General features: G+C 37.4%; 1 pseudogene; it reads right to left on the bottom strand.

Moving 5' to 3' along the window:
• Positions 1 to 80,102: 80,102 nt before the first annotated feature.
• Positions 80,103 to 80,225, bottom strand: LOC138416718 (U2 spliceosomal RNA; annotated as a pseudogene).
• Positions 80,226 to 144,179: the final 63,954 nt, after the last annotated feature.

Below are 144,179 nucleotides of genomic sequence, written 5' to 3'. Positions count from 1 at the left end.
ATAAACTAGAATGGGTGAATTTAACTCAGATGACCATTATATCTACTACTGTGGGCAGGAATCCCTCAGAAGAAATGGAGTAGCCATCATGGTCAACAAAAGAGTCCAAAATTCAGTACTTGGATGCAATCGCAAAAATGACAGAATGATCTCTGTTCATCTCCAAGGCAAACCATTCAATATCACAGTTATCCAAGTCTATGCCCCAACCAGTAATGCTGAAGAAGCTGAAGTTGAACGGTTTTATGAAGACCTACAAGACCTTTTAGAACTAACACCCCCAAAAGATGTCCTTTTCATTATAGGGGACTGGAATGCAAAAGTAGGAAGTCAAGAACACCTGGAGTAACAGGCAAATTTGGCCTTGGAATACAGAATGAAGCAGGGCAAAGACTAATAGAGTTTTGCCAAGAAAATGCGCTGGTCATGGGAAACACCCTCTTCCAACAGCACAAGATAAGAGTCTACACATGGACATGACCAGATGGTCAACACTGAAATCAGATTGATTATATTCTTTGCAGCCAAAGATGGAGAAGCTCTATAGAGTCAACAAAAACAACACCAGAAGCTGATTGTGGCTCAGATCATGAACTCCTTATTACCAAATTCAGTCTCAAATTGAAGAAAGTAGGGAAAACTGCTAGCCCATTCAGGTATGACCTCAATCAAATCCCTTATGATTATAGAGTAGAAGTGAAAAATAGATTTAAGGGCCTATATCTGATAGATAGAGTGCCTGATGAACTATGGAATGAAGTTCGTGACATTGTACAGGAGACAGGGATCAAGACCATCCCCATGGAAAAGAAATGCAAAAAAGCAAAATGGCTGTCTGGGGAGGCCTCACAAATAGCTGTGAAAAGAAGAGAGGTGAAAGCAAAGGAGAAAAGGAAAGATATAAGTATCCGAAGGCAGAGCTCCAAAGAATAGCAAGAAGAGATAAGAAAGCCTCCTTCAGCGATAAATGCAAAAAAAAAAAAAAAAAAAAGAGGAAAACAACAGAATGGGAAAGACTAGAGATATCTTCAAGAAAATTAGAGATACCAAGGGAATATTTCATGCAAAGATGGGCTTGATAAAGGACAGAAATGGTCTGGACCTAACAGAAGCAGAAGATATTAAGAAGAGGTGGCAAGAATACCTGGAAGAACTGTACAAAAAAGATCTTCATGACCCAGATAATCATGATGATGTGATCACTAATCTAGAGCCAGACATCTTGGAATGTGAAGTCAAGTGGGCCTTAGAAAGCACCACTACAAATAAAGCTAGAGGAGGTGATGGAATTCCAGTTGAGCTGTTTCAAATCCTGAAAGATGATGCTGTGAAAGTGCTGCACTCAATATGCCAGCAAATTTGGAAAACTCAGCAGTGGCCACAGGACTGGAAAAGGTCAATTTTCATTCCAATCCCAAAGAAAGGCAATGCAAAAGAATGCTCAAACTACTGCACAATTGCACTCATCTCACATGCTAGTAAAGTAATGCTCAAAATTCTCCAAGCCAGACTTCAGCAATATGTGAACCGTGAACTCCATGATATTCAAGCTGGTTTTAGAAAAGGCAGAGGAACCAGATATCAAATTGCCAACATCCGCTGGATCATGGAAAAAGCAAGAGAGTTCCAGAAAATCATCTATTTCTGCTTTATTGACTATGTCAAATCCTTTGACTGTGTGGATCGCAATAAACTGTGGAAAATTCTGAAAGAGATGGGAATACTAGACCACCTAACCTGCCTCTTGAGAAATCTGTATGCAGGTCAGGAAGCAACAGTTAGAACTGGACATGGAACAACAGACTGGTTCCAAATAGGAAAAGGAGTACATCAAGGCTGTATATTGTCACCCTGCTTATTTAACTTCTATGCAGAGTACATCAAGAGAAACACTGAACTGAATGAAGCACAAGCTGCAATCAAGATTGCCGGGAGAAATATCAATAACCTCAGAATGCAGATGACACCACCCTTATGGCAGAAAGTGAAGAGGAGCTAAAAAGCCTCTTGATGAAAGTCAAAGAGGAGAGCAAAAAAGTTGGCTTAAAGCTCAACATTCAGAAAACGAAGATCATGGCATCTGGTCCCATCACTTCATGGGAAATAGATGGGGAAACAGTGGAAACAGTGTCAGACTTTATTTTGGGGGGCTCCAAATTCACTGCAGAATGTGACTGCAGCCATGAAATTAAAAGACGCTTATTCATTGGAAGAAAAGTTATGACCAACCTAGATAACATGTTGAAAAGCAGAGATATAATTTTGCCAACAATGGTCCATCTAGTCAAGGCTATGTTTTTTCCAGTGGTCATGTATGGATGTGAGAGTTGGACTGTGAAGAAAGCTGAGCTCCAAAGAATTGATGCTTTTGAACTGTGGTGTTGGAGAAAACTCTTTAGAGTCACTTGGACTGCAAAGAGATCCAACCAGTCCATTCTGAAGGAGATCTGCCCTGGGATTTCTTTGGAGGGAATGATGCTAAAGCTGAAACTCCAGTACTTTGGCCACCTCATGTGAAGGGCTGACTCATTGGAAAAGACTCTGATGCTAGGAGAGATTGGGGGCAGGAGGAGAAAGAGGAGAAGGGGACGATAGAGGGTGAGATGGCTGGATGGCATCACTGACTCAATGGACGTGAGTCTGAGTGAACTCCTGGAGTTGGTGATGGACAGGAGGCCTGGCGTGTTGCAATTCATGGGCTCACAAAGAGTCAGACACAACTGAGCGACTGAACTAATCTGAACTGAAAGAAACTAAAGATTATATATATATATATATATATATATATATATATATATATATATATATATATATATATATATATATGTATGTATAAAACACTGGCCAAAGAAATCAAAGAGGGCACCAATAGATGGAGAAATATACCATGTTCATGGATCAGAAGAATCAATATAGTGAAAATGAGTATACTACCCAAAGCAATCTATAGATTCAATGCAATCCCTATCAAGCTACCAACAGTATTTTTCACAGAGCTAGAACAAATAATTTCTCAATTTCTATGGAAATACAAAAAACCTCAAATAGCCAAAGCAATCTTGAGAAAGAAGACTGGACTTGGGTGAATCAACCTGCCTGACTTCAGGCTCTACTACAAAGCCACAGTCATCAAGACAGTACGGTACTGGCACAAAGACAGAAATATAGATCAATGGAACAAAATAGAAATCCCAGAGATAAATCCACGCACATATGGACACCTTATCTTTGAGGCACAGGAGGCAAGACTATACATGGATTAAAGACAATCTCTTTAACAAGTGGTGTTGGGAAAACTCGTCAACCACTTGTAAAAGAATGAAAGTAGAACACTTTCTAACACCATACACAAAACCAAACTCAAAATGGATTAAAGATCTAAATGTAAGACCAGAAACTATACAACTCCTAGAGGAGAATATAGGCAAAACACTCTCCGACATAAATCACAGCAGGATCCTCTATGACCCACCTCCCAGAATATTGGAAATCAAAGGAAAAATAAACAAATGGGACTTAACTAAACTTAAAAGCTTCTGCACAACAAAGGAAACTATAAGCAAGGTGAAAAGACAGCCTTCAGAGTGGAAGAAAATAACAGTAAATGAAGCAACTGACAAACAACTAATCTCAAAAATATATAAGCAACTCCTACAGATCAATTCCAGAAAAATAAACGACCCGCTTCAGCTTATATTTATAGTTAAGACACATTCTTTCAACATTGGAACATTTAAAAAAGTACCCCCCCAAAAATATCCTCCAAAGTTATATATTGAATATCTACTATTGTCAGTCACTACTTAAGCTCCTCTTTTTTCTAGGAGAAACAAGGACAAATTACATACTTTAACTTATCACAAACATCTTAGATTGATGTTTAGAATGTTTGAGACCAAAACAAGAAACATCACACTAATTCATATTCACTTTTTTGGACACTTTGTTTTGAATGTAAGCTTTGGGGAAGGTTTAAATTCATTAATGTTAACAGTTAATTATAACTTCTTCATTTTTTTTTGTTTAGCTTAAGGGGATTCAATATTGAGCAGACACTAAATTAAATCTCTTTAAATAAAAATAAATAAACTCCTCAGGCTTGTACCAGGATATCGTGTCTCTTGCTTTACCACTACAATTCTTACCTCAGTGTATTCAAATATTTATGTAATTCATAGATAGTGTTCATTCCCTGGGTCAGGAAGATGCCATGGAGTAGGAAATGGCAACCCACTCCAGTATTCTTGCCTGAAAAATTCCATGGGCAAAGAAGCCTGACAGGCTAGAGTTCATGGGGTTGTAAAGAGTTGAATACGAGTGAGCATGCATGAAAGGCAAGGTTTCTGCTTTAAAAACATTTTCACCTATCCTTAGAATAAGGAGACCCGAGATACTACCTTTTCATGGGAATGGATTATTGCACAATTATTTTATAGATAATTATAAATGCAAATTCCAACCTATATATTTCTAGGCTATAAAATTTGAAACACAATCCTGCTCACATGTGATGTATGTGTAAGAGACACAAGATGATTATATGTCCATTATCTGTCTGATCAGTTTTCAAGCCTGATATCTGTGTTGTTGTTATTCAGTTGCTAAGTCATGTCCAGCTCTTTGCAACCCAATGGACTGAAGCACAACCGGCTTCCCTGTCCTTCACTATCTTTCAGATTTTGCTCAAACTCATGTCCATTGAGTCAGTGAGGCTACCTAAACATTTCATCTTCTGCCATCCTCTTCTGTGTCCTACCTGACATCAAACTTGATGTTTATCTTCAGAAAAAGAACCTTGCATTTATCTGTTTTGAAGTGAGAATTTATGTTAATAATTACTCAAAATGTTTTGCTGTTTTTCCACATGTTCTGCATGTGTGCACACTTACAGTTGAAGCTGCTTTCATTTTTTGAGATACTGTACTTTCTGATAGTCATACCACTGATTAACAGACTCAGTTCAGTTCAGTTCAGTCACTCAGTCATGTGCAACTCTTTGCAACCCCATGAACCGCAGCATGCCAGGCCTCCCTGTCCATCACCAACTCCTGGAGTCCACCCAAGCCATTGAGTCAGTGATGCCATCCAACCATCTCATCCTCTGTCATCCCCTTCTCCTCCTGCCCTCAATATTTCCCACCATCAGGGTCTTTTCAAATGAGTCAGCTCTTTGCATCAGGTGGCCAAAGTATTGAAGTTTCAGTTTCAACATCAGTCCTTCCATGAACACCCAGGACTGATCTCCTTTAGGATGGACTGGTTGAATCTCCTTGCAGTCCAAGGGACTCTCAAGAGTCTTCTCCAACACCACTTTTCAAAAGCATCAGTTCTTCAGTGCTCAGCTTTCTTTATAGTCCAACTCTCACACACATATTTGACCACTGGAAAAACCATTGCCTTGACTAGACAGACCTTTGTTGGCAAAGTAATGTCTCTGCTTTTTAATATTCTGTCTAGGTTGGTAAAAACTTTCCTTCCAAGGAGTAAGCATCTTTTAATTTCATGGCTATAGTCACCATTTGCAGTGATTTTGGATCCCAGAAAAATAAAGTCAACCACTGTTTAAACTGTTTTCCCATCTATTTGCCATGAAGTAATGGGACCAGATGCCATGATCTTCGTTTTCTGAGTGTTGAGCTTTAAGCCAACTTTTTCACTCTCCTTTTTCACTTTCATCAAGAGGCTCATTAGTTCTTCTTCACTTTCTGCCATAAGGGTGGTATCGTCTTCATATCTGAGGTTATTGATATTTCTCCCAGCAATTTTGATTCTAGCTTGTGCTTCCTCCAGCCCAGTGTTTCTCATGATGTACTCTGCATATAAGTTAAACAAGTAGGGTCACAATATACAGCCTTGACGTACTCCTTTTCCTATTTGGAGTCTGTTGTTCCATGTCCAGTTCTAACTGTTGCTTCCTGACATGCATATAGATTTCTCAAGAAGCAAGTCAGTTCATCTGGTATTCCCATCACTTTTAGAATTTTCCACAGTGTAATGTGATCCAAACAGTCATATGCTTTGACATAATCAATAAAGCATAAACAGGTGTTTTCTGTAACTCTCTTTCTTTTTCGATGATCCAGCAGATGTTGGCAATTTGATCTCTGGTTCCTCTGCCTTTTCTGGAACTAGCTTGAATATCTGGAAGTTCACGGTTCATGTATTGCTGAAGCCTGGCTTGGAGAATTTTAAGCATCACTTTATTAGTGTGTGAGATGAGTGCAATTGTGCAGTAGTTTGAGCATTCTTTGCCATTGCCTTTCTTTGGGATTGGAATGAAAACTGACCTTTTCCAGTCCTGTGGCCACTGCTGAGTTTTCCAAATTTGCTGGCATATTGAGTGCAGCACTTTCACAGCATCATCTTTCAGGATTTGAAACAGCTCAACTGGAATTCCATCACCTCCACTAGCTTTGTTCACAGTGATGCTTCCTAAGGCCCACTTGACTTCACATTCCAGGATGTCTGGCTCTAAGTGAATGATCACACCATCGTGATTATCTGGGTTGTGAAGATCTTTTTTGTACAGTTTTTCTGTGTATTCTTGCCACCTCTTCTTAATATCTTCTGCTTCTGTTAGATCCATACCATTTCTGTCCTTTATTGAGCCCATATTTGCATAAAATGTTTCCTTGGTATCTCTAATTTTCTTAAAGAGATCGCTAGTCTTACTAGCCCCTTAATACTGTGTCTGTGGCCTCCCTATTTCAATGAGTTGTATCACCATTCTCTTAAAGAAATTTGAGTAGGCAAACTGAACTTCTTGTCTTTTACTCCATCCCTCTAATCATTGAATCTTATTGACCATGTATCTTAAAAACAAGTGAATCTCTACCACCATTTCCTTAGGACGAAGATGTAAAATGAGACTTCAGCAGTTGTCTCAATTTAAGATAATGCACCATTCTATTGAAAACTGGTCAAATAATTGCTTTAATTTTCTAAAAAGATACAAAGTACAGTTCCAGTGCTTTCTAATGAGGCCACTCTGGCCCATCAACCACCCTCCAGACTAGATGAGAAAACAATTCATCAAAAAAAATTAGGGGGATGTTTTACAAAAGCTTTCCAATTACCATGACTGTTCATTCTTGTGTTCCAACCCCTTCTTCAATCTCAAACCAAGAGGATTAGATTCAAGAAATCTTTATCAGATTCTTACGACAACAATTTAGATCAATCAACCCAATCTGAAAAAGTCTATGTATAGTTCCCCTCCCCCTCACCAGGCTATTTCCTCAGGGAAGAATAATAAGAGAGAGTCACTCTGATGCTGAGTAACTATGATTGCCTTGCTAGAAAATGGATTGCAACCATGAGGTCTGTAGGGCATGGGTAGAGATATCCTGAATGTGCAAAACAGCTCTCCAAGGAAATGACCAGCCTGGAGCACCTGCACCACAGACATTGGCTGCACCAGCTCTAGATAATAGCAACACTAGTCAAGCAGGCCTATTTTGATCCCTTAATATTCTTTCCTTCATTCATCCAAAACCTGGGGGAGGTATGACTTCCTCTGTGAAGTGAAGTCACTCAGTCATGTCTGACTCTTAGCGACCCCATGGACTGCAGCCTACCAGGCTCCTCCATCCATGGGATTTTCCAGGCAAGAGTACTGGAGTAGGGTGCCATTGCCTTCTCCAAGAATGACTGCCTCTACTTCCCTACTATTAGAGAATTTCCAGGACAAGACAAATTAGGAAAATCAAGTGTTCATTTTGGTGAGATTGATATTTTGATATTGTGATGACCTTTCTCACGTTGAATATAGTATTGTTATTTACCACCTTCAAGTGCTTGGGAAGATATAGGATGCAAGCAAGATGATTTTTGGATGAGGAAAAATATGACAAGAGCAAGCCTGAATATAAGGTGAAAAACAAATGTATTTGTTTCCTTCCAAACAATCGGATTTAGCTCATTCTGCATATGAGAAATTCACCAGCAATGTTTACTGCAGCAGTCTACTTTAATAGTATATTCACTTCAAATTTTCCCAGCTCTTAGGGAAAAAAAATGACCTTATGGCAGTCCAAGTGATCATTTTTATATATAAATATGTTTATGTCTGAGTCATCGTTAATATTGTTTGACTGTTTTCTTTAGCTTAAAGATAAATGGTGAGATTCCTAACCTAGGTCTCCTTCCCTCTTTAGCCTCATCTTTTTCACTGTACCCACTTCCCAATTCATATTTCCTTTTCACCAACAGTTGACATTTTTTATAGAGATATAACTGACTTATAACACTGTGCAAGTTTAAGATATACAACATGTTTAGTTGATACATTTATGTAGTGCAGTCTGATTACCACTGTAGCATTAGTTAACACTTCTTTCACATCGCATGATTATTTTGTGTGCATATGGTGAGAGAAATTAAGATCTAATCTTTTCATTTTCTGATGTAGCTGGTCTTTTACAATTTCTTCTCAGTGTGTAATATCTAACACTCCCACTTATTTATCTGGCCCACTTTTCCTCACGCCCTTATTGCAGCTTGTATAACTCTTTTTGCATATTTCCCTAGAGACTTAAGAGGGGGATCAGATGTTTATATTTATGAGACGTGCTTCAAACTATATACTTTCACAGTCAGATCTCTTATAATAGCTTTTCGTGGTAACGATAATTTTTGGTATCATTTAGTAATCTGTAAGAGGACTTACCTGGTCAACTACTGATGCCAAGGGATTGTGGTTTCTCTAATGTCTGTCATAGGCCATTGTAGTAGCATTTAACATATTTCTGAATGACTGAATGGAAGAGGAAAATATCTGGAACAGCAGAACCATGTAGAATGCTTGATATTGTCCTGCCAATAAGTTTATCAGGCACAGTGGAAGACTATCTTACTTTTTTAATGTTTCATTTTGTATTGGGATATAGCTGATTACCAATGTTGTGATAGTTTCAGGTGAACAGCAAAGGGACTCAGCCATATATTTATATTAATACATGCATCCATTCGCTCTCAAATTCCCCTCCTATCCAGGCTGTCACACAACACTGAGCAGAATTCTATCTGCTATACAATAGGATCTTGTTGGTTACCCAGTTTTGAATATAACAGTGTATACCTGTTCATCCACACTCCCTATCCATTCCCCCATCCTTCCACCTGCTTACCCACCGCTAGCAACCATAAGTTCATTCTCTGTGTTGCTGAGTCTGTTTCTGTTTTGTAAGTAAGTTCATTTGTATCATGTTTTTTTTAGACTATCTTATGTTTTTAAGAATATTTTTGGCTTCATTTTGTCTCAATTAAATATAAACATACTAAAGGAGAATCTTTAGTATGCATTGTCTCTGGAAGTCTCACAAAGGCAGACATGTTGTCTTTATTGCAATGGCAATGTTACTCTGTCATTAGAGATAATAGAAAAATAGAAAAAGATGATAAGATAGTTGAAAATGAGGTGAAAAAAAAAGAAAAACTTTGTTAAGGAAGCCTAACTTAATAATGTATTTTATGGGTATTTATGAAAATTTTGCATGATATTGTTTTCTTCATTCACTCCTTTGTGGGCTTGTGTGTAGGTTAGTCCCTGCTAATTGCACCCTTCTGGTAGTCTTGACTCCTCACTGAGGTCAGCCTTTGGCAAGTTTACAATGATCCCGTTGTTAACTAAAGATCAGAGATTTAGCAATCTTGGTGCATTACTCTTTTAATGTAATGTAATGATGCTTATTATTGTGGCTTTCTTAGCTAATATCTAAAGACAGGTCTTTGACAATCATGCTACTCTCTCTCATTTAAAAGGCAAAATTAGATTACTCCATTTGCCTTAGTTCACAACACATGGCCATTAGGTTTCTTAATGCATTTGGAAAACTCAATAATTCCTTGCTCAGATTAGATTTTATTAGATTTGGATGTCTTTTGTACTAACTTTTAAAGAGCTGTAGACAGTATAATCAGATTAAAGTCCCAGACTCGATGGCTTACAATATATTATAATATTTTTATTGGCTCTTTATAAGCACCTAAAGTCACATTGAGAACAATATGGTACTGAGACTTCTCAAAATTAAATTCAGAAAGTGAGAAATTGCCATATCCTTACATTGTAGAGTTATTTTTCCCTTTTCAGGATATTTCTTTGTTTTCACATACTTTTATAGTTATCAGGAAGAAGAGGACATATGTTGTTTATAAAATAATAATAAAAAGATTATATGTATCTTACATATATTATCTATTACATAAAATAAGAAAAGATAGTACATAAAACAGAAATTACTTCTCATTTTTACATAGTTTTTATGATGCATATGGGATAATTTAGTGCCTAATCAGTGCTATCATAATTGAAACCTACATCTTTGATTAAATCACCAGAAAATAAAGACCATGCATTACAAAACTTTTCCTATATACTGACTACAGAGACAATGGCATTTTAAATACATATTTTACAATAAATGCCAGAGAGGACATGGAGAGAAGGGAACCCTCTTACACTGTTGGTGGGAATGCAAATTGATATATCCACTATGGAAAATAGTATGGAGGCACATTAAACACAAAATAGAGCTACTGTTTGGCCCAGGAATCTCATTCTTGAACATATATCAGCGAAAAACATGATCTGCAAGGATATATGCACCCTGATGTTCATTGCAGCACTGTTTACATGTGAAGACATGGAAGCAACCTAAATGTCCATCAACAGAAGAGTGGATAAAGATGTGGTACATATAGACAATGCAATATTCTCAGCCATTAAAAAGAATGAAATAATGTCATTTACAGCAATATGGATGGACCTAGAGAATGTCATATTGAGTGAAGTAAGTCAGACAGAGAAGGTGAAATATTGTGATATCCCTTATATGTGGAATCTAAAAAGTAATGATGCAAATGAACTTACTTCTAAAACAGAAACATCCTCACAGATATAGAGAACAAACTATGGTTCCCAGTGAGGTGGCAGGGGGGAGGAATAGTTAGGGAGTTTGGGATAGACTTGTACACACTGCTATATTTTTAAATAGATAACCAACAAAGACTTACTGTATAGCATATGGAACTCTGCTCAATGCTTTGTGGCAGCCAGGATGGGAGGGGAGTTTGGGGGTGAATAGATACATGTATATGTATGGCTGTGCCCTTTTGCTGCTCACCTGAAACTATCACAACGTTGGTAATTGGCTATACCCTAATATAAAATAAAAGGTTCAAAAGGAAAAAAAAAAGAAGAATAGTCAAGAAAACAAATACAACTGTTTTAATAACTGACTTTACTTCTGATAGTAAAGTTTTCTTGAAAACGAAGGTAAGAGTTCAGTAAGTGACGAAGACAACACAATAAAATCAACATCAAAAATAATTTTAAGCATATAAGGCAAATGCTATATCTTAAGTGTGTATAATTCATTCAAAGTAATATGTCATTGTAACATTGAAAGACTTTGGATCTCTATACGTTCAAGAAATATGTTTATCAAATTCTTTTTTTCATCCTTATGGTATTTAATCCTTAATCTTGTATTTTTAAATTAATTTTTATTGGAATATAGTTGTTTTACAGTGCTGTAAATGTTACTTCTGTTGTACAGCAAAGTGAGTCAGTTATACATGTACAGTTCCCTTTTCTATACAATAGGTAGTTATCTGTTTCATATATAGTCATCCTGTGTATGTGTCAGACTCAACTACTCCAATGTAAAATGAACATTCCTATAGCATGTGTGCCTCATGAGTCCATTGTCTCCTTGGAATAAATAGTTCCTTTAGAGCCCATTGTCTCCTGGAAATAGTCCCTTTAGTGCTTACGTTTCTTTACTGTCAACTTAACTTTGATTCTTTAGGAGTTTGGCTGATCATCTTTGCATATGTTTCACTTATACCATAAACATCTGATGTGCTTGGTTTCCTGGGTGTTACATTTGGAACTGTCTGCCTTTTTGTCTTTGTTTCAGGGCAAGCACTGGAGTGAGAGGGAGGGCATATGAGGCTGGATAAAGTTGGGTCATACTGCAAACATTCCAAGAGAAAGGGTCCAACAGTCCCAGCTACAGTCACTTTATCTCAAATAAAAAACCCCTGACCTGTTCCCTAATATGGTAGTTCTTGTCATCTCAAGTCTTATAAGCATTAGACAGTTTCTAGTTTATCTGGGTAACTACTTTCTCCTTCTATAACCTGAAAATATGATCTTTGTGTTACACTCCAGGCTTATCTCTTTGAATAGAGTATAAATAATCCCAGCTATAAAATATGTTGATTCCCTGATGGCTCAGAAATAATCTACCTGCAATGCAGGAGACCTGGGTTTGAATCCTGAGTTGGGAAGATCCCCTGGAGGAGGGCATGGCAACCCACTCCAGTATTCTTCCCTGAAGAATCCCCATGGACAGAGGAGCCTGGAAGGCTACAGTCCATGGGGTCTCAAAGAGTCGGACGTGACTGAGCAATTAAGCAGCAGCAGTAGCATAAAATATGTTAATGTTTTGTGTGACAGTTGATGATAGTTAACTTATTTAGTAGTTTTTCTCACTTGACTGAGAACAGCAGGTCTCCTCTGAATTATACCCTGGCACCACACAAGTTGTTATCCAAATCGAGATGATATTATGACTAGAAAGGACAATATTAATAATTATGGTGGGAAAAATGGGTGTAAACTATTACTGTCCCAGGCAAACCAATATGTATGGCTATACTCTAAGTATAATATTTAGGATTTATACATTTTTTAAAAAGTTATATTGCACTCAAGGATGCAATCATTTGTATTGAGCTATTGTTGTTTGTATGCATATTTATTGTTGTTCAGTCACTAAGTCCTGTCAGATTCTTTGCACCTCTAAGGACTGCAGCATATCAGGCTCCTCTGTTCTTCTCCATCTCCCAGAGAGCATATATATATTTTCACAAATGAGAAGAGCAACTCTTACAAACCTAAGGCTATATTTTGTGATTATTTTCATTTTCTCCAAGGTACAAAATCAATATTTTTCTAAGTAAATGTCTATAATTGAAGTACTCATGACATGAATTGTTTCATAATTATTCTGACCATCACTTAAGTGGCCCAGATTACAATAAAGCAGTTGACATTTTAAGTATACACCAGGAACATATTAATCTCCAACAACTGTGAGGGTTTTATACATTATTTTCTTTGACTGAGTGTTAACTAGTAAATGGGATGGCTTGATTAAAATATATGCAATACACTTTCCTCAAACACAGAATTAATTGATTCTTTTTACTAAGCTCTGACTTTACTGAGCTTTTTTAATGTATTGCTGTTTACTTCAATTATTGTTACTCTCCACATTGCATTATCTATGGTGTTATTACTGTTATTATTATCAAAATTATTAGATAAAGGAAACTGAACAAGTTGTAGTTAACAAATGGGTTGGTAATTTCATCTAGAACTAACAATAAAGTAGAAATTAGGAGATATTTTACACAGAAATGTAAAGATGGCAGAGAAGAAGGAAGTTCGCCCATCTTCTCCTGTGAGAACTCCAAAATTACAACTCGCTGCTTAACAACCATCAAGAGGAGAATGTTGGGTCCCACAGAAAAAAGAGATACCCCACATCCAAGGGCAAAGGAGAAGCCCCAGCCAGATGGTAGGAGGGAAGAAATCACGTTTGGAATCAAACCCCATACGGGCCAGAGAGGCTTGGAGGGCTCAGAGAAAAACTGCTGTGTACCAGGAGACCCCACAGAGACTGAGCCAGACCTGGCCTTTGAGTGTTTCTGTGTCTCCTGTGGAGGTATGGGTCTGCATTAGCCTGCCACAGGGGCAGGGGCTCTAAGTGCATCAGACCTGGGTGTGGCCTAAGCCCTCTAGGAGGAAGTCACCATTAACCCCACCATAGAGCCACTGGAACTTAAAAAGGACTGTGGAAACAGACTCTTGGAAGGCACAAACAAACCCTGTGTGTACCAGGACCCAGGAGAAGGGAACAGTGATCCCACAAGAGACAGACCCAGACTTACCTATGAGTGTCCAAGAGTCTCTGGTATAGGTATGGGTTGGCATTGCCCTGCTGAAGGGTCAGGGGTACTGAGTGTAGGAGGCTATACTACACTCAGGAGGTTGCCATTGAAGGAGGTTGCCATTATCTTCATTACCTCCACTATAGGTTGGTCTCAGGTCAAATAACTGGGAGGGGATACAGCCCTACCCATCAAGAGAAAATTGGATTAAAATTACTGAACATCGCCCTGCCCATCAGAACAAGACCCAGTTCCCCCATAGTCAGTCTCTCCCATTAGGAAGCTTTCATAAGCCTCTTATCGTTATTGGTCAGAGGCCAGTCAGAATGAAAACCACAATCACAGAAGACTAATCAAAATGATCACATAGACCACAGCCTTGTTGAACACAATGAACTATGAACCATGTCATGTAAGGCCACCCAAGGTATACTGCTCATGGTGGAGAGGTCTGACAAAATGGGGTCCAATGGAGAAGGCAATGGCAAACCACTTCAGCATTCTTGCTTGAGAACCCCATGAACAGTATGAAAAAGCAAAAAGATAGGACACTGAAAGATGAACTCCACAGTTCGGTAGGTGCCTAATATGCTACTGGAGATCAGTGGAGAAATATCTCCAGAAAGAATGAAGAGATGGCGCTAAAGCAAAAACAGCACTTAGTTGTGGACATGACCGGTGATGGAAGTAAAGTCCAATGCTGTAAAGAGTAATATTGCATAGGAACCTGGAATGTTAGGTCCATGAATCAAGGTAAATTGGAAGTGGTCAAACAGGAGATGTATGTGAGACAGCAAAAGAGACATAGATGTATAGAACAGTCTTTTGGACTCTGTGGGAGAGGGAGAGGGTGGGATGATTTGGGAGAATGGCATTGAAACATGTATAATATCATATAAGAAACGAATCACCAGTCTAGGTTCAATGCAGGATATAGGATGCTTGGGGCTGGTGCAATAGGATGACCAAGAGAGATGGTATGGGGAGGGAGGTGGGAGGGGTTTCAGGATTGGGAACACGTGTACATCCATGGTGGATTCATGTTGATATATGGCAAAACCAATACAGTATTGTAAAGTAAAATAAAGTAAAAAACAAACAAACAAACAGGAGATGGCAAGAGTGAACATTGACATTTTAGGAATCAGTGAACTAAAATGGACTGGAAGGGGCGAATTTAACTCAGATGGCCATTATATCTACTATATGGACAGTAATCCCTTAGAAAAAATGAAGTAGTCCTCATAGTCAACAAAAAAAATCCCAAATGCAGTTCCTGGGTGCAATCACAAAAACAGAATGATCTCTGTTCATTTCCAGGGCAAACCATTCAATATCACAGTAATCCAAGTATATGCCCCAACCAGTAATGCTGAAGAAGCAGAAGTTGAATGGTTCTATGAAGACCTACAAGACCTTCTAGAACTAACACCCAAAAAGGATGTCCTTTTCATTATAGGGGACTAGAATGCAAAAGTAGGAAGTCAAGAGATTCCTGGAGTAACAGGGAAATTTGGCCTTGGAGTACAAAATGAAGGAGGGCAAAGGCTAACAGATTTTTGCCAAGAGAATGTACTGGTCATACAAAACACTGACTTCCAACAACACAAGAGAAGACTCTACACCTGGACATCACCAGATAGTCAATACCAAAATCAGATTGATTATATTCTTTGTAGGAAAGATGGAGATGATCAATACAGTCAACAAAAACAAGACCAGGAAATGACTGTCACTCAGATCATGAACTCCTTATTGCCAAATTCAGACTTAAAATTGAAGAAAGTAGTGATAACCATTAGACCATTCAGGTATGACCTGAATCAAATCCCTTACGATTATACAGTGGAAGTGACAGATAGATTTAAGAGATTAGATCTGATATACAGAGTGCCTGAAGAACTACAGACAAGTTCATGACATTGTATAGGAGGCAGTGATCAAGAGAATCCTCAAGAAAAAGAAATGCAAAAGGCAAAATGTTTGTCTGAGGAGGCCTTACAAATATCTGAGAGAGAAGAGAAGCTAAAGACAAAGTAGAAAAAGAAAGATATAGCCATTTGATTGCAGTTCCAAAGAATATCAAGGAAAGATAAGAAGGCCTTCCTCAGTGATCAGTGCAAAGAAATAGAGGGAAACAATAGAATGGGAAAGACTAGCGATCTCTTCAAGAAAATTAGAGATACCAAGGAAACATTTCATGCAATGATGTGCATAATAAAGGGCAGAAATGGTATGGACCTAACAGAAGCAGAAGATATTAAGACGAGGTGGCAAGAATACACACAAGAACAGTACAAAAAAGACCTTCATGACCCAGATAACTACGATGGTGTGATCACTCACCTAGAGCCAGACATCCTGGAATTTGAAGTCAAGTGGGCCTTAGGAAGCATTGCTGCAAACAAAGCCAGTGGAGCTGATGGAATTTCAGTTGAGCTATTTCAAATGCTAAAAATTGATTCTGTGAAAGTGCTGTACTCCATATGCCAGAAAATTTGGAAAACTCAGCGTTGGACACAGGAGTGGAAAAGGTCAGTTTTCATCCCAATCCCAAAGAAAGGAAATGCCAAAGAATGTTCAAACTACTGCACAATTGCACTCATGTCACATGCTAGCAAAGTAATGCTCAAAATTCTCCAAGCCAGGTTTCAACAGTACATGAACTGTGAACTTTCAGATATTCAAGCAGGATTTAGAAAAGGCAGAGGAACCAAAGATCAAATTGCCAGCATTTGTTGTAGCATCAAAAAAGTAAGAGAGTTCCAGAAAAACATCCTACTTCTGCTTTACTGACCATGCCAAAGCCTTTGACTATTTGGATCTCAACATATGGTGGAAAGCAAGACAGGAGAGTGAAAAAGTTGACTTAAGACTCAACACTCAGGAAATCAATATCATGGCATCTGGTCCCATCACTGCATGGCAAATAGATGGGGAAACAATGGAAACAATGAGAGACTTTATTTTTTTAGGGGTCCAAATTCACAGCAGATGGTGACTGCAGCAATAAATTTAAAAGACACTTGCTCTTTGGAAGAAAAGCTATGACCAATGTAAACAGCATATTAAAAAGCAGAGACATTACTCTGCCAATAAAGGTCCATCTAGTCAAAGCTATTGTTTTTTCAGTAGTCATGTATGGATGTGAGAGTTGGACTCTAAACAAACCTGAGCATTGAAGAATTGATGCTTTTGAACTGTGGTGTTGGAGAAGACTCTTGAGAGTCCCTTGGACTGCAAGGAGATCCAACCAGTCCATCCTAAAGGAAATCAGTCCTGAATTTTCATTGGAAGGACTGATGCTGAACCTGAAACTCTAATACTTTGGCTACCTGATGCAAGGACGTGATCCAGATGCTGGGAAAGATTGAAGGCAGGAGGAGAAGGAGACAACAGAGGATAAGATGGTTGGATGGCATCACTGACTCAATGCACATGAGTTTGAGCAATCTCCAGGAGTTGGTGATGGATAGGGAAGCCTGGAGGGCTGCAGTCCATGGGGTCACAAAGAGTCAGACACGACTGTGCGACTGAACTGAAATTACAGAGAAAGTCAAATAATAAAAATTTTAGTCATTTAGACCACATATGATCTCTGTTACCTATTCTTTATTAAATTTTCCTGTCCCTTAAAAAAGGAACTTGATGAAGCCCATGGAATGCAGTCTTTCCCCACATTCTGTAATGCACGGCATAATTTCTCTATCCCATACATAGTAAAATAAATGCTTTATGATTCTATGAATCACCTATAAATAACATACTTTCTTTGTGCCTTCAAAATCTCTACTCCTGACATACTGGACTAGAATTATTCCAAATTCATGCATATTTACTTAACCTCATTATTCACAATGCCTGGCCACATTTTGTAGAGAACCATTGACCATGGAACACCCTTCCTATTAGTTTTTGTATCCCTTTGGGCCACCTCACATCTCTGAGGAACAGAAGGGTGGGCTGCATGTGTTCTTAGCTTCGATTTCTATGCCTTCCTGGTCATTTATTGTCAGTGCAATCTTGGGTAAGTAAATTGACTTTGGTGGTGGTTTAGTTGCTAAGTTGTGCCCCCATGGACTGTAGCTCGCCAGGTTCCCCTGTTCATGGGATTTTTCCAGGCAAGAATACTAGAGTGGGTTGCCATTTCTTTCCATTTACTGTGCTTCAAATTCATCATCTTTAAAAGGTGAGTAAATGATACAACCAGGCTCTCTGTGTTGTTCCAGTTTAAAACAATGTCAAGCACATAGTAAGCCCTCAGTAATGCTATTATTATTATCTTTTTTATTTTAGTGCTAGCTAAAGTCTACCACTAGAATCATACCTACTAGAATATTTTCAGTTTCTTTCACTTAATTAGTAATGTACTTAACTATAGCAACAGGAGACCCTTGCTACCAGATGCAAGGGATTTATTGTATCTTTTTTAAATTAATAAGACAGTTACCCCTGCCTTGTCAATATATGATAGTTATCTGAGTAATTATAATATCTGACTGGATATGATGAATGGTATTGTGGTTCAAAGTAAAGCTGTGTTAGTTTTCTTGATTAGAAGGAACAGCAAAGGCTTCATAGAGAATGTATCATGTGTGAAATATCTTTGAAAATTTGGGAAAACAATTAGTAATGAGTAGAGGACCATTGTAAAATTTTGAATGCTGAGATATGTCTTTCCCTTGACAAGCTCTCAGGAAACATTGAACATACAATACATCTCTTTCTAAAGAGTCACATAGTGTTGAGATATTTGGTCTGACTGGGAAATGCAGGATGGTTCGTAGTCACAGGAGACTGCATGCTAAAAAGCTATGGCAAAGGTGTAAGTTGAAGGTCATCTAGATTCAAGAGAGTGTGATGGCAACAGAAAAGGTGAGATTGACTAGAAAGGATAAAATTTCTACTGGTAGCTTCCACCAACTACATGTTTTTTTTGTGTGTGTGTCAACAATATGTTATCAAAGTTTAATGTCTGTCTTAAACCCTTCCGTAATAGGGATAATCCTGTACCATTAATAGGGATTGGGAACTTAAATGGAAAAATTTTAGGAAATGGAGGAACTAGTGAAAGAGCAGGCAAAAAAATAGGATTGCTGGACAGAAAAGCAGAGAAATGGGGCCTCCTTTGATAAATCATAGTCGAATCTATGGATCTCAAAATTCAACTCAATAGCAGAGACTTAGAAAAAGAAGAAGGGAGGATACCAACACTATTTTAGGAAGGACTGTGTACAGAAAATGAGACCATTAAAAGAAATAGCTTTAGAATTAGCAATGTCCAATCCAAAAAAATGTGAAGAAGGAAAGTGATATATTCTGTCACAAATTAACTGTTTTACCCTTATTCCCTATCCCAAAATTCAGAATTTTGCTTGTGCTGCTGAGTGACATTCTGAACTGTGAATTCTAACAAATACAGAAGCTATGTGAGAGTATTAGGAAATGCTAATCAATTAATTCAGAAAGATCTATGACAGTTAAGTCTCAGAATCTTAATGATACCTAAATTTAGGTTTTAAATTCTGTGTGGGCTGGATACTAGCACAGTTCCTGGAATATGTCAAACATTCAGTCAGTAATCACTGAAAACCTGCTGGTCATCACACAGTCATCCTCACAGACATTCATTCTCTTTCTATTATTCCTTTTGGGATGTTTAATAACATCATGCTATTGTGCGTCCAATGGCACCCCACTCCAGCACTCTTGACTGGAAAATCCCATGGGCGGAGGAGCCTGGTGGGCCACAGTCCATGGGGTCGCTAAGAGTCGGACACGACTGAGTGACTTCACTTTCCCTTTTCAGTTTCATGAATTGGAGAAGGAAATAGAAACCCACTCCAGTGTTCTTGCATGGAGAATCCCAGGGATGGGGGAGCCTGGTGGGCTGCCGTCTACGGGGTCGCACAGAGTCAGACATGACTGAAGCAACTTAGCAGCAGTAGCAGCATTGGGCGTCCAAGAAGTGAATGGTCACTTTCAAGCCCCCTATTTTATTGTGATATCAACTGTGTGATCTTAAAAATATCATAGGCAACATTAACAAGAGTAAGAGTTAGCTACTGCCACAGGAACCTCAAAACTTAATGTTGTCAAACAGCAGTAATGTAATCTTCTGTTCAGTATCTTATGTGGCAGTTACAATCAGCTGTATTCTATTCCCCAGACTTCAGGTTGGCCTGGATCGTCTCTCTGTCCCTTGTCTCTTTAGAACAGAACTTATCCAGAGTGTGTGGTATTCTCCAAGTTTTCTGTCCTGAAGCATTAGTTACCTGGACACTGCTATTATAGAAAATAATCCATGTATTAGAGGTGAACCCCAAACTCACCTTTTTAAAGGTAAAGTCATATCTGTTCATATGTCATTGGCTAAAGCAAGTCATATGGCAAAGCACACACTCCAGTGGTAAGGATGCCAACTAAAAGGACACAGCAAGATGCAAGCATATGATAACACCTGGTGAGTAAAGTATGAGGATCAGCCACAACACAGGATCCCTTATCCCTACCCCCTCAACTTTTCCTTCTAGTACTTTTCTTAGTGGATTCAGTATTATCAGTATTCTCTTTGATTATGATTACCACAATGGATCACCCTACCCTTTATTTAATAAATAATGCAAATATCTGAGAGCAGATTAAAAATCAAATCTGGTGCAAATAAAAGGTTTTGTTGCTTGTTTAATACATGCGAATTTATCAGCATGAAGACTAGAGATCCCTTTAAGAAAATTAGAGATACCAAGGAAAACTTCATGCAGAGATGGGCACAATAAAGGACAGAAATGGTATGGACCCAGCAGAAGCAAAACATATTAAAAAGAGGTGGCAAGAATACACAGAAGAACTATACAAAAAAGATCTTCACGACCCAGATAATCATGATGGTGTGATCACTCACCTAGAGCCAGACATCCTGGAATGTGAAATCAAGTAGGCCATAGGAAGCATCACTACAAACAAAGCTAGTGGAGGTGATGGAATTCCAGTTGAGCTGCTTCAAATTCTGAAAGATGATGCTGTGAAAGTGTTGCACTCAATATGCCAGCAAATTTGGAAAATGAAGCAGTGGCCACAGGGCTGAAAAAGGTCAGTTTTCATTCCAATCCCGAAGAAAGGAAATGCCAAAGAATGTTCAAACTACTGCACAATTGCACTCATGTCACATGCTACCAAAGTAATACTCAAATTCTTTAAGCCGGGCTTTAACAGTACATGAACTGTGAACTTCCAGTTGTTCAAGCTGGATTTGGAAAAGTCAGAGGAACCAGAGATCAAATTGCCAACATCCACTGGATCATTGAAAAAGCAAGAGAGTTCCAGAAAATATCTACTTCTGCCTTATTAACTATACCAAAGCCTTTGACTGTGTGGATCACAGCAAACTGTGGAAAATTCTGAAAGAGATGGGAATACCAGACCACCTTACCTGCTTCCTGAGAAATCTGTATGCAGATCAGGAAGCAACAGTTACAACTGGACATGGAACAACAGACTGGTTCCAAATTGGGAAAAGATTGTGTCAAGATTGTATTGTCACCCTGCTTATTTAAATTATATGCTGAGTATATCATGAGAAACGCTGGGCTGGATGAAGCACAAGCTGGAATCAAGATTGCTGGGGGAAATATCAATAATCTCAGATATACTGGTGACACCACCCCTATGGCAGAAAGTGAAGAAGAACTAAAATGCCTCTTGAAGAAAGTGAAAGAGGAGAGTGAGAAGTTGGCATAAAACTCAGCATTCAGAAAACTAAGATCATGGCATCTGATCACATCACTTCATGGCAATAAATGGGGTAGCAATGGAAACAGTCACAGACTATTTTTGGGGACTCCACAATCACTGCCAATGGTGACTGTAGCCATGAAATTAAAAGATGCTTACTCTTTGGAAGAAAAGCTATGACCAACCTAGACAGTATATTAAAAAGCAGAGACATTACTTTGCCAGCAAAGGTCTGTCTAGTCAAAGCTATGTTTTTTCCAGTAATCATGCATGGATATGAGAGTTGGACTATACAGAAAACTGAGTGCCAAAGAGTTGATACTTTTGGACTGTGGTGTTGGAGAAGATTCTTGAAAGTCCCTTGGACTGCAAGGAGATCCAACCAGTCCATCCTAAAGGAAGGAAATCAGTCCTGCATATTCATTGGAAAGACTGATACTGAAGCTGAAACTCTAATACTTTGGCCAATTTATGTGAAGAACTGACTCATTTGAAAAGACCCTGATGCTGGGAAAGATTGAAGGTGGAAGGAGAAGGGGATGACAGAGGATGAGATGGTTGGATGGCATCACTGAATCAACGGAAATGAGTTTGAGTAAACTCCGGGAGTTGATGACGGACAGGGAGGCCTGGCATGCTGCATTCTATGGGGTTGCAATGAATCGGACACAACTGTGCAACTGAACTGAACTGAAGTTATCAGCAAAGAGGTGTCTTTTAATCTAAGCTTAAAGAGGCTCTTCAGTTCCAAATACCTTATATCCCCAGCATAGACTGATCATGGATTTCGTCATACTTTACATCTCCACCAATAAGGTTTTGTCACTAAATATGTTCCTGCTTCTAAAAATGATCATATCATGTGTGTTCAATTAATATTTATCAAGTAAAGTGTAAAGTAATTCTTTGGATCACTATACATACACTAAGAATTCTATATTTGATAAAATCATGAATCACTAACATGTATTTTCCACTGATTCTACATTTGTCATGTAGTGGACATTAACTGTATTCCATAGTGAGATGTGCACAATTGTAAGTATAAATATCCCTACTTATTAAATGTGTGCCTTCAGGAAGCATATTAAAACTCCTCTTTATGCATAAAATGAAGATAATAATATCTATCTCATAATGTTTTATGAACACTAAATGTTATATTAATCATGTGGCCTGCTCTTCAGTACATATAGTTACTAAAACTTTTTCACCTATTCCCCAATAGATTTAACAACAGCTTAATTGCTTTTCAGAAACAATAATCAATAAATCCAAGAGTTTATTTTTATATCAGTTTTATACTTATTTAAGTCCTGGCTAGAAGAGTGTATCTCTTTTTCTTTTTGCATTAAAATTGTTTAGTAATTTTTGTTTAAAATTCTCTGCTTAAAAATTTAGCATGATGCTCTAATATTTCTCAAATTTTGATCTAATGATTATACGAAAACTATATAAAATAACAGCTACTCTTTGGCTCTGAATGATGATGTTCTTCTAGCTTATTTCATGCCTAATGTCCAAATAAAATAATTATATTGCTATCACAAAATAGCATGTTATCTTTAATTAAAGTTAATCGGTTGGATCAGTTGGTTTCTGAAAAGTGTCATTCTTTTCCTGCAAGAATAAGCACGGTGTCTTTATCAACAGTACGTTATAACCTATTTTTCTCATAATACCCTCTCCTAAGCAGCTTCAGAGAATTGAGGTACAGATGAATAAAACATGCGTTTATCACTGTGGGTGAAGAGACAATGACAAGTTTCTCATCTTCTTTCCATGGCTGCTGTCAGACAGGGGAGGAGTTGAGACGGCCAGGAAATAGAATGACCCATCGAACTGCATTTAGATGTTACCGCTTTATTTTGGTTTTCTTAGGAAGTTTAAGTCACACTACAAGTGAAAATAAAGACAGAAAGTTACCTGCATAGGAACTACTTTTAATTATAGGTATCATTAAAAGGTAGCCATTATAGATAAAAAACTGAAAAAAAAGTTGTATATCTTCATACTATGGTATATTAAGCATACTCTTCTAATTGAAATAATAACATGTAAAGTTTCATGTCCAGCTCTGTTTGGAATTTTAACTGTACAGGGCAAGCTGGAGTTAGGATCCCACATTCTAGCAGCTACAAATCTGGATATTTGGGGAAAATGGCATGAGGAAATAATGATTACAAAGAAATGACAAAAGTGTCAGGGATGATATTCACTAGTAAATACTAATGAGGAAAATTGACTTAAGAAAACAATGTGATGTGTTCTGTTTTAGTGTATTAGTAAATGAAAATTCCTTCTGTATGTTTAAAAACTTACAGTAACTTCCCACAGGACAAAGGCGATAGATACAAAGTAGAAAGAAAATCTGTGCTTTATAATGAAAAGCAATAATAATATCCACACTTAAAGATATGTTAGTATATATTTTAAAATTACGTTTTAACCTTTTTATTAAAGTATAGTTGATTTACAATGTTGTGTTTGTTTCAGGTGTACAGAAGAATGATACAGTTATATAGATATGTGTGTGTGTGTGTATGAATACTTTTTCAGATTCTTTTCCATTATAAATCATTACAAGATATTGAATATATATTCCTGGTGCTATAAAGTAGGTCCTTGTTGTTTGTTTCATACATAGTAGTGAGTATCTGTAAATGCCAAACTCCTGCTTTATCTCTGCCCCTGCTTACTACCATGCTTGCTATCTCCTTTGGTACCAAAACATTTGTCTGTTTGCTTGTGAATCTATTAAAGTTTTCTCTGGGTATGTGCTCAGGAATGGTATTGCTAAATCATATGGTAAATTATATTTTTAGTTTTCTAAGAAGCCTCTGTACTGTTCTTCACTAGTGGCTGCACTAATTTTATATTCCTACCAACAATATGGGAGGGTTTCCTCCTCTCCACTCCCACTCCAGCAATTGTTACTTGCGGACTTTAATGATGGCCATTCTGACCGGTCTGACCTCATTATATTTTGATTTACATTTTTCTAATAATTAGTGATATTGAGTATCTTTTCATGTATGTGTTTTTTTTGAGAAATGTCAATTAAGGTCTTCTGCCCATTTTTTGAGTTTTTTTTGATATTAAGCTATATGAGCTGTATGTATATGTTGGAAATTAATCCCTTGTGGGTAGCATCACTTGAAGATATTTCCTTCCAGTCTGTAGATTACTTTTGTCTTGTTTAAAATACGTCATTATATTTTAACATGAGGAATGTCTGCTTATTGTATGACAAGATACTGCCTACTAGCCACTTGATCCAATCAAAGATAGTAAGTCTTTCAATAAAGTCATTAGCTTTAGCCTGACATATTCCCACAAAACGATTTTTCTTTTGATTGTATGTTAAAATGTATAATTTAAAAGTATATAGTAAATTTAAAATATCACTTAGGTAGGAGAAGAAATGCTTGATGGATTCTTATTAGTGTCCTTCATGTATACGAGGGTTTCAGTAAAAGAATGGGGGACAGTGACATTCCAAGTGACTATGAAAGTCATTGAAATAGTTGGAATAGTGTTAAGTATAGCAATACATCTTGAGAAAAAAAGTCACATGGTGAATATACACTATTGAAGATGTGAGTAACCTATAGGGCCTTTTCTTTTTAACATAAATGACAATTAAGGTAGAAGTTTGCTCATGGGCAGAGAAATAGCTAAACTATCTAAAAAGTCTCTTTAGTTTGGATAATTGATATCTACATCAAGAAATTTAAAGTACTATTAGATTAACTTCCTCAATTTTCTTCTTATAAATCAAACAGCTAAGCACTTCTTTTATGTGTAAATTGCAGATTTAATATGCAAAAATATTGGCGCAGCATCCTTGCTCAATGTTATGACACTGTAACAGTGGAACTTATGAGACACATTACTAAAAAGTGATAAAAAGAACCTAAGTTGTAACATCACACCTTAGCTCTCATGAAACATTTAAAATTGGCTTATAAATGGTTGGAGCCCAAAGTCATAATAAATGGAAAGACGATTATGCACTTTTACCAGTGTCCTGATGGAAGGCGCAGTGGTCTCAAAAAGCAGTAAGTTACGAGGGGTTATATGTTTCCCATGGCTTTCAGGAGAGTCACTGATTGTACCAATTAAAAAGTTTATTAATACCTGGAGATTTTGGAATAGGATATGAAGTATGTAAATGTGAAATGAGTCACTTATAACCACTTCAATGGCAGGTGCAAGAGCATTATGTATTAACTACAAAGGAAGCTAAATACAGTTATTGAAAACCAAGGGGCCCTTAAAAAGCCTTGTACCCAGAATTCCAGAAGGAAAAAAAAACAAAAAACAAAAAACAAAAGAAAGAAAAAATTGGAAAAAAAAAAAAACCAAACTAACAAATTAACTATTTTGAGTAATAGTGTAATTAAACATAAACTTTTATAGTGTAATACTGTATACTAATAGTTATTAGAATTAAGTTCTAACACATAAAAACTGAGATTCTTAGAAGTATCTTTCACATACAGTCCTATGCTCAGGCCTCTCATGTTTTCTTACTATTTTTCCTTGATGATCTGTTTTAGTCTCACAGTATCAGAATGTGTGCAGATATTCCACCTTTGAGACTTATTTCCATGACGTCTTAACACAGTTACGCTAGACTGTGTTCCCACTGCCCTGGCTCTAACTTGGGTTTCCATTGCTTCCAATGAACACACACACACACACACACACACACACACACACACACACAATCTTTCCCCTCCAATTGAAGGCTCTTATATATCTGTAATTCATTTAAATTACATATCTCTGACAGTTTCTGATCACTCTATCTCCTTACTTTTTATATTATTGTAAACCATTTCTCTATTCTCTCTCATCAAATATATAAACACCATCCATTCAAATTTCTTCAAGAAGACCTCTAGAAAAAATATTCCATTTTTTGTGTTAATAGAATAATTTGCATTAAATAGTTATGACACTTGCCACATTCTGCCTGTATTTCAATGCTATTTGTGCTTACCTCTGCTCTTAGGTTACAACTACAAAAAGTTATTATTTTCATTATTATATTTACCAAAATAAGAGGTATTTTGTGCAGGTTTGCTGAATTGATATGAAGTGGCAAGATAGAAAGTTAGTCTCAACTTGGCAATTGCGGAGTGATAGACAATTGTAAAAAAATATATCTTTAGTGATTTTTATACTCATATCATTTAACAATATAAAAATGAAACGTGTCTAAGACATTTTTTGCACATATTCAACAAGCATTGATTAAGTATATATGTTATGTCAGAAGCTGTCGGTGTTGGCATATAAAGGCAGTGTTCAAATTCCACCATAAGTGGGAAAATGAGCTTCCCTGGTGGCTCGGATGATAAAATATCTGCCTGCAAGGGAAGAATTGACTAGGGTTCAATTCTTAGGTTGGGAAGATCCCCTGGAGAAATGGCTACCCACTCCAGGACTCTTGCCTGGAAACTTCGATGGACAGAGGAGACTGGTGGCCTACAGTCCATGGGTTCACAAAGAACTGGACATGACTGAGCAGCTAACACTAACTTTCACTTCAAATGAGAAAATGAAGCATGCATGAGAACAGTCATTGGCAAGGCAATATTGCAAACCCAGTGATCCTGCCAGGCAGCAGAATCTCTGGAAGCCTAGGGGAGGGGATTCCTACCCTGGTTTCAGGTGTGAAGGGGCCAGGGAAGTTCATAGTGACTTCACACATAAACTCCTGACATTTTAAACTTCTTATCAGATAGGAATTCTGCTGAAGTAATCAATAACTTTAAACACACCCATAAATATTACATCAGTCATCTTTAAGATATGAATCTTGAATAGCTACTGAAAGGGCAATTCAGTTACTGAGGAAAGTGGATAAATAAAATATTAAGAATACAAGGTGTTTTCATGTTGATTTTAAAAATGGAAAAATACATTTACCCATATATAGAAAAATCAACTGAAAATGATTTAAAGACTTTAATGTAAAACATAAAGCTTTAACACTCCCTGAAGGAAGCACATAGGAAAAGCTTCTTGACTTTGGTATTGGTAATAGTCTTTTGGATTTAACACCAAAAGTACAAACAAAACTAAAATTAGACTGCATCAGGCTAAAAGCTTCTATACAGCAAATAATCAACAGACTGACAAGGCAAGCTGTGGAATGATAACAAATAATTGCAATTATATATCTAATAAGGGATTAATATACAAAGTTTATAACAATCTCTGACAACTCAAAGACAAAAAATACAAACATTTTGACCTAAAAATAGGCAAATAACTTAAATAACTGTTTATCTAAGAAGACATACACTTGGCCCAGAAGTATATGGGTGCTTGATATCACTAATTATCAGAGAAAGGGAAAGCAATCCACATGAGCTACCACCTCACACCTGTTAGAATGCCTATTATAAAAAATAAAAACCAAAAAACCCCACAAATGATAAGTACTCGTGAGGACATAGAGAAATTAGAAAACATATACATTGTTTTGGGGAGTGTAAAGTGGTGAGGCCACTACGGACAACAAAGTTTCTGAAAACAAAACTGTAACCACTATGGAATCCAGCAACGCTGTGTCTGGGTATATATCCAAAGGAATTGAAATTAGAATCTCAGAGAGGTATCTATACCCAGAGATATACTATACTATGTTCATAGTAGCAGTAGTCACAATGGCTAAGATACACAAGCAGTCAGAGTGTCTAACAGATGAATCAAGAAAATGTGCCATATGTTACATGAGCACAGGGGTGTTATTCAGTGTTAAAAAAAAAAAAAAAGATGTTACTATTTATGTCAACATGGGTGGCTCCAGATGATTTTATGCTATGTGAGATGAGCCAGTCACAGAAAAATACTGCATGTGTCCACTTATATAGGATCTAAAACAGAGTCTTAGAGGCAGAGAATAGAATGGTGATTTCCAAGGAGGAGCAGAATGGGAAATAGGAGTTTTTGCTTAGTGGGTATAAAGCTTCAGTTATAAAGATGAGTAAGTTCTAGAGGAACTCTGTAAAACACAGTACCTATAGTTAACAGTATGGTATTGTGTACCTCAAAACTTATTGAGAGGGTAGACATCATGTTAAGTATTCTGGCCACAAAATACACACACAAACACAAGCACACGGACAGTTTTGGAAGTGATAGATGTGTTTAGTGCCTTGATTATGGTGATGGTATCATGATTGTGTACTTAGGTCCAAACTCATCAAAATGTATCTATTGTATATGTGCAATTGTTTGTGTCCATTATACGTAAATCTTAAGAAAAAGAGAAGAGTAAAGGTAAGGTATTTCATCCTGGTATTCCCCCAGCATGAGGCCATGGCTCTGTTTCTCCCTTGAAGGCCACAGCTGCTCTCAGATGCATGCGCACCTCAGTCACTATATCGGATGCCACTATAACTACATCTTTCGCTGGGTTCGAAGATACTCTTTCCTCTTGTTCCTTTTTACTTTTGGATGAGAATTTCATGCTGTGGCTCCCTCCTGGAAAACCCCGTCTTCCCTTGTTTATTTCTCCTAACTGCCAACATCTTCATAAATAGTTCCTTTAGTCAACACTACTCAATGAACCTATTTGAATGTGCCACCTCTTTCCTGCTAAGGTATGTGTGCATGCTAAGTTCCTTCAGTAATACTGCAGTCTTTGTGATCCTGTAGACAGTAGCCCAGCAGTTTCCTCTGTCCATGTATTCTCCAGACAAGAATACTGGAGTGGCTTGCCATGCCCTTCTCCAGGGGAACTTCCAAACCCAGTGATGGAACTTGTGTCTCTACCTGCATTGGCAGGTAGATTCTTTACCATTAGTGCCACCTGGAAAGTTCTGCTAGGGTATAGTTTTATACTTTTGTTTGACTAAAATTGTCAATTATATTGGTACCTTTTATATACCGTAGCTTTTTTTGTAGGCAGGTCAATTATTAACAGCAATGTCTTAAGCAGTAAACATACTAATGGGATAACAGCTAATTTACCATTTTAACTTCTTGGTGAATTTTTACTTTTATGTAGCCATCCTATTTATAATTCATTGTTTTTTGTTGTTGTCAGTTCACATCATAAATTTTTACATTTCAAAGTCTAATTTAATACAGTAAAATTCGTATACTTTTGTACAAACTCTATGAGCTATAAATAACATCAAAATCAAGATTTACGTTAGTTTTATTGCATTCTCCCTAAGCTTTTTCTATTTCTTTCTTAAATGAAATATAGTTGATGTATTATACTGTGTTAGTTTCAATGGCACAGCATGGTGATTCAGCTACATATATATTTATACATTTAGCTATATCTATTTCAGATTACATTATATTTTAGCTTACTGTGAGATATTGAATATGGTTCCCTAGCTAAAAACCAAGTCCTTGTTTCTTATCTATTTTAAGCATAGTGACTTGTATCTACTAATCCCAGACTCCTAATTACCTCTCCCTCCCTCTCCCCTTTGGTAACCCTAAGGTTTGTTTTCTATGTCTGTGATTCACTTTCTGTTCTGTATATAGAATCATTCGTATTATTTCTTAGTCTCCACATGTAGATGACATCACATAGTATTTGTTTCTTTTGCTTGACTTACTTCACTTGCTGTAATATTTCTAGGTCCATCAATTTTGCTTGAAATGGAAATATTTCTTCTTTTTTAAAGACTGAGTACAATTCCATATATATATCTATATATATAATATCACATTGTTTTAAATATATACACACACACACACACACATATATGTATACACCACATCTTTCTAAGCCAGTCTCTGTTCATGAGCATTAGAGTTGTTTTCATGTCTTGGCTGTTATAAATTGTTGTATTTAGTCACTCAGTTGTGTCCAACTCTATGCAACTCCGTGGACTGCAGCACACCAGGCTTCCCTGTCCATCACCATCTCACAGTTTGCTCAAACTCACGTCCATTGAGTCAATGATGCCATCCAACCATTTCATCCTCTATTGTCTCCTTCTCTTCCTGCCTTTGATCTTTCCCAGAATCAAGGTCTTTTCTAAAGAGTCAGTTCTTCACCTCAGGTGGCCAAAGTATTGGAGCTTCAGCATCAGTCCTTCTAATGAATATTCAGGATTGATTTCCTTTAACATTGACTGGTTTGATCTTGCAGTCCATGGGACTCTCAAGAATCTTCTCCAACACCACAGCTCAAAAGCATCAATTCTTGGGCATTCAGCCTTCTTTATGGTCCAACTCACACATCCTTACTACTGGAAAACCAGTTTTGATGAGACAGAATTTGTTGGCAAAGTAGTGTTTCTGCTTTTTAATATGCTGTCTAGGTTGTTCATAGCTTTTCTTCCAAAGAGCAAGCATCTTTTTTAAATATAAATTTATTTATTTTAATTGGAGGTTAATTACTTTACAATATTGTATTGGTTTTTGCCATACATCAACATGAATTCGCCACAGGTATACACGTGTTCCCATCCTGAATCCCCCTCCCTTGTCCCTCCCCATAACATCCCTCTGGGTTTCATGGCTGAAGTCACCATCTGCAGTGATTTTAGAGTCTAAGAAAATAAAGTCTGTCGCTGTTTCCATTGTTTCCCCATCTATTTGCCATGAAGTGATGGGACCAGATGCCATGGCCTTCATTTTCTGAATGTTGAATTTTAAGCCAACGTTTTCACTCTCCTCTTTCACTTTCATCAAGAGGCTCTTCAGTTCCTCTTCACCTTCTGCCATAAGGGTGGTGTCATCTGCATATCTGTGGTTGTTGATATTTCTCCTGGCAGTCCTGGTTCCAGTTTGTGCTTCATACAGCTTCTATATAATAAGATAATTATATATAACATAAATATTCTAATTTATGTTCTTTTATATATAATGTATATATATATATTTATATAATGTTTAGAGCAACACTGTTTATAATGGATTGACATATATCCATGCAATATAAATAGTGCTGCTCTAAACACTGGGGTGCAAGAATTCTTTCAAGAGCATCCCCACTTCTGGATGTATAACTAGGAAGCACTAAGTTTCCTCAGAATTTCTTATTTTTCTAGTCAATTTCCTTCTCTCAAACCTTTTCCTGACACATTTCATGCACCTATAATTTGTCTTTCTGAGAATGCTATGTAAATCCAATTTTACATCACATTGCCTTTTAAGTCTAGACTCTATTCTTGGCTTAGTGTATTTGGGATTTCTCCATACTATTGCATTTATCAGTAGTTTGTGCCTTGTGTATTTTTATTGCTGAGTAGTGTTCAGTTGTATGTATAAAGCATAGTTATGTACTTACCAGTTGATGGGTATTTGTATTTTCTGTATATTTTCCTAATAATGAATAAAGCCATTTTTAACATTTGGCACAAAATGTAAAAAGATTCAGTATCAATTATTTGATATTTTGGTAAATTTTCAGAATATTTATGTTATTAATAATAATAATAATAATATATTTATTATATCTAAATATCTAAAAACATGCTATAAATATCCATTTCACTGAAATTAGTAGATATTTGGCTTTAATCATAGTAAATTTTTAAATGTGTAACTATATGTCAGTAACCTTATATTCTTTTTATTGACACTGTTTCCAAAATAAGCAATTACGTATATTTAATCAATATGGATAGGCTACCCACTCCAGTATTCTTGAGCTTCCCTGGTGGCTCAGACAATAAAGAATCCACCTGCAATGCAGGAGACCTGGGTTTGATCCCTGGGTTGGGAAGATCCCCTGGATGAGGGCATGGCAACCCACTCCAGTCTTCTTGCCTGGAAAACCCCCATGGACAGTGGAGCCTGGCGTACTACAGTCCACTGGGTTGCAAAGAGTCGGACACGACTGAGTGACTAAGCATGGGACAATCAATGAAGAAAATTTAAGTAAAACTTACTCTAGGTATATTATACAAAATGCGGTAATAGAAAGGGAATATGCATAAAATAAAGCTAAACTGTATTGAAATTTGTGTCAACTTGAGACTCACAATGATGAGACCACACATATAGTCCTTTATTTCATACATAACACTGGAACATTGTCAGAGAAGCAAAATTGTTAGTGACACTTTATTATAAGCCTATGCCTTTTTTTTCATTTCATTATGAACTTACAAGAATGATTTTGAAAGGCCTTAGAGGGAAGAAACTGTGTTCTTAAAGTGAGTTCTCCAAATTACTATCCCTGAAATTAATCATGATGAAAATGTTTTGTCAAGACCTAGTTGTTTTTAATTATGATTAGGTAGCAACAGTTATTTAAATAAGTTTTGCTGAGTTGCTAATTTGGTTTTCTTTCAAAACTGATAAGCATCAGTACAGATTTATGATAGACAGAAGGTCTGATAAATTCTCTTTATCAGTGCTTATTAACAAAGCACCAAGGAAACATAAACTATTTCACCATTTTTTCTTATTTATAAAAAAATATAAAACTACTCTGTAACTGCTTAAATTGACAGGTAATTTCTGCCCTGATATCTGAAAACTCTCTTCTCTTTATGGTATACTTCATTCTCTTCATTTTGCCATTTGAGATTATATATGTCCTGAAATGTTGTTACTATTAGGGACAAATCCATACCAAAAATAAATTAAGAATTCCATTTTAAAAGAAGTATATATGGGACTATTTTATATCATTTAAAAAAATTGAAGAATAGTGAATTTACAATGTTGTATCAGTTTTAGATTTACAGCAAAGTGATTTCACACACACACAGACACACACACATACACAGATATATATATATATATATGCTAAATTGTCTTCCAGAATGACCATATCATTTTGAATTTGCATCAAGAATGAATAAGAGTTCCTGTAACCCCATATCCACACCAGATTTGATTTTGTCAGTGTTCTGGGTTTTGCATATATATGTAAATATAACTTTCAGTCCAGAAATTTATACCCAGAAAAAATGTTCCAAGAAAATTTTCAGGCAAACAAGGATTGGGAGAAAATATTACCAATAGACCACCCTATCAGTTCAATTCAGTTCAGTCACTCAATAGTGTCTGACTCTTTGCGACCCCATGGATCACAACACGCCAGACCTCCTTGTCCATCACCAACTCCAGGAGTTCACTCAGACTCGTGTGCATCAAGTTGGTGATGCCATCCAGCTATCTCATCCTTGGTTGTCCCCTTCTCCTCCTGCCCCCAATTCCTCCCAGCATCAGGGTCTTTTCCAATGAGTCAACTCTTCTCATGAGGTGGCCAAAGTATTGGAGTTTCATCCTCAGCATTAGTCCTTCCAGTGAACACCCAGGACCGGTCTCCTTTAGGATGAACTTGTTGGATCTCCTTGCAGTCCAAGGGACTCTCAAGAGTCTTCTCCAACAACACAGTTCAAAAGCATCAATTCTTTGATGCTTAGCTTCCTTCACAGTCCAACTCTGACTTCCATACATGACCACTGGAAAAAGCATAGCCTTGACTAGACAGACCTTTGTTGGCAAAATAATGTCTCTCCTTTTTTTTGTTTTTAATTGGAGGTTAATTACTTTACAATATTGTATTGGTTTTGTCATACATCAACTTGCTTTTTAATATGCTATCTAGGTTGGTCATAACTTTCCTTCCAAGGAGTAAGCGTCTTTTAATTTCATGGCTGCAGTCACCATCTGCAGTGATTTTGGAGCCCCAAAAAATAAAGTCTGACACTTTCCACTGTTTCTCTATCTATTTCCCATGAAGTGATGGGATCAGATGCCATGATCGTTTTCTGAATGTTGAGCTTTAAGCTAACTTTTTCACTCTCCTCGTTCACTTTCATCAAGAGGCTTTTTAGTTCCTCTTCACTTTCTGCCATAAGGGTGGTGTCATCTGCATATCTGAGGTTATTGATATTTCTTCCCAGCAATCTTGATTCCAGCTTGTGCATCTTCCAGCCCAGTGTTTCTCATGATGTACTCTGCATAGAAGTTAAATAAGCAGGGTGACAATATACAGTCTTGACGTACTCCTTTTCCTATTTGGAACCAGTCTGTTGTTCCATGTCCAGTTCTAACTGTTGCTTCCTGACCTGCATATAGGTTTCTCAAGAGGCAAGTCAGGTGGTCTGGTATTCTCATCTCTTTCAGAATTTTCCATACCCTCTAAGAAATGTTAAAAGAAATTCTTCAGGAAATAGTTGCATATAATTTTAAAACTTGGAACAAGTCTCCAAGAGAGAAATGAGTTTTGAAAACATAAATTAATATACAATAAAATGCATTATTTGTACTTACCTTAATTGCTCTAATTAATAGTCGACTTTTTAAAGCAAAGTTAGTAGCCATGTGTTTTCTTTATAGCACATGTAAAAGTAAATATATATGACAAATATAGCAGAAATTACATCAAGGGAAATACCATTGTGTAGTTTGAAGGACTTTCTTTTATATATGAAATAGTATAATATTATTTGATAGTAGACCCAAGTTATTAAAAATGTATATTGTGAGATATAAGACAATGCATTAAACTTTTTAAAATATAAAAATTAGTCAATAGAGATGTGAGATAGAATCATTAAAATGCTAAATTAAGTCCAGAGATGGGGGGAAAACAAGTTAGTTAAAAGAAATGAAAAATAAATATTAAAATAAGCACATGTAGAAAGGTGGTAGATTTACTTCAATTATGAATTATAAGCTTTGTGTGTGTTGAGTTATATCTCAATAAAGTTGTTACAGCCAAACATCAGGGATATTGTGGGTTCAGTTCCAGACCACTATAATAAAGCAAATTACACAAAGTTTTTGGCTTCCCAGTGCATATAGAAATTATGTTTACACTATATTATAGTCTATTAGGTAAGCAATAGTATTATGTCTAAAAATCAATGTACATACCTAAATTTGAAAAAAAAATTAACTTCTAAGAAAACTAACCATCTGAGCCTTTGTCAAGTCGTAATGTTTTTGCTGTTGGAAAGTCGTGCCTTGGTATTGATGGCTGCTGACTGATTAGGGTGGTTGTTGCTGAAGGTTAGGGTGCCTGAGGCAATTTCTTAAAATGCATAGTCTTGGAGTTTGCCATATCTGCATTGACCCTTCCTTTCACAAAGACTTTCTCTGTAGCCTGTGATACTGTGTGATAGCATTGTACCCACAGTAGAGACTCTTTCAAATTTGGAGTCAGTCCTCTCAAACTCCGCTGCTGCTTTGTCAACTAAGTTTATGTAATATTTAAATCCTTTGTTGTCATTTTAATAATCTTCACAGAATTATCGCCAAGAGTAGTTTCCGTCTCAAGAAACCACTTTGTTTGCACATACTTAAGAAGCATCTTCTTATCCTTCAAGTTTTATTATAAGGTTGCAGCAATTCAGTCTCATCTTCAGGCTCTAATTTTAATTCTCTTTCTATTTCTGCTGTATCTATAGTTCCTTTTTTTTTTTTGATTAAGTCTTGAACTCCTCAAAGTCATCCATGAGGGTTGAAACTAACTTCTTCCAAATTCCTGTTAATGTTAATATTTGACCTCTTCCCATGAATCCTGAACATTCTTATGGTGTCTTGAAGCTAAATCCTTTCCAGAAGATTTTCAATTTACTTTGCCAAGATCTATCAGAGGAATCACTAATCACTATCTATGGCAGCTGTGACCTTACAAAATGGATTTCTTAAACAATAAGACTTGAAATTTAAAACTACCTCATGATATATGAACTGACAGAATGAGTGTTGTGTTAGCACGCATGAAAACAACGTTAATCTTATACATTTCCATCAGAGCTTTTGGGTGACCAGGTGCATTGTCAATGAGCAGTAATGGTTTGAAAGAAATCTTTTTTTCTGAGCAGTAGGTGTAAGCAGTAAATCATCTTGAAAATGAATGTGCTGTTATACAGATTTTATTGTTCTATTTATAGATCATGGGCAGGATAGACTTAGCATCATTCTTTTAAGGATCCTAGGATTTTCAGAATGGTAAATGAGCATTGGCTTCAACTCACTGTCTCCAGCTGCATTAGCCTGTAACGACAGAGTCACCCTGTCCTTTGAAGCCTTGAAGACAAGCAGTGACTCCTCTCTAGCTATGAAAGTCCTAGGTGACATCTTCTGCCAGAGAAAGTTGTTTTGTATACATTGAAAATCTGTTGTCTACTGTAACCACCTTCATTAACAATCTTAGCTAGGTATTTTGGATAAATTGCTGCTGCTTCTACATCAGTACTTTTGATTTTAATTAATTTAATTTTTATTGAAGGATAATTGCTTTGCAGAATTTTGCTCTTTTCTGTCAAACCTCAGCATAAACCAGCAATATGTATACATATATCCCCTCCCTTTTGAACCTCCCTCCCATCTTCCTCCCCATCCCACCCCTCTAGGCTGATACAGAGCTCCTGTTTGAGTTTCCTGAGCCTCACAGCTAATTCTGGTTGGCTATCTATTTTACATATGACAGTGTAAGTTTCCAAGTTACTCTTTCTATACATCTCACCCTCTCCTCCCCTCTCCCCATGTGCATAAGTCTATTCTCTAGGTCTGTTTCTTCACTGTTGCCTTGTAAATGAATTCTTCAGTACCATTTTTCTAGATTCTGTACACCAGCACTTGCTTCTTCATCTTGCACTTTTATGTTATGAAGATGGTTCCTTTTTTTAAATTTCATGAACTTCAAACTTTTCTACACCTTCCTCACTGTCCCCAGCCTTCATAGAATTGAAGGGAGTTACAAAGGCAGAGGAACCAGAGATCAAAAATTGCTAACATCCACTGGATCATCAAAAAAGCAAGAGAGTTCCAGAAAAACATCTATTTCTGCTTTATTGACTATGCCAAAGCCTTTGACTGTGTAGATCACAATAAACTGTGGAAAATTCTGAGAGATATGGGAATATCAGACCACCTAACCTACCTCTTGAGAAATCTGTATGCAGGTCAGGAAGCAACAGTTAGAACTGGACATGGAACAACAGACTGTTTCCAAATAGGAAAAGGAGTGCTTCAAGGCTGTATATTGTTACCCTGCTTATTTAACTTCTGTGCAGACTACATCATAAGAAACGCTGGGCTGGAAGATGCGCAAGCTGGAATCAAGATTGCCGGGAGAAATATGAATAACCTCAGATATGCAGATGACACCACCCTTATGACAGAAAGTGAAGAGGAACTAAATAGCCTCTTGATGAAAGTGAAAGAGGAGAGTGAAAAAGTTGGCTTAAAGCTCAACAGTCAGAAAATGAAGATCATGGGATCCGGTCCCATAACTTCATGGGAAATAGATGGGGAAACAGTGGAAATAGTGTCAGACTTTATTTTTGGGGGCTCCAAAATCACTGCAGATGGTGACTGCAGCCATGAAATTAGAAGACCCTTACTCCTTGGAAGGAAAGCTATGATCAGCCTAGATAGCATATTCAAAAGCAGAGACATTACTTTGCCAACTAAGGTCCGTCTAGTCAAGGCTATGGTTTTTCCTGTGGTCATGTATGGATGTGAGAGTTGAACTGTGAAGAAAGCAGAGTGCCGAAGAATTGATGCTTTTGAACTGTAGTGTTGGAGAAGCCTCTTGAGAGTCCCTTGGACTGCCAGGAGATCCAACCAGTCCATTCTGAAGGAGATCAGCCCTGGGATTTCTTTGGAAGGAATGATGCTAAAGCTGAAACTCCAGTACTTTGGCCACCTCATGCGAAGAGTTGACTCATTGGAAAAGACTCTGATGCTGGGAGGGATTGGGGGCAGGAGGAGAAGGGGACGACAGAGGATGAGATGGCTGGATAGCATTAGTGACTCGATGGATGTGAGTCTGAGTGAACTCCGGGAGTTGGTGATGGACAGGGAGGCCTGGTGTGCTGCAATTCATGGGGTCGCAAAGAGTCGGACACGACTGAGTGCCTCAACTGAACTGAACACTCTTGCTCTGGATCATGCTTTGGTCTTAAGAGAATGTTTTGGTTGTTTTGATCATCTGTCTAGACCAATAACACTTTCTCATATCACCAATCAGTCCCTTTCCTCTTATCACTTGTATGGTCACTGGAGTAATGTTTTTAATTTCCTTCAAAAAATTTTCCTTGTCATCACAATTTGGCTAGTCTTTTCATGCAAGAGATCTAGTGTCTGTTTCGGCTTTCAACATTCTGTCCTCACTAAGCCTAATCATTTCTAGCTTTTGATTTAAAGAGAGAAACATGTGACTCTTTCTTTCACTTGAACACTTAGGGGCCATTGTAAGGTTATTAACTGGCCTAATTTCAATACTGTGGTGTCTCATGAAATAGGGAGATTGAGGAGAGGGAGAAAGATTTGGAGAATGGCCAGATGGGGGAGTAGTCAGGGCACACACATTTATGGATTAAGTTTGTCGTCTTGTATGGGCATGGTTCATGCACAGACCCCCTCCTACCAATTACAATAGTAACATCAAAGATCAATGATCACAGAGCATCATAACAAATGTAATAATAGTAAAAAGTTTGAAATATTATAAGAATTACAAAATATGACACAGAGACACAAATTATGCTGAAGCTGTTGGAAAATTTGCACCAGTTGACTTGCTAGACATGGGGTTGCAATAAACGTTTGATTTGTTAACAAAAAATGCAATATCTGAGGAGTACAATAAAGCACAGTACAATACAATGAGGTGTGCCTGTGTATTAAAAATAGGTAAATGGTCCAAATAAACATACCAGTTAAAAGACATAGATTATCAGACTAGATTAAAAAAAAAAAAGATCCACTTACCTTGTGTCTACCAGAATCACATTTAAATATAAACAAAATTAGAATATAAAAGTAAAAAGATTAGAGAAAAATGTCATGCAGATACTGACTGAAAGAAAACTGGAGTAGTTATATTAATTTCTAAATGAAGACTATTTTCACAGATAAAAAGTACATGTGTAATAGTAAAGGAGTAATTTCTCAAAGAATATATAACAGATATATAACACATAGCAAGAATAAATCAAAATGCATGAGATAAACACTGATAGATCTGAAGTGACAAATTAACTTCAGTACTCACAGTGTATTAATTAATGAAAAACTCAGTAATCAATGAAAACTTCATAAAAAATACTATCAAGCAACTTAATATAATCAACATTTATAGAACACTTCACACAATGGTAGAATATACACCTGTCTTTACTGTCCATGGAACATCAACCAAGATAGACCATATCTTTGTAATGAAATATAACTTTAAGAGAATAGAAATTACATAAGAAATGGTCTCAGGTTATATGAAAACAAAAACTAAAATTAAGTAATAATAATATATCTGGGAAACCCACAATTGTTTAAAAAATTTAAAAATACAATTCTAAATAACTCAAGTTTCAAAGAATCAGTTTCAAGAAACTTTAAATCTGTCTACCTACCTGCATAACTACCCACCTACCTATCTACCCTTTATCCATATTCAACTAAGGAAAAATTAAATGCAACATATGAAATGTGTGTCACAAATGTAAAGCAAACCTAGAAAGTAATTTACAGCACAGCATTGTAACAGAAAGTAATTTACAGCACAGCATTGTAACTAATATTAGAAAGGAAGAAAAATCTAACTTAAGCTTTTAAACTAAATAAAATAGAGAAAAATTAACTTAAACCTAAAGAAAAGAGGAATATAATAAAAAGAAGAAACAAAAACACAAAACAAGGAAATTAATGAAAACAAAAGCTGATTTTGTTTTTGAGATCACTAAATTGATATCCCTCCAAGCTACACTTTTGTTCAGTCACTCAGTCATGTCCAACTCTTTGCCACCCCGTGGACAGTACATACCAGGCTTTCCTGTCCTTCACTATCTCCCAGACTTTGGTCAAATATTTTCACATCAGGTGGCCAAAGTATTAGAGTTTAAACTTTAGCATCAGTCCTTCCAATGAATATTCAGGGTTTATTTCTTTTAGGATTGACTGGTTTGATCTCCTTGCAGTCCAAGAGACCTTCAAGAATCTTCTCCAGAACCACAGTTCAAAAGCATCAATTCTTTGGTGCTCAGCCTTCTTTATGGTCCAACTTTCACATCCTTACATGACTACTGGAAACACCAAAGTTTTGACAATATGGACCTTTGTTGACAAAGTGATGTCTCTGTCTTTTAATACGCTGCCTAGGTTTGTCATAGCTTTTCTTTCAAGGAGCAAGTGTCTTTTATTTTCATGGCTGCAGTCCACAGTGATTTTGGAGCCCAAGGAAGCTACATTGACAAAGACATAAAAAGGGAAAAAATAAATTATAAATATTAGGCGTTTTATAAGAGACATAACTACTATCTAGACTGAAAGGGTAATAAGCAAATACTAAGAACAGTTCCCAGAGAAGGCAATGGCACCCCACTCCAGTACTCTTGCCTGGAAAATCCCATGGGCGGAGGAGCCTGGTGGGCTGCAGTCCATGGGGTGGCTAAGAGTCGGACATGACTGCCCAACTTCACTTTCACTTTTCACTTTCATGCACTGGAGAAGGAAATGGCAACCCACTCCAGTGTTCTTGCCTAGAGAATCCCAGGGATGGGGCAGCCTGGTGGGTTGCTGTCTATGGGGTCGCACAGAGTCGGACACAACTGAAGTGACCCAGCAGCAGCAAGAACAACTCCATGCCCATAAATTTAACAATTTAAAGGAACTAGGACAACTCTTCAGACTAAATTTCACTCAAAAAAGGAATTTCACTAAACTTCACTCAAGAAGGAGTAATATGAACCTGTGTATAGCTATGAAAGAAACTGTCTATAATTAAAAAGCCTCTATAAAAAAGGTCTCCAGGTACAAGTGGTTTTACTAGCAAGTTATATCAAACATTTGTGGTAGAATTATTGCCAGTTGGTGTAATCTCTGCTTGACAGTAGAAGAAATCATGGTAGGAAATGGGTGAGAGAATGGAACTAGAAATAGTGATAAAAACCCAAAATAATTTAAAAGAACTTTCTTATTCTAACCAACAGACTGAAATTATGAGATTACTTCAAATTAGAATTTTTTTCTTAAATTATTCAAGCTATAGTATTATACTTGCTGTGACAATTCACAATGACTTTTCTTGTATTCATTTGCTTTAACTTCCTGCATTATTTATGTCTATGTCCAAATATTCACCTTCTTAGAGAATCCGTCCCTGATACTCTGTGTAGAATAGTCATTGGGCAACATTTCATCACTTAATAGATTTTATTAGACATCAGTGCACTTATTATCTGAGATTAGAATGTATAGTTATTGTTAATGTTGTTTATGCTGATAGTTATTTCCACCTGATGTGACATCTGTTCAATTCAGTTCAGTCGCTCAGTCATGTCCGACTCTTTGTGATCCCATGAACCGCAGCATGCCAAGCCTCACTGTCCATCACCAACCCCCAGAGTCCTCCCAAACCCATGTCCATTGAGTGGGTGATGTCATCCAACAATATCATCCTCTGTCATCCCCTTTTCCTCCTGTCCCCAATCCCTCCCAGCATCAGGGTCTTTTCAAATGAGTCAACTCTTCGCATCAGGTGGCCAAAGCATTGGAATTTCAGCTTCAACATCAGTACCTCCAATGAACACCCAGGACTAATCTCCATTAGGATGGACTGATTGGATCTCCTTGAAGTTCAAGGGACTTTCAAGAGTCTTCTGCAACACCACAGTTCAAAAGCATCAATTCTTCGGCACTCAGCTTTCTTTGTAGTCCAACTCTCACATCCATACATGACTACTGGAAAAACCATAGCCTTGACTAGATAGACCTCTGTTGGCAAAGTAATGTCTCTGTTTTTTAATATGCTATCTAGGTTGGTCATAACTTTCCTTCCAAGGAGTAAGCGTCTTTTAATTTCATGGCTGCAATCACCATCTGTAGTGATTTTGGAGCCCAGAAAAATAAAGTCTGACACTGTTTCCACTATTTCCCCATCTATTTCCCATGAAGTGATGGGACCAGATGCCATGATCTTAGTTTTCTGAATGTTGAGCTTTAAGCCAACTTTTTCACTCTCTTTCACTTTCATCAAGAGGCTCTTTAGTTCTTCTTCACTTTCTACCAGGTCAGAGTGGTGGTGTCATCTGCATATCTGAGGTTGTTGATATTTCTCCCAGCAATCTTGATTCCAGCTTGTGCTTCTTCCAGCCCAGTGTTTCTCATGATGTACTCTGCATATAAATTAAATAAGCAGAGTGACAATATACAGCCTTGATGTACTCCTTTTCCTATTTGTTGTCTGAGAGAAGTCGTATTTTTTTCATCACTATCCATGTTTATATTTCTTATTTCCACTTTTTTGTTGAAAGGTGTAGATAAACTATGCAGATACAGTGGGACTATATTTTGGTCCTAATGTAGGAAAATGGCAACCAGGCTCATATAATAACTTCAAATAGATGAGGTGTTTCCACAAATTTTTCTGAAAAGTCAGTATTAAATTTGAGATTCATGGATCATTTTCAATAATGGGGAAACTGTGGATTGCCCTGAGTGCTTTTCCCTGGCTGTTAGAATTTGCTGAAGCATTCTACTGATATTTACTGAATACTAGTTGAATGTCTAGCACTGTTTCATGTACCTTTTATCTGATAACGTTATTCATTTTGAAAATACACAATAAAGTCTCTTTATTTTAATTCATGTGAAGAGGAGAATCCTGTAGGGATTAAAAAAGAGTAATGAATATTAAGCAGTATCACACTTGCAACGTGCATCCCTTTATAAAATTTATAAATACCAGGAGGGTACTGTGTTGAGTGTGTAAGTGTGTGTATGTGTACTGTACCTGTTAGGGATGCTTTAAACAACTAATCAGGTTGAGGAGGAAGGGATTTTAAAGAGAGTCCACCAAAAGGGGGTTCATTCTACATTCAAAGCCCATTTATACTGGGAAATGAAGTGTCCTTTAGGCCCAAGGATCAACTAGTGTCAGAGCCTAAGGAGACTAGTGTTAAAACAAAAAGTGAAAGTGCTGTGTAATGTCACCCACACAAAAGCTGGAAATCACCACTTCTCTATTCTTTGGGAAATTACCTGTTCTTTGTGGCTCATGCTGCTTTACTCTACCACTGTCTTTTCCTTCTTGTCCCTGTCTAACAATTCTCTTAATCATTACTGTCTTCAAGTACCTGATACCATCATTTTATTTATATTTCAAGAGCTGCCATTATCCCCCTAGATTGATATTTATAGCTTTTCATTATCTTGACCTCTCCATGTTAAATGACTTTTCTATTCATCCCCTCTCAGCAAAATATGACCATATTCTAGAATTTACAATTACCAAATCTGCTCCAATACTCAGACCTTGATTAAAAATGCCATTCTCTTAAATTCAGTGTATTATTCTTTTATTATTCATTCAGTTACCCACACTAGACCTATTTTCCATCCTAATAAGTTTTTATTCCTCTGTACTTAAGAGTTCCGAGGGCTTTTTTCTTATTCTAAGTAAGCTGATGATTCCCAAAACTGTATCTCAAGCCAATATCTTAAAAACAAAAACAAAAACAAAAACAAAACTATGTACTTTCTTGCTTGTATTTCTGGTAGACACAACAAACTCAAAGCATTTTGTATTGAATGTATGATCTTTTCCTTCAACTCACTTCTCCAGACTTCTCAATCTTAATAATGATACTACTAACTAAATAATAACTTAAACCAGCATTTAGACTTCTATCTTTGATTCTTCCTGATCACTCATTCTTCATATGATATTGTCAAATGTTCCCAAATTCATCTTTCAAATATTTCTCAATCCTACCCTCACTCTCCTGGGCTTTCCAGGTGATGCTAGTGGTAAAGACTGTGTCTGCCAATGCAGGAGACATAACAGATGTGAGCTTGATCCCTGGATCAGAAAGATCCCCTGAAGGAGGTCAGGGCAACCCACTCCTGTATTCTTGCCTGAAAAATCCCATGGACAGAAGAGCCTGGTGGGTTATTGTCCACAGGGTTGCAGAGAGTCAGAAACAACTGAAGTAACTGAGCAGGTACCCTCACTCTCCTAAGGGAATACCCTAAGGCTTCCAACATGTCTTGACTAAAAATATCTGACAACAATTTAAATATTCTTTCCACAGCCTAGAGACACTTCCAATCTATTCTGTATACTGAAGACAGAGTGATATATCTGAAATGCACATTTAAGCAAGCAAATTCCTGATACATCTTGGATAATGGTAGTAAAATTGGTGAGGACAACCTAAGTGTTCAAAAACTAAAAAACGGTTAAAAACATTTGGTTGCATCAATTTTTATTTGCAGGTATATAACATAGTTTTTATAACAATTGGAGTAACAAGTGCTACTAACCAAGAAAAAATGCAATGAGATGAACAAAATTTGCCTGCTAATTTAATATATGTAATTGAATTATGTCCATCTATATGTGCACACATATAAAAATCTCAATTTTATAAAATGTATATGTGTGTACACATAGGTGGATATATATAATTCAGTTATATATTTTAAATTAACATGAAATTTCAGTTAACATTGCAATTGTGTTTCATTGTACTGTAGTGTATATATTCTTTTTTGGGGGGATATTTTCAAATGTGGTATATTCATTAATACATAGTATTTTAAACATAAATATTTATAAAATAATAAAAGCTCATTTTCTACTTTCTGGTACATTTTATTTATGTAAGTTTTAAGACAGGGTTTGGCCATAGTGGAGTACAAAGAAGGTTATGTGAAAACTCAGATGGACCGGGGCTCAACAGCAAGCGCTGCCAATTAAACAATAACCTTGGGCACTTCTGTCAACAACTCTAAGGCTTTATTTTCCTTATCCTTAAGGTAAACAAAATAATACATATTATTGTGTTAATTGTTGGGATTAAGTCAAATAATTTAAAGGCTAAAGTAAGATAAGTCCTCAATGAGAGTGACTTTTATTCTTAATTTATACTGAGACTCCTGTCATTTTTGTGCAGCCACCACGTTACTTCTACTTCATCACGGTGGGCTGCCTTTCTCTGCAGCAGCACCCACTGAGGTTACACAGGAGGAGCTGGTATGTTCATGGCCCCTGATGTGCCTAGAGCTTCTCACAGATGTGATGGAGTTACTACTCTTGTATCTGGCCTGAGATATGTAAACAGACAATAAGCTCTGTGAGTTTATTGCATATTGTTCTCTCCCATTTCAATTTATGTTTTCAAAAAATGGAATGTTTTTCTAAGACCAAACAGTAGGAAGAAGCAAGACAAAATAACTTTTGGGTAACATGGAATAACAAACATCAACTGCATCACAAAACTTAAACAGATGTTCAGAAATGATTAAAAAAATTCTTTGTGAAATTTAATTAAAATATATTTGAAAATAACATCAGTTAAACAGAGGCTTCAGTGACCATGATGGTTATTCCAATTAATACCAATGACATAAGAAAAAAGATAAATCAGTTATCTTTACTCTCAGGTTTCAAATAATTTTAGGCATGCACTGAACCAATACTAATGATATATCAATTTTCTATACAGTATAACATAAGAGAAACTATGATTTTATTAATTTTAAAATAGCAACCATTGTTTCACTTTTTAAAAATTTCATTGACTGAGCTTGATTTTTTATCCCCTAGTTTTTATAGTTCAATTCAATTCAGTCACTCAGTTGTGTCTGACTCTTTGAGACCCCCATGGGCTGCAGCACACCAGGCTTCTGTGTCCATCACCAACCCCAGGAGCTTGTTCAAACTCATGTTCATGAAGTCAGTGATGTCATCCTACCGTCTCATCCTCTGTCATCCCTTTCTGTTCCTGCCTTCAATCTTTTCCAGCACCAGGATCTTTTCCAATGAGTCAGTTCTTTACATCAGGTGGCCAAAGTATTGGAGCTTCAGTTTTATCATTAGTCCTTCCCATGAATATCCAGGGCTGATTTCCTTTAGGGTTGACTGGTTTGATCTCCTTGCAGTCCAAGGGAGACCCGAGAGTCCTCCAGCACCAAAGATCAAAGGCGTCATATCTTCAGTGCTCAGCCTTTTTTATTGTCCAGCTCTCATATTTGTTCATGGCTACTGGAAAAACCATAGCTTTGACGATATGGACTTTTGAGGCAAAGAAATGTCTTTGCTTTTTAATATGATGCCTAGGATTTTCATTTCTTCTCTTGCAAGCAGAAAATATCCGCTAATTTTGTGGCTACAGTCACCATCTGCAGTGATTTTGGAGTCTAAGAAAGTAAGGTCTGTCACTGTTCCCATTGTTCCCCCATCTGTTTGCCATGATGTGATGGCACCAGGTGCTATAATCTTAGTTTTTTGAATATTGAATTTTAAGTCCACTTTTTCACTCTCTTCTTTCACTTTCACTAAAGGGGCTTCTTTTCACTGAAGAGGCTCTTTAGTTCCTCTTTGCTTTCTGTCTTAAGGTTGGTATAATATGCATATCTGAGGTTATTGATATTTCTCCCGGCAAACTTGACTCCAGCTTGTGCTTCATCCAGCCTGGCATTTCACATGATGTCTCTGCATAGAAGTTAAATAAGCAGCATGACAGTATACAGCCTCCCTGTATACCACATCTTTTTTATCCATTCGTCTGTCAGTGGACATTTAGGTTGATTCTGTTTCCTGGCCATTGTGAACAGTGCTGCAGTGAACATTAGGTTGCATGCATAACATCCTTTATATGTGGAATCTAAAAAGAAATGATACAAATGAGCCTATTTACAAAACAGAAACAGACTCATAGACTTAGGGAATGAATGTGTAGTTGCCTGTTGAGGGATGGGGGAAAGGTATACTTTGGGAGTTTGGAATGGACATGTATACACTGCTATATTTAAATGGATAATGGACAGGTTGTACTATATAGCACAGGGGACTCTGTTAAATGTTATATTGTAGCCTGGATGGCAGGGGAATCTGGCGGGGAACAGACACATGTATAATATGGCTGAGTCCCTTTGCTGTCCACTTGAAACTGTCATAACATTTTTAATCATCTATACTCCAATATAAAATAAGGTGATTTTTTTTTAAAGAATGAATAAGCAATAATAAGGAATGAATAGTCACTTACTGGGCTTCCCAGGTGGCCAGAGTGGTAAAGAACCCACCTGCCAATGCAGGTAGACATAAGAGACCTGAATTCCATTTCTGGGTCTGGAAAATCCTCTGGAGGAGGGGACAACAACCCACTCCAGTATTCTTGCCTGGAGAATTTCATGGACAGAGTAGCCTGGTGGTCTATGGTCCATAGGGTCACAAAGAGTCAGGTACGACTGAAATCACTTAGCAATCACAGCACGTACTTACTGATGGGGCAAAGGTGGATGAATAAATATTTTGAGCAAGAAACAGTATAAAAAAGTGAAAAAAAAATCCAACAGTTTGACACTATAAAAATTTCTCCAAATAAGAGTAGAGGCAAATGAGGTTGGAGAGAAAGGCAAGAGACAGGGCTTGTTGAAATGCAAATATCTTGCCTCATCTAAGCTTCCTTCATTTTAGAACCTGGAAGATTGTGATAAAGGTATGATTATACATATTTTCTAATTAAAAGGTTGGCCTTTAGTCCTTGCCTATGGCTTACCTACATACTTGTGCTGTCTTGCTAATTTGAGGAAAAGTAGTTAAGCAGGTATTTTATAAGCTTCTTATCAAGGAAAACAAAAAAGTCAACAGCATCCTTCTGGGTATGTTATATGTGAGAAGACAGTAAATGAGCTATATTCCACATTCAAAGATATTTATTTGAGGTTTACTAGTCTTTAAGAATTAGAACATCATTTAACTTTTAAAAATACCAAAGATAAATTAATTCTTAATAAAGGTCATTAACTACAGTTGGGATATTTTCACTAACGTTTTAAATTATTTGCTGGGAGAGTTAACAAAACTGAAAAAACAGCTGAATGAGCTGTTTACCATTACTCTTTACCAAAGGCCAATTTACTAAACATACATTTAAAATTTCATATTTACATTCAGTTCAGTTCAATCACTCAGTCGTGTCCAACTGTTTGTGACCCCATGGATTGCAGCACGCCAGGTCTCCCTGTCCATCACCAACTCCCAGAGTTCACTCAAACTCACGTCCATCAAGTCTGTGATGCCATCCAGCCAATCTCATCCTCTGTCATCCTCTTCTCCATCTGCCTGCAATCCCTCCAAGCATCTGGGTCTTTTCCAATAAATCAACTCTTTGCATGAGGTGGCCAAAGTATTGGAGTTTCAGCCTCAGCATTAGTACTTCCAATGAACACCTAGGACTGGTCTCTTTTAGGATGGACTGGTTGGATTTCCTTGCAGTCCAAGGGACTTTCAAGAGTCTTCTCTGACACAACAGTTCAAAAGCATCAATTCTTTGGTGCTCAGCTTTCTTCACAGTCCAACTCTCATATCCATACATGACCACTGGAAAAAACATAGTCTTGTACACAGTCTATAATTGTAGTGATTTAATGACTACTAATAGGAATAGGAAAAGGAGTACATCAAGGCTGTGTATTGTCACCCTGCTTATTTAACTTCTATGCAGAGTACATCATGAGAAACGCTGGGCTGAAAGAGGCACAAGCTGGAATCAAGATTGCCAGGAGAAATATCAATAACCTCAGATATGCAGATGACACCACCCTTATGGCAGAAAGTAAAGAGGAAATAAAAAGCCTCTTGATGAAAGTGAAAGAGGAGAGTGAAAAAGTTGGCTTAAAGCTCAGCATTCAGAAAACTAAGATCATGGCATCTGGTCCCACCATTTCATGGGAAATAGATAGAGAAACAGTGGAAACAGTGTCAGACTTTATTTTTGGGGGCTCCAAAATCACTGCAGATGGTGACTGCAGCCATGAAATTAAATGCTTGCTGCTTGGAAGGAAAGTAATGACCAACCTAGATAGCATATTCAAAAGCAGAGACATTACTTTGCCGACTAAGGTCTGTCTAGTCAAGGCTATTATTTTTCCAGTGGTCATGTATGGATGTGAGAGTTGGACTGTGAAGAAAGCTGAGCACTGAAGAATTGATGCTTTTGAACTGTGGTGTTGGAGAAGACTCTTGGGAGTCCCTTGGACTGCAAGGAGATCCAACCAATCCATTCTAAAGGAGATTGGTCCTGGGATTTCTTTGGAAGGAATGATGCTAAAGCTGAAACTCCAGTACTTTGGCCACCTCATGTGAAGAGCTGATTCATTGGAAAAGACTCTGATGCTGGGAGGGATTGGGGGCAGGAGGAGAAGGGGATGACAGAGGATGAGATGGCTGGATGGCATCACGGACTCAATGGACGTGAGTCTGAGTGAACTCCAGGAGTTGGTGATGGACAGGGAAGCCTCGTGTGCTGCGATTCATGGAGTCTCAAAGAGTCAGACATGACTGAGTGACTGAACTGAATTAAACTGAACTGAGCAGCAGAAAAGAACTGAAGAATTTGTAAATATAAAACATAAAATATTAACACAATGAATGATCAATCAGAAAAGAAGCCATTATGCACATTTTTTTTTAAACAAAGGATACAACTAGAAGAGGTGGATAGTACATAGGAGCAAAGTGAATTTTAAACAGATGTTTACTAAATTTGGTCACATTTGTTGTTGCTGTTATAAGCTCTGCTTAAAATAACTGTGTTTATTTTTCTTCTCTTTCTCTTTTCTCTCAAGAACAATATATTTAATAGTAAGTAAAGTTGTTCTAATTCCTCTTCTGCCACTACTAGTTATGCGAAGCTGAGCTATTACTAATGTTGGTTTGAGGGAAGATGCCATAGGGTATGAAAAATGTCACAGAGCTTAAGTACTGAATAAATATTATTCTCCCTTCCTTATGCAAGCATTCTCCCCTCCTCTTTTTTTTTTTCCCTCTCAAATGCTCTTCCTCAAGATACTCCTCATAGATAGAAACAAAGTTCAGTCATTAATCTACTATTACATCCTCCTGGTATGACTTAGTTTTCAATGAACATGTCTTGACTGAGTGATATAGTAGGAATTATGATGATAACAACTGAAAGTCAGTACTAATATTTCCAGGTACTGGTCTACATATTTTCTTACATTAATATGTTTAGTGTTTTTAATAACTTCTTAAGTGGGTGTAATTGTTATTTCCATAAGGTAGATGAGAAAACTGAGACATAGTACATTGTGACATTTCCTTTTTCACATAGTCTTTAAGTGGCAGAACCAGAATTTAAATACATGAAATTCAGCTCTGCAGTCTATGGTTTGAGTGCTGCATCCACTCGAGGGAGAGGATCAATCTTACCTGCAGCAGAAATTTTTATTCTCAAGAGAGGGAGATATTTTCAGTACCTCCAAAAAAGCAGTCCTGACACATTTATTTAACCATGAAGACCATCACTGTTTATTCTTATAATACAATTCTTTCCTGTGTCATTTCATTATCATTGCTATAAAGTTCTACATAATTGCTCAGAATTATTATTTAGCTTTCATAGGGATATGATTTCTCCATCAAATCAGAATATCTCCAAAGATCATTTTGATACATGTTAGAGTATAACATTTATTGTATCATTAAAAAAAAAAAGGCAATAGAATTCCAGAAAAACATCTGCTTCATTGACTACACTAAAGCCTTTAAATGTTTGGATGACAACAAACTGTAGAAAATTCTTAAAGAGATGGGAATGCCAGACCACCTTACCTGCCTCCTGAGGAACCTGTATGCAGGTCAAGAAGTAATAGAACTGGACATGAAACAACAGAATAGTTCAAGCTTGGAAAAGGAGTACATCAAAGTTATATATTGTCATCCTGCTTATTTAACTGTATATTATCATCCTGCTTATTTAACTTATATGCAGATTACCTCATGTAGAATGCCAGGCTGGATAAATCACAAGCTGGAACCAAGATTGCACAGAGAAATATTAATAACCTCATATAGGCAGATGGCACCACCCTAATGGCAGAAAGAGCAGAGGAACTAAAGAGCCTCTTGATGAAGGTGAAAGAAGAGAGTGAAACAACAAAAAAATTGGCTTAAAGTGCAGCATTAAAAAAATGATCATGGCATCCAGTCCCATCACTTAATGGCAGATAGATGGGGAAACAATGGAAACAGTGACAGACTTTATTTTCTTGAGCTCCAAAATCACTGTGGATGGTGACTGAAGCCATGAAATTAAAAGAGGCTTGCTCCTTGTAAAAATAGCTATGGAAAACCTAGACAGCCTGTTTTTAATCTCTTATTAAAAACAAGAGATATCACTTTTCTGACAAAGGTATGTATTGTCAAAGCTGTAGTTTTTCCAGTGGTTATGTATGAATGTGAGAGTTGGACCATAAAGAAGGCTAAGCACTGAAGAATTCATGCTTTTGAACCGTGGTGTTGGAGTAGACTCTTGAGAGTCCCTTGGACTGCAAGGAGATCAAACTAGTCCATCCTAAAGGAAATCAACCCTGATTATTCATTGGAAGGACTGATGCTGAAGCTGAAGCTCCAATGCTTTGGCCACATGATATGAAGAGCTGACTTATTGAAAAAGACCCTGATGCTGGGAAAAATTGAGGGTAGGAGGAAAATGAGGCAACAGAGGATGAGATGGTTGTATGACGTCATCTACTCATAGGACATGAGGTTGAGCAAACTCTGGGAGATAGTGAAGGACAGGGAAGCCAAGTGAGCTGCAGTTCATGGGGTCACAAAGAGTGAGACATGACTGAACAACTTAACATCCACAGAGTAGATTTAAGATATTTTCATTACATCTTCCTACCAATACAGAAGCTATAAGAGATATGAGTTAGATTGCTGGGTTGGGAATATCCCCTGAAGAAGGAAATGGCAACCCACTCCAGTTCCATGGACAGAAGGCCCATGGACAGAAGAGTGTGGCACGTTGTAGTCTACTTGCAAAGAGTCCAACATGACTGAGCGCTCGCACACACACACACACACACACACACACACAATATTTATTTTTCTGGGCAAAGACAATGTTGAATGGGGGTCTCCATTTTAATGTTCCTTATAAAAATGAAAATCTAGTCCTTTTTTGGTGTCAGGGATAATTTCCTAAGTGCTTTACTTTTGTCTTGCTTAGAAACATGAAAGATATGCTAATAAAGTGAATGGGTACCAACACATTTTTTACAGACAAAAATGGGAAGAAAATTTGGAGAAGGATTTCTTCCTAAGCTTGGATTCTGGGTTGATAGATCTTGAATTGTGAGGCCATCACAGAGATTTCAGCCTCCACGTGGTCACTTAAGTTCCTCCTTGTACCACAATGTCACAGGCAACAAACTCATGCTCTAGTCAAGATGTGAACCCCCATGTCCAGTGAAAATCTGTCTGCCCATGCAATTTTTCTTCTCATGCTCAGCCAAGTGCCAGAGGTTAATTTTCCTGGGCTACGGGATAGTATTCAGGTGCCACTGCCTCCTAAACCATAATTTTCAACACGTGTCTCATGACAGATCACATTCAAGGGTATGGATGCAGTTCCAGTTCCATCCAGGAGAGTGAACATCTAATATGGAGAGGAAACCTGTTTAAATACACTAACTTTATGCATTGGGAACCAAGAATTGACACCATAGCCAATGAGTACAAAAACATAGATTCACATTCCAGATAAACAGCAACAGTTTGTCCAATTCAGGGGAAACAACAACAACAACAAAAACAAACATGGCTGGGAAAATGATTCAGCCAAAGGCTAGGCAGCAGTGGCTATGAAATCCGTTAGGCAGAGGACCAATGGCAGTAACAGTGTGAAGAGCTAATATTGAGTTGGCCAAAATATTTGTGACATCTTATTGGAAAACCCAACATATTAAAGGAAAATCCCAAATAAATTTTTGGGCAACCTAGTAAAAGTTGGCAGGAACTCTGTCCTATGAATGCAGAGGCACAGAGACACAGGGAGGAAAGATGAAATCTAGGGTAAATAGGGAGTAATGGAGAGCTTAGTGACCAGTAATGAACTGAAATAGTGAGAGAGATTGATTCCCCCTGGACTTGTTTTCTGGGCAAGTGTGCAGATGCCCTGTATACTCTAGACTAACCTTTGGGTTGAGTTTTCAGCATCATGATGGCCAAGCTGAGGAGAGCACAGTAAATTCGAAGAAAGGGACTAAAACTAACAAAAAGCCTTTTTGTTTGGATTGAGATGGTCCTTCTCCTTCCTAGAAGGGAAGATTTATATTTCAGAATAAAACTCTGAAGTTACTCTCAGCCCACTTTCCCACTGCTTCACCAAAAACTGAAAGTTAGCAAGAAACTGTCCTTACAGGTTTAGAGAGCTGTACTGTGTCTGTAAGCACAGAAAGAACAATAAGCTCATTTTATACTTGAAAATAAGACCTGGTGGGTGGTTTTTCTATGTTTCTCTGTGCTCAGAATCTGAAATTCTACCTCCTTCTTATCCAGCAGTGGACCCAGGTGAAAAATATTCACATCCTGCTGATATTCATGAATAATGAAAAGCCCAGAGAGAGGTCCCTAAACTAGAAAGATTTGGAAAGTAGGACAGACAAAATAATGGAAAAAATTAAAGGGACATAGAAAAAAGAAAGGTAGGTTTATGAAAGAGAATAAAGACATCCCTGGAGAAGGACAAAAAAAGCTTTCATGTAAAAACACCTAGAAAAGATCATGTCTCAATATTCAGGCAAAAGAATGTGCCAGTCAGGCTGTGAACATCAGAGGTAAATTACGTGATATTACCCCCATCTCTGACCACCTGTTCTGACACACCCCTAGCATCAGTGGCCACAAGATGACAAAAATTTGCAGGTTTAAGTCATTTGAGCTATAAACTTACATGATTATTTCTCTGATTGTTTTTCTTGGTTAAAGCATTTCCCCTTTTGGCACTTATAATCCTTTGCTTAGCTTTGTCATTTATTTGTCATGACTCATAATAAAGATAATACTTTGAAAAATCATTTACTTTTCTATTTTATGTTCCCTTGTTCAGGATTATTCTATAATCTGCCAGAGTCATCCATTTGCTACAGAAATAAATAGAATTTGTAGGAGGAATTTAATGAGAAATAAGGAATAAATATATTTATATTTTGATATCTAGATTACATTCAACAGTAGTCTTGAAAATCAAGCTTTTTCAGAAGATTTTCTTAGTTGATTCATTTTCCATTGGCAAATAAAGAACATTTCTTATTGATTAAATCATAGAAACTTAGTAAACTCAAGCTGCAGAAATAAGGATTTGGGGACTTCCCTGGCAGTTCAAAGGTTAAGACTTCACCTGCCAAAGCAGGGCATGTGAGTTCTGTCCCTGGTCAGGGAACTAAAATCCCACATGCCTCACAGCCAGAAAACCAAAACATAAAACAGAAGCAGTATTGTTACAAGTACAGCAAATATTTCAAAACAATGCCTTAAAAGAAGAAGTAAGGCTTTGAAATATTAAAGTCCCTCAATGAGTGAATGGAATAAAAAGGGAAAAATGTGAAGGGAATAAAAAAAATAATGATTCTGAGTCCCAGGAGACTGGGGAAGGAAGGGGGTTGAAACAGTGCTTATCTCCTAGACACAGAGATGGGTTCAAAGGCTGAAGAAGATGCTCAGAGGGGCAGGGCTTTAGTCAGCTTTTCTCATGGAAGCTTGGGAAGAGACAGTTCTGCAAAGTGGCTTTATTCCCAGGTAAGGACTGGTAGTACAGCATTTGTAGCAGGCAGAGAGTGTGGCATCTGATGTGTGAGTCTGATTCAGTGCTCCTGATGCACCACAAACCTCATGGCAAAACAAAACAAAACAAAACAGAATTAGGAGGTTGTTTATGTCATTGAGGTCAAGAAAATGTATCTCTCTTATTTCTTGCTTTTGAGAGCTAAATTGAAGTCCATCCCCAACACTATTTATTTGCCACTGACTTTGTACCTAGTCCAAATGTTCAGAGGCTTCTCCAGGCCAGTGACTGAGCCTGAAAAGTGGTAATAAGGCAGGCCCACTTCTGTGAAGTATCAGGCATTTCTAACAGGCAACTTTGGCTCAGGGCCCCCTGTGGCCACAACTCAGATGTTCTTAGAACCAGATTGTGATATAAGACTCTTGCACACAATCCTCCCCACTTTCTCCTGTCCTTCTCTGGGGGCAGACTTGTATGATAAACTAAAAGGTCTCTGTGTCCCCCTTGCAAAGAACAGATGGTTCCATCTGGAGCCCCATTCCACAAAGGAAGCACAGTGTCTGGTAGTCTGCCTTGGGTTTAGGAGGCAATGCATTCTGTATTGGAAATTAGGCCACATTTGAGTGTCTCAGAGCAAGAAAGGGCTATGTAGCCAATGTGGATCTTGAGGAAAATAACCCTGTTATGTGGCCATAAAAGCCAGTCAAATTTATGGTGTCAGAAATGTCAGTGGTAGGAAGCAATGCGATGAGGAATTCACCACGAATGCTAGAGGGAGGAATAGAATGCAGGCCCCTGAGATTCCAGAGGGGGGCTTAGAATTAAACCCCTTGCGACCCTCAGCTTCAGTCTTGTTTCTGATTCCTGAGGAGACAGAATAGTTAGCACCAAAGGGCCATGCACCTGGAACTACACACTATGACTTTGGGTCTGTCAGTCATGAAATTGGACAGGCCTATCCTGGGGCTTCCCTGGTGGCTCAGATGGTACAGAATCTGCCTGCAACGTAGAAGACCTGGGTTTGATCCCTGGATCCAGAAGATTCCCTAGTGAAGGCAATGCAACCCAGTGCAGTATTATTGCCTGGAGAGATTCATGGGCAGAGGAGCCTGGCGGGCTATAGTCCACGGGATGATAGAGTTGGACATGACTGACCAACTAACACACACACACACACACACACACACACACATCCATACTCCATCACAAGAGAGTCCGCCATCAAGTTTGACCAGTACCAGAGGCACAAGGAAGCCACAGAAGCACAAGGTAGCCCAGACTATATCACCCACCTCAGTGGCCGCAAGGCCTCTTCCTTGGCTTATACCCATGACCAAATGGGGAGGTCTCTTTTTAACAGTAAAGGAGGGATGAAAAGCCTAAGTTGGAATTATGGATGAATTGGTTCTGGAAATGTTGGTAATGAGCTATTTTTACATCACAGCCACATTCAGTGGTGACCTCGAAAGATAGTAGTGAGGAAAAATCTTCTCCATGGATGGAGGTAGGGGTAAGGGTAAATAATCATCTTTGTATGGGAAGAAAAGTGGTCTGTGATGAGAATACATATTTATTTTTAGATAGGTAGTGAGATGGTCAATAAAAAGGTCACACATGAGGTCTGGAGCCACAGCCTGAAGATCAGCTTGAGAGTGGACACAAACTCTGGAGCATTTCACATTTTAACACCAATGAGAAAGCACTCACCAAGAAAGACATTGAACAACTAAATATGAAAATGCCTGGTCTACTTGACATTAGCCAGCTTTTGTCATTGGCCACAATGAAATGGGTAAATGGTGCAAGAATAAATTGATTGTGAACTCAGGAAGACTTACCACAGACAACAGGACCACATTTTCCCCTGAATATCAAAGAGGGATTTGAAAACAGAAAAGGGATAAAATTTGGAATTAAAAATTGCTCAAAAACTATATTCACATATACTTTCACTTTGTTAATATACCTTCTTAATGAAGGAGAAACAGAAGAGTGAAAATGATGACTTAAAACTTAACATTCAAGTTAAGTCCTATTTCTGTCCCATCCTAGCCCACCAGCCTTTTATTCTGGGAGTTGGGGTTTGTAATAGGCTGATTGTAGCAATTAGAGAAAATGATAAGTTGCATTTCCTCTTAGCTATACACACATGTGTCAGCTTTCTTCATGTGAATTCCAGATATTAAGATGTTAACATGTGTATATATATATGATTTGCACAATTCCTGTGACACTGTCTTATACTATTTTCATTCATTAATTGCTATAAATTTTCAGTTCCTGACTTGATGTTTTTCAAGATACTCCATAATCTTGCCCTACCCTACTAATATCTATTTTCCTTCAAATATCCTATGTCAGTTTTCACATATACCTAGAAAAGTCTAGGTAGACTTAGCTCTGCCGAGATTGTTCTCTTCAAGGTTTTGTGGAGGCAGGAATCATATGTTATACAGCAAAAACTGTTAAATTTATAGCCTAAATGCTTAGGTTATGATGCATGCATATGAACGCTATACCCTGGGGCAATTAGGGAAGATTACTGAGATTCAGACTCTTCTTCTGAAAAATGGAAATTTTAATACTTTCTTTTTAGATACTGAATTGTTGTAAAGATCAAAATTAAACAAAGTAAAGGATAAGCAAGCACACTGTAAGGTGGGAAAATGCTAAGCAAATGTAATTAATTACTGTCATTAAACATCCTTTTCTAGTTTTTTTGTAGGCTTTGGTGCTCAATCTATATGTCAGTGACGAAGTTTCACATCATCCCTGAAGAAGGCACTTTTCTTTAAGACTGTTTAGAAACACCTGGAGAGTTTTGAAAGTGCATAGTGATGTCTTGTCTCCCAAAAATCAATTACATGAGAAACTTGACTGTTGTGCCTGAGCGTCAGTATGTTGTAAATATCCCCCCGTGACCATAACGTACAGCCGGTATTGACCTGCAAGTGTGATCTCTCTTCTAGGATCTCTTGATAACTCATCTGAAATGCAGATTCTCTGGCTCTAACCCTGGGGATTGGAGACTCAGCTGGAGGGAGGGTAGGTGTGGAACAAATGCCCAGTAATCTCAATTTTAACAAATGAGTCTCATGCACATGAAGATTTGAAAGCCACTACTTTTAGTAGGAATATCTAGCTTTTTTTTCTACATCTAGTTTTGTATTCTACACTTTAAACTGTGGCTGAAGTATTTGAGGATTTTAATATGAAGTTTCATGAATTCTATAAAATGAGTTTTTTTTTCCTCTGCAGTATTTGTCATCTGTCTTCTCTGAAATTTCCTGAGGCCATCCTAAAATTATAGATGCACTTTACTGTCTCTTATTCTCCCTTAAAATTATCTAGGACTAGCTATTATTTGTATATAAAAAAGACAAGTGTTAATTGTAACTATTGACAGAGTAGGGGAAAGCCCTCTATAGTTATATGTTTAGTCAAAAACAAAATATCTCAAAAACTATATTCACATATACTTTCACTTTGTTAATATACCTTCTTGATGAAGGAGAAACAGAAGAGTGAAAATGCTGACTTAAAACTTAACATTCAAAAAACTAAGATCATGGCATCTGGTCCCATCACTTCATGGGAAATAGAAAGGAAAAAGTAAAAACCGTGACGGATTTTATGTTCTTGAGCTCAAAAATCACTGCTGATGTTGACTGCAGCCATGAAATTAAAAGATGCTTAGAAGAAAAGCTATGACAAATCTAGATAGCATATTAAAAAGCAGATATCTCACTTTGACAACAAATGTTCATAGAGTCAAAGCTATGCTTTTTCCAGTAGTCAAGTATGGATGTAAGAGTTGGATCATAAAGAAGGGTAAGCACCTTAGAATTGATGCATTTGAATTATGGTGTAGGAGAAGACTCTTGAGAGTCCCTTGGACAGCAAGATCAACCAGTGAATCCTAAAGGAAATCAATCCTGAATATTCACTGGGAGGATTGATGCTGAAGCTAAAACTCCAATACTTTGACCACATGATGCAAAGTGCCAACTCTTTGGGAAAGATTGAAAGTAAAAGAAGAAAATGAGGCAGAGGATGAAATAGTTAGATAACATCACTGACTCACTGGACATGATTTTGAGGAAACTTCAGGAGACAGTAACTGTTATTACTGTATTAAGTTATCTTTTATGTCAGTTAAATGGAAAACACCAATCCTATCAGTTGATCAAGAGATGAAATAACACTGGTCAAAATGACTCAAATTATTGACTTATACTGAGTGCTTAATAAACATATATTCAAGACTCAAGGAATATTTTTCCCAAGAGAAACAAGCAAGCTTTGAGTTAAGGCCTAATTTACAATTCCAGAGGTATAGAAGATATGGATTAATGCTATTATTTTACTTCAGAATTTGACATTAAATACATACTTTAGAGAGCTGAGTTTAATTAAGAGAATTCCCTAGATGATGTCAACAATATTAATATTCCACAGATTTTTCATTATATGAATACAAATTCTGTTATTTATGTGAAGAAATCAGAAAAATAAAATGCTAGTGAATTGCTTAGCAGTGTAATGATTGGGCTAACATTGCTATCTGAGTATAATAAAACTATAATTTATGTTTTTAAGTGCTAATGAGTAAAATTAATAGTTGCATATGACTATATATAAATTTTAAATGTTTCATCATCTGACAGTCTCTATGTATCCGTTTTTCACTTTTCTCATTTAATTGGATAAATATAGGTTAGATTTTAGGTCAAGTTGTTACCCAGTAACAGAATTTGTTGGCTTTTATGTTTTAAGGAAAATTAAGGTTTAGACCATTGATACTAAAATATAGAGAATATTTTCATTGCCTGAAGCCTACTGTTAATATAATCTATAACTTTCAAGAACAGGATTAATGCTTTAAAATCTTAGATACCAGGATATCTAAGCCTATCATTTGTATTTCCTTTCATCAGAAGAAATGAATAAAAATTGCAGTGTAAGACACCTGCTGTAAAATATTTATATTAAATGTAAAATATAGACTGCAATAAAATATACACTATGAAAGATTCGGTCATGCTTCTTTTATTTCTTGTCAAACAGCAGGAAATTATTTAGCAGGTAAGAAGCAATAGTTACACTGAGTAACAGGAAAATGGCCCTCACTTTTTATTTTTTTGTTCTTGACTTCATGGCTTGTGGGATCTTACTTTCCAGATCAGGAATTGAACCCTGGTCCTCAACAGTGAAAGCTCCAAGTCTTAACCACTGGATTGCCAAGGAACTCCCAATCCTTGCTTTTAAATTGTTTAGAAGTAGACCCAATCCTTATTTTCTGATTATTTAGAGAGTCCAAACTTCCCTTTGATTTTAATGAAGTTGCATCATTGTAGAAATACAGTGATATCAACCAGCTCTTCATTGAAGTTAGTTCAATGAGTGATGTTATTTGTAGATGCTATGATGGAGGAAGCACTGGAATGTGTAAGAGAAGGTACTTTGTGTCACAATCCCAGGAGGACCACTCAAGTTGTGATTGATACATTTTCAGTTTGAAAGATCCAATTCTGTCCTTACTCCTTCCCTCCATCTCTCCCTTCTTTTCTTTCTTTCTTTCTTCCTATCTCAATACCCACCCCTCTCTCTCCAGTTCACTCTTTCTTTCTTCCACAGTGTTTACTTAGTACATAATATGAAGAGTGCCTTAGTCATAATCAGAACAGATACCATGGAACTTCTTTACATGAGCCAAGAGGCTTTGGGGGCTTCCCCGGTGGTTCAGTGGTAAAGAATCCACCTGCTAATCCAAGAGACATAGGAGATGTGGGTTCAGTCCCTGGGTTGGGAAGATCCCCTGGAATGGGAAATGGCAACCCACTCCAGTATTATTGCCTGGGAAATCCCATGCATGGAGGAGCCTGGTGGGCTACAGTCCATGTGGTCACAAAGAGTCAGATATTATTTAGCAACTGAGTATGCTCACAAGAGGCTTTACCTGCAGAAAGCAAACCACATAATCCCAGTATATAAGATCTTCCAGGCATTGGTTTTCCTGCTATCCCACAGGATCTAATATCACATTATGTATCAAGTTACCTTAAACCATCATGCTAACTGCTTATCTTTTAGAAGATGCAGAGGCAAAAGTAGTTATAGCACTGTTTCTCCATCTGCAGGAGGATATAATCCTCTTTAAGATTTTCTTTGTTATTTTGGTAATGGTGTAAAATGAATCCCATAGCCTATAGAAAACAAAAAGCAGTAAAATGCTGATTCCACAGATGCTAAGGCAATTTGACCCCATTTCCAGACCCTATTTCTGAGAATGATCTCATTATTTTATGATAGACATTTTAAAGCACATGTTGAGTGTCAATCATTGTAACAGGCAGTGGAAAGAGAGAGATAAAGAAAGCCAACTTTTTCTAATTTAGGACTTTCCAGCATAGTAGAAGAGACAAACCACAGAGAACAGATAATTTCCAAAGTCTGCCAAGGAGAGATATTATAATGGTGTGTTTGGGTTCTATACAACCAACCCCTTCTGTAATAAGGGGAACTCAGTCCATCTCAGAGGTCCAGGAGAGGAATTATAGAGAAGATAGTTGATTTCATTCTTTGAAGATAAATAGGTTTTTTTTTTTTTTTCCATTAAAGAAGCAAGATAGGAGAAATCCCTTCCTATCAGAGTACTAGGAAAATCATAGAGATGGGAAAGAGAATATTGCATGCAGGATATTCTGACCTATTCTACATCACTTGCACTAAAATAGATAAGTGAGGGCAAAGAGAGAGTTGGATGTGGATGAGTCACAGGGTACCTTGTGTCTTGGTGAGAGGTATCAGTATTATCACTTGAATTATGATTTCCTGGACATCTGTATGGAGCTTCATAATTTTCCCAAGGTAGCCTCATATTCTTAAAATTGTAGAGTTATAGATAGAATTATGATTTTTCAAAAGAGTTTCAAATTTTCACTTGGGTTACATGATTCTTGAAGATGTAAACCAAAATACTTCATGAGTTCTTACTTAGTCACTTATGAAATAATCCATAGGAAACTTGTGTTTGCCAATGTCTTAGTTCCTTTTCTATTACTTACTCATTTATCCAGCTTTTAAAACCAGTGTTCTTTGGCCCTTCCTCTCAAATTTGTTGTCATTTTTTTTAATTTTGTGAGATTAAAAGATAATAATAACAAAGTGCATTTTAAAGCTGGAAATTATTTTTCTTTTTTTCTAAATATAGGCTAAAATTTTTCAAAATATAGATGTTTGTTAAAGTTTTTTATTAGATCATGTTACATTTTTGTTTTCCACTAGAGAAAAATAGAGAAAGTGATTTCAATGGGTAGGGGAAAAAAAAAAAAACAACACTTAAAAATGTAAGAGGAAGAAACGCTCATCTTATGGGCTTCCCATGTGTCTCAGTGAGAAAGAATCCATTTGCCAATGCAGGACAGGTGGGTTAGATCCCTGGGTCGGGAAGATCCCTGGAGGAGGAAATGGCAACCCAGTCCAGTATTCTTGACTGGGAAAGCCCATGGACAGAGGAGCCTGGAGAGCTACTGTACATGGGGTTCAAAGAGTCAGACATAACTTATGACTGAACAACAACAATGGCAAGTAGTGTTGATATTCATGTGTGAGGGTCTCCTTCAAGGAAAGAGATAGATGTCAATGCGCATAGTCCTTGATTGAGATCTCTTTCTCTGGAATCGCTTCTTGATCTTTTTGTATGTTATATCACAAGAATTGATGCTTGTATTTTCTTGTTTACTTACCTTTCAATCTGTCTACTCACATACATGTCATAGAAAGAAAAGTGACTATGTTTTCTACATAACAATTTGAAATTATAGTCTGAAAGCAAAAAGTAGTTTCCCCTTATCTGTTATTACATTATTTTTCATCATTGGAAATTTAATTAAATAATGTTTCTTCTTTCAATGTCACTGTCACTGAATAGCCTTCCTAACCTGAGTCTCAGAGGAATTTGGCAAAGCTGTATCTCTTTCTGTCTTTAAAATTGTATTCCTTTCTGTTTTCATCAGTCACTTATGACATAATAAATATTAAAAATGGCAGGTGATATATTTTAACTGCTACTGATAAAGTATTGTTTTGCTATAAATAAACAAGCTGTTTCTCTAGAGCTTAAATAGGAGTAAAAATTTGACACACTGTCTTCCCCCATCAAGCAGCTGTGGCAAGATGCCATTAGGGAGTTGTTAGATTTGCTAAAGGTTTCCATTATACCAGATATTAAATTAACTGTCATATGTGTTCTGGAGTATATGGAAGGTTGTAATCTTATGAGGATGTTTAAACATATTGGCATTTTCATTGCTCTGAATATAAGAAGATGTAATTATTGCCACTTGCTATAGGTTCTTACATGATGTGTTGACTCGTAGCAATTAACATGATTGTGAAGACATTAAACATACACTAATAATGTGATGTTTTTTCAAGAAATGGATCTTAGTACAAGCATAAAACACCTTGAATTATTCTGTACCAATAAATGAATGGTGGGGCATAGGTTACAAATATCCATTGGAAGGACTGTTACTGAGGCTGAAGCTCCAATACTTTGGCCACCTGATTCAAAGTGCCAACTCATTGGAAAAGACCCAGACAGGGAAAGACTGAAGGCAATAGGAGAAGGGGGTGGCAGAAGAATAACATCACCGACTTACTGGACATCAAATTTAACAAACTCCGGTAGATAGTTCAGGACAGAGGAGGTTGGCAGGCTACAGTCTATGGGGCTGCAAAGGGTTGGACACAACTTGACTACTGAACAACAACAAATAGGTTACAAAAACTACAGAAGTAGCTGCTGTATGAGAACAGATGCTGTTGGAATGAGAGCAGACCAGCTGTAGTACCAGTCATAGTACATACATGTGCCCTGTGATATATCCACACTTGACAGTGCTCACAAGCTGATAGTGGGATTCACAAGCCTTAGTCCCTAGCCTATTTTTCCCATGTAATAGGACTGTCTTTCTGCTTTTACTTTTGCTTCTGAGCTCCCATTAATCTAAGTTTCTTATATACTATATATACCGAGACTGGGTAACTGCCACTCAGCAAATACTTAGTAATTTATAGGTTGTCTCATTAGTAGTTGTGTGCTACTTGTTAGATAGGAAATCTTTTGCTTATCTTTTCTGCCATATTTTCCCAGAATTTCAAATATTGCTGTTAAAATCTGAGTTGATATGATGGGGCTACTTGTTGGACAAGTAGCTTGATGGATTTCTGAATAATTTTTTTCTTAAATATACCATAAAGATCACCCTGGCTCTTCTGTATTCTGATTATTTTGTGAGAGAAAGCCTTGCAATTCTGAAGAGAAATCAGGAACTAGGTACCAATTTTTAGTTTAAAAGTTATTTTTGCAATAACTGATCTGGTACCTAAATTTCATAAATGCATAGGAATGAAAAGACTATCATCATTTCTGATTGAATATTCAAACATCCAGAGATGTTTAAATATAACTCTAGAACTTTGCTTTTCAGAATCATTTATTCACTATTTGAGTCATTCATTCATACTTAAAATAATGAGAACCAAATATTTGTCAATCTAGTCTAGTCTTTCGGGATATATCTGTAAAAAAAAAATGCCTGTTAAACTGTAAAATATAAATGCATAAAGATTTCTTACCTTGAGGATTTTATATTTTACAAGGAAATACCTGTGAAAATATATTAAGTAAATTATGTACTATTATAAAATTGTATAAAGCTTATGGAAAAAATGAAGTGAAGTTTGGGAGTGTAAGTAAGTGTGTTGTATAGCAGAGACAAGAAGTAGAGCAAAGTCCTGGTGTGCTCTTGTGTTTTAGCATCAGCCAGGGGGCCAATGCGAACAGAAAGGCATAAAACAGAAAAGAGTAAGAGGAGATCAGGTAGAATGGAAAGGAGGCAGGAATGTTTCAGGTATTGTGGCCCATGTAAGCAGCTACAAACATGCTCTACTCTATTGAAGGAACCATTGTAAGGTACTGAGTATAAGATTAACTTATCTCACTGGTACGCTATGGGGATTTTTCTAGTGGCAGCATTGGTAATGGTTTGTGGATAAAAGGTAAAAGCTGAGAGAACTCTCTGAATGTTCCAGGTATGAACTGATAGTGAGACAAGGCTGTAGCAGTGGAGACAAAGAAAACATATGTTTTGAGAACAAAGCCAAAATGATTTTGTGGTAGATTGCACTTGAAATATGAGAGGAACAGAACAAAAATGATTTCTGTAATTTTTGACCAATCATCTGGATCTCACCCAACATTTAAGAAAGGATTAATTACATAATCTGCACTGTAGTGAAAAATCATTTTTTTCTCCCAAAGCTTCAGATCAAATTGGAGGAAAGAAATATTTATAAAGAGTAATAAAAAATTTCATATCTGAGCACCAAATGAAGTTGAGGTGTTGACTGTGAATACAATAAAATTTCCAAGGTCTTTGGATATCAAGACCAGATCTTATTAAATTATCATTGTATACCCAATCTTGAAATATGTGATGCTCTCCATGAACTAACTTTCGAGAGCAGAAGGTAAAACATTAAATATATTCCATGGATGAAACCTCGACATTTTCTTTTTAAAATATACGCAGGGTTTTTTAAGCAAAATTCTTATAATGAAAGGGACACAATGAAATGTATTCAGGAATGTATAGAAGAGGAATATATTCAGTAAAATGGGTCAGTTCTCTCCAGTAAATGTTTATTGATAATCAACTGTATGCCAGGCAAGAATGAGGAAGAAGCTTTGGGGAAAAAAAAAACCCCAAAACTCATACAAGGAAAGACACACACTTTGAAACATCCCTAAACATCATAAAATATCACAAATCATCACAAGAAAAACACAATTAAGTTCAAGTTTGTACTTTTCTTTGGTTATTCAGGTCATGCACTCTTATATATATATGCATGACTATATGTTTATTTAGGACTTTTTTTTTTTTTTAAGGACATGTTTGCTAAGTAGTACACTGCTTGTACATATAATTTGTTCCTGAAAGCAAGTAAAGAACCTACTGTGTTAACTTCAGTAGACTTAAAGTTGTAGTTATTATAAAGATGGTGGTCATGGGAAGGACAGCAGAGGAAACAACAAAGATTAATAACAAATGAACGCCAAAATTAAAAATGCTAGTTATTCAGCAGTATTTTGTCTGTATACTTTTCAATTTTGTACATTTTCTATACTCAGTTGGATTGTAGTAAGTGAATTCAAGTAAGTGAAGTTGCTCAGTCATGTCCGACTCTTTGCGACCCCATGGACTCTAGCCCACCAGGCTCTTCCATCCATGGGATTCTCCAGGCAAGAATACTGAGGTGGGTTGCCATTTCCTTCTCCAGGGGATCTTCCTGACCCAAGGATCTAACCCAGGTCTCCTACATTGCAGGCAGACTTTTTAACCTCTGAGCCACCACGGAAGCCCTAATTGGATTGTAACCTATGTGGTAAATTAAAATACTATCTGATCAAGTGTGAAATTATTCTGGGTTAAGTAGATGGTGATTACAGCCATGAAATTAAAAGATGCTCACTCCTTGGAAGAAAAGTTATGACTAACCTAGATAGCATATTGAAGAGCAGAGACATTACTTTGCTGACTAAGGTCTGTCTAGTCAAGGCTATGGCTTTTCTTGTGGTCATGTATAGATGTGAGAGTTGGACTGTGAAGAAGGCAGAGCACCGAAGAATTGATGCTTTTGAACTGTGGTGTTGGAAAAGCCTCTTGGGAGTCCCCTGGACTGCAAGGAGATCCAACCAATCCATTTTGAAGGAGATCAACCCTGGGATTTCTTTGGAAGGAATGATGCTAAAGCTGAAACTCCAGTACTTTGGCCACCTGATGCGAAGAGTTGACTCATTGGAAAAGACTCTGATGCTGAGAGGGATTGGGGGCAGGAGGAGAAGGGGACGACAGAGGATGAGATGGCTGGATGGCATCACAGACTCGATGGACGTGAGTCTGAGTGAACTCCGGGAGTTGGTGATGGACAGGGAGGCCTGGCGTGCTGTGATTCATGGGGTTGCAAAGAGTCGGACACGACTGAATGACTGAACTGAACTGAAGCATTTAAAAATAATCTAATAATATAGTGTTATATGTCAATTATACCTCAATAAAAAAGGAAAGATTCAAAAAAAGAAAATTAAAAGAAATCATTAGAGAGAATTCCTTCTATGATAAACCGGGAAGAAAATTTAAACAATTAGCATGCAACATGATACCCTGAAACTTTAAAACACTGTTAATAGGCTGATATATATAAAGTAATTAATCTGAAAAGAAAACAAGGAAATAAAAAAGATAAGAATCCAATTTTTTATGACTTTATCATGTAATGACAAATATATTGACTATTATGTCAATATGATTTTTCCATTTTTTAATTTTTATAACATAAACTCTTAACATTACTTGCTGAAACACACACATGTACACACACACACACACACACACACACACACACACTCAAAGAATGATGGTGAAGTTGCCAGAGCAGAAATGTTGGTCAGCAAGGACCATCCACATAGACTCTTAATGTCAATGCACACTTCCCTTACAGGCACTCACAGAATATAACACAAGGGAAAGTTTTAAAAAAATATACTTATGAAGTTTGTTGATTCCCTTGCAAAATGTTTGAAACACTCTATCACAACCAAAAAATTTGCGCTAGCTCCAGTGCATATTTCAAACTTATCTTTCAATTTTTTTTCATTGTAAATGCCATGAAACACAAAGCTAGGCATTATTTTCCACATCATTTCTATGATGATATTCACATTTCCTAACTGAAGCTGTAGATATTCATAACTATATTGTTCTTGGGTGTAGATTTGGATATTTGCATCTCTAAAGATGGAGGGAATACTTCTTCTTCTTCTTTTTTTTTTAAATAAATACATCTAAATCTCTATTTAAAGGGTGCCCTGATCAGCACAACTAATCATGGAACTGACATTCCTGAAAACCTTTTCATAACAGTGTTATTGTAAAATATTTGAATAGAAGATAGAGGTGGTATGATATTGTAATTTATAGTAAATAACAGGAATTTAGTCTCCAGCCCTGTTCCTGGCAAAGAGCTCCTAAAGCCTTGCAGTTTTCTAAGTGTGAGGAACACACTAAGATGTCTTATGTTAATTACTCATCTCACATGCTAGTAAAGTAGTGCTTAAAATTCTCCAAGCCATGCTTCAGCAATACGTAAACCGTGAACTTCCAGATGTTCAAGCTGGTTTTAGAAAAGGCAGAGGAACCAGAGATCAAATTGCCAACATCTGCTGGATCATCGAAAAAGCAAGAGAGTTCCAGAAAAACATCTATTTCTGCTTTATTGACTATGCCAAAGCCTTTGACTGTGTGGATCACAATAAACTGTGGAAAATTCTGAAAGAGATGGGAATACCAGACCACCTGACCTGCCTCTTGAGAAATCTGTATGCAGGTCAGGAAGCAACAGTTAGAACTGGACATGGAACAACAGACTGGTTCCAAATAGGAAAAGGACTACATCAAGGCTATATATTATCACCCTGCTTATTTAACTTCTATGCAGAGTACATCATGAGAAATGCTGGGCTGGAAGAAGCACAAGCTGGAATCAAGATTCCTGGGAGAAATAACAATAACCTCAGCTATGCAGATAACACCACCCTTATGGCAGAAAGTGAAGAAGAACTAAAGAGCCTCTTGATGAAAGTGAAAGAGAAGAGTGAAGAAGTTGGCTTAAAGCTCAACATTCAGAAAACTAAGATTGTGGCATTTGGTCCCATTACTTCATGGGAAATAGATGGGGAAACAGTGGAAACTATTTTAATAGTCAGACTATTTTTTGGGAGGCTCCAAAGTCACTGCAAATGGTGATTGCAGCCATGAAATTAAAAGACGTTTACTCCTTGGAAGGAAAGTTATGACCAACCTAGATAGCATATTAAAAAGCAGAGACATTACTTTGTCAACAAAGATCTGTCTAGTCAAGGCTATGGTTTTTCCAGTAGTCATGTATGCATGTGAAAGTTGGACTATAAAGAAAGCGGAGTACTGAATAATTGATGCTTTTGAACTGTGGTGTTGAAGACTCTTGAGAGTCGCTTGGACTGCAAGGAGATCCAACCAGTCCATCCTAAAGGAGATCAGTCCTGGGTGTTCTTTGGAAGGACTGATGTTGAAGCTGAAACTCCAATACTTTGGCCACCTCATGTGAAGAGCTGACTCATGGGAAAAACCCTGATGCTGGGAAAGATTGCAGGCAGGAGAAGGGGATGACAGAGAATGAGATGGTTGGATGGCATCATCGACTCAACAGACATGGGTTTGGATGGACTCCAGGAGTTGGTGATAGACAGGGAGGCCTGACGTGCTGCGGTTCGTAGGGTTGCAAAGAGTCAGACATGACTGAGTGACTGAATTGAACTGAAATGAATGTTAATCAGGTGACTTTTGTATAAAACAGTCTAATGATGGGGGCTGATGTTAAGAGAACCAGCCATGTAATTAGAAGTTTGGAATTGTCAGTCTTACTTCTTGGATTTTGGGGAAGGGAAGAAGATTGAATAAGAGATTGGAGATTGAATAAGTTGGAGATTGAATAAGTCACCAACTACCAATGAATTAATAATGCCTATGTAGTGAGGCCTCCATAAAACCTCCCCAAAAGGATTTTCAAAGAGCTTCCAGACTGGGGAACTAGAATGCTTCCACATGCCCCAGTCATAACAGGCCCAAATTCTACAAGAACAAAAGCTCCTTTGTTCAAGACCTTGTCCAATGTATCTATTCATTTGGTTGTTAATTCACATCCTTTAATCTCCCTTGTAATAAACCAGTAATTTAGTCAGTAAAGAGGTTTCCTAGCTTCTATGAACTGGTCTAGCATATTTATCAAACCCAAGGAACTAAAGAGACTCTTGATGGAAATGAAAGAGGAGAATGAAAAAACTGACTTAAAACTCAACATTCAAGAAACAAAGATAATGGCATCTGGTACCATCACTTCACGGTAAATAGATGGGGAAACAATGGAAACAGCAAGAGACTATTTTCTTGGGCTCCAAAATCACTGCGGACAGTGACTCCAACCATGAAATTAAAAAAAAAAAAAATTCTTGCTCCTTGGAAGAAAAGCTATGACAAACATTCACAGCATTTTAAAAGGCAGAGTCATCACTTTTCTGACAAAAGTCCATCTACTCAAAGCTATGATTTTTTCAGTAGTCATGTATGGATGTGAGTTGGACCACAAAGAAGGCTGAGTGCCAAAGAATTGATGCTTTGAACCGTAGTGCTGGAGAAGACTCTTGAGACTCCCTTGAACAACAAGGAGATTAAAGCAGTCAGTCCTAAAGGAGATCAACCCTGAATATTTATTGGAAGGACTGATGCTGAAACTGAAGCTCCAATACTTTGGCCACCTGATGCAAAGAACTGACTCGTTGGAAAGGACCCTGATGATGAGAATAATTGACAGCAGGAAGAGAAGGGGATGACAGAGGACAAAATGGTTAGATGTCACCCTCGACTCAATGGACATAAATTTGAGCAAACTCTGGGGGACAGTGAAGGACAGGGAAGCCTGGCACACTGCTGTAAATGAGGTCAGAAAGTCAGACATGACTTAGTGATTGAACAACAACAAAGGAGTTGGGTGTGAGAAACTCTGATTTACATAGTCAGTTGTCAGAAGCAGAGCTGACAATCTGGGGCTGCCTTCCTCATCTTCCAGATGATCGTTGGCTCGGTTTCTATCTCCATCACTTCATCACGACTTCTGACTCTGCTCTCAACTTGAATCTATGTGAACTTCTGGATTTGGGTATTATTTATTGTTTTCTTAAATGTTGCTTTTCAAAATGACTTTGACTTGACTAGTTCCTTTCGTTTTCCTGGGTCAGAATTTTGCATCAGACTGAATCCTGTATTCAGCCATTTAGGTAGTTTCTTCATTACAGAAGAGAGTAAAGTTTGGGTGAGATGGGAGTGGAATTAAAAATTCTTAAGAATTTTTGTGATCACACTCAGAAAATTTTCCCTCTAAGATAATAATTTCTAGACATTTGGATTTTAAAAAGCAGTGAAGCAATCTTTGGTGCATTGATATAAATTTAACAACACTTTATTTTATTTTTTAATTTTTTATTTTTACTTTATTTTACTTTACAATACTGCATTGGTTTTGCCATACATTGACATGAATCCACCGCAGGTGTACATGAGTTCATAATCCTGAACCCCCCTCCCACCTCCCATCCCATATCATCTCTCTGGATCATCCCCGTGCACCAGCCCCAAGCATCCTGTATCCTGTATCGAACATAGACTGGCGATTCGTTTCTTACATGATAATATACATGTTTCAATGCCATTCTCCCACATCATCCCACCCGCTCCTTCTCCCTCAGAGTCCAAAAGTCCGTTCTATACATCTGTGTCTCTTTTACTGTCTCGCATACAGGGTTATCATTACCATCTTTCTAAATTCCATATATATGTGTTAGTATACTATATTGGTGTTTTTCTTTCTGGCTTACTTCACTCTGTGTAATCAGCTCCAGTTTCATCCATCTCATTAGAACTGATTCAAATGTATTCTTTTTAATGGCTGAATACTCCATTGTGTATATGTACCTCAGATTTCTTATCCATTCATCTACTGATGGACATCTAGGTTGTTTCCATGTCCTGGCTATTATAAACAGTGCTGCGATGAACATTGGGGTACATGTGTCTCTTTCAATTCTGGTTTCCTCGGTGTGTATGCTCAGTAGTGGGATTTCTGGGTCATAAGGCAGTTCTATTTCCAGTTTTTTAAGGAATCTCCACACTGTTCTCCATAGTGGCTGTACTAGTTTGCATTCCCACCAACAGTGTAAGAGGGTTCCCTTTTCTCCACACCCTCTCCAGCATTTATCGCTGGCAGACTTTTGGATCGCAACCATTCTGACTGGTGTGAAATGGTACCTCATTGTGGTCTTGATTTGCATTTCTCTGATAATGAGTGATGTTGAGCATCGTTTCTTGTGTTTGTTAGCCATCTATATGTCTTATTTGGAGAAATATCTATTTAGTCCTTTGGCCCATTTTTTGATTGGGTCGTTTATTTTTCTGGAGTTGAGCTGCAGGAGTTGCTTGTATATTTTTGAGATTAGTTGTTTGTCAGTTACTTCATCTGCTATTATTTTCTCCCATTCCGAAAGCTGTCTTTTCACCTTGCTTATAGTTTCCTTTGTTGTGCAGAAGCTTTTAATTTTAATTAGATCCCATTTGTTTATTTTTGCTTTGATTTCCAATATTCTGGGAGGTGGTTCATAGAGGATCCTGCTGTGATTTATGTCGGAGAGTGTTTTGCCTATGTTCTCCTCCAGGAGTTGTATAGTTTCTGGTCTTACGTTTAGATCTTTAATCCATTTTGAGTTTATTTTTGTGTGTGGTGTTAGAAAGTGATCTAGTTTCATTCTTTTACAAATGGTTGACCAGTTTTCCTAGCACCACTTGTTAAAGAGATTGTCTTTACTCCACTGGGCTTCCCTGGTGGCTCAGAGGTTAAAACGTCTGCCTAGAATGCAGGAGACCTGAGTTAGATCCCTGGGTCAGAAAGATCACCTGGAGAAGGAAATGGAAACCCACTCCAGTACTCCTGCCTGGAGAATCCCATGGAGGGAGGAGCCTGGTGGGCTACAGTCCATGGGGTTGCAAAGAGTTGGACACGATTGAGCAAATTCACTTCACTTCACTTTACTGCATTGTGTATTCTTGCCTCCTTTGTTGAAGATAAGGTGTCCATAGGTGTGTGGATTTATCTCTGGGCTTTCTATTTTGTTCCATTAATCTATATTTCTGTCTTTGTGCCAGTACCATACTGTCTTTATGACTGTGGCTTTGTAGTAGAGCCTGAAGTCAGGCAAGTTATTGGCCTGTAGTTTTCTTTTTTTGTGGCATCTTTGTCAGGTTTTGGTATTAGGGTGATGGTGGCCTCATAGAATGAGTTTGGAAGTTTACCTTCCTCTGCAATTTTCTGGAAGAGTTTGAGTAGGATAGGTGTTAGCTCTTCTTGAAATTTTTGGTAGAATTCAGCTGTGAAGCCGTCTGGACCTGGGCTTTTGTTTGCTGGAAGATTTCTGATTACAGTTTCAATTTCCGTTCTTGTGATGGGTCTGTTAAGATTTTCTATTTCTTCCTGGTTCAGTTTTGGAAAGTTGTACTTTTCTAAGAATTTGTCCATTTCTTCCACGTTGTCCATTTTATTGGCATATAATTGCTGATAGTAATCTCTTCTGGTACTTTGTATTTCTGTGTTGTCTGTTGTGATCTCTCCATTTTCATTTCTAATTTTACGGATTTGATTTTTCTCTCTTTGTTTCTTGATGAGTCTGGCTAATGGTTTGTCAATTTTATGTATCCTTTCAAAGAACCAGCTTTTGGCTTTGTCAATTTTTGCTATGGTCTCTTTTGTTTCTTTTGCATTTATTTCTGCCCTAATTTTTAAGATTTCTTTCCTTCTACTAACTCTGGGGTTCTCCAACTCTTCCTTTTCTAGTTGCTTTAGTTGTAGTGTTAGGTTATTTATTTGACTTTTTTCTTGTTTCTTGAGGTATGCCTGTATTGCTATGAACTTTCCTCTTAGCACTGCTTTTATAGTGTCCCACAGGTTTTGGGTTGTTGTGTTTTCATTTTCATTAGTTTCTATGCATATTTTGATTTCTTTTTTGATTTCTTCTGTGATTTGTTGGTTATTCAGAAGTGTGTTGTTCAGCCTCCATATGTTGGAATTTTTAATAGTTTTTCTCCTGTAATTGAGATCTAATCTTAATTCATTATGGTCAGAAAAGATGCTTGGAATGATTTTGATTTTTTTTTTTAATTTATCAAGTTTAGATTTATGGCCCAGGATGTGATCTATCCTGGAGAAGGTTCCATGAGCACTTGAGAAAAAAGGTGAAATTCATTGTTTTGGGGTGAAATGTCCTATAGATATCAATTAGGTCTAGCTGGTCTAATGTATCATTTAAAGTTTGCGTTTCTTTGTTAATTTTCTGTTTAGTTGACCTATCCATAGGTGTGAGTGGGGTATTAAAGTCTCCCACTATTATTGTGTTATTGTTAATTTCCCATTTCATACTTGTTAGCATTTGTCTTACATATTGCGGTGCTCCTATATTGGGTGCATATATATTTATAATTGTTATATCTTCTTCTTGGATTGATCCTTTGATCATTATGTAGTGGCCTTTTTTGTCTCTTTTCACAGCCTTTGTTTTAAAGCCTATTTTATCGGATATGAGTATTGCCACTCCTGCTTTCTTTTGGTCTCTGTTTTCGTGGAATATCTTTTTCCAGCCCTTCACTTTCAGTCTGTATGTGTCCCTTGTTTTGAGGTGGGTCTCTTGTAAACAGCATATAGAGGGGTCTTGTTTTTGTATCCATTCGGCCAGTCCTTGCCTTTTGGTTGGGGCATTCAAACCATTTACGTTTAACATAATTATTGATAAATATGATCCCGTTACCATTTACTTTATTGTTTTGGGTTCGGGTTTATACACCCTTTTTGTGTTTCCTGTCTAGAGAATATCCTTTAGAATTTGTTGGAGAGCTGGTTTGGTGGTGCTGAATTCTCTTAGCTTTTGCTTGTCTGTAAAGCTTTTGATTTCTCCTTCATATTTGAATGAGATCCTTGCTGGGAACAGTAATCTGGGCTGTAGGTTATTGTCTTTCATCACTTTAAGTATGTCTTGCCATTCCCTCCTGGTCTGAAGAGTTTCTATTGAAAGATCAGCTGTTATCCTTATGGGAATCCCCTTGTGTGTTATTTGTTGTTTTTCCCTTGCTGCTTTTAATATTTGTTCTTTGTGTTTGATCTTTGTTAATGTGATTAATATGTGTCTTGGGGTGTTTCGCCTTGGGTTTATCCTATTTGGAACTCTCTGGGTTTCTTGGACTTGGGTGATTATTTCCTTCCCCAATTTAGGGAAGTTTTCAACTATTATCTTCTCAAGGATTTTCTCATGGGCTTTCTTTTTGTCTTATTCTGGGACTCCTATAATTCGAATGTTGGAGCGTTTCATATTGTCCTGGAGGTCTCTGAGATTGTCCTCATTTCTTTTAATTCATTTTTCTTTTTTCCTCTCTGATTCATTTATTACTACCAGTCTATCTTCTATTTCACTAATCCTATCTTCTGCCTCCGTTATTCTAATATTTGTTGCCTCCAGAGTGTTTCTGATCTCATTTATTGCATTATTCATTATATATTGACTCTTTTTTATTTCTTCTAGGTCCTTGTTAAACCTTTCTTGCTTCTTCTCAATCCTTGTCTCCAGGCTATTTATCTGTGATTCCATTTTGATTTCAAGATTTTGGATCATTTTCACTATCAATATTCAGAATTCTTTCTCAAGAAGATTCTCTATCTCTTCCTCTTTGGTTTGGTTTGGTGGGCATTTCTCCTGTTCCTTTACCTGCTGAGTATTCCTCTGTCTCTTCATCTTGGTCATATTGCTGCATTTGGGGTGGCCTTTCTATATTCTGGTAACTTGTGGAGTTCTCTTTATTATGGAATTTCCTCACTGTGGGTGGGGTTGTATCAGTGGCTTGTCAAGGTTTCTTGGTTAGGGAGGCTTGTGTTGGAGTTCTGGTGGGTGGAGCTGGATTTCTTCTCTCTGGAGTGCAATGGAGTGACCAGTAATGGGTTATGAGACGTCAATGGTTTTAAAGTAACTTTAAGCTGCCTGTATAGTGAAGCTCAGGGGTGTGTTCCTATGTTGCTGGAGAATTTGCGTGGTATGTCTTGCCCTGGAATTTGTTGGCCCTTGGGTGGTGCTTGGTTTCGGTGTAGGTATGGAGGCATTTGATGAGCTCCTATCAATTAATGTTCCCTGGATTCAGGAGTTCTCTGATGTTCTCAGGCTTTGGACTTAAGCCTCCTGCTTCTGGTTTTCAGTTTTATTTTTACAGTAGCCTCCAGAGTTCTCCATCTATACAGCACTGATGATAAAACATCTAGGTTAAAGATGAAAAGTTTCTCCACATTGAAGGTCACCCAGAGAGGTTTACTGAGTTACATGGAGAAAAGAAGAGGGAGGGGGTAGTTAGAGGTGACTGGAATGAGATGAGGTAGGATCAAAAGAGGAGAGAGCAAGCAGACCAGTAATCACTTCCTTATGTGCACTCCACAGTCTGGACCACTCAGAGGTGTTCATGGAGTTATACAGGGAAGAGGAGAGGGAGGAAGTCAACAGAGGTTGCCAGGAGGACAAAAGAGGGAAATGAAAAGGAGAGAGACAGATCCAGCCAGTCACCAGTTCCCTAAGTGTTCTCCAGTGTCTGGAACACACAGAGATTCACAGAGTTGGGTAGAGAAGAGAAGAGGGAGGGAGGAGACTGAGGCCACCTGGTGGAGAAAAAGGAGAGTCCAAAGGAGGAGAGAGTGGTCAAACCAGTAATCTCACTCTCAGGTAAAATTGGGTACTGAAGATTGGGTTTTTAAATGTACAAAATTGACAACAAATACCAAAAAGCAAAGATTAAAAATCAAGAGTAGAGGTTGGATTTTCAAAAATACAATATTAAAGAAAAGAAGAAGAAGAAAAAACAAAAACAAGAACAAAGCCATAAGAATTATTAAACAACAACAACAACAACCGCAAAAAGACTATATACGGCATTTGCTTTAAAAAGCTTGGGACTGGTGCATGGGGATGACCCAGAAAGATGTTATGGGGAGGGAGGTGGGAGGGGGGTTCATGTTTGGGAATGCATGTAAGAATTAAAGATTTTAAAATTAAAAAAATAAAAAACTAAAAAAAAAATAAAAAAAAAATTAAAGGCATTTATATCCAGTGATGTTGAAAAAAATAAAATAAAATAAAATAAATTAAAAAAAATAAATAAAAATAGGGTCTTTAATTTTAAGTAATAGTAGGTTATAAAAATAAAAATTAAAATGAAAGGAAAAATAGAGGACTTAAAATTTTTAAAAAGTTAAAAAAAAGAAGAAGGAAAAACAATCACACAACAACATCAACAACAACAACAAAAATGAATGATCATAAAAATAGTAGAGCTGTATCTGGCTCTTTCTCTGGTGTTGTGGGTAGTGTGGGGTCGCTTCCAAGGCAGTTTCGTCTGTTTAACTTCTGTTTGCTGGTCTCTTCAGTGTCTGATTTCGCCCTGACATGGGGGTGGGGGGGTGGGGGTGGGGGGGAACACTTTTTTTTTAAGGCTCACTTGTTCTGTTGCACTGTGGGGAGGGAGGGATGCTGCAAACTAATAACAGTGGTGTGTGTTTGCAGTGTCTCAGCCCCGCTGGGCCTGCCCCTGCTTGCGGAGCACACCACTCAGGCTCTACGTTGCTCCGCTGGGAACCATCTGAGGCCGGCCCTAGGATGCATGCACCTCCCCAGTCTAAGCCGTCAGGCTCGGTGTTCAGGTAGCCCTCTGAGGCACAGATTTGATTGGGCCTCCCAGGTCCAAGTAGCTCAGGGGTTTGGCGAGCACGGTCGCTGCAACTTATCGCCTTTCCTATCTCTGCTGCTCAGTTTTCTGGGTGTATCGCTGGAGTCCCTTCTCAGGCGGATGATGACTGTCCAGAACCCACAGAAGAATTAGTTAGCAAAGAAGCCTTAGTTAGCAAAGAAGTCTTCTTGCGTTTTGGTAGGTAATGTCTCTCTTGGGCTGTGATTGCCTCCTTCCAGCCCTTACGGCTCTGGCTGCCTGTCACCGGAGGGGGATGGTCTGTAGCCAGCTATTTCTGTTCTATCCTTTGTTCTGTGTACAGTCCTGGCGGTGTCTTATATTCGAGCTTTTTGCGTGGTAGCTATCCCACAGTCTGGTTTGCTAGCCCAAGTTAGTTTACTCTGGTTATGCACAGGGCGTTCTGGCCCGATTCTTAAAAGCACTGCAGCCCACGCCTCTAGCGCCTCCCTGCCCAGCCGCCAGTTGCTAGTGGTGGATGCAGGCATCTGCGCTGCTTCTCTGCTGGGGGAGTTACTGTTGGGCTCATAATCTGTTGGTTTTATTTATTTTTCCTTCCTGTTATGTTGCCCTCTGTGCTTCCAAGGCTCACCACAGACTCTGCAGCGAGAGTGTTTCCTGGTGTTTGGAAACCTCTCTTCTTAGATTCCCTTCCTGGGATGGGACTTCCTTCCCTGCACGGAGCTCCCTCCCTACCTCCTTTGTCTCTTTTTTCATCTTTTATATTTTTTCCTACCTGTTTTTGAAGACAAAGATCTGCTTTTCTGGATGCCTGATGTCCTCTGCTAGCATTCAGAAGTTGTTTTGTGGAATTTACTCAGCTTTGAAATGTTCCTTTGATGAATTTGTGAGGGAGAAAGTGGTCTCCCCATCTTATTCCTCCACCATCTTAGGACCGCCTCAAATTTAACATTTTAAAAAGACTATTAAAACAGAATGTTGTCATCTAATATAATTTCCTTTAAAAAAAAAAGTAAACCACAATAGAAGAATATCATCATTCATGTATTTGTTCCATAAATGTTTCCTGGGGATTAATTAAATGCCAGGAATATTTATGGCCCCCTGGGCCTTTCACTGTTTGAAGGTCTCCTGCAGAGGTATAGGTCACCAGTTTGCCTTGGGGACAGAAGCTCTGGCAGCAGCAGTCCTGAGAGGCATGGCATGTGGCTTAAGTCCTCATGAAGGAGGTCACCATTATTCCCACTATAGAGCTGCTGAGTGGGCAATACACAAACTGGAGAACCATTATACCATAGAAGTTCTCACACTGTTGCAAAAGTTCTAGGCTCCACAACAGACTTCCCAATCCCCTGGGGATCTAGCAAAGAGACTAAGAATCCCCAGGGAAGCTGACTTTGAAGGTCAGCAGGATTTACTTACAGAACTTCCATAGGACTGGGGAAACAGAGACTCTTGGAGGGCACTGAGACACAGGGGAAAGGAGCAGTCACCCCATAAGAGACGGAGGCAGACATGCCTATGAGTGTTTGGGAGTCTCCAGTGGAGGTGTGGGTCTATGGTGAGCTGCACTGACAAGAGCATTCCTGGAAGGCGCAGCTCCCTGGAATACATCCTTTTTGAGGAGGTTGCCATGACCACTAACATCTTTTGGCCTCAGCTAAACTACAGGGAGGAAACACAGCCACACCCATCAATAGAACATTGGATTAAAGATTTACTGAGCATGGCCTTACCCATCAAAACAAGACCCGGTTTTCCCCACAAGCCTTCTCTCCCATTAATAAGTGTCCATAAGCTTCTTGTCCTCATCCATCAGAGAACAGACAGAATGAAAGCCACATCACAGAAAACTAACCAAACTAATCACATTTTAGTCTTTCTGATTTTGGTAAAACCATTGTCATGAAATAAGCTTTATGGACACCTAATATGATACATTTTTAAATCAAATTATTGAATTGGGTGAATTTAGATGTCAGTAAATATATGGATATGAGAGTTGGACTGTGAAGAAAGCTGAGCACCGAAGAATTGATGCTTTTGAACTGTGGTGTTGGAGAAGCCTCTTGAGAGTCCCTTGTACTTCAAGGAGATCCAACCAGTCCATTCTAAAGGAGATCAGCCCTGGGTATTCTTTGGAAGGAATGATGCTAAAGCTGAAGCTCCAATACTTTGGCCCCCTGATGTGAACAGTTGACTCATTGGAAAAGACTCTGATGCTGGGAGGGATTGGGGGCAGGAGGAGAAGGGGACGACAGAGGATGAGATGGCTGGATGGCATCACCAGCTCAATGGATGTGAGTTTGAGTGAACTCTGGGAGTTGGTGATGGACAGGAAAGCCTGGTGTGCTGCAATTCATGCAGTTGCAAAGAGTCAAACATGACTGAGCAGCTAAACTGAACTGAAATGACACTTTTGAGAAAGCCTGCTTATATTTACATTGATCTCCTGTGAAAATGGACCAGACCCATGGAATTCCATTCAACAATCAAGATGTTTTAGAAACAGCTTTCCACCTAATTAAACTGATAAGAACAGATACTACACTTGATCTTAGCCAAAAGACTGAGAAAACATTTCACAAGATGGTGGAGAAAAGGAAGTGCACTCATCTCCTGTGAGAACTCCAAATTACAACTTGCTGCCGAACAACCACTGACAGGAGGATGTTGGATCACACCGGTGGGGGTGGGGAAGGGGTGGGGGGAAGATACCCTATGTCCAAGGGCAAAGGAGAAGCCCCAGAAATATGGTAGGAGAAGCAAAATCATGTTTAGAATCCATCCCCATTCCTGCCAGAGATACTCAGAGGTGCAAAGAAAAGCTTGTGCACACCAGGAGACACCACAGAGACTGAGCCAGACCTGCCTTTGAGTGTTTGAGTATCTCCTGTGGAGGTACAGGTCAGCAGTGGCCTGTCTCAGGGGAAGGGGCTCTGAGTGCCCTGGACCTGGGTGTGGCATAAGCCCTTTAGGAGGAGGTCACCATTAATCCCACCATAGAGACACGGGAACTTACAAAGATGAGGGAAACAGACCCTTGAGGGCACAAACGAAAGCCTGTGTGCACCAGGACCCGGGAGAAAGGAGCAGTGACCCCAAAAGGCACTAATCTAGACTTGTCTGTGAGTATCCAGGAGTCCCTGGTGGAGGCTTGGGTCAGTGGTGGCCTGCTGCAGGGTCGGGGGCACAGAGTGTGACAGTGCTTGTACAAGACATTTTGAAGGAGGTCTCCATTATCTTTATTACCTTCCCCATTGTTTGATCTCAGGTCAAATAACAGGCGGGAATATAACCCTACCCATCAACAGAAAATTGGATTAAAGATTAACAGAGCATGGCCCTTGCCCATCAGAACAAGACCAAGTCTCTCCTACAGTCAGTCTCTTCCATCAGGATGTTTCCATAAGCTTCTTATCCTTATCCCTCAGAAGGCAGACAGAATGAAAACCACAATGGCAGAAAATAAATCAATCTGATCACATGGATCACACCTTGTCTAACTCTATGAAACTATGAGCCATGCCATGTAAGTTCACCCAAGTTGGATGGGTGATGGTGGAGGGTTCTTTTTTTTTTTAAATTTTAATTTATTTTTTATTTATTTATTTTTTTAATTTTAAAATCTTTAATTCTTACATGCGTTCCCAAACATGACCCCCCCTCCCACCTCCCTCCCCACAACATCTCTCTGGGTCATCCCCATGCACCAGCCCCAGCATGCTGCACCCTACATCAGACATGGACTGGCGATTCAATTCTTGCATGATAGTATACATGTTAGAATTCCCATTCTCCCAAATCATACCACCCTCTCCCTCTCCCTCTGAGTCCAAAAGTCCGTTATACACATCTGTGTCTTTTTTCCTGTCTTGCATACAGGGTCGTCATTGCCATCTTTCTAAATTCCATATATATGTGTTAGTATACTGTATTGGTGTTTTTCTTTCTGGCTTACTTCACTCTGTATAATTGGCTCCAGTTTCATCCATCTCATCAGAACTGATTCAAATGAATTCTTCTTAACGGCTGAGTAATACTCCATTGTGTATATGTACCACTGCTTTCTTATCCATTCATCTGCTGATGGACATCTAGGTTGTTTCCATGTCCTGGCTATTATAAACAGTGCTGTGATGAACATTGGGGTACATGTGTCTCTTTCAATTCTGGTTTCCTCAGTGTGTATGCCCAGAAGTGGGATTGCTGGGTCAGAAGGTAGTTCTATTTGCAATTTTTTAAGGAATCTCCACACTGTTCTCCATAGTGGCTGTACTAGTTTGCAATCCCACCAACAGGGTAGGAGGGTTCCCTTTTCTCCACACCCTCTCCAGCATTTATTGCTTGCAGATTTTTGGATCGCAGCCATTCTGACTGGTGTGAAGTGGTACCTCATTGTGGTTTTGATTTGCATTTCTCTAATAATGAGTGATGTTGAGCATCTTTTCATGTGTTTGTTAGCCATCCGTATGTCTTCTTTGCAGAAATGTCTATTTAGTTCTTTGGCCCATTTTTTGATTGGGTCGTTTATTTTTCTGGAGTTGAGCTGCATAAGTTGCTTGTATATTTTTGAGATTAGTTGTTTGTCAGTTGCTTCATTTGCTATTATTTTCTCCTATTCAGAAGGCTGTCTTTTCACCTTGCTTATAGTTTCCTTTGTTGTGCAGAAGCTTTTAATTTTAATTAGATCCCATTTGTTTATTTTTGCTTTTATTTCCAGAATTCTGGGAGGTGGATCATAGAGGATCCTGCTGTGATTTATGTCTGAGAGTGTTTTGCCTATATTCTCCTCTAGGAGTTTTATAGTTTCTGATCTTAATTTAGATCTTTAATCCATTTTGAGTTTATTTTTGTGTGCGGTGTTAGAAAGTGATCTAGTTTCATTCTTTTACAAGTGGTTGACCAGTTTTCCCAGCACCACTTGTTAAAGAGATTGTCTTTATTCCATTGTATATTCTTGCCTCCTTTGTCAAAGAGAAGGTGTCCATATGTGTGTGGATTTATCTCTGGGCTTTCTATTTTGTTCCATTGATCTATATGTCTGTCTTTGTGCCAGTACCATACTGTCTTGATGACTGTGGCTTTGTAGTAGAGCCTGAAGTCAGGCAAGTTGATTCCTCCCGTTCCATTCTTCTTTCTCAAGATTGCTTTGGCTATTCGACGTTTTTTGTATTTCCATACAAATCTTGAAATTATTTGTTCTAGTTCTGTGAAAAATGTGGCTGGTAGCTTGACAGGGATTGCATTGAATTTGTAAATTGTTTCGGGTAGTCTACTCATTTTCACTATATTGATTCTTCCAATCCATGAACATGGTATATTTCTCCATCTATTAGTGTCCTCTTTGATTTCTTTCATCAGTGTTTTATAGTTTTCTATATATAGGTCTTTAGTTTCTTTAGGTAGATATATTCCTAAGTATTTTATTCTTTTCGTTGCAATGGTAAATGGAATTGTTTCCTTAATTTCTTTTTCTACTTTCTCATTATTCGTGTATAGGAATGCAAGGGATTTCTGTGTGTTGATTTTATATCCTGCAACTTTACTATATTCATTGATGAGCTCTAGTAATTTTCTGGTGGAGTCTTTAGGGTTTTCCATGTAGAGGATCATGTCTTCTGCAAACAGTGAGAGTTTTACTTCTTCTTTTACAATTTGGATTCCTTTTATTTCTTTTTCTGCTCTGATTGCTGTGGCCAAAACTTCCAGAACTATGTTGAATAGTAGCGGTGAAAGTGGACACCCTTGTCTTGTTCCTGACTTTGGGGGAAATGCTTTCAATTTTTCACCACTGAGGATAATGTTTGCTGTGGGTTTGTCATAGATAGCTTTTATTATGTTGAGGTATGTTCCTTCTATTCCTGCTTTCTGGAGAGTTTTTATCATAAATGGATGTTGAATTTTGTCAAAGGCCTTCTCTGCATCTATTGAGATAATCATATGTTTTTATTTTTCAATTTGTTAATGTGGTGAATTACATTGATTGATTTGCGGATATTGAAGAATGCTTGCATCCCTGGGATAAAGCCCACTTGGTCATGGTGTATGATCTTTTTAATGTGTTGTTGGATTCTGATTGCTAGAATTTTGTTGAGGATTTTTGCATCTATGTTCATCAGTGATATTGGCCTGTAGTTTTCTTTCTTTTGACATCTTTGTTAGCTTTTGGTATTAGGGTGATGGTGGCCTCACAGAATGAGTTTGGAAGTTTACCTTCCTCTGCAATTTTCTGGAAGAGTTTGAGTAGGATAGGTGTTAGCTCTTCTCAAAATTTTTGGTAGAATTCAACTGTGAAGCCGTCTGGACCTGAGCTTTTGTTTGCTGGAAGATTTCTGATTACCGTTTCAATTTCCGTGCTTGTGATGGGTCTGTTAAGATTTTCTATTTCTTCCTGGTTCAGTTTTGGAAAATTGTACTTTTCTAAGAATTTGTCCATTTCTTCCACATTGTCCATTTTATTGGCATACAGCTGCTGATAGTAGTCTCTTATGATCCTTTGTATTTCTGTGTTGTCTGTTGTGATCTCTCCATTTTCATTTCTAATTTTATTGATTTGATTTTTCTCTCTTTGCTTCTTGATGAGTCTGGCTAATGGTTTGTCAATTTTATTTATCCTTTCAAAGAACCAGCTTTTGGCTTTGTCAATTTTTGCTATGGTCTCTTTTGTTTCTTTTGCATTTATTTCTGCCCTAATTTTTAAGATTTCTTTCCTTCTACTAACTCTGGGGTTCTCCAACTCTTCCTTTTCTAGTTGCTTTAGTTGTAGAGTTAGGCTGTTTATTTGACTTTTTTCTTGTTTCTTGAGGTATGCCTGTATTGCTATGAACTTTCCTCTTAGCACTGCTTTTATAGTGTCCCACAGGTTTTGGGTTGTTGTGTTTTCATTTTCATTAGTTTCTATGCATATTTTGATTTCTTTTTTGATTTCTTCTGTGATTTGTTGGTTATTCAGAAGTGTGTTGTTCAGCCTCCATATGTTGGAATTTTTAATAGTTTTTCTCCTGTAATTGAGATCTAATCTTAATTCATTATGGTCAGAAAAGATGCTTGGAATGATTTTGATTTTTTTTGAATTTATCAAGTTTAGATTTATGGCCCAGGATGTGATCTATCCTGGAGAAGGTTCCATGAGCACCTGAAAAAAAGGTGAAATTCATTGGTTTGGGGTGAAATGTCCTGTAGATATCAATTAGGTCTAACTGATCTAATGTATCATTTAAAGTTTGCATTTCTTTGTTAATTTTCTGTTTAGTTGATCTGTCCATAGGTGTGAGTGGGGTATTAAAGTCTCCCACTAGTCTCTAGGCTATTTATCTGTGTTTCCATTTTGATTTCAAGATTTTGGATCATTTTCACTATCAATATTCGGAATTCCTTCTCCGGTAGATTCCCTACTTCTTCCTCTTTTGTTTGGTTTGGTGGGCAGCTCTCCTGTTCCTTTACCTGCTGTGTATTCCTCTGTCTCTTCATCTTGGTTATATTGCTGCGTTTGGGGTGGCCTTTTTATATTCTGCTAATTTGTGGAGTTCTCTTTATTATGGAACTTCCTCATTTTGGGTGGGGTTCTATCAGTGGCTTGTCAAGGTTTCCTGGTTAGGGAGGCTTGTGTTGGAGTTTTGGTGGGTGGAGCTGGGTTTCTTCTCTCTGGAGTGCAGTGGAGTAACCCGTAATGGGTTACAAGACATCAAAGGTTTTGGGATAATTTTGAGCTGCCTGTATATTGAAGCTCAGGGGATTGTTTCTGTGTTGCTGGGGAATTTGCGTGGTATGTCTTGTTTTGGAACTTGTTGGCCCTTGGGTGGGGCTTGGTTTCGGTGTAGGTATGAAGGCATTAAATGGGCTCCTATTGCTTAATGTTCCCTGAATTCAAGAGTTCTCTAATGTTTTCAGGCTTTGGATTTAAGCCTCCTGCTTCTGGTTTTCAGTTTTATTTTTACAGTAGCCTCTAGACTTCTCCATCTATACAGCACTGATGATAAAACATCTAGGTTAAAGATGAAAAGTTTCTCCACATTGAGGGACACTCAGAGAGGTTCACTGGGTTATAAGGAGAAGAGAAGATGGAGGAGGTAGTTAGAGGTAACTGGAATGAGATGCGGTGAGATCAAAAGAGAAGAGAGCAAACTAGCCAGTAGTCACTTCCTTATGTGCACTCTATAGTCTGGCCCGCTCAGGGGTATTTACAGAGTTATACGGGGAAGAGGAGAGGGAGGAAGTGGACAGAGGTGACCAGGAGGATCAGAGAGAGGAATGAGTAGGAGAGAGACAAATCCTGCCAGTAACCTGTTCCTTAGGTGTTCCCCACCGTCTGGAACACACAGAGATTCACAGAGTTGGATAGAAGAGAGATGGGGGGGAAAAGAGACAGAGGCCACCTGGTGGAGAAAAAGGAGAGTCCAGAGGAGGAGAGAGTGGTCAAGCCAGTAATCTCGCTCTCAGGTAAACTGGGGTAGTGAAGTTTGGGTTTTTAAATGTACAAAATTGGCAATAAACACCTAAGAGCAAAGATTAAAAATCTAGAGTAGAGGTTGGATTTTCAAAGATACAATATTAAAGAGAAGCAGAAGGAAAAAGGAAGAAAGAAAAAAAAAGAAAGAAAAAGAATTATTAAAAAACAAACAAACAAACAGAGAAACAATCAAAAAACAAAAAACAAACCATCAACAACCATCCAAAGACTATATATGGTGTTTGCCTTAAAAAAAAAAAAAAAGGTCTTTAAAAAAATAGTAATAATAGGTTATAGAAATAAAAATTAGAGGAGAAATAGAAGACTTAACAATTAAAAAAAGTTAGAAAAAAAAAGCAAAAAAAAAAAGAATGCTTTTAAAAATATTAAAAAATATATATATCTGGCCCTTTCTGGTGTTATGGGCTGTGTGGGATCACTTCCAAGGTGGTTCCCTCTGATTAACTTCTTCTGTTTGCTGGTTTTTTAGGATCACTAGTTCAGTCGCGCTGTGGGGAGGGGGGATGCTGCAAACAAATAGCACTGTCGTGTGCACACAGTATCTCTGCTCCGCTTGACCTGTCCTTTCTCGCTGCGCACAAACCGCTCTGGCTCTACGATGCTCAGCCGGGAACCGTCTGGGGCCGGCCCTAGGCTGCGTGCACTTCCCTGGTCCAAGCCGCTCAGGTTCGGCGCTCAGGCAGCCCTCAGAGGCACAGATTCAGCTGGAACTGCGCTTTGTGCCCTTCCCAGGTCCGAGTAGCTCAGGAGTTTGGTGAGCGCGGTCGCCGCGGCTTGTCACCTTTTCTGCCGCTGCTGCTCAGCTTTCTGGGTGGACCGCTGGCGCACCCCGTGTGGCAGATTGTGACTGTCCAGCACCCCCAGAAGTCTTAGCAAAGGAGCCTGCTTGCAGTTAGGTAAGTAAAGTCTCTCCGGGTCTGCAATTGCCCCTTTCCAGACCTTACGGCTCTGGCTGCCTGTCCCAGGCGGGGGATGGTCTGCAGCCGGCTTTTTCCGTTCCGTCCTTTGTTCTGTGCTCGGTCCTGGCGGGGTCTTATGTTCGAGCTTTTCCCGTGGTAGCTATCCCACAGTCTGGTTTGCTAGCCCAAGTTAGGTCGTTCTGGTTGCGCATGGGGCATTCCTGCCCGATTCTTGCAAAGCTCTGCAGCCCGCACCTCCCGCGCGTCCCTGCCCTGCCCCCACTTCCCAATGGCGGATGCAGGCGTCTGTGCTGCTTTTCCGCTGGGGGAGTTACTGGTGGGCTTGTAATCTGTTGGTTTTAATTATTTATCTATTTTTCCTTCCTGTTATGTTGCCCTCTGTGTTTCCAAGGCTCGCCACAGACTCGGCAGGGACAGTGTTTCCTGGTGTTTGGAAACCTCTCTTCTTAAAATTCCCTTCCCGGGACGGGCTTCCCTTCCCGGGACGGAGCTCCCTCCCCACCTCCTTTGTCTCCTTTTTCGTCTTTTATATTTTATCCTACCTGTTTTTGAAGACAATGGTCTGCTTTTCTGGTTGCCTGATGTCCTCTGCCAGCCTACAGAATTTGTTTTGTGAAGTTTGCTCAGCATTGAAATGTTCTTTTGAGTAATTTGTGAGGGAGAAAGTGGTCTTCCCGTCCTATTCCTCCGCCATCTTTCCCTCCCTCTCCTGGTGGAGGGTTCTGACAAAACGTGGTCCATTGGAGAAGGGAATGGAAAATCACTTCACTATTCTTGCCTGAGAACCCCATGAACACTATGAAAACGCAAAAATATATGACAATGAAAGATGAACTCCCCAGGTCGGTAGGTGCCCAGTATACTACTGGAGAAGAGTGGAGAAATAACCCGAAAGAATGAAGAGACAGAGCCAAAGCAAAAACAATGTCCAGTAGTGGATGTGACTGGTGATGGAAGTAAAGTCCAATGCTATAAAGAGCAATACTGCAAAGGAACATGGAATGTTAGGTCCATGAATCAAGGTAAACTGGAAGTGGTGAAACAGGAGATGGCAAGAGTGAACATTGACATTTTAGGAGTCAGCAAACTAAAATGGACTGGAATAGGTGAATTTAACTCAGATGACCATTATATCTACCACTGTGGGCAAGAATCCCTTAGAAGAAATGGAGTAGCCATCATAGTCAACAAGAGTCCAAAATGCAGTACTTGGATGCAATCTCAAAAACGACAGGATAATCTCTGTTCATTTCCAAGGCAAATTATTCAATATTACAGTAATCCAAGGCTATACCCCAAACAGTAATGTGGAAGAAACTGAAGTTGAATGGTTCTATGAAGATCTACAAGACCTTCTAGAACTAACACCTAAAAAAAGACGTCCTTTTCATTATAGGGGACTAGAATGCAAAAGTAGGAAGTCAAGAGATTCCTGGTAACATGCAAATTTGGCCTTGGAGTGCAAAATGAAACAGGGCAAAGGCTAACAGAGTTTTGCCAAGAGAACACACTGGTTATAGCAAATACCCTCTTCCAACAATCCAAGAGAAGACTCTACACATGGACATGATGAGATGATCAATACCAAAATCAGATCGATTATATTCTTTGCAGCCAAAGATGGAGACCCTCTATACAGTCTGTGAAAACAAGATCAGGAGCTGACTGTGGCTCAGATCATGAACTCCTTATTATCAAATTCAGACTTAAATTGAATAAAGTAGGGAAAATCTAGACCATTCATGTATGACCTAAATCAAATCCATTAAAATTATACTGTGGAAGTGACAAATATATTTAAGGGATTAGATCTGATAGAGTGTCTGAAGAACTGTGAAGAACTGTGGATGGAGGTTCATGACATTTTACAGGAGGCAGTGATCAAGACCATGCTGAGAAAGAAATGGATAAACCCCAAATGGTTGTCTGAGAAGGCCTTATAAATAGTTAAGAAAAGAAGACAAGCTAAAGGCAAAGGAGAAAAGGAAAGATATACTCATTTAAATGCAGAATTACAAAGAAGTGCAAGGAGAGATAAGAAAGCCTTCCTCAGTGATCAGTGCAAAGAAATAGAGGAAAACAATATAGAATGGGACAGACTAGAGATCACTGGAAGAAAATTAGAGCTACCAAGGGAACGTTGCATGCAAAGATGGGCACAATAAAGGACAGAAACTCTATGGACGTAACAGAAGAAAAAGATATTAAGGAGAGGAGGCAAGGATACAGAGAAGAACTATTCAAAAACAATTTTATGACCCAGATAACCAAGATGGTGTGATCACTCACCCAGAACTAGACGTCCTGGAATGTGAAGTCAAGTGGGCCTTAGGAAGCATCACTATGAACAAAGCTAGTGGAGGTGATGGAATTCCAGTTGAACTATTTCAAATACAAAAAGATAATGCTGTGAAAGTGGTGCACTCAATATGCCAGCAAATTTAGGAATCTCAGCAGTGGCCGCATGGCTAGAAAAGGTCAGTTTTCATTCCAGTCCTTGAGAAAGCCAATGCCAAAGAATGTTCAAACTACCTCACAATCACACTATTCTCACAGGCTAGCAAAGTAATGCTCAAAATTATCCAAACCGGAGTTCAACATTACTTGAACCATGCACTTCCAGTTTTCAAGCTGGATTTTGAAAAGGTAGAGGAACCACAGATCAAGGTGCCGATAAATTTTGGATCACAGGAAAAGCAAAAGTGTTCCAGGAAAACATCTACTTCTGCTTTATTGACTAGCCACAACTTTTTCCTGCATGGATCACAATAAACTGATGAAAATTCTTAAAGAGATGGGAATACCAGATCGCCTTAACTGCTTCCTGAGAAATCCGTATGAAAGTTAAGAAGGAGCAGTTATAACTGGACACAGAACAACATACTAGTTCCAAATAGGGAAAAGCATATATAAAGGCTGTATGTTGTCACCCTCCTTATTTAACTTACATGCAGAACAAATCATGCAAAATGTTGGCTGGATGAAGTACAAGCTGAAATCAAGACTGCTGGGAGAAATATTAATAACCTCAGACATGCAGATGACACCACCCTTATAACAGAAAGTGAAGAACTATAGAGCCTCTTGATGAAAGTGAAAGAGGAAAATGAAAAACCTGGCCTAATACTTAACATACAGAAAACTAAGATCATGGCATCTGGTCCATCACTTCATGGCAAATAGATGGGGAAACAATGGAAACAGTGAGAGACTATTTTCTCAGGTTCCATAATCACTGCAGATGGTAAGTGCAGCCATGAAATTAAAAGATGTTTGCTCTTTGGGAGAAAAGCTATGACCAAATTAAACAACATGTTATAAAACAGAGACATTGCTTTGCCAAAAAAAGGTCCATCTAGTCAAAGCTATGATTTTTCCAGTAGTCAAGTATGCATGTGAGAGTTGGGCTATAAAGAAAGCTGAGCACCAAAGAATTGATGCTTTTAAACTGTGGTGTTGGGGAAGACTCTTGAGAGTCCCTTGGACAGCAAGGAGATGCAAGGAGTCCATCCTAAAGGAAATCAGTCCTGAATATTCATTGGAAGTACTGATGCTGAAGCTGAAACTCCAATACTTTGGTCATGTGATGTGAGGAAGTAACTCATTTAAAAAGACCCTTATTCTGGGAAAGATAGAAGGTAGGAGGAGAAGGGAACAACAGAGGATGAGATGGTTGAATGGCATCACAGACTCAATGGACATAAGTTGTAACTAGCTCTTGGAGTTGGTGATGGACATAGAAGTCTGGCATGCTGCAGTCCATGGGGTCGCAGAGTCAGACACGACTAAGCAACTGAACTGAACTGAACTTCCAGCTAATTATCCTGCACCTCTATGCTTTCAAAGTTGAAAAAACAGCCAAAGGTTAAGAAACAGAAGACAAGCAATTAAAATAAGAAAATTTCTGGAAAAGATAATGAGTCTTTGGAGTAGTACTGAAAGAATGTGTATAAAATACGTATACTAAAAATAAAAGTTTGTTCATGCTCTAATTAACCAACATACAAAAAATCCAGTATGCCAAGCACATATTTGAGGATATTAAGATTAATGATATATCTTCAATATAAGCCTAAGTAATTTTAATATGTTTTAAAATGTATTCATATTGCCAGAAAAAAAAAAACTACCAATTTTCATTTACACTCTTCAGAAAAAGGCGATTGTTTTACAGGGAGAGAGCATCTAGTCCCAGAGAAAACACTAAATATAGATCTCACAATTAAAGCCTAAAATTATATATATTTTCTTAAGAGAAAAAAAAATGTAAAATGGATTTATTCTTGCACTTCCCTGTTTAAAGAAACTAACATCATGGCAGTTTACTTGTAGTTTCTCATAATGTTTTTAGTTCAGTTCATTCAGTCGCTCAGTCGTGTCGAACTCTTTGTGACCCCATGAATTGCAGCACGCCAGGCATCCCTGTCCATCACCATCTCCCAGAGTTCACTCAAACTCAAGTCCATTGAGTTGGTGATGCCATCCAGCCATCTCATCCTCTGTCGTCCCCTTCCCCTCCTGCCCCCAATCCCTCCCAGCATCAGAGTCTTTTCCAATGAGTCAACTCTTCTCATGAGGTGGCCAAAGTACTAGAGTTTCAGCTTTAGCATCATTCCTTCCAAAGAAATCCCAGGGCTGATCTCTTTTAGAATGGACTGGTTGGATCTCCTTGCAGTCCAAGGGACTCTCAAGAGTCTTCTCCAACACCACAGTTCAAAAGTATCAATTCTTCGGCTCTCAGCTTTCTTCACAGTCCAACTCTCACATCCATACCTGACCACTGGAAAAAACCATACCCTTGACTAGATGGACCTTTGTTGGCAAAGTAATGTCTCTGTTTTTCAATATGCTATCTAGGTTGGTCACAACTTTTCTTCCAAGGAGTAAGTGTCTTTTAATTTCATGGCTGCAGTCACCATCTGCAGTGATTTTGGAGCCCAAGAAAATAAAGTCTGACACTGTTTCCACTGTTTCCCCATCTATTTCCCATGAAGTGATGGGACCAGATGCCATGATCTTCATTTTCTGAATGTGGAGCTTTAAGCTAACTTTTTCACTCTTCTCTTTCACTTTCATCAAGAGGCTTTTTAGTTCCTCTTTGCTTTCTGCCATAAGGGTGGTGTCATCTGCATCTCTGAGGTTATTGATATTTCTCCTGGCAATCTTGATTTCAGCTTGTGCTTCTTCCAGTCCAGCGTTTCTCATGATGTACTCTGCATAGAAGTTAAATAAGCAGGGTGATAATATACAGCCTTGACGTACACCTTTTCCTATTTCGAACCAGTCTGTTGTTCCATGTCCAGTTCTAACTGTTACTTCCTGACCTGCATATGGGTTTCTCAAGAGGCCGGTCAGGTGGCCTGGTATTCTCATCTCTCTCAGAGTTTTTCACAGTTTATTTGTAGTTTCTCATAATGTTTTAGGGAGATTTAAAATGCCATTGTCAAAGAAAAACAACTAGCATTTACTAAGGGCTCTCTGTGTTGAAAGAGTAAGGCTAAACCCAATAGTAAAGATAAAGATGATAAAACTCGGACTCCTCTCTCTGTTTACCGTGTAATATAGTAGAAACGTTAAAAAAAAAAATTAAAAATCGCAACTGAAGGCAGTTGGTGCTGGACATATTAATATACTCTCTGAACAGAGAAACTGAAAGTACTACTTTTTTTCTTATGAAGTAGCAGAATCCTTCAAAGAGTATGTTCATTTTGCATTGTGTTTTGAAGGAGCAGAATTTGTTAAAGAAAAGTGAGCAGCTATCAGAGTGAACAGGCTAGAAAGAGAGAACCACAGATTCCTCTAAAAGGAGTCATGGAAAGAGATTTAGCAGAGTGCTTTGTATTTTAAGGACTGAAGAATTAAGAGTCATGTCAGAGAGTTGGTCTGCAAAGCTGTCCTGTGATTTAAATAGTCTAAGAGACCAATTAAATCAAGAAAAAAAGAGCTGAAAATCGTGCCTAGAGGTTTGTTTTTCTTTTCTCCCCTTATTATTTTTTAATCTGGTGGCAAGAGAAGAGCCAGTAAAGTGGGCTTATAATTAATAATTGCAGATACAAGAGCAGTGCATTATTAGGCAAAACAATTGAGAAAAGATTTCTAGAATAACAGTGTGAAAGAAAAAAAAAACATCATGGACAGTGTGGTCGGAGGAGTGAAATATTTCAGAAGGTTTAACAAGATGCGAACTGATAACAGATTAGAGGAATTAGCAATGAATGTGGGTACTGAAGATCTTTAAGAAAATGCAGCCTTGTTTGGATGAATATAAGACTTTAGGTATTTAGGTGTAAACTTAAATAGAGGGAAAAAATACCATGAAACTATAGACTACTTCCAATCTGATTTTTTACACAATTTTCTATTCTTCACCAGAAGAGTCATTTGGGTACTAGAAAAGAACTTCAGATTTCTTCCTTTAATTTAGTATGTCCTTACTTCTGCATCACTTAATAGGGTTTTTCTCACCCTTATGTCATTTATATTAAGTATTTTATGGGCAATTTATGTTGGTCAGTGGCGGTCAATCATTCAGACACTGAAAACTGTTGACCTCTGAACTGTGGAGCACTTCATTTTACAGCGTCTTTTCACACTTTTAACTGAGCTTCAGCTGAACTATTTCTTAAGTGGGAACCAATGGATGAAAACCAGTCCAAATCTATGCAACCTTTTTCTTGCATTGAGCCTATGAGCACTTGAGGTTTTAAATGACCCCAACAAAAAACCTGACATACACTAACGAGGTCCAGAGATAAGCAAAATTTGACTTTCTGTATTTAATGAACATTTTAAAAGTGAAATTATCAGGTTAAAAAAAAAAAAAAAGGATCTTGGGCTTCCCAGATGGTGCTAGTGATAAAGAACCTGCTTGCCAATGCAGGAGACACAAATGATGCAGGTTGATCTCTGGGTTGGGAAGATGCCCTGGAGGAGGGCATGGCAGCCCATTCACTCCACTGCTCATGCCTGGGGAATCTCATGGACAGAGGAGCCTGGGGGGCTACAGTCCATAAGGTCACAAAGAGTCTGACAGGACTGAAGCAACTTAGCATGCGGAGATTGGAACATTCTTCATTTCTTTTTTCTGGATAATATAAATGCCAAATTTTAGAATAATATTCTGGCAGCCTGGAAAAAAATAGGATTTCCTTCTTGTTTATTTTAATTGACTGGCAGCAAAGAGACTATTATGCCATTAGAAGTGCTCTAAATAGCAGATGGTTACCATTATAACAGATACTTGAAAGAACAACCAAGAAGACGATGCCCTTGAGATCTAAAAGTCAAAATAACAAACAGGAAAAAGGCATGTGAAAGCTAATTATTTCAGTTCAGAGAACAGTGAGGAAGAATAATTAATATCTTAGAAGACACCTTTTCTAAACTTAAGGTACCTCATTTATTTCAGTTTTTTTTTTATTAAACTGTAGATGTTAAAATTAAAGGGAACAACATGATTTCTTATTCAGTCCTCCTCTTCCTTACACTTCTGTGGCATCACTGACTGTCTTTTATTGAGAAGTTTATCTTGTCTGTAATATTACATTATTTGGCTAGGTATGCAATAATTTCTCAGTGGTTGTTTTTTTTTTTTCTCTGAACTCATCCCCTAAATGTGAGCATGAGTCTAAAGAGACAGCAGGCTAAGACAGATGCTGATGCCAAAGCGCCTGACTGTTTCTGCTCTGCCACATATTAGCTGTGTGGACTGAAATAAATGACTTACAGTCTCAGGATTTCCAAGTTCTCTTTCACTTTCCTCTGTATCTGCTTCTACACTCTGACTCAGAGTGTATCAACTGCATTATTAATAAAAATGATAAAAATAAAAACAAGCACAGTGCACACTTTCTACAGTTGAGTGATTTATTAGGTAGCATCTTATTTGTGTAGCTTTCTTGGAAATTCCACCTGTCTTGGAACTTTTACAATTACCCTTACATATCTTGTCCCATCCTTTAGTCAGTAATCACCTTTTATACTTTCAGATATCCTGGATTTTTCCTTCCCTTGTATCTGACTAAAACCTTAGTAGCTACATCTGGTCTTCAACTAGCATTTTATATGCTATTAGTACCCACAGTCGTATGACCTGATGATTGGAATTAATTTGTATATGCCACTTGTCTCAGTGACCAAACTAAGTTTTTCTTCCAAGTATCTCTGATATGCAATTTTTTATTTTTTCACTTTAAATATAAATATTAAGTATTTGCCAAGTGCCTGGAAAATTCCATGAACAGAGGAGCCTAGTGGGCTGTAGTCCATGGGGTCACAAAGAGTTGGGCACAACTGAGTGGCTAACACTTTCACTGAACTTTCTGATAATGGGGCAGCAAAAATGAAGCAGATCAGGTAGACTCTCTCATGCAGAATATCCTCTAGCAGTGAAGAAATGCATCTGAATATGGCTAATACCATAATGGTGAAATTACAGGATGATTAAAGAGGATAAACAGGAATATTATATTTTGGGAAATAGGGTATGATGGTTAATTTTATGTGTCAACCTGGGCTATGGTACTTAGATACTGGGGCAAATATTACTCTAGATGCTTTGCTGAAGGTTTCTGTGGAACTAACATTTAAATTAGTAGATATTGAGGAAAGCAGCTTGCTCTCTATAATGTGGTGGGCCTCTATAATCAGTGAAAAATCTTAAAATAATAAACCTTCCTGAAGAAGAGAATTGAGCTAATTAGTCTACGTAAGGACCTGAACAAGTCTTCCCTGCATCTTTAGCCCGCAAGCCTAAAATCCAACATGATGCAGATTTTGGACTTGTATCTACATAATTTCATGAGCTAGTTCCTTACTCCTTCTTTGTCTTCTTCCATCTCTCTGACTGTCTGACTCTCTCATTTCTTTCTCTCACTCTCTCTGTGCATTCCTGCATGTGTGCTCAGTCACACCCTACTCCATGCGACCCTAGGACTGCAACCCAGCAGCCTCCTTTGTCCATGGTATGTTTCTAGGTAAGAATATTTCAGCGGCTTGCCATTTTCTCCCCCAGGGGATCTTCCTGACCCAGGGATCAAACCCACATCTCCCATGTCTCCTGCATTGTAGGCAGTTTCTTCACCACTGAGCCCCTGGGGAAGCACCTTCCCCCGCCCCAATTCTGGCTTCCCTGGTGGCTCTGATGATGAAAATTCTGCTTGAAATAAGAGACCCAGGTTCAATCCCTGGGGTATGGATACTAGAATACTCACTCTAGTATTCTTGCCTGGAAAATCTCATGGACAGAAGATTCTGGTATGTTACAATCCATGGGGTTGTAAAGAGTCTGACATGTGGAGTGATTAACTGTATACATACACACACATATGTATAGAGAGACATACACATATACATCATATTTTTTTATTTTGCCATATGTCCATAGCCTTATCCATTTTAAAATCCCCCACCACTGTGGCACATTTGTTAAAACTGATGAGCCTATATTGATACATTAAAATCATCCAAAGTTCATAATTTACATTAATATTCACTCTTGGAGTTGTACATTCTATGAGCTTGCACAAATGTGTGACATGTATCCATCATTATGGTATCACATGAAGTGTTTTTATTGCCCTGAAGATTCTGCATATAAGTTCTTCCCACTCCTCCTGGAAATCCTGATATTTCTACTTAATGTCATATCTTTGAAACTACATAGTATGCAGTCTTTCAACCTGGCTTCTTTCACTTAAAAATGTCAATTTAAGGTTTCTCCGTGGCTTTTCATGGCTTAATGTTTTAGTTGCTTTTAGTATTGAATAACATGTCATTGTCTGCATGTACCACAGTTCATGTATTAAGCTACCATAGGGCATCTTGATTATTTCCAAATTGTCACAATTATGAATAAAGTTACTGAACCCAACCATGTGCAAGTTTTTTTGTGGACCTAAATTTTCTGCTTTGAGTAAATACCAAGATGTGATAGCTCCACATCCTCACAGCATTTGGCATTCTCAATGTTCTGTATTATTGACTTTTCTGATAGATATGTAATAATATCTCATTTTTTAAAGTTCATTTCCCTGTTCCCTATGTTGTAGAGCACATTTTCATATGCTTATTTCACTTATTTGGCATCTGTTTCTCTTCTTCAGTTCAGGTCTTTTGTCCATCTTTTATTCAGGTTGTTGGTCTTACTGTTGAGGTTTAAAGATATTTTGTACATTTGGGATGAGTCCTTTAATAGACCTTTGGAAAATTTTTATCCATATCTGTGGCTTATTTTCTCAGTCTCTTGGCATTACCTTAGAACAGAAGCTTTTAATTTCAATGAAGTCCAACTCATCAGTTGTAACATACTTTTACTTTCAAAACTTCTTTCGTATTTTTTTAAACTGAAAATCTGCTGCTGTTGAAGACTCAGTATTTTTTTGCCCCAAAATTGTTTCTATTTTGCCTTCTTTTTTTTTAACTACTTGTATAATTATTTGTTGGTTTCAGTTGTTATTTTTATTTCAGCTCTTGAAAAAGAAGTCATCCTGTGGTCTTGTTTTCCTCTCATTTATGTTGCTGAGTCAATTCTTCTTATTATTTTTAAACATATCTAGTTATTTATAATACTTTTTTGAACATTTTAGATATTTTCCTATAATATGTGTTATTTTCACTTCATATATTCTATTTGAAGTTTGAAAATTTCCTTAAATCTTTGAATTGTATAACTGACTAGTTTTGGAATCATCAGCTATTATTTTTCAGATAATCTTTTTTAACTCATTCTGTTTATCCTGCTAGGAGTCCAGTTATATGTATGTTAGAACTGTTCATGATAACCTTTTTTCTGTTTTCCTCTCTCTGGATATTTATACATGACTTGTTATTCACATATCCAAACTTGTATTTTGCTGTGTGTTCATGGTACCCCCTTTTTCTGTTTTCCTCTCTCTGGATATTTATATTTGACTTATTATTCACATATCCAAACTTGTATTTCAGTGTCTCATCTGCTTCTAATCTAGCTTTTTAATTACTAATTTCACTTACAGCATGTTTTTCATCCTCCAGCTTTCTAAAATCATTTTCTACAACCCAACTTCCTGATTTAAAGACCCAGAGAGATGTTATGGGGAGGGAGGTGGGAGGGGGGTTCATGTTTGGGAATGCATGTACACCCGTGGTGGATTCATGGCAATGTATGGCAAAACCAATACAGTATTGTAAAGTAAAATATAGTAAAAATAAAAATTAAAAAAAAGTTACAACTTCACCTGTATTGTTTTTAAATACTAATTTAACTTAGCCTAAAGACTATGTCTCAAAATTCCAAGCCTTCATCTGGATCTATTTTTTGTCTTTTTAAAAAGATCTTCATCTTTGTTACTATCATTATGATAATCCTATTTATTTTTTATCTCTTCTTACTCAATTTTAAAATTGATTTCTGGACATTCTAGAAATAATGTAATATATTGGATCACAGGCATTTCAATATGGTCCATCTCATCCAATATGAAATTCAGCTTATTTAATGCCAGATATCAGGTATTTTTGGAGTTGCTTGCATCTCCTTGACTATATCTGAATACTATTGTCTTCATCAAAAATGCCCCATCTCTGCAAGTCCTGAATTCCATCTTTCTTACAGGTCTAGTAAGATTACTGACAGCTATCTTCAGTTTCCAATCTCTGGGGCTTTATATAAGTTGTGGGAAGATTACCATAATTCAGTCAGTTATTGAGCTCATCTTTGTTGTGATTTCAGTCTTTAGGAGAACTCGTCTATTTATAGGCTGCTATTACATTTGCAGTTTATTCCTCCATGTCTTATAAATGAAAAGCTAAACTCTGTGTACTCCTCTCCCTTAAAGAAGGGCATGGCAACCCACTCCAGTATTCTTGCCTGAGAAATTCCATGGACAGAGGAGCTTGGTGGGCTATAGTTCATGGGGTCACAGAGTCAGACATGACTGAGTGACTAACACTTTCACTTTCCCCCTTGATGGATCTTACATTTAATTTCTATTATCCCACCTTTCAGAGACTGCAAAAGTCGTTGTTCAGCATCTTGGCTTCTACAGCACCACAGGTGGATTGTTGGATGCCTCAAGGGAAAGGCACTCAGGATTTCCAGGGCAACCCCTCTGCTTCCCTTCTGTCCAGGACCCTGTGTCCTCAGACCTTGGCAGCCTTAAAGTAACAGTTTTTAAAAAAATGTATGTATGTTTTCTAGTTTGAGTTTGGAATATTTGTAGGATACAGGTTAATTTGACATCACTGGAAAAAGTACTTCTCTTATTTGTATCCCTAAAGACTTACCTATTTGTTCCCTAGAGAAAACTTTGGACCCTTATCAATGGAGAAAGCAAAGACTTAAGTCTGTATAACAAATATTACCCTCATTTACTATGCTTTTCCTGGTAGTCTCTCTGTAACGGTCTCCCCTAGCCCCGCAAATCCTTTTTTCTTTTCCTGTTGTCTTTAGGTGATGATGTTAGTATTTAGCTAGAGTTCTAAAACACTTCTTTTTTTAAAAATTATTTATTTTTTAATTGAAGGATAATTGCTTTACAGAATTTTGTTGTTTTCTATCAAACTTCAACAAGAATCAGCCATAGGTATGCATATATCCCCTCCCTTTTGAAACTCCCTCCCATCTTCCTCCCCATCCCACCCCTCTAGGTTGATACAGAGCCCCTATTTGTGTTTCCTGAGCCATACAGGAAATTTCCCTTGGCTATCTATTTTACATATAGTAATGTAAGTTTCCATGTTACTTTCTCCATACATATCACCCTCTCCTCCCCTCTCCCCATGTCCATAAATCTATTCTCTGTTTCTCCATTGCTGCCTTGTAAATAAATTCTTCAGTATCATTTTTCTAGATTTTGTATATATGTGTTAGAATATTATATTTATCTTTCTCTTTCTAACTTATTTCACTCTGTATAATAGGTTCTAGGTTCATCCACTTCATTAGAACTGACTCAAATGTGTTTCTTTTTATGGCTGAATAATATTCCACTGTGTATATGTACCACAATTCCCTTATCCATTCATCTGTTGATTGACATCAGATTGCTTCCATGTTCTAGCTATTGTAAATAGTTCTGCAATGAACAATGGGACATATGTGTCTTTCTCAATTTTGGTTTCCTCAGGATATATGCTTAGGAGTAGGATTGCTGGGTTTTTTAAACTATTCCTAGTTTTTTAAGGAATCCCCATACCATCTTCCATAGTGGCTTTATCAATTTACATTCCCACCAACAGTGCAAGAGCGTTCCCTTTTCTCCCCACGCTCTCCAGCATTTATCATTTATAGACTTTTTGATGATGACATTCTGACTGGTGTTAGGTGACATCTCATTGTAGTTTTGATTTGCATTTTTTAAATAATGAGCAATGTTGAACATCTTTTCATGTGTTTGTTAGCCATCTGTAAGTCTTCTTTGGAGAAATGTCTATTTAGGTCTTTTTCCCACTTTTTATTTGTTTATCTGCTGTTGAGTTGTATGAACTGATTGTACACTTTGGAAATTAATTTTTGTCAGTTGCTTCACTTACTATTATTTTCTCCCATTCTTGGGGTTTTCTTTTTGAAATATTCTTTTTTTTTCTGGGCATTTCTCTAGTATTCATAAGATATACATGTTAATAAACATCTGTATGTTTTTCTCTCTTTGATTTGCCTTTTATTACAGGAGTTTCAAGTGAGAACTCAGAAGAATAAAGGGAAAAACAGTTTTCCTCCCATACAGTGTGAAATATTAAATTAGATTTATTTAGTATTGTAAGCTATTTTCATTTAGTATTGGCTGTGATTAACTGCAGTGGTCAAACCCAGAATTTTATATATGCCATCATGTAGAATGAACATAAATGTATTAAATACTTTAAAAGTCTTTTGTAGTCATAGATTATAACTTATCCACCTCAGAAATATGTTTAAGTAGCAAAATTTTATTATGCATTTGTCAGTGGACAGTTACTGCTTCAGGCACTGTGTTTGACATAGGGGTATGTTAACTTACTTCAAGACCACATGGTCTAACCAAAAATAAATAAATAAGAACACTTACACTTAAGAACAAATCAGGTAGCCTCCAGCATTCTGGGGATTTAGAGTTTGACCTCTTAATTCAGACAAAGTGAGGATAGTGGGATTTCAAGGGACAAAGGAAAAGCAGAGGGAGTTACAAATAACATGAATTACGGATGAGTTACAAATAACTCATGATGGCTGAATGTAGAATGCAGAGACCTAGAGAGAGGTGATATAATGTGAAAGATAACGTATAGTAAATACACCTGTTAGTGATGAAACTTAGGTACCTTACTCTTTTCCCTTTACCCTAAAACTTATGTTAAAGTAGGTCTGAAACTGAAAGTGTTAGTCACTCAGTGGTGTCTGACTCTCTGTGAATTGCAACCCCATGGGTTGTAGGCAATTTATAGAAGGAAAGGATCTTGATGCCTCATGTGGTCAGTAACATAAAGGAGCTCTAGAATCTACAGCTTAGCATCAGGAGGCTATTCTTCCTGGGATTATTAGTAATTGATTACTTTTAAAGTAATTTTATTTGTTTTTGGCTGTGCTGGGTCTTCATTGCTACGTGGGCTTTCCTCTAGTTTAGGTAAGCAGGGCCTACTCTCTAGTTGAGGTGTGCAGGCTTCTCACTGCCTTGACATCTCTTGCTTTGGAGCATGGGCTCCAGGATATGAGGGCTTCACTAGTTGTGGCACATGGGCTTAGGTGTCCCACGGCATGTAGATTCTTGCTGGATCAGGGTTCAAACCAGTATCCAACAGGTTGGACACTGAGCCACCAGGGAAACACAGTAATTGTTATTTTTTATCATGAGATATTAATTGACAAATATTCTTCACAAACCAAAAAATAAAATAAAAATAAGATATTAGCATCATTTACAAATGTGTATTTTAAATTAGACTCAGTATGGCAAGCTGTTGCTATAGAAAGTGAGAAAATCAGTATATATTATTTATTCTAACTTTAACTTCTTTCCAATCTTCCATCTTCTGATTTGTTACTTAGAGTGTTAATTTTAAAGACCTATATATAGAAAACTATAAAACACTGGTGAAAAGAATCAAAGAGGACACTAATAGATGGAGAAATATACCATGTTCATGGATTGGAAGAATCAATATAGTGAAAGCGAGTACACAACCCAAAGCAATCTACAGATTCAGTGCAATCCCTATCAAGCTACCAGCAGTATTTTTCACAGAGCTAGAACAAATAATGTCACAACTTGTATGGAAATAAAAAAAATTTGAATAGGCAAAGCAATCTTGAGAAAGAAGACTGGACTTGGGTGAATCAACCTGCCTGACTTCAGGCTCTACTACAAAGCCACAGTCATCAAGGCAGTATGATACTGGCACAAAGACAAAAATATAGATCAATGGAACAAAATAGAAAGCCCAGAGATAAATCCACACACCTATGGACACCTTATCTTCGACAAAGAAGGTGAGATTATACAATGGATTAAAGACAATCTCTTTAATTAGTGGTGCTGGGAAAACTGGTCAACCACTTGTAAAAGAATGAAACTAGAACACTTTCTAACACCATACACAAAAATAAACTCAAAATGGATTAAAGATCTAAACGTAAGACCAGAAACTATAAAACTCCTAAAGGAGAACATAGGCAAAACACTCTGTGACATAAATCACAGCAGGATCTTCTATGATCCACCTCCCAGAATACTGGAAATAAAAGCAAAAATAAACAAATGGGATCTAATTAAAATTAAAAGCGTCTGCACAACAAAGAAAACTATAAGCAAGGTGAAAAGACAGCCTTTGGAATGGGAGAAAATAATAGCAGATGAAGCAACTGACAAACAACTAATCTCAAAAATATACAAGCAAATCCTGCAGCTCAACTCCAGAAAAATAAACGACCCAATCAAAAAATGGGCCAAAGAACTAAATAGACATTTCTCCAAAGAAGACATATGGATGGCTAACAAACACATGAAAAGATGCTCAACATCACTCATTATCAGAGAAATGCAAATCAAGACCACAATGAGGTACCATTTCACACCAGTCAGAATGGTTGCGATCCAAAAGTCTGCAAACAATAAATGCTGGAGAGGGTGTGAAGAAAAGGGAACCCTCTTACACTGTTGGTGGGAATGCAAACTAGTACAGCCACTATGGAGAACAGTGTGGCGATTCCTTTAAAAATTGCAAATAGAACTGCCATATGACCCAGTAATCCCACTGCTGGGCATACTCACCGAGGAAACCAGAATTGAAAGGGACACATGTACCCGAATGTTCATCGCAGCACTGCTTATCATAGCCGGGACATGGAAACAACCTAGATGTCTATCAGCAGACGAATGGATAAGAAAGCTGTGGTACATATACATGATGGAGTATTACTCAGCCATTAAAAAGAATACATTTGAATCAGTTCTAATGAGATGGATGAAACTGGAGCTGATTATACAGAGTGAAGTAAGCCAGAAAGAAAAACACCAATGCAGTATACTAACACATATATGTGGAATTTAGAAAGATGGTAACGATAACCCTGTATGTGAGACAGCAAAAGAGACACAGATGTATAGAACAGTATTTGGACTCTGTGGGAGAGGGAGAGGATGGGATGATTTGGGAGAATGGGATTGAAATATGTATAATATCATATAAGAAACGAATTGCCAGTCTAGGTTAGATGCAGGATACAGGATGCTTGGGGCTGGTGCACTGGGATGACCCAGAGAGATGGTATGGGGAGGGAGGTGGGAGGGGGGTTCAGGACTCGGAACACATGTACACCCATGGCGGACTCCTGTTGATACATGGCAAAACCAATACAGTATTGTAAAGTAAAATAAAGCAAGATATATATACAGAGTGAAGTAAGCCAGAAAGAAAAACACCAATACAGTATACTAAATCATATATATGGAATTTAGAAATATGGTAACAATAACCCTGTATGCGAGACAGCAAAAGAGACACAGATGTATAGAACAGTCTTTTAGACTCTGTGGGAGAGGGAGAGGGAGAGGGTGGGATGATTTGGGAGAATGGCATTGAAACATGTATAATAACATGTATGAAAGGAATTGTCAGTCCAGGTTCAATGCATGATACTGGATGCTTGGGACTGGTGCACTGAGACGACCCAGAGGGATGGTACCGGGAGGGAGGAGGGAAGGGGGTTCACGATGCGGAACACGTGTATACCTGTGGCAGATTCATGTTAAAGTATGGCAAAACCAACACAATATTGTAAAATAATTAACCTCCAATCAAAATAAATAAATTTATAGAAATATATATATATATGTATATAAATGTTCATGGCTTTTATATTCTGTTCTTTTTTCAGACATTTTGTTTCTGTTTCTTCCTAAACATATTTGATGTTTAACAAAAATCTTTTTTAATGCATTCACTCTGCTTTGCTTGAAATAATATCCTGTCCCAAGAATTGATCTTCATATAAAATTTTAATAGTTTTTTGTATCTGCATTATTTTCTTAATTCTGGTATGATGCAAGCATCTGTATTTTCCCATCATACCTGGAAGATCATTGTATGTTTATTATTGGATATTTATCATTGGGTATTTATTACCCGCTTCATTATTTTTATCAGATTTTTGTTAGAATTACCTTTTTGTCATCTGTAGATCAGTAGAGTGTGGCTGCAGAAATTCTGAGGCTTGATTTCCCACACATCAATGATGCATTATTATTTACTTTTACCTAAACTCACATTTGATTTCATCTTTATGATTAAATTCATTGCCTTCACTTGGATCATTCTTTTTCCCTTTCTGATAAAATTAAGGCATTCAATATAACAATAATTAAGTAAATTTTTTTCCCTTAGACCCATGAATATTTTTCTTTCATTTTTGCTTATTCTATAGAAATACTAGTTATTCATGATAAATCTTATTTATTGGTTTATGTAATTAAATACTTCAGTTCAGTCACTCAGTCATGTCTGACTCTTTGCTACCCCATGGGCCGCAGCACGCCAGGCCTCCCTGTCTATCATCAATCCCTGGAGTTTACCCACACTCATGCCCATTGAGTTGGTGATGCCATCCAGACATCTCATCCTCTGTCATCCCCTTCTCCTCCTGCCTTCAATCTTTCCCAGCATCAGGGTCTTTTCCAATGAGTCAGCTCTTTGCATGAGGTGGCCAAAGTATTGGAGTTTCAGCTTCACCATCAGTCCTTCCAATGAACACCCAGGACTGTTCTTTAGGATGGACTGGTTGGACCTCCTTGCAATCCAAGGTACTCTCAAGTCTTCAACACAACAGTTCAAAAGCATCAATTCTTTGGTGCTCAGCTTTCTTTATAGTCCAACTCTCACATCTATACATGACTACTGGAAAAACCATAGCCTTGACTAGATGGAAATAATCAGTAAACATTCTCATGTGTTCATCCTACTCCATTTTATGTCTTGTGCTCTCCTCAAGCCTGATATCAATTACTGTATCACTTGCTTTAATTTTTAGTTTGATGCTTATCATGAGGCTTTCAGTACAGTTTAAATTCTTGAATTTCTTATACATATCTTTCTAGGATGTTAGTCTGATGCTTTTAACACTCTGTATTTTTCCTTAAACTGTTCTAAGTTGATGTTTTAGAAGATACCTAATGTTACATATAATCTTTTTCATATTTTGATGAATTCTTCTTTCTTTCTTTGAATGAGGATGCTTGTGAGGTTTCTATCAATATTATCTACCTGTTAATTTTGTCCTTTTCTCTACTTTCTTTTCTTTTTAATGTCTTAAGACAGATGTCTACTGTTTGTTTATTTGTGATAATTTCTCAATGTTGAAAAAAAATAGCTTTTGCCCAAAACTTTGTCCTTGAATCAAAATTATTTTGTATGGATGTCTCTTATGATCAAATAATTTATATACCCTGCAGACCTGTTTGGGGTCAGGGATAGCATCACTAGCTCTCAGCCTGGGACAGCCATTAGAACACCAGCCGTGCTGTATTATCACAGTTTGACACAGAGGCAACTCCTCATCCTTCTATGTATTTCTTGTTGCTGCTGTGTTTTGTAGGGTACAAAAGAGGGAAATAAATAAGACTTTATTCCACCTTCTTTAAAGAAAAAATCTGCTTCATAAAATACTCAAACTAAATGGACCCTTCGTACCCATTTCGTTGAAACACTCTATTTTGCAGATTGGAAAATGGAGTCCCAGGAATCAGTGGTAGAGCTGGAGCTAGAAGGCAAGGCTCCGGACTTTGAATCCATGCTTATATCACTTTATCTGACTGTCTTTCTATAGAACGAACACACCTGTCCACAGCAGACGTTCTGGTGCGTCCACAGGCTGAAGAGTTTCTGTTCCACAGTCATCTCAGTGTCATCACTAGAGCTCCTCTTCTTTTAGACTCTGAGCCACAGTTGAACTTCCTACCTTTCTTTGATTTTACTGGGGAAATCTGATTGTTTTGGATAGAAAGCAGGAGGTGAAGATGGACTCACAAGTGGTATGTTGTTTAATTTTTCTTGGCTGGAAAAGAACTCTTAGGCAGAAGTAGCAATAAATGAATCAACAGTATTCACATTCAGTATAAAATTTATTTCTGAATCTAGAAGGTCAGTAATAGCTTTTGAATCTATAGCCTAAGTGGAATAAATATCCGGTTATTTATTTATATGTTTTCGGGTATCATCCTGTCAGAACTGATCTACCAGACCCAGCTGCAATGCCTCCTTTGGCATCCTAGGGCTCTGACCTTCAGAGATGTAGATCTTTATGATTTTTAATCACTCACATCCATCAGGGTAAAGAGAATCACATCTGAGAGGAAGGAGCCTGTGCCCTAAGACCAGAGATTAAAGCCTTATTGTTCACATTGCTATTCTCTGCTTTTCACCCATTTTTCAACATTAAGTGCTTTAAGTCTAACAAAGTAGACTTAGCTACTTGTTCTAATTTGAAAGTCCTGACTGAATCTTTGCAAGGCCCCATCAACCTTGATCAGGACTCTAGCCTCACCTGCCTGACTACCTGGATCTCAGTACTGGCATTCTCCCTGGGTTGCACTTGCCTAGGATTTGATTTATCGACTGGTTAAAATGCTACTGTTTCTGAGTCCTTCTCCACAAGATGCATTACTCTGCTGGTCTTCTTTAATCTGTTTCAGCCCAAAGAACATGACGTGTTTCCAAAATAATACAACCAGTCTATTTTTAGAATTTTACATTCTTTTGGATTTTTTTTAATATTTATCTTTTCAGAGTTCTATCTAAACATGTTTATAAATACAACAACTACTTAATCTTTGGGGGTTTTAATTTCGATTGAATTAATGATGGCTAATGCCCCCTTTCCCCTAAATGAGTATGTAAACAGTAGAATCTGAGTTCTCAAAAATTTGAATTTCACTTTTAAAATATGTCTTCCTCTTACAAGTCTTTTATGATTCAGTTCAAGCATAAACATTTCCAGAATTACTGTTCTGACTCCTTCAGGTTACCCTTTGTAATTCAACAATTCCCATTCATAGCTTTATTTGTGTCTTTACTAATTTTATAATAATCATATGCTTATTTCTTTCACATTGCTGCACATTCCTGAAAAACTTATTCATCTTGATTTTCCCGACACTTAGCATAATGTCTAGTATACAAAACATTCAATAAGTGTTTGATGGACAAATAAATAAGTCATATAAATTGAATTTTCAGCTATGCCATTTCTATAGCCAAAAGAAGCTGAATTAGCTGAATGGTAATGTTCCTTCCAAGTCTGAAATTCCATTTTTCAGAAGTTTGCAGTATAGAAAAAAAAATTGAGAAATTTAAAATGTTACAGTCATGTCCATTGAGTAAGTTATCTAGACACAAATCTTTATTTTGTAAGCCAGACACAGAATTTCACTTGCAGAGAATACAGGATTAGAGTTGCTTATTACAGGATGAGAGTTACATTTTAATTCTTACAATAATTGTGATGTATTTTTTTCAGTGATACATGGCACTTTCAAGGAAGTAAGAACATATTTAAAAGTTAGCAAAAATATATAATGACAGTTACAAAGTGTAAGTAAGTGGAGTAGGTATTAAGGAAAGTAATTATGAGAGATTATGGATGAAGTGGGATAAACATTAGACACAGAAATTTGGTAGGATTTAGATACAAAAGAGGATGCAGACAGATGCTATTAATATATTTTTGAGCATGTTTGGCTTGTTTAGGCACTTTAAGAGGGAAGTTGTAGTCAAAAGTGTTGTTCATTTACCAAGTTGTGTCTGACTCTGTGACCTCATGGACTGCAGAACTCTAGGCTTCTCTGTCCCTCACTATCTTTCAGATTTTGCTCAGACTCATGTCCACTAAATCAGTGATGCCATCCAGCCATCTCATCCTCTGTTGTCCCCTTCTCCTCCTGCCCCCAATCCCTCCCAACATCAGAGTCTTTTCCAATGAGTCAACTCTTCCCATGAGGTGGCCAAATTATTGGAGCTTCAGCCTCAGCATCAGTCCTTCCAATGAACACCCAGGACTGATTTCCATTAGGATGGACTGGTTGGACCTCCTTGCAGTCCACGGGACTCTCAAGAGTCTTCTCCAGCACCACAGTTCAAAAGCATCAATTCTTCGGCACTCAACTTTCTTCACAGTCCAACTCTCACATCCATACATGACCACTGGAAAAATGATAGCCTTGACTAGATGGATTTTTGTTGGCAAAGTAATGCCTCTGGTTTTTAATATGCTATCTAGGTTGGTCATAACTTTCCTTCCAAGGAGTAAGCATCTTTTAATTTCATGGCTGCAATCACCATCTGCAGTGATTTTGGAGCCCCCCAAAATAGTCTGACACTGTTTCCACTGTTTCCCTATCCATTTCCCATGATTTGATGGGACCAGATTGTCATCTCTATTCTGACATTTAGGGTTCTCTTATTACTACTATTTCCTTTTCAAAGCTAATATCTTTTAATAGTCTCCCATATTTTCTAATTATTTTTGTGTCTCTATGCTTACTTTCTTTTGATGGTATTCTCTTTGTTCATAGATTTTTAAGTTTATATATATTTCTCTGTGTTTTTATATTTCTTTAAGATTTTTAAAGGTGTCATAAAAACTGTCAACAGTGCATTGATAGTGTTTAGAAAAAACAGTTTAATGGAAAGTCTCGTTTTAAAACTGATCTGTGTAAGTCTACAGTCTTCTTTATATGTAAGACCTCACTGGAAATTTTGGCTATTCAATAGTAAGATTGCATTTATTTTATTGGTAAACAATTTTCTGCGCTAGTGTTACTTATTTGACAAAATAATGGCTTGATCGTTTAGCCTAGATTCTAGTCCCAGTAGTGGGAGCATTGATATATCAGTTTTTTCTGATATATGTATTGTTGAAATGATTTTGTTTATAAATCCTGTTTCTTTTTTATATTTTATTGAAGTATAGTAGATTTACACCGTTGTGTTAATTTCTGAATAGCAACAGATTCAGTATACATGGATATATTCTTTTTCATATTCTGTTCCATTAAACCAGTTTCATTTTTTAAGGCACAATTAGCATGTAACTGTTCTTAAAAATATTTAATATTTAATAATTATCTGTGTATTTTATGCCCTTAAGGTATGCATAGATTTCCAAAGTACCAATGTTTTGTTACTGTTTTTGCTTCCATTATGTAACCACAATACATTTGATTGTGTTTGCAGATAAGACAAACATTTAAAAGAAAATACATGAGTAATTAAAAAATTTTAACGTGCTTCTGATTTCAAACTTTTTTGGTATTTATTTTTTCCTTGCTATTTCTAAATGCAAAATTCTTTACTAAGACTCTGCTTTATATTTTTATTTAATTATACCTCCTCATTTTCATGGTTGATTTTTGTCTTCCTAAGACAGATAATTTTGCCCTCAAGATATTAGGTCACTCTCTGGCATTCTGTGAAAGAGCCCACTTCTGTTCCCATGTGGATATTCATTTGTGGGGAAAAAATATATATATCCTCACAGTTATAATTTAAATTTTCTTTCAAGCATGTTCTATTGTTACAACTAAAGTGAGAACAGATATGTCTTTTATCCTTGTACAGGTGGCACAGTGGTAAAGAATCTGCCTGCTTATGCAGGAGACGTAAGAGGCATGGGTTCGATCTCTGGGTCGGGTAGAACCCTTGAAAAGGGAATGGCTGCCCACTCCACTATTCTTGTCTGGAGAATCCCATGGACAGAGGAGCCTGGTGAACTACAGTCTGTGGGACCACAAAGAGTTGGACATGTACAAAGAAAAAATACAATATTTTTATGGGATCTACAGCTAGAAAATGACCTTTTAATAATGCTAGGTGAATATTAGAGGCTATCAAATGTTCTTATTTTCTGATTTAGCTCCTGACAAATATACTTGTTTATACTTAAAAATATACTTTATGCTCTTTGATAACTTCTGCACATTTTCTCCTCTGATTTTTCAAAATAAACTGGTCTTAATTGGGTTGTTGATTTTTTTGTTTCTGAAATAACCAAACTGTGCAAAACTAGTTGAAATCAGCATTTTAAAAATTTCCATGGATCATTACCTATATTTCTAGACAAAAAGAGTATTGGAAAATATATTCCCTTATCATAATAAATATCCCAATTATTATGCTTACAGAAAAAATGGGTAATTGGTCAATGCAGTGGGGAAATGATTTAATAATTTTTAAAAATATTTTTATTGAGGTGTGATTGGTACACAGTCTGTATATATTTTTAACAGTTTAAATTGAAATATACACATGTGAGATTATCACCATATACAGTGCCCTAAGCTGAACTATTGTCTCTAAAGTTTCCTCTGTCCTCAATTTTTTTGAAAAGAATATTTAACATTATTAAGTTCTTATCATTTCTTCCCATATATTGGAAGGATTCACTGCCTCCATTTTCCCCTGCAATCTTCTATATATTGTGAAATCACAAAATAATATTGTGTACATTTTTAAAAATTTTCACTCTGTGTTGAAAAAAAGGTAACCTTTGCAGTTTAATTAACCAGTTTTATTTTTATTATGTTACCTGTTGGTTTGCTTGTCAATATTTTCTCACAGAAATATCTTTTATCAATATTTTAGTTCTTCAATTAGGGAAATCTCTTTATTTTACCCTTAAACTTATTATTTTCATTTCTTTAACATAGAATCCATATTCAAAATTATTTTTTGCTTCAGAACTAAGGATTTAGGTCCATCATATTGCTTTATGGTGGAAATAAACAAGAGGCAGATATAACAAGTACTCATTTAACAGGTTACCTGTTTGCTATTTATATTGTTTTGTTTTCTTAAAAATTTTGATTTTATTTTTAATTCATGGAGTTTGTACATTTTACTATTTTGTATCTAGGTATTTCATTATTTTCACTATGTTCCAAGAAAGTCTCCTTTCTTATGATATTATTTTGATGATGTCTACTTCTTTTTTTGTAATTGCATTCTTAAACTGCTCTGAGACAAAGGTTGGGACTTCAATATATTTATAATCTGTGACATTTTCATTTTACAGTGTGTTTACTTCACATTTGCTTCCCAGTGACTTAAATTGCAGCCCTGCTTCTGTGCTAGTAGGTTCAAATACTGAGTTTTAAAATGGTTTATTTCAGTTTAAAGAGGTTTATTTCAAAACCTCTTAATTTTTAATCAAAGCCTCTTCTTTGACTGTGGATAAGTACCCTCATACTATTTTTGTGTATATTAATTTTTCTTAGTTTAAAATGTTGTTTCTTTAACTCTCTTGTTGGTAGGGAAAACTTTCCAAACGCTAAGCAAAGGGCATCCAAACTGGGGCCAAGTATTGTCATAAATATTTAGCATTCAGGATCAATACATCTTTTTGTTGTTGTTGTTGTTCTACTGTCTAGTTATAATTTTTATCCTTTTTAAATTTAAATTTTATTTATTCATTCATGTATTTGTTTTTGACTGTGCTTGGGTCTTCATTGCTATGTGCAGGCTTTCTCTTGTTGCCGCAAGTGGGGCTACTCTTCATTGAGGTGTGTGTGCTTCTCACTGTGGTGGCTTGTCTCACTGCAGAGAGTGGGTTGTAGGGTGCGAGCTCAGTATTTGCAGCACACAGGCTTGGTTGCCACACAGCATGTGGGATCTTCCCTGACCAGGGATTGAACCTGTGATACTGTACTGGCAGTCAGATTCTTAACTGTGAATCACCAGGGGAATCCCTAACTTCTACTTCTAATCACACTTCTCAGTGAGAAATTAATATTTTTTTTGGCAGTTACTTCTGAAAGCACCTTTTCTTCTCTGTAGCACTGCTATAAATTTATATCCACCGACTGTCTTTTCTCCAATGATACTTGGAAGGACAGAAAGGTGAAGGCAGGATTCACTGATCTAACTTTTATTAACTTGATTGCCACATTCTCCCCAGAAGCTGATGCATAGTGAGCACATGTGTAATATGGGTTGGAAGTTGTTGTTATTGTCAGTCTTATTTTTGTGATTTTTGAATTATCAACTTCTTTTTTTGGCAGTAAATTCATATAGTTCTGTTAAATTAGTTTCTTAGAAGCACACATCCTGCTTCTAAATTACAAGTTCCTAATTATATACTTATTTTCAATACTAAACCTATATCCAGAAGGAGAATTAATCATAATAACAGTAATATATAGTTCCCTTAATCTTCAGGGATGATGGTTTATGGAACCTACGATGAAATGTGATTGTTTTCTAGTAAAAAACTCATCAGTTATTATACTTATTATAAAGTCTTTCCTCAGATTGCTCTTATGAGTTAAGGAACAAAAAATGAATCTTACTTCATTTGACTTTCAGAAAGTAGTAATTGGAAGAGACTTCTTAACATGATAGCTATTTCCCAGTGTTATCAGTATTTTATTATTGCTTTTCAGAAAGCAATATATCTCCTGTTGAGGAGATGGAGTGAGAGAAATCAATTGAATGCTTCAAAAGATGTTTCCTAAGTTTTTCTTGAAATTCACTTTTTTTTTAATCACTGCACTTGACAAGTGAGAATATTAAACAGAGACCAATGAATATATAACATAAATGACTGCATTCTAGCATAAAAGTCCTTCTGACAGTGGACATTTTTAAAAGTTAAATCACATAAAAAGAAAAAAAGTTGAAAATGCATTTAGCTTTACCAAATATATGACTACCTATTTGTAATGAAAAAAAAAAAACACTTGAATAAATATTCATTTTATAAAGCCTATTTCTGTTGCATTTAAAAATATAGCATCTGGAAATAAGGACTTATAAACTATAGTTTCTTTTGTAAAAAAAAAAAAGTAATAAATAACCTCATCTAGAATGAGACAGAAAATAAAATTAAAAAGCTTAAAGAAAATGCATGAAGTTCTTTTAAAAGCAAATTTATAAAATGTAAATCTAAAGGAGTAGACTGTTTATCTAAATTAATAGTTATTTTTGTTGAAAATCTGCTTCCTCCTCTCAAGCATTATCTGCAACATGAATGTATTTTGAGGTAGTATGGATTCAGGTCATTTTCTAAGTGGGTCAGGACAATTTTCAGAAGGCTGTAGGACCTTGGAAATCCACAGGACACCCACCAGGATATTGGGTAAATAAGCTGAAGAAGATTCAGAGATGAGCCTTTGGGAGGGATTGTTAGGATTCTTCTGTATTCCCCCAAACCACTGTCAAGATATTTATGGTGATTCAAGTGACTCCCCAGTGCTTGCCAATAGAAGTCTCTCCCCTCGCTTCCAAATAAGTAACCTTCAAGCTGCGAGTCTGTGGTATTTCTATACATAATTAGGATAGAGGATTTCTAATCACAGCATGGAGATATTGTAATGTGACTCAAAGACCTTGGACAAGTGCTTTGGTATCTGAGTCTTACTTTATGAGTTCTGAAAAAGACCAAGTAAAATTCCTGTTATTGTTATTTGTTTGCTAAGTCATGTCCAACTCTTTGCAACCCCAAGGATTGCAGCACACTAGGCTTTTCTGTCCTTCACTGTCTTCTGGAATTTACTCAGACTCATGTGCATTGAGTCAGTGATGTCATCCACCATCTCATCCTCTGTCACCCCATTTTCCTCCTGCCCTCAATTTTTCCCAGCATCAGGGTCTTTTCCAATAAGTCAGCTCTTTTCATTAGGTGACCAAAAGATCAGAGCTTCGGCTTCAACATCAATCCTTCCAATGAATGTTCAGGGTTGATGTCCTTTAGGATTGACTGGTTTGATCTCCTTGCTGTCTAAGGAACTCTCAAGAATCTTCTATAGCACCACAATTCAAAAGCATCAATTTCTGTTAAACAGGGCCCATTAATTTACTAAAGCTGCTGTAATAAATTACTATGGACATTGTGGCTTAAAACAACATACATTTATTCTTTTATACTTCTGAAGGCCAGAACTCTAGAGACAGAATCCCTGGGCCATGATCAAAGTATCAGCAGAGCCATGCTCCTCCCAGAGGCTCTGTAGGTGACACCTTCTTCCTTGTCTTCTTCTGCTTATGAGGGCTGCCATTCCTCCTTGGCTTTTCGCTGCCTCATTCCTATCATTTAGGCTAGAACCTTCAGATCTTTCTCTGCCATCATGTTGCCTTTCCCCCTTTGTGTGTTTAAAATGTCCCCCCCTCTCCTCCCCACACAATTTTGTCTCCTTTTTACAAGAATGCATATAATTGTACTGATGGCCCCACTCATAATAAGAATAATGTAGCTCAAGATCCTTAATCTAATCTGATGGAAAGACCATTTCTTGCCAGATAAAGTAACATTTACAGTTCCAGAAATTAGGATGTGAATATCTCATGTGGAGAGGTGGGTGTAGGATCAGTTTCAACCTATCCCTTGGGGTAGAAGATATGGCACAAAGAGAGACATTCTGCTCTTATAGCCAAGGCCAGAACGATGAGGCAGGAGTCCACTTGAGGAAGGCATCTGAACTTTTTGCAAAAATAAAAAGCACATAACATGTCCTTGAAGCAGAAATTGGAATTTGCCTAGAGGAAGAATTGCCATAAAGTATCAAGCTCCAGGACTCATTTGAAGAGTCCAGGCACTTAAAGTGCTCAGTGCTTATGGTCAAATATATATTTTTCTTATGATAGATTTCCCCAAATGTGTAAGTCACATGCTCCGCTAATCCTGGACTTGCCTGACTCTGTCTGGGAGCAGTTACTTCCACCTAAGGAGTATTACTTCCATCTCTAAATTCAATAAGCCATTGAAATGTATATGTAAAAATCTTAAGAGATAAAGGAAATACTAGACTCATTCAGATAAAAACAATAAATTGTTTAAAAGGGAAAAAGGCGTATTTGATAAAGGACTGTACAAAAATTCTAGAAGTAAAAATCTTGTAATGAAATTAAAATCTTAATACACGAGTTAATGGGAAAATAAAAATTGTTTAATAGTATTTAAATAAAAACTAATGAATTCTTTAAATTATAATGAACTAACCTTGTTCTAAGACAGGTTATTTTGATTTATTTAATTTTTAAAAAACTTTTTTATTTTGTATCAGAGTACAGATGATTGACAATGCTGTGATGGTTTCAGGTGAACAGTGAAAGGACTCAGCCACACATATACATTATCCATTTTCCCCCAAACTGCCCTCACATCCAGGCTGCCACATAACACTGAGCAGAGATCAATGTGCTATACAGCAGGTCCTTGTTCATTATCCATTTTAAATATAGCAGTATGCACATGTCCATCCGAAATGCCCTAACTCTCCCCTCCCCCCTTCCTTCCCATCTGCAACCATAAGTTCATTCTCTAAGTTGTGAATCTGTTTCTTTTTTGTCAGTAAGTTCATTTGTATCATGTTTTTTTTTTTTTTTTTTTTTTTAAGATTCTGGGCCATATGGTGTTTCTGCTTATCTGATTCACTTCAGTCAGTATGACAATCTACATGTCTGCTGCTGCTGCTGCCGCTAAGTCACGTCAGTCGTGTCCGACTCTGTGTGACCCCATAGACAGCAGCCCAACAGGCTCCTCTGTCCCTGGGATTCTCCAGGCAAGAATAATGGAGTGGGTTGCCATTTCCTTCTCCAATGCATGAAAGTGAAAATTGAAAGTGAAGTTGCTCAGTCGTGTCCGACTCTTAGCAACCCCATGGACTGCAGCCTACCAGGCTCCTCCATCCATGGGATTCTCCAGGCAAGAGTACTGGAGTGGGGTGCCATTGTCTATGTGTCTAAGTTGCTGCAAATGGCATTATTTCATTCTTTTAAATGACTGAGTAGTATTCCATTGTATATATGTATCACATCTTGTCTATCCATTCATCTTTCCATGGACATTTAGGTTGCTTCTGTGTCCTGGCTATTATAAACAGTGCTTCAGTGAACATTGAAGCACATGTATCCTTTCAGATCATGTTTTTCTTTGGATATATGCCCAGGAAAAGATAAAAAGTATCGGATGAAGGGGGCAAAGCAAAAAGTAAAACTTCACGACATCTATCTTGTTTTGTTTTGACTTTTAAAAGAATGTAACTATTTTATATATTTTAGAAAGCAGTAAGGAAAGAAAATATATAATTTCTAAACCTTGAAAATGAATGGGGACACACTACATAAGCACATATAAATTGATGGTAAACCTACGTGCAGAGTGTAAATAGATATGCAAAAAATGTGAAATTTCGTTCAGGAGTCTTATTTTAGCATTGGTATCATTATTGTCATTTGAAAGTCTTGTATGTGTTCTGCAGCATAAAGCAGGCAAGAAAATATGCTGATGTTTTAAGACCCAATATTTTCAGCATAAAAAATAAAACCAGAGTAAAAATTGTTCAAAGTACTAACATTGTCTTCAAATTCAAGTTACTTTTGAGACACATACATTTCTTAGCTCTTCACTGGAATTGACTGTAAAATGATGTTCTAATAATAATTTGCATCACAAACACCCCATTATGGTTTCTTCATGCCATTTCTTCCTAAAAGAACTGGAGTTGGGGGGAGTAATGGGGCAAGGTGTAGGTGGTGAAAGGTTTATCTATCATACTGTAAAGAACAAGGAATCTTATACCAGAAAGCAAGAAGCTACTGGGATTTTGTTAAAAAAGACAGAGAAACACACTTGAAGGGGGTTCCCCTACCTGAGAATGGAACAATTTGAGCTTTAACATGAATAATGACTGATAATTATTGAGATACATCAAATATATCAAATTCACTTTAGGATTCTAGGAAATCAGCTTTTTACTCTCAAAATTAATAAGGGGAAATATATTCTCTCTTTCTTATAAACACACAGGAAGTGGAGAAAACATTCTTCTGCATAATAAATGAAGAGAGATGCCTCCTATAAAGCAATAATAGTCAATTATCACGAGCGGATTCTGCAACAATCCTGTTAAAGGTTAATAAGAAATTTTCTAATGACTAGATCATACTGCCAACACCTGAACTCTCTAATCAGTCCTCAATCTTAGCAACCTTAAAGTCATACCACATATGTTTTGTGTATATTAATATGATGCAGTGGGAGTACAGAATGTCGCTTATGAATTGTGCTTGCCAAAAAATTTCCTTATCTAAGCAAATCCCTAGATCTACCTACAAATTACTCACTTATAGGAAGATTTTTAAAAATTTAAAACTTAAAAAAAAATGAGTTAGCAAGTTTAAGGATATTATAAGGAAACAGTCAGACACATCCAGGAAGTATCTGCAGTAGTGATTCAATTTCTTCAGCACATAAATGGCATGGAAAAGAAAAAAAATAAAGCAATGGATACATATTAAGAGAGTTAAGAGATGTAGCATACATATGGAATTTGTGGCTCTTGTTTTGGTTCCTATTTGAATGAGTCAACATTAAAAGGCATTTTAATCAAACGGCAAAATTTGGATATAGACTATGAATTAAAATATGTAAAAGTATTATTATTATTACATATTATGTTATGTTGATAATGACATTGAGATTACCATTTAACAAAACAAAACAAAAAGCTTAGGCATTGTAATGTATATTGACTACTTGACTATTTATTCACTGAGTCCTGTCCAACTCTTCTGTGACCCTATGGACTATATAGTCCATCAGGCTCCTCTGTCCATGGGATTTCCCAGGCAAGAATACTGGAGTGGGTTGCCATTTCCTTTTCCAATATTGAACTACTTACCTGTTAAAAAAAGAATATGCTGGAAAATATTCCAAATAGAAAAAAATGGAGAGAAAAACATTGATAAAAAGATTGAGAAAATGTTTATAGTTCTTAAAGCTGAGTACTGAATGTATGGGGTTCATTATACAATTCTCGCTATTCATTTGTAAAGTAAAAATTTCATTGGGGGAAAAAAAACTGAGAAAATACACATTATCACTTGGAAAATGATCATTTATCATTTAGTGGACAGTAAATTTCACAGCTGCACTAATAATGGCCAAAAGATAATGGAATACTGTTTTCAAAATGCTGATGCTGCAAATTCAAGAATGAATGAGGATCCCATAGGTTAATGCATAATATGTAGTCAAAGATGACATGAAATCAGATAAAAAAAAACTTAGGTGGGAAAATTAATCTTGAACTGTGATAGTACATCTAGTCTTGGAAGGCTGGAGAGGAAAAATGAAGTAAGAGTAAATAGAAAGTTTTATGTATGAGCAAGCATGGGATTGAATGCATTTCCCTGTGAATTAGAACGCAAGGATATAGGTTAAACATAGGACTCAGGAACAGAGGTGTATATCCGATAAGAGTTCAGTTACTAAGACATGCTTACCAACCTACTGAAGTTATTAAACTTGTTTTGTCTTTTTCTGCACCACAAAGTGAATGCCTCCAGAGAGCTTGAGAATAAGAGTGGAGACTGGGTAGTAGCCCTAGGGTAGGGGATTTATACTTTAGAAGCAGTGAAGAAAGAGGTGATGAATTGAAAACTGTGAAAAGGGTGGTTAAAAAGAGTCACCTTTGATAAGAGTGTGAAATAGATAAATCTTGTGAAGATAAATGGAGAATTTTCCATGAGGATACAGAGTTGATTACACCTACTAAAAGGACCCAAACCGTGTGAAACTTAAGATAGCTTTTTTTTTTTTTAAAGAAAAATCATTCATGAGTTTTTGAAGAGAAATTCACTAGGTGACTGTCTGAAGGGACTCACTCCCTTCTGGTCCACTTTCCTCACTTGTCACTAAAATCTCACATAAGAATTAGATTTGGGGAGAATGACAGACATAGCAGATATGAATAATGATCTATTGAAAATAATGGATGTAATTCTGGTGCCCTCAGAAACAGGGTCAGGGAAAAAGAGGTAACACTTCAGTACATTTCTGGCATATGTAGAAAATCTATGCAAAACAAATGTCTCTGTCTCTGGAGCAAGTTTTCAAAAAAAAAAGTCCGATAACCCCTAAATTACAAAAAATGTGAGTATATGTATAAATACTTATGAAAATTTCTATGCCAACAATATACCCAGGGAGGTGAAAAATAGCTGATTTAATTATCTATATATTTGTGTATTTGCATATTTATATATTTGTACATTTTCCATTTTGCTATGATTTTATAATTATTTACTAATTGAGACTCAGGGAAGAGACCATGGGCAGTTGATCCAAGGCAGGAGATTTATAGCTTAGAAGCAAGGACTTTTAATTTTTTAAATTAAATAGATTTCTTTATATTTTGCCTTCTATATGAGTTGGCACTAGTGTAAACAACCTACCTCCCAAAGTAGGAGCTGTAAAGTGGTGCAGGTTCGATCCCTGGGTTGGAAAGATCCCCTGGAGATGGAAATGACAGCCCACTCCAGTATTCTTGCCTGGAGGATCCCTTGAACGGAGGAACCTGGTGGGCTACAGTTCATAGGGCTGCAAATAGTTGAACACAACTGAAGCAACTTATCACATACAAACACACAATAATTATGAAGTGGCAATGGGAAATTATAATGGTTAAATATGTCTTTTGGAGTTCACTAGAATAAGTTCAATTCTTGCCCTTGTTTTGATTGACTCCATACAGGTCCCCTAACATCTCTGAGTCGTGACTACCTCATCTGATGAAAAAAGCATCCTCAGTAGATGTGATATGGGTCTTGGAGGGTGGTGACAGAAATCTTACTCTTTTATGCATAAAGCTCAGGTATGCATCAAGTACATAGAGCTGTGCAGTATAGATGTAATATTAAAATTTAATGAAAAAGTGATTAGAAGAAAAAAAGTATGAAATTACTCCTGATGAGAGGTAGTTGATAAGAAAACAATACTGAAACATACTCTGCTGAATTAACTTATCTCTACTTCCTGAAGATCAGTTTCTGTTCAGTTGCTCTGTCATGTCTGACTCATTGTGATTCCATGGACTGCAGCACATTCATAAAAACTAGGCCAGGTCTCCCTGTACATCACAAACTCCTGGAGCTTGCTCAAACTCATGTCCATCAAGTTGGTGATGCCCTCCAACCATCTCATCCTCTGTCATCCCCTTCTCCTGCCTTCAATCTTCCCAAGCATCAGGGTCTTTTCCAGTGAGTCAGTTCTTCACATCAGGTGGCCAAAGTATTGGAGCTTCAGCTTCAGCCTCAGCCCTTCCAATGAATATGCAGGACTGATTTCGTATAGAAATGACTGGTTTGACCTTCTTGCAGTCCACGGGACTCTCAAGAGTCTTCTCCAAAACCACAGTTCAAAAGCATCAATTCTTTGGTGCTCTTCTTCCTTAATGTCTGACTCTAATATACATACATGACTACTGGAAAAAACAGAACTTTGACTAGACTAACTTTTGTTGGCAAATGTCTCTGCTCTTCAATATGCTGTCTAGGTTGGTCATAACTTTTCTTCCAAGGAGCAAGTGTCTTTTAATTTCATGGCTGCAGCTATCATCTGCAGTGATTTTGGAGCCCAACAGAATAAGGTCTGTCACTGTTTCCATTATTTCCCCATCTACTTGTCATGAAGTGATGAGACCAGATGCCATGATCTTAGTTTTATGAATGTTGAGTTTTAAGGCAACTTTTCACTCTCTTTTACTTTCATCAAAAGGCTTTTTAATTCTTCCTCACTTTCTGCCATAGTGTGGTATCATCTGCATATCTGAGGTTATTGATATTTCTCCTGGAAAACTTGATTCCATCTTGTGCTTAATCCAGCCCAACATTTCTCAAGATGTACTCTGCATGTAAGATAAATAAGCAGGGTGACAATATACAGCCTTGACGTACTCCTTTCAGTATCTGGAAGTGCTCTGTTTTTTTTCGTGTCTAGTTCTAGCTGTTGCTTCCTCACCTGCATACAGATTTCTCAAAAGGCAAGTCAGGTGGCCTGGTATTTCCATCTGTTTAATGATTTTCCAGAGTTTGTTGTGATCCACACAGTCAAAGGCTTTGGCATAGTCAATAGGGCAGAAGTAGATGTTTTTCTGGAACTCTCTTGCTTTTTTGATGATCCAACAGATGTTGCCAATTTGATCTCTGGTTCCTCTGCCTTTTCTAAATCCAGCTTGAACATCAGGGAGTTCACTGTTCAAATGCTGTTGAAGCCTGGTTTGGAGAATTTTGAGCATGACATTATTAGTGTGTGAGATGGAGATGAGTGTAATTGTGCGGTAGTTTGAGCATTCTTTGGCATTGCCTTTCTTTGGGATTGGAATGAAAACTGACCTTTTCCAGTCCTATGGCCACTGCTGAGTTTTCCAAATTTGCTGGCATATTGAGTGCAGCACTTTCACAGCATCATCTTTCAGGATTTGAAATAGCTCAACTGGAATGCCATTACCTCCACTAGCTTTGTTCACAGTGATGCTTTCTAAGGCCCACTTGACTTCACATTCCAGGATGTCTGGCTCTAGGTGAGTGATCACACCATCATGATTATCTGGGTCATGAAGATCTTTTTGTACAGTTCTGTGTATTCTTGCCACATCTTCTTAATATCTTCTGCTTCTGTTAAATCCATACCATTTCTGTCTTTATTGAGGCCATCTTTGCATGACATGTTCCCTTGGTATCTCTAATTTTCTTGAAGAGATTTCTAGTCTTTTCCATTCTATTGTTTTCCCTCTGTTTCTTTGGATTGCTCACTGAGGAAGGCTTTCTTATCTCTCCTTGCTATTCCTTGGAACTCTGCATTCAAATGAGTATATCTTTCCTTTTCTCCGTTGCCTTTCACTTCTTTTTATTTTCACAGCAATTTGTAAGACCTCCTCAGGCAACCATTTTACCTTTTTGCATTTCTTTTTCTTGGGGATGGTCTTGATCACTGCCTCCTGTACTATGTCGTGAATCTCCGTCCATTCGTCTTCAGACTCTCTACCAGAAATAATCCATTAAATCTGTTTGTCACTTCCAGGTCATACATGAATGGTCTAGTGGTTTTCCCTACTTTCTTCAATTTACCTCTGAACTTGGCAATAAGGAGTTCATGATCTGAGATGCAGTCAGTTCCCAGTCTTGTTTTTGCTGACTGTATAGAGCTTCTCCATTTTTGGCTGCAATTATATAATCAGTCTGATTTTGGTATTGACCATCTGGCAATTTCCATGTGTAGAGTCTTCTGTTGTGTTTTTGGAAGAGGGTGTTGACTATGACCAATGTGTTCCTTTGGCAAAAGTCTATTAGACTTTGCCCTGTTTCATTCTGTATTTGAAGGCCATATTTGCCTGTTACTCCAGGTATCTCTTGACTTCCTACTTTTGCATTTCATTTCACTACAACAAAAAGGACATCTTTTATGGGTGTTAGTTCTAGAAGGTCTTATATAGAATGGTTCAACTTCACCTTCTTCAGCATTACTGTTTGGGGCATAGACTTGGATTACTGTGATTTTGAATGATTTGCCTTGGAAATGAACAGAGATTATTGTGTCGTTTCTGAGATGTCACCCAAGAACTGCATTTCAGATTCTTTTGTTGACTATGAGGGCTACTCCATTTCTTCTAAGGGATTCTTGCCTGCAATAGTAGATATAATCTGAGTTAGATTCACCCATTCCCGCCCATTTTAGTTTGCTAAATCCGAAAATGTCAATGTTTACTCTTGCCATCTCCTGTTCCAATTTACCTTGATTGATGGACCTAACAGTCCAGGTTGCTATGCAATATTGTAAAATAGTTCTTTACAACATCGGATTTTATGTCTATCATCAGGTACATCTATAACTGGGCATTGCTTTTGCTTTGGCTCTGTCTCTTCCTTCTTTCTCGGTTATTTCTCTACTCATTTCCAGTAGCATATTGGGGACCTACCGACCTGTGGAGTTCTTCTTTCAGTGTCCTATCTTTTTGCCTTTTCATACTGTTCATGGGGTTCTCAAGGCAAGCATGCTGAAGCAGTTTGCAATTCACTTCCCTAGTGGGCCACATTTTGTCTGAACTCTATACTATGATCCATCCATCTTGGGTGACCTTACATTGTATGGCTCATAGTTTCATTGAGTTAGACAAGATTGGTCAGATTGATTAGTTTTCTGTGATTGTGGTTTTCATTCTGTCTTCCCTCTGAGGGATAAAAATAAGAGGCTTATGTAATTTTCCTGATTGGAGAGACTGACTTTGGAGGAAACTGGGTCTTATTTTGATGAGTGGGGCCATGCTCAGTAAATAATCCAATATTCTATTGATGGGCAGGGCTGTGTTCCCTCCCTGTTGCTTGACTTGAGACCAAACTATGGTAGAGGTGATGAAGATAATGGTGACCTCCTACAAAAGGTCCTGTGCAAGCACTGCCACACTTAGTGCCCCAGACCCTGCAGCAGGCCACACCCCTGAGCCACGCCTCCACCATATACTCCTGGACCCTCACAGGCAACTCTGGGTCAGTCTCTTGTGGGGTCACTGTTCCTTTCGCCTGAGTCCTGGTGTGCACAAGGTTTTGATTGTGTCCCCCAAGAGTTTCCCCAGTCTCTGTATATTTTGGCAGCTCTATGGTGGGGTTATTGGTGACCTTCTCCAAGAGGGCTTATGCCACACACAGGTCTGGGAAACCCAGAGCCCCTTTCCCTAATGCAGGCTACTGCTGACCTGTACCTCCACAGGAGACACTCAAACACTCAAAGGCAGGTCTGGCTTAGTCTCTGTGGTCTCCTGGTGTGCTCAAGCTTTTCTTTGAACCCTCTGAACATTTCTGATGGATATGGGGCTTGATTCTAAACTTGATTTCACCCCTTTTACCATCTCACTGGGGCTTTTCCTTTGCCCTTGAATGTAAGGTATCTTCTTTTGGTGGGATCCAACATTCTTCTGTCAATAATTGTTCAGCAGTGAGTTGTAGATTTGGCGTTCTCACAGGGGAAAATGAGCCCATGTCCTTCTACTCCACCATCTTCGTGTGCAAACAAAACATAATTAAAAATAACATTTTCAATGTAAATTAATATTATATGATTTTTAGTGCAGTACTAATAAAATTATTTTACGTTCCTTACTACCTCTGAATATGTTTTCAAAGAATAGCTTTCATGATATATAGAAAAGTAGTCATAATTCTAGGGAAATTTATATTTCTAATAACTTTTGTAATCTTTACATGCAAGCACATTTTCCACAAACGTCCTAAAAAGAACAAGTAACCATCAAATATAGGAAATGTGATGATCTAAGAAGCAGAATTATCTATGACATGTACACAATCACAGGAATTCCTGAATCTCAGTTATTTTTCACAAATGAAGAATTAATTTATATGACTGTTTATTTAATAGTATCAAGAATTCACTCATTGACTTATTAATCCTTTCATTAACATTTCAATATATTTTTAAGTGTCAAATAGATCTTGGACACTCTAAAGAATGTGACTACAAGCATTAAAGAAGTATAGTTTCTTCTAATACTTACAATCTGATAAGTGTTTTCACATTAGAATTGAAAGTGAATTTTATTAGTTGCTGATAATCTACACAGACATGTTGATTTACATACCATACATCTTGTAGTTTTACTTATTTAATCCCTATAGTATTTTATTGGATATATATCATAGTAAGATTTAAAGTTGACCTTGGCACTTAGTCAAGGGTTTTGAGATACACCAAATCTGCAAACAACTTAAAGTAATGAATGTACATTTTCTCCTGTTTAAAACCCACAGATATTTTAATTATTATATAAACTCCCTAAAATAATTTTATTCTCTGCTACCCAAGTTTTAAGAAATAGAAGTAAATAGGCTTAGAACTCCAGGTGAATAAACTTTTATTTTTATTTTTGTGGTTTAAGATTTGAAGCAGTATCATATGAAGAAAGAGTGAGATCAGTTAGTAAGTATATATTATGTTACAACTTGGTAACATGTACCTAATGAAAAACACATGAGTACTGATTATGTGTGTCACATGAATACTGATGAAAGGTATTCATTGTTTAAATTGTGAATTTGAAACATTTGAAAAATTAGTATATGCTCTTTAATAATCAATTGCACCTAGGAAAGTAGTATAGCTGCATTTGAAAAAAAAATTTATTTCTCATTTTTATATCATACTTATATTTCTTTTTATAGACATCTGTATAGAAGGTTTAAGAAAATGTATATATTACCTTCTTCAATAACAATAACATGTCTATCTGGTAAGGCATTAATGATCTCTCTAATCTTATATATATTATACAAATTTCTAAAATGATACACAAAAATTATTAGAAAATTATTACCTTAGAGAAGAGAAACTAGGATACAGTAGATGTCACATTTCAAAAAACAATTTTTAACTTAGCAAAATTAGTGGTGACAGAATATATTTTTATTTGGCAGCTTAACAAAACTGATCAAAGTTTTAAGAAATTACAAATATCCTCTCTATGTTCCAAAGAATATAAAATTTTAGTACATATGTCATTGTATATGATACTCTAGAAATCCCCATTTCACTAAATATCTTGTTTCTAAAATATATAATTCAGTTCAGTTCAGTTCCATCGCTCAGTCATGTCAGACTCTCTGCGACTCCATGAATCGCAGCACGCCAGGCCTCCCTGTCCATCACCAACTCCTGGAGTTCACCCAAACTCATGTGCATCGAGTCAGTGATGCCATCCAGCCATCTCATCCTCTGTTGTCCCCTTCTCCTCTTGCCCCCAATCCCTTCCAGCATCAGGATATTTTCCAATGAGTCAACTCTTCACATGAGGTGGCTAAGCTATTGGAGTTCCAGCCTCAGCATCAGTCCTTCCAATGAACACCCAGGACTGGTTAAGGGACTCTCAAGAATCTTCTCCAACACCACAGTTCAAAAACATCAGTTCTTCGGCACTCAGCCTTATTTACAGTCCAACTCTCACATCCATACACGACCACTGGATAAGTCATAGTCTGGACTAGATGGACCTTTGTTGGCAAAGCAATATCTCTGCTTTTTAATATGCTATCTAGATTGGTAATAAGATACATTTAATCCTTTTTTTTCTTTTGGCCTTGGCAATCTTTGAAAAAGTTTTCCAAGCTCTGAAGACATTCTGATTTTTTGTTCAACCATACTAGAAAATGTGTTATTAAATAACTTTTAAATTTAATTAGATTATTCATCCACTTATTTGAAAAATTATTTTTTAATATTTGAAAAACTATTTAAAAACAATTTTCAATGATTTAATCATTAATAGATACTCAGTCATTACTGAGTATGTATTATAAGCTAGGGATACTCTTAAAATCTGAAATTTTAGATTCAAGATACTTTATAGAGAGTGAATATTACAATTTAAAGAAGTGATTTTTTTTTTCTTTTCATACAGACAAAAAGGGGAGCCTTATTTGGGACTTCATTTCATAAATATATCTTTCTTGTTTGTCTTCGGAATCTTTCCTCTTTAGATTTTCTCCTTATATTCGTATAAACATAGTAAATCCCAGCTATCCTTTGATCATGATTGGTCATTTGCTCTCATTTTCTCCTCATCATTTCTTCGCAATCTAGGTAAGCAATGGGACCCTTCATATAAAACCTTTGCTCAACCATATTTCCCCACTTGCTCTCAATTCATCACTACAGAATGGATCATGATGATGCGATGAAGTTTGCACCTGAGTTTCCTTGTCAGCAGGGATGCCACTCCCTGTGCAGGCTACATCTGACTTGAGAAGGATTGTGCAGATCAGGGTCCACCATCACAAACCCCATCACTGACTCATGCTGGACAAGCAGTTAGAGAAAACCAAGCAAATCTTCATGGTTAAATAAATATTCTTGTCTTTCTTCTTTTCCTTGAATAACCTGGTTTCTATATCATTTTAATCTCCAAATGTGCCTAAGTTGTCAATTTTCTCTGCTGCCTTTGGATGACTCATGCACCCTTACTCAGCAACTTAAAATAAACAGCACCACTCTCAGAATCTCTCTTTATTACATCTATTTTTCCCCCTCAAAATTCTGATTTCTTTTCATAACTTGAACTAATATTTCTATGATCTCATTCTCCAGTCAGGACCCCTCTTCTGATACCTCTTCTCTTCTTCCTTCCCATTAGTGCTTTCTCATATTACACAACAGCGCAGTATGCCCACTTGTTTTTACCCAGATCTGCCTCCCTCGGCAATGTTTCCTTCATGCTCCTTGTTAGCACGCCTCTTCTCAGATGAATTATTAAAATATTCTCTTCAACCAACAGATTATAAGCTGTTCGATTATTTTGCTGCTATTTTATGATCATTCTCCTCTTTCCTCATGCGTGCTCCATTGGTTCCAGCTTTATTAGGCTAATACTTAACAGCCCCCATTGCATACAGAATAAACACAAACATACACAATTTAACACTTAAAATCTATCACAGTAGAACGTCAAATCTCGTCTCCCAAATCTTGACACATACTTCTATCCAACACTCTGTGAGCTCAGGGGATTCCAGGCTGGAAAATGTGAGAATAAGATCATAGAAGTTTGGTTTTTGTTAGTTTCCTCTCTGCAACCACATCTGAATACAAATCACATGCATGTCAGCCCTGCACTATAGAAAGATTATTTCATCCAACAGACATTCATCTCTCCCTAACCTCCTACAGAATCTGGTTCTTGCTTAATCACAGTATGGCTTACCTGTTACTAACCAAACTGTTAATACATACTCTATTAACAGGCTGCTCATGCAGAACAGCAAGGAAGGTCTAATTTCCTTCTATTTCTCACAATACCCAGAACAGACTGGAGAAAGTTGCTAAGGCTATAAAATTGGAGCAAATATCTTTATTAGATTAAATATTAAAATATGATCTTATTTATAACAATTATGTGAGCAGCACCTATAACCTATTAATTGTAGTTTATGGATATAGTCTGTAAACTTGTGTAGGGCCGATGCCTGGATGCATTTTACAACTTCCCATCCTGGCAAATGGAACAGATAATGCTGTATTTGAAAGCAAGATATATTGGAGCACTTTGGAACAAAAAATTAATTTATTTTTACATTAGAAAGCCCATCTGTCCATGTTTTATTAGCCTTATTTCTGTTCATGTCTACTATTTAGCCAGAGCATATACCTTTTTTAATAATATGCTACACTAAATACATGGCATAACATAAATTTAAAAGTAAAACCATTGTGAGACACCACTTCACATGCTCCCACTAGAATCAAAAAGCAATGCCAAGCGTACGAAGGATATTTCTGTGCAGGGTGTTCATATTGGCATTTAAAATGGGTAATTGATGTTTTACTCATAATTTAAGTAATAGTTGTAGAATTTCATTGTTTGTTGACTTTACTGCTAAAATTAGGAATCATGTCTGTAAGTATTTAGCCTTCTTCTGGTAAGTCATTTTTATTATCTATAAAATATTGTTCCATATTGGAGAGTGTAATATAAAATATATTATGGCATATCATAATACATATTTTAATAGATACATATAGAGTGTTCTTGCCTAGATAATCCCAGGGACAGAGAAGCCTGACAGTCTACAGTCCATGGAGTCACAAAAGAGCTGGACATGACTTAGTGAGTATAAAAATACAAAATATACTATATAATACAAAGCTGACCTTTTATCACCCATGACTTGGAAGCACTCCTTACACCCAGTGAAAGGATACACATATGGCAGACACTTGGAAAAAATTATTGCGTACAGAGACCAGACATTCTGGGATTTCACTGGCTGGGAGTAAATTTGATACTCACTAAATTTCACTAAGGAAGAGACTCATGTGCTGTGGCATTCTTTTAATTATGGGAGACAGTGTATTTATCTGTCATTTACCTTGTACCTAGTCAAACTGCTCACATTTAAAGGAATCCATAGGGGCATATTTTTAGCAGGTCCACATTCCCCATGACTCATCTGATTATGAAGGGTTGGAGTTAGTGACACTCAATCACATGAAATGACCCACTATTAAATGAGTTACTAGAAGAACAGAAATAAAAGAGACCTACAGTATGGTTTGAGCTCATGGGATTTATAGGCAGAGACCAACAGGCTCCAGTTTCTCCTTTCGCTTCAGTTACTACAGTGAGAATTAATGGGAGAGCATTACAGTTATACACACAATGGGTGCTGAGAATCTCTGAAAGTGGAGGCTAGATTTTCTCCACTAGGTAAGGGGAGTCACTTGAAAATTCAGCAAAAGGCAAGAGAAACCTGGAGGCAGTAAAAGAAGAAGGAAGAAATAATATCCTGGCACTGTGACAGATTTGGTTGTAGGCTTAAATTTCACATTAGTTTTCTTTCTGTTACTTTCTGTTTAGTCACTAAGTCGTGTCTGAATCTTTGGGCCCCATGGACTGCAGCCCTCCAGGCTCCTCTGTCCATGTGATTTTCCAGGCAAGAATACTGGATTGTGTTGCTGTTCCCTTCTCCATGGAATCTTCCTGACCTAGGAATTGAACTCAAGTCCTTGCACTGCAGGAGAAGGCAATGGCACCCAACTCTGGTACTTTTGCCTGGAAAATCCCAGGAACAGGGGAGCCTAGTGGGCTGCCATCTATGGGGTCACACAGAGTTGGACAGGACTGAAGCTAATTAGCAGCAGCAGCAGCAGTAGCATCAGTAGCAGCAGCAGCATTTTGCTGGAGGTGGTTTCTTTACTGCTGAGCCACAAGGAAGCCCATTTCTGTACTAATGAGTATGATATTTAGGTACTTAGAAATTACAGGAAATATTTACTTCCAGTTTTTATCTTTACTGATCAGTATTCACTACACTAAAGCCTTTACCATTTCATGCACAGAATAAAATGTTGAATACTGGAATTGAAAGAAATTACAGAAATACTATAACAAATGGTTACCAGCTAGTCCACAGGTTGCAAACTGGCAAGAAGTAAGCCAATTAATGGGATCACTATGAAAAAATTGACACAAGCTCACATTGCCATGTGATAATGGACTCTAAGGCTTGAAAAGTCACTCCAGGTGAATAAACATCTATAACACTCTGAATTAGATGAAACTTTTGAGCTGCAACAGGGACCACTCCATAAATTGAAGGCAACTCTGTGTGGAAATACAATGAAGACATTATGAATGTCAGCGCCAGAAGCAATCAGTCACTATTTTCCATTTGGAAGTATAATTTCAGGAAAAAGAAAATGAGCAACATCCTTCTGCTCAGAATCACTCTCCTTGGTTAGGAGGTCACTGACTATGCCTGTGTGTGAAGAATTCTTAAACAGAACCACTGCTACTCTGTTAATTCCTTTTCAGCCTCCTGTATATTGGCATTGAACTTCCATTGTTGTAAATGATATGAGTACAACTTTATCATAGTTTTTCAGCAGTCTGGACAAAAAGTTCATGAGAATACTGATGGGTACCTATAAGAAAGTAAGTTCGGTTCAGTTCAGTCGCTCAGTCATGTGCAACTCTTTGCGACCCGATGACTCGCAGCACGCCAGGCCTCCCTGTCCATCACCAACTCCCGCAGTTCACTCAGACTCACGTCCATCAAGTCACTGATGCCATCCAGCCATCTCATCCTCTGTCGTCCCCTCTCCTTCGGACCCTAATCCCTCCCAGCATCAGAGTCTTTTCCAATGAGTCAATTTTTCGTATGAGGTGGCCAAAGAACTGGAGTTTCAGCTTTAGCATCAGTCCTTCCAAAGAAATCCCAGGGCTGATCTCCTTCAGAATGGATTGGTTGGGTCTCCTTGAAGTCCAAGGGACTCTCAAGAGTCTTCTCCAACATCACAGTTCAAAAGCATCAATTCTTTGGCGCTCAGCCTTCTTCACAGTCCAACTCTCACATCCATACATGACCACAGGAAAAACCATAGCCTTGACTAGACCTACCTTATCAGCAAAGTAATGTCTCTGCTTTTGAATATGCTATCTAAGTTGGCAATAATTTTTCTTCCAAGGAGCAAGTGTCTTTTAATTTCATGACTGCAGTCACCATCTGCAGTGATTTTGGAGCCCCTCAGAGAGAAGTGACACTGTTTCCACTGTTTCCCCATCTATTTCCCATGATGTGATGGGACCGGATGCCATGATCTTTGTTTTCTGAATGTTGAGCTTTAAGCCAACTTTTTCACTCTCCTCTTTCACTTTCATCAAGAGGCTTTTTAGTTCCTCTTCACTTTCTGCCATAAGGGTGGTGTCATCTGCATCTCTGAGGTTATTGATATTTCTCCTGGCAATCTTGATTCCAGTTTGTGTTTCTTCCAGTCCAGCGTTTCTCATGATATACTCTGCATAGAAGTTAAATAAGCAGGGTGACAATATGCAGCCTTGACATACTCCTTTTCCTATTTGGAACCAGTCTGTTGTTCCATGTCCTGTTCTAACTGTTGCTTCCTGACGTGCATACAGATTTCTCAAGAGGCAGGTTAGGTGGTCTGGTATCCCCATCTCTTTCAGAATTTTCCACAGTTTATTGTGATCCACACAGTCAAAGGCTTTGACATAGTCAATAAAGCAGAAATAGATATTTTTCTGGAACTCTCTTGCTTTTTCCATGATCCAGCAGATGTTGGCAATTTGACCTCTGGTTCTTCTGCCTTTTCTAAAACCAGATTGAACATCAGGACGTTCATAGTTCACGTATTGCTGAAGCCTGGCTTGGAGAATTTTGAACATTACTTTACTAACATGTGAGATGAGTGTAATTGTGCAGTAGTTTGAGCGTTGTTTGGCATTGCCTTTCTTTGGGATTGGAATGAAAACTGACCTTTTCCAGTCCTGTGGCCACTGCTGAGTTTTCCAAATTTGCTGGCATATTGAGTGCAGCACTTTCACAGCATCAACTTTCAGGATTTGAAACAGCTCAACTGGAATGCCATTACCTCCACTAGCTTTGTTCGTAGTGATGCTTTCTAAGGCCCACTTGGCTTCACATTCCAGGATATCTGGCTCTAGATGAGTGATAACACCATTGTGATTATCCGGGTCATGAAGATCTTTTTGTACAGTTCTTCTGTGTATTCTTGCCACCTCTTCTTCATATCTTCTGCTCCTGTTAGGTCCATACCATTTCTGTCCTTTATCGAGCACATGTTTGCATGAAATGTTCCCTTGGTAGCTCTAATTTTCTTGAAGAGATCTCTTGTCTTTCCCATTCTGTTCTTTTCATCTATTTCTTTGCATTGATTGCTGAAAAAGGCTTTCTTATCTCTTCTTGCTATTCTCTGGAACTCTGCTTTCAGGTGCTTATATCTTTCCTTTTCTCCTTTGCTTCTCGCTTCTCTTCTTTTCACAGCTATTTGTAAGGCCTCCTCAGACAGCCATTTTGCGTTTTTGCATTTTCCATGGGGATGGTCTTGATCCCTGTGTCCTGTACAATACACGAACCTCATTCCATAGTTCATCAGGCACTCTATCTATCAGATCTAGGCCCTTAAATCTATTTCTCACTTCCACTGTATAATCATAAGGGATTTGATTTAGGTCATACCTGAATGGTCTAGTGGTTTTCCCTACTTATGTCAATTTAAGTCTGAATTTGACAACAAGGAGGTCATGATCTGAGCCACAGTCAGCTCCTGGTCTTGTTTTTGTTGACTGTATAGAGCTTCTCCATCTTTGGCTGCAAATAATATAATCAATCTGATTTTGGTGTTGACCATCTGGTTACGTCCATGTGTAGATTCTTCTCTTGTGTTGTTGGAAGAGAGTGTTTGCTATGACCAGTGCATTTTCTTGGCAAAACTCTGTTAGTCTTTGCCCTGCTTCATTTCGCATTCCAAGGCTAATTTGCCTGTTACTCCAGGTGTTTCTTGACTTCCTACTTTTGCATTCCAGTCCCCTATAATGAAAAGGACATCTTTTTTGGGTGTTAGTTCTAAAAGATCTTGTAGGTCTTCATAGAACTGTTCAGCTTCAGCCTCTTCAGTGTTACTGGTTGGGGCATAGACTTGGATTACTGTGATATTGAATGGTTTGCCTTGGAAACAAAGAGAGATCATTCTGTCGTTTTTGAGATTACATCCAAGTACTGCATTTCGGACTCTTTTGTTGGCCATGATGGCTATTCCATTTATCCTGAGGGATTCCTGCCTGCAGTAGTAGATATAATGGTCATCTGAGTTAAATTTACCAGTTCCAGTCCATTTTAGTTTGCTGATTCCTGGAATGTCGATATTCACTCTTGCCGTCTCTTGTTTTTATCACTTCCAATTTGCCTTGATTCATGGACCTGATATTCCAGGTTCCTATGCAATATTACTCTTTACAGCATCGGACCTTGCTTCTATCACCAGTCACATCCTCAGCTGTGTATTGTGTTTGCTTTGGCTCCATCCCTTCATTCTTTCTGGAGTCATTTCTCCACTGATCTCCAATAGCATATTGGGCACCTACTGACCTGGGGAGTTCCTCTTTCAGTATCCTATCATTTTGCCTTTTCATACTGTTCATAGGGTTCTCAAGGCAAGAATACTGAAGTGGTTTGCCATTCCCTTCTCCAGTGGACCACATTCTGTCAGAACTCTCCACCATGACCCATCTGTTTTGGGTTGCCCCACGGGCATGGCTTAGTTTCACTGAGTTACACAAGGCTGTGGTCCTTGTGTGATTAGTTTGACTAGTTTTCTGTGAGTATGGTTTCAGTGTATCTGCCCTCTGATGCCCTCTTGCAACTCCTACCATCTTACTTGGGTTTAAGAAATGTATTAAATCAGTTGTGAGATTTTCTTACTCATTATTTCCTCCTGAAGGACAGAAATCATGTCTTTTAAAATATATTATCTTCAGTTCTGAGTACATTTTCAGTTGGACCAAATCAATGATTCTAAACTTCATTGAAAAATATGGAAAATACAAGTAAACTAGAATACTTACATTAGCAACCTTTGTCAATTTCCACAATGGAACATTAGGACTAGGAGTTGGAAAGGATTGAATTTGGGAATAAATTAAAACATGGAAGAACATGTATGGAAGGATAGAACAAAATGAGAGGAGCTCTGTTGGAGGCTTCCTAGTGTGTATCTCTTGATTTCAAAGTTATAATTGCATGTAATTCCTCCTGCATGCACGTTCCCACACAATATATCCTGTACAAACAGAACCTGGTATAGAAAAGAAGCTCCCCGTATAATTTTAAGCTAATGGATTGATACAGGAAGAAAACAAAGTCAATAATAAGAGGAGAAACATGATAGAAACAACTCTGGAGAAAAATAAATTCAGGGGAAATGCTCTAAAGAGAGAAATGGAGGAAAATCCGCAATGAAAGAGCTGGACTACATGGGGTGCCACGTAATATATTGACTTTCACATCTTAAATACATTAATGTGAATATGTTTTTATATGCTTATAGGAACAGAGGAGAGAGAGTATTATTTTGAATATTGAGAATTCAGAATAGAAATATTTTATCTCTTCACTTGGAGGAAATTTGGTTTATGAGTGTGGCAAACTTGTAAAATAAAACTAGATTTAAGATTTTTTTGTGCCTCCCTTTCATATTTTTCAATTTACCAGTTTTGTTTTAGAAATTTACAGAATTTTTAAAACATATTTTCCAAGATGAGTTTGCTCCATGCCTATTGTGTATGTTTTGAATTACAGCAGACATGGCAGGATTGGGTGTCTTGGATTTAGAAAATCTTCCGCTGTTGCCTCCTAATCTTAATTAGTTACCTGCTACACTGTTCATTCCTGCACTATCTTTTCCACTCTGTTGCCTTACAGTGACAAGCACTGATGCACCATGCCTGCCCAGGGCTTTACTTGTCAAACTGAAGTCACAGAAAGCACAGCACCTTGTTTTGGATGGAGCAGGACAAGATAAATCTTGTTTTTCTCTTCTTTCTGTTAACAGCTAGCTGCTTTTGAAAACATCGGACTCTTTCAAACTGAATACATAAAATCGGAAAGGTTGAAGCTGCTGAGGTCAGCTTGCAAAAGCTAAAGCCAAATAAACCACACTCTGTTCGGGTATCAGCATGTAGGAGACTTATGGTCTTTTTTTGCCCCTTGTATTGGGTTTAGATCAAGGAAGGATGAAGTGAAACTCTAGCTCTCATGGGTGAAGAGGGGCTGATGGCCGTGAGTGGTTTTTGGTTTTGACAATGACATGACATTGACAATCTAGGTTAAATAATAGGTCTTTAAAATGAACTTTCCCTAATAGATTACAAAATATGATGATGATAAAGAAAAAGTGTCATTATTACATAAACATCTTGAAAAGAGTGAAAGTGTTAGTCTTTTAGTTGTGTCGACTCTATGCAACCCCATGGACCATAGCCAGTCAGGCTCCTCTGTCCATGGGATTCTCTAGACAAGAGTACTGGAGTAGATTATCATTCCCTTCTCCAGGGGATCTTCCTAACCCAGGGCTCAAGCCTGGGTCTCCCATATTGCAAGCAGATTCTTTACTATCTGAGCCCCCAGAGAAGCCCCCATAAACATCTTGGTTGTATTTAAATTTCTATAAGAATAAAATACATAAAAATGGTAAACAACTTGAATATTATATAATGTGATACAATTTTTAATTTTATAGTATTTGTGATGTTAGTCTTTGATTCTATTGTCTATGCTTTATGCTTAAAGTTGAAATGAGAATGATGACAATGAGATGCATATATAGACATTTATAAGTACATAGCATATTCACATATATTTTCTTAACTGTAATAATAAGGATGGTATAAGACTGTGACTGATGGCGAGGGATGGTGTAAGGCACAAGTACAAAATAGGAAGCAGTTAATAGGAACCCATAGGAAGGAAGAATGTCTTCCTTCTCCAAACCATTGTCTCTGGATGAGAATTGAAATAGCCCATTTTTAGTTATCCTTGAGCTTTTGATCATCTCCTTGGGAAAATATGTAATCATATAATATAACAAGTAATTTTTGATTACCTACTAAGGAAGGGCTATGCTTCTTGGCAAAGATGTAATGACAGTCAGTATGAGAGGACCTTCTACTGTCATATAGCAAAAAATAGTATGTGGAAATAAAGAGAATGCAAGCAAAAAATCACTTCTTGATAAACATTATAGTGAATTGCGCAATGGTGGAGGACCATAGAAAAGATAAGTGACCTAGTCTTGAAGGTAAAAGACTTCCAGGGAAATAGCTAGTAATTTGGAGTGAGGCCCTCATGAGAAGATTCGGTGATAAGTTTGAAATTTGTGCTAAAGAATGGAGGACACAAAAGAAAAGATCTGAATACTTCTCTTACTGATTTGGTCATAGTCAGTGTCAGCAAGTGAAGTAGTAAACAGGGCAGCATCTCACAAGTTACAAATTGGCATCTCTTCCTTCGAATCAGTCTTGTTGGGAAAATGAACTTCATTTTCCTAATGACCTGCATTGTTTATTAAAAAAGAGAAAAAAATGGCACCTATAGAGTGAGCTTTTTTTTGGCATTACTCAACCAGTGGCTGAACCAATATGAAACAGATTCCCTTGATTAATATTCTACAACACCAAAAAAATTCAAATTAAAAAAAAATCTTAAATATAATGACATTATAATGTTCTTCAAACCATTTTGCTACCAAATTAAATATGTTCTGATAACAGAGAAACTGCAACTAAAATGTATTCCCTTACATTTAGCAAAAATATATAGCAGTCCGTTTATGATAGCTTAGAGCCTGCTCAATAAAAATATTTTTGAGACTATTCCATGGTTCTTGCATGCAAAGTGTCTTCAGTTGTGTCCAACTCTTTGCAACCCCAAGGACTGTAGTTTTCCAGGCTACTCTGTCCATAGTATTCTCCAGGCAAGAATACTGGAGTGGGTTGCCATGACCTCCTCCAGGGGATCTTCCTGACCCAAGATTGAACCTGTGACTCTTACATCTCTTGCATTGGCAAGTGGGTTCTTTACCACTAGCACCACCTGAGAAGCTCATGGTCCTTATGGGCTTATAATTCATAAATTCTTTGTTATTAGTTAAATGAAAATAATAAAGAATCATAACCTAAGAATGAGGTATCTAAATGAATATTAAAGGCTCTTAATTTAGAGCCTACATTTTAAACTTTTATGTAGAAGAATTGTGTGAATTGTTTTCATTTGAAATTTTTTTGTTTTGTTTCTCGTCCTTTAAGAAAATATGCAGTCACTCAATATACTACTTGTCAAAACCTGTCAGAATATTTCTAGTATGTTGTTTTACAGACAGTTTTTCAATTTTAAATCAAAGAAAGACTGTTGTTGAGAACTAAATGTAGAAAAGTATTGTTTGTGTTTTGGTTTTGTTTTTGCAAGAAGAGGAAAACTAAAGTACACAGAGCATTTGTTCATTAAAAGTGTCTAAAACTTAAATAGAAAAAAAAAAAAAAGAATGACTTCCGTTCTCCTGGTCAGACTCCAAATTGGGTAATTGCATTTTGCTTTCTTACAGTTCCTTGCCAGCTTCTAGCACAGCTGTCATCCTCTTCTATTTCTATGCTAAACTACAGCACAGTGTTTTGTGCATAATGGGAAGCAGCAAATTGTTTTACCCTCCAGAGAGAGGTGAGGCTCTGAAAAGGGATGGATTCTTTACTTCCCTTCCCTGATTCCAGGAATGTTATATAAATATTTTGGAAAAAAAAAGAAGTAAAAAATACTGTTGTATATGTAATATTTTGCTGTTGTTATCATGCTCTGCCTACAGGCACTAGCTCTAATAAAAGGACATACTATAAAACAAAGCATAAGTTTAAATACAGCTTCAACCAAACGATCAAATACATATGTATAGAATACATAAAACTCTATGGAGGCATATAATTGAATGAGCTTAAAGTATTCATATAAATGTTTCTTAGATGAGGTTTTAAGTAATTTTTTTTAGTATATAGAGGCTCTTTAACTGTGAGAATTGTGAGATCCCATAAAGCATAGATGTGATTTTTTTGTTTTGTTTAGAGAAGAGTGGATTAAAAACCCTTAGTCATCATCAATCTGCCTATTTATTTATGTTATAAATAACTTTATTCCATAAACTTACTAAAGTTGAGGATGGGCATACCCATACCTCACAGGAAACATATACAGGTGTGCACCAAAAAATATATGCAGCTAATAATTGTAGCAATAGAAAAATAAACTATTATTATATGCAACAGAAAAAAAGTTATGCAGATTACATAACTCCATTAATATAAATTTAAAAAAGAAATAATACTACTTTAAGGTGTAACAAGAACAAGATGATGACTAGACCAGGATTGCAGGATTTTTCTGGGCTATTATTAATATCCTGTAGTGCATCTGGCTTTGGTTACATGGCTGTGGTTCACCAGCAATATACCTATGGTTTGCAGTGCTTTCTAATGCATACTTTATTAAAGAATATGATAATTTAAAAATTTGTTAATATTTTCAACAATTCCAGTTTATCCATCTGCTAAAAGTTTCCCATCTATATTTCATGTAGTGCTAGTATTGATAATTACTAATGCTAGTATTGATAATCGTGCCTTGGATTCCATGATTTTCTTTGGAGATGATCAAATATTTTCATTTTTGACTCAACAGCACTGGGCATAGTACTTAACAAAAGAAAGTGCTCAATATTTGTTTTTAAAGAAGGAACAGATAAATAAATAAATTTTGCTGACAGAAGTCTGTGTAGTCAAAGCTATGGTTTCTCCAGTAGTCAAGTATGGATGTGTCTGTTGAAACATAAAGAAGGCTGAGCGCCAAAGAATTGATGATTTTGAACTGTGGTGTTGGAGAAGACTTGAGAGTCCCTTAGGCTGCAAGGAGATCAAACTATTCAACCCTAAAGGAAATCTGTCCTGAATATTCATCGGAAGGACTGATGCTGAAGCTGAAGCTCCAATACTTTGGCCATCTGATGCAAAGAACTGCCTCATTGGAAAAGACCCTGATGCTGGGAAAGATTGAAGGCAGGAGGAGAAGGGGATGACAGAGGACAAGATTGTTGTATGGCACCATTAACTCAATGGACATGAGTTCCAGAGAGCTCTGGGAGATGGTGAGGGACAGGGAAGCCTTGTGTGCTGCAGCCCATGGGCTTGCTAAGAGTTGGACAAGACTGAGCAACTGAACAAGGGTGGAATCCAGACTCTGAGGGTTTAGAATCAGAAAATTAAAAGTGAAGTTTGTTGTTCTACAGACAGGTGTCAAGTAAGCAATGAGAGAAAATAATAAAATGAAGGCATCAAAAGGAAAAGAGAAAGAACATGAAAAAGAAATCAGGAAATCTAATAAAACTGGAATCTGTAACCACTTAGTTTAGTGATAGACATTATAACATACTTCTAGGGCCCTTACAGATATCTCTAAAATAAACTCACTGGAGAGATGGAAATAATTAAATTAATGGAGGACTTTTGGGTTTTGTGTCTATTTTTAACTGCACTCCTTCAAATAAGGACATATACAAGAAATGTTTGATATGACGGTTTTACTGCACATTGCTTTACTTTTCTGTTTAGAAGGGATTATATTGGATGGTATCTAGAAATGTTTCTTTTAAGCCCTTGTTCAAGATCAAAGAGATATTTATGGAAAAACTGAGAATACATTTTCCCAGTGAATTCCTCCCCCAGGTTAGTTATCCATTCCACCATGTCCACATTTCTCCTTCCAAAAAAAATCTTTGCATTATTTTAGTGGTTGATGTAATCATCGACATGAATTGAAATAGTGTATTTGTGTATTTAACAGCTGAGTCTGTCTGCCTCACTGAACTTCAAGTTTCTGGACAGCAGTCATTGATTCACTCTTGTATCTCCTGCTTTGGGGATAGTTTTGGGGACATAAAACATGTTTATAAAAATGGGTTAGCACAGTGATATTTTGTGTTAAACCTAAAAGTTACAGTGAACAAATTCTACACAAATTCAATTATCTTCTAATTCTGATACATAAAGAGAGTTTGCTATATTTATTTACATTGTTGGAAAAGTGAGTTTTCTATTGTCAACAGGATATCAACAACATGGTCATTTTGGGAAAATGTTTTAGGTGCTATTCAGATGTTGATGTTATTAGCATTCTAACCCAGTCAAGTCGCTATATAGAAATATAAATAAATAACTAATGGTAAATGTGTCAATCAGAAAACCTTAGCAACCTTCAGTCTGCCAATAATAATGTTGTTACATCATTCTATAAATGCACTAAAGCCAAAAATATGCATACTCTTAGCTCAACAGTCCTACTCTTAACTATACTAAGCATAAATGTGTACATCTGTGCACCAAAATATGTACCAGGATGCTGAGGGCAAAGGATTCGTAAACAGTTAGATGAGATAGGAAACCACATTCTCGTTTCAGTCTAGGTCACCAAGGCTCCATCCAACACTATACTACATTTGTTATTCCCATATATTTACTGACTGTAACATATATTTGTACAGTTATCCAGGTCACTATTTTTTTTTTTAGTATTATATGTAGTGTCATTTTATTAAATGGTGATTGCACATGGGCTCTGGAGTTAACTCCTGGGGTTTGAATCTCACCCAATCATGGTTCTCCCTGACTGTGTAAATTTAACTTTCATGCCTTCCTTCACCTTCATCTTGCAAAATGAGGAAAAAAGCTAACAAAAACCTAGGACAGCTGTGAGGGTTGAATGAAAAAATAGTTGTGTGGCACTTAAACAGTGCTACTCATAGTAAATGTTCAATATGATCTATATTATGGTGACTATTAGGAATTTTATTAGCATATACAATATTAATGTCTATTTGAAACTAAGACGTATAGAAAATTAAAAAAGGTAGTGAAAAAGCCTGGATTACATAGAGGAATAACTTTAAATGTGAGTTTCTGCTCTGACACCCATGGTGTATGATGTCAGTAAATTTAATTAACCCCTTACAGCCTCAATACTCCCATGTTTAAATGAGATTCATTTCAGTTCAGTCACTCAGTCGTGTCCGACTCTTTGCATCCCCATGAACTGCAGGATGCCAGGCCTCCCTATCCATCACCAACTCCCAGAGTTCACCCAATGTCATGTCCATTGAGTCAGTGATGCCATCCAACCATCTCATCCTCTGTCATCCCCTTCTCTTCCTACCTTCAATCTTTCTCAGCATCAGGGTCTTTTCAAGTGAGTCAGCTTCAATACCACAGTTCAGAAGCAGCAATTCTTCTGCACTCAGCTTTCTTTATAGCCCAACTCTCACATCCATACATGAGTACTGGAAAAACCATAGCCTTGTCTAGACAGACCTTTGTTGACAAAGTAATGTCTCTGCTTTTTAATATGCTGTCTAGTTTCGTCATAACTTTCCTTCTAAGGAGTAAGCATCTTTTAATCTCATGGCTGCAATCACCATCTGCAGTGATTTTGGAGCCCCCAAAATTAAAGTCAGCCACTGTTTCCCCATCTATTTGCCATGAATTGATGGGACCGGATGCCATGATCTTCGTTTTTTGAATGTTGAGCTTTAATGAGATTAATAATTTCAATTCCATAGAGATCATACGAGAATCCCTTTCTTCTTTTAAATGCCCTTGTTTCATTTATGCAAGGATTTCTTTTTTAAATTTTATTTATTTATTTTTGACTGCTGGGTCTTTCTTGCTGCATGGGCTTTTCTCTAGTTGTGCAAAACGGGTACTCTCTAGTCACATTGCATCGGCTTCTCATTGCAGTGGTTTCCCTTCTTGCAGGGCATGGGCTCTAAGCTCATGGGCTTCAGCAGTTGCAGCTCCCAGGCTCCAGAGCACAGGCTCAGTAGTTGCAACACATGGGCTTAGTTGCTCCATGGCATGTGGGACCTTCTCAGACCAGGAGTTGAACCCATGTGTCCTGCATTGGCAGACGGATTCCTTACCACTGAGCCACCAGAGAAGACCCGTGGATTTTTTATCAATGATATGACCGTGCTTGACATATAAAAGATATTTAAAATGGAAGAATCCCTTCTGGTAAAAACACACTGTGGGACATGAACAAATGTAATGTTAATCTCCTTTGTCTCCCTTTGATATTATCCTTTATGGAAATTAAGTTTTGCTGATTAAATAAATACATTCTGCTTTACTATGAGTTAGTAATATAGACTCCTAGACCCAAGAAGATTATGCATAGAATGAATAAACTCAGTGACAATAAGAAAGAGAAAGAAAAGAGGCCAGGGTTAGCATGAGCAACTCTGAAATGACTGCTAACAGTCCTGAGAGCAACAGAAAAAGACAACTGCCTGACAGTGTTTCCTCCTGCTTGGGCTTGACGTTTGGACAGTACTGAACCAAAAGAACTGTTGCAGCTCCCCACCGTCCAGTCTGGACCGAATGGTTTTCATATCTTGTTTGTGTTTTTATGTTTCATTTTGCCTTAAAAACAGGGCATGGTGTGTGGTATCTGGCCAGACCATGTCTCCACAGTTTGCACACCCTTGAAAGCCCTTCTGTTACTTTGCCTGACAGTAGAGTTGCCTATCAGTGCTTTTCTTTCAGTTGACATCACACAGAAGTTATTTGTCAATCCTTTATTTTCTATGAGGTTTTGAAAATCTTGAGGAGATAGACCCAGAAAAATCACAGAATTATCTTCATAAGGAAGAGTTATCAATATAATTTTGCCAAATGGGTCATTGACATATTGTTCCCATTGACAGAATGAACAGAACCAGAAATAACTTTATATATGCAGAAGTAAATGTTATTTTGCTGAGAATTCCAGAGTTATAAAAATGAAAGTAAAAACAGATGAGGAATATAACAAGATATGGAATATAGTTCCTGTGCCATACAGTAAGGGCTTATTATCTATCCCAAACTTCTAGTTTATCTCTCTATTCTCTTTGGTAACCATAAGTTTGTTTTCCCTATCTGTGAATCTATTTCTGTTTTGTAAACAAGTTCATTTGTGTCAGTTTTAAAAATTCCCTTTAGTAACAAGTTTGTTTTCTGTCTGTAAATTTACTTCTGTTCTGTAAACAAGTTCATTTGTATCATTTTTTAAAATGTTATACATAAGTGATGTCATATGATACTTTGACATTTCATTAGTATGACAACTTCTAGGTCAATCTACATTGATGCAAATAACCTCATTTCATTCTTTTTTATTACTGAGTATTTTATTACACACATGCCATATCTTCTTTATTCATTCACCTGTCTATGGACATTTATGTTTCTTTTAAGTTTTGGCTATTGAAAATAGTGCTGGGGTGTATATTGGGATGCATGGATCTCTGCGAATTAGAACTTTCTCCTGATATATGTCGAGAAGTGGAATTGCTGGATCATATGCTAGTTTTACTTTTAGTTTTTTGGGAACCTCCATACTGTTCTCTATAGTGGCTGTACCAGTCTGCATTCCCACCAATTGTGTATGGAGGGCTCCTTTTTCTCCACATCCTCTCCAGCATTTATTACTTTTAGTGATAGCGACTTTTAGTGATAGTCATTCTGACTGGTATGAGATGATACCTCATTGTAGTTTGGATTTGCATTTCTCTTGTATCAGTGTTGAGCATCTTTTCATGTGCCTTTTGGCCATCTGTATGTCTTATTTGGAAAAAAGTTTCTTTTGGTCTTCTGCCTGTTTTTTTTTTTTGAGTTTATATATATATATATAAAAATATATAAATGTACATATACAGTTTATATATATATATATATGTATATTTTGAAAATTTACTTAATCCCTTGTAGGTAGCATTGTTTGCAAATAATTTAATTGCTCCCTTATTGGTATCATCAATCACAAATATTACCTCTCAGCTCGTAGGTTTTCCTTTGTTATTTATTCCTGGTTTCCTTTACTGTGCAAAAACTTTTAAGTTTAATTAGTTTTCATTTGTTTATTTTTGGTTTTATTTTCATTACTCTAGGCAATGGATCAAAAAAAATTGCTGTAATTT

Source organism: Ovis canadensis, chromosome 12 (assembly GCF_042477335.2).
Source record: "Ovis canadensis isolate MfBH-ARS-UI-01 breed Bighorn chromosome 12, ARS-UI_OviCan_v2, whole genome shotgun sequence".
In the NCBI taxonomy this organism is placed as follows: domain Eukaryota; kingdom Metazoa; phylum Chordata; class Mammalia; order Artiodactyla; family Bovidae; genus Ovis; species Ovis canadensis.
This window is presented reverse-complemented; position numbering and strand designations above follow the sequence as displayed.